Source organism: Megalops cyprinoides, chromosome 11 (assembly GCF_013368585.1).
Source record: "Megalops cyprinoides isolate fMegCyp1 chromosome 11, fMegCyp1.pri, whole genome shotgun sequence".
Lineage (NCBI taxonomy): Eukaryota > Metazoa > Chordata > Actinopteri > Elopiformes > Megalopidae > Megalops > Megalops cyprinoides.
In genome coordinates, this window is record NC_050593.1 from 8,867,123 (window position 1) to 9,011,301 (window position 144,179).

The 144,179-nt window shown below is 42.3% G+C and overlaps 2 protein-coding genes across 8 annotated transcripts in view; one reads left to right on the forward strand and one right to left on the reverse strand.

Annotated features, from left to right (window-relative positions):
• Positions 1 to 26,339: 26,339 nt before the first annotated feature.
• Positions 26,340 to 87,517, reverse strand: LOC118785338 (collagen alpha-3(VI) chain-like). Of its 7 annotated transcripts, XM_036539925.1 has the most exons (49): positions 87,325 to 87,517; positions 79,283 to 79,394; positions 74,650 to 75,246; positions 71,846 to 72,448; positions 70,930 to 71,550; positions 70,172 to 70,771; positions 59,287 to 59,886; positions 58,330 to 58,926; positions 57,409 to 58,005; positions 53,673 to 54,272; positions 52,384 to 52,989; positions 51,271 to 51,879; positions 50,425 to 51,027; positions 49,655 to 50,263; positions 48,834 to 49,168; positions 48,648 to 48,726; positions 48,265 to 48,410; positions 48,025 to 48,117; positions 47,848 to 47,901; positions 46,938 to 47,009; positions 46,790 to 46,816; positions 46,634 to 46,678; positions 46,412 to 46,465; positions 46,230 to 46,292; positions 45,750 to 45,815; positions 45,331 to 45,384; positions 44,870 to 44,905; positions 44,201 to 44,263; positions 43,708 to 43,770; positions 43,220 to 43,282; positions 41,497 to 41,559; positions 40,982 to 41,032; positions 40,645 to 40,680; positions 40,393 to 40,455; positions 39,950 to 40,012; positions 39,431 to 39,463; positions 39,302 to 39,338; positions 38,866 to 38,877; positions 37,763 to 38,256; positions 37,067 to 37,169; positions 35,890 to 36,594; positions 35,524 to 35,626; positions 35,351 to 35,409; positions 34,989 to 35,249; positions 34,701 to 34,781; positions 30,690 to 30,875; positions 30,470 to 30,529; positions 27,250 to 27,435; positions 26,340 to 26,849 (listed from the first exon to the last, which is right to left on the reverse strand). In XM_036539925.1, the coding sequence occupies exons 2-49, from the start codon at positions 79,365 to 79,367 to the stop codon at positions 26,809 to 26,811; spliced, it is 11,277 nt and encodes a 3,758-aa protein (XP_036395818.1). In that variant the 5' UTR covers positions 79,368 to 79,394; positions 87,325 to 87,517; the 3' UTR covers positions 26,340 to 26,808. The 7 variants fall into 7 exon arrangements, with proteins under 7 accessions (XP_036395818.1, XP_036395822.1, XP_036395821.1 ...); XM_036539929.1 differs by lacking the exon at positions 74,650 to 75,246; XM_036539928.1 differs by lacking the exon at positions 30,690 to 30,875.
• Positions 87,518 to 110,911: 23,394 nt separating this feature from the next.
• Positions 110,912 to 144,179, forward strand: part of LOC118785829 (melanophilin-like) — a 36,359-nt gene continuing 3,091 nt past the window's right edge. The window contains exons 1-14 of the mRNA XM_036540768.1: positions 110,912 to 111,036; positions 120,971 to 121,192; positions 123,320 to 123,432; positions 124,951 to 124,992; positions 125,972 to 126,033; positions 128,181 to 128,273; positions 130,368 to 130,470; positions 130,722 to 130,927; positions 135,398 to 135,481; positions 138,601 to 138,849; positions 141,610 to 141,768; positions 142,209 to 142,280; positions 142,658 to 142,706; positions 143,859 to 143,953. Of these exons, the coding sequence (XP_036396661.1) occupies positions 110,912 to 111,036; positions 120,971 to 121,192; positions 123,320 to 123,432; positions 124,951 to 124,992; positions 125,972 to 126,033; positions 128,181 to 128,273; positions 130,368 to 130,470; positions 130,722 to 130,927; positions 135,398 to 135,481; positions 138,601 to 138,849; positions 141,610 to 141,768; positions 142,209 to 142,280; positions 142,658 to 142,706; positions 143,859 to 143,953 (1,674 nt within the window). The remainder of the gene's footprint in view (positions 111,037 to 120,970; positions 121,193 to 123,319; positions 123,433 to 124,950; positions 124,993 to 125,971; positions 126,034 to 128,180; positions 128,274 to 130,367; positions 130,471 to 130,721; positions 130,928 to 135,397; positions 135,482 to 138,600; positions 138,850 to 141,609; positions 141,769 to 142,208; positions 142,281 to 142,657; positions 142,707 to 143,858; positions 143,954 to 144,179) is intronic.

The window sequence follows — 144,179 nt, forward strand, 5'->3', positions numbered from 1 at the left end:
TTCTGTTGAAGTGCTTTGTTATAATGTTTATAAACTATTCTATTGCCTAATGTACACATTCATAAAATTTGCATAACATACACCCAGATACTTCAGGATACATACCATATTTAAGGTAAGCATTCATAAATGTTCACATCAACAGCTTTAAGAGACAGTTCTATGTATTTTGCAGTGCATTGCTCTTGACAATCATAAATGTTCAAAACAATTTAACAACCAAGAGGCAGTGCTTGAGTATGCCAGTCAATGAAGCATAATGAAACACTATGTAGGCATTATGAAGGATTAACTACATCTCTATAGCTCTGCATTTATTAGCCTTTTGACATCATGACTGGTGAGTGAAATGACTTAGTATTGCTTGTCTTGATCCAGGATCAGTGAACATGCTTTTAAGTGGGACCTCAGCACCAGCAAGCTGACATTTTCCAGAATAAATCACCCTAATGGGACTTGCAGAGCATAAGGTGATGCTGTCATTTTAATTCAAATAACACTTGAATTGGCTTGCATCACATATCACAGGCAGAGTCCATCATATGATGATTCATTTTATGACGATCACACACACACACACACACACACACACACACACACACATACACACACACACACACACACACACACACACATATATATATATGTCACCATATATATATGTCACCACATGTATTGGTGGGTGGGGATAACTGTTTTTATTGACGTAGCTAAGCAACACTTAAATAAGGGGGCAGTGTGAATATTCTTTGGAAATTCTGAAGTATTTCAGTGAAAAACGGAGTAGTCATCTTAGTCAAAACACTGATCCTAATGCCAACCACAAATGACAAAGATCCCTTTCAAAAAGCGTTTGGAAGAAGTTGTCATCGGCACCAAGATTTGAATTTGTAAAATGTTATTTGTATAAAGATATGAGGCCGTGTTTGTCTTAAATAATTGAATTTATCAAGTTTGTGGTGAGTGAGGATCCAAGTATGAGGAGACAGACTCGCAGCAGTTCAAACAGAGGTGATGAAAACTGACTCCCTCCCCTCCTGCAGTCAAGAGCAGCTGTTGCATTAGGCAGATATCACCAACCCCATAAAATGAAATTATTTGACAACAACAAACAAATAAAACATTGCAATCATAATTCCAAAGGAATCGGGGTGAAGACCTCTTTAACTATAGTGTTTTTATTCGTAAAAGAGCCTACAAAAAATGTGCGGGTATTCATCATAACTCCTACGAGAACCTAGGAAGGAATGTTTACAGACACAGAAGTATCATGGGAAACGAGACAAAGATTTGGTTCGATAAGGCCAATGTAGCGATATTGCTCCGTTAAATAGGCTGTCAGGTTAACTGACGGTTATCAAGCCACCTAGCAGCAACCGCAGCTATCGGTCAGGAAGCAGTCTGCGAAAATGCAGCTCGGCGCTGTTGCCGACAGCTCAGAGGCTCTCCAAAGGGAAATGTACAATTTCAATGTTTTTTCTTTCTTCCCAGCGATACATAGCTGCGGTGTTGGATTAAAACACTGTGAGCCATGCCGACCCTGGTACACGTTCCCGCGGTGGTTAAGAGAATTGCCTCCGTGAATACAATCCGCGGTGCAGACAGCATCGGGGACGGGACCCATGCCAGGAGGCCCGCTTAAACGGAGGTGCCCCATTTGCGGCGCTTATCAACCGCTGTTCCAGCCTGACGGAGAGCTTTTGCACTCCGTGAGCGCATAAATCCTGCAACAGCATGGGTTAGCAGGGGCCCTTGACATAGAGCAGCAAAACAAGTAGAACAATGTTGTAACACATAACACAATGCGCTTTGAACACACCTCAAATGATTTATGAACAACAAGAGATGAATAAGTTGACTGCTGGGATTTAAGGCTGCTCCCCATGCCCCGTGTGGTAATTATGCTTTGAAGGGGCTTTCCTTTTTTCTGCTGCACCCACAGTAGGAAAATGTGTGGGCCAGATATATTAGAACCATAAATTTTACTGGTCTACTGTAATTATTATAATCATTATTTATTTATTTGGCAGGCACTATTAAATAAAGCTAGTGAAGTATTACGCACACGGGAAAAAAATCCCCAGGAGTGTATGCAGAATAGGTAGAGCTACAGTAAATTACTAAAACCATATCACTGCAGTAAAACCACTGTGTCTAACAATTACTCTTTACAGCACTGTACCTGTACTGTACATTGTGCTATACTGAATTGAACATAGCCTAAGAACGATCACATTAGAGCAATCATGGGAAGACTTTTCACAGGACTGACAGTAGACCTGATCCTCAGACTGAAACAAGCATATCAATGTAAATAGAGTATATAATGTAGAGTAACTGAAAAGTTTTCAGTATTAGAATTGTTTTCAAATGTTACCTCAATGCAATGGGCAGGCAGAATATACATGCATGTGTAGATATATTTGTCTATGTTTGTGCTTATGTGCTTATGATCATGTGTTATATACTACATGAAAGTATGAAGTGAAAAGGTTCTGCAGTCCATGCAAGCTTTTTTGATGTCAAAAAAAGTCTGAAAGCCTGAAAGTCCTCTGATTCTCCACCTGGACATCTTTCATGTTTTCATTCAAGTGCAATATACATCATTTAATTTGGATAATATTAATTGACCATCAAAAGCATATGTGCTAGTGCCCTTGCACGAACATTAATTTTACTTCAAGTCTTTTGACAGCACTAGAGCTTGAGGTTCTCAAAACATTGATGCATGACAAATAATTCCTAAAAAAGACACAATTTTGGACACAATGTGCAATTACTTTCCGTTACTTTCCAGAGTCTCTCCCTGAAAGCCAGGGGGACCTTGGACTAGCAGGCACGAGAGAATTCTAGCTCCTCCTCTTGAATGGCAGGATTTAGGTTTGTTTGACTCTGTGGTGCTAGGCTACTCTAAATGCTTCGGTTTGGGCACAGAATCTTTTTAGTTAATGTTGGTGCTGTTACAGGCCACAGTGGCACAGGGTAAATGGCGGACTTCATGAGTCACAGCAGAGAGGCCAAGCATAACACAGGCCCAGAAGCTGCCGGTATTAACTCCAGGGAGCTCAGGACTGACCTAATACTTGCATGTAGTTGTGGGGCCTCGGTAGGGAAAATAAAAGCTGGGCTGAAAGCTGTAGCTTTGCAGGAAATGAACAGCACTTTGCTGCTATTATTCTAACCTTTGTTAGCATTTTGATCTGAGTCGGCTTCCCCTGCAGATGCTTAACAGAATCCTTTCCTTCTCTGTTTGCATGTTGGACATGGAGGGTTGCATCAACACATAAGTGATGCAGTTGGAAAATTAGCCTTGTAGCATACTGTAGCAGAAAAAAAACCTAGGTAAGCAATTGACGTCCTTATATTTCCAATGTCCTTATTCCAGATTTAGACTTAGTGTAGTTTATTAGGGCTGTGACATACCACAAAGAGAGATGCATTCCTGTGGGGAAATTTACATAAAATTTAGCAGTTTATGGGAACATTGGAATTTTTTGGTTTACACCATTGAATGGATTAAATATCTTTATTCAGTGTATTGCACATGCACTGTTTAAAAAAACAGAAAATAAAAACAAAGAAGAAAACTCATAGTGTAGCTACATGCAAGTTTGAGTCTTTTTTGTCTAGCACACACATGCTCACAACTGCATAAGCCACAAGGCAGACTCTACACTGCTGATCTAAGATCGAAACCCCTCACTCCCTGCTGGTGGTCCCTGAGGTGTTCTCCCACAGAAAATAAACCCACACTGTAACTAATGATGAAACATGGAAAGGGAAACAACCTTCACAGGATTAATGACATAGCTTTTAAAATGAATTTGATTCATTTTCATTCACTTATGGACAGTCATGACAGTTTAGCTACCTGCACTGGACACTATTATGAAGACCAATGACAGTGTATATTTATCTAAGGAACAGAGGGGAAAAAAGATTGCTTTTAATCCAGGCTTCATGAATTAGGAATTAGATATTAAATGTTTAAAAGTCACAGCTGTTTTGTATTAGAATGAGTATAAGCTCCTGGGAGGAGGAAAACCACAGAGCACAGTCACACAGCTCCAAGACATATCAGTGCTTTGCAGGCTCAGACTTTCACCAAATAACCAGGCAAAAAGAAAAATCATGCTTCATACTCCCCTGGCTGCTTGGTCGCTGCTCACATTGTCTATGGCAGTGGAGCATAACGGTAGACGCCGGAACAGACAGGAGTGAGGTTAATTCGATTAAAAGCTTGTGCAGCTGATCTAATCATGTATGGCAATTGTCATTTACATGCCGGGATCTGTCTGAACCAATTGCTTTGGTTTAGACACTGAACAGCTGTAGCCACTCAAGTCAGTTCGCCAGCCTATTGAAATACTTGAGTGAATTTATTGCATCTGCAGCATAGCAAAGATGTGCCTTCTGAAGCATCACCATGTTAATCTAGTTGAATGGCATTTTTTCTTCATGGGGCTACCTGCGCACACTCTGGCTCTCACAGACATGATCTGTGACATTGTACACTTAGATGTCACTGCTTTTCTGTTTGCGGGATTGTTTCGCCATAGAATTTCATTTGTGGCCACATGTAATTAACTGTGCTTTTCATTCCTCAGAATCCTAGCGAACTGCAGTGAGATTCTCATTGCAAAGCCATCTATGCTATATCCAGTTTGATTGGCTGGTTGCCGTTGTTAGCAGCTGTGAACATGAGGGATTATGGATTCTTGACTGTGAAAGATTGCAGTTCATGTTCAGCCGTTTCTGTAGAAGCAGAACAGTTGTGATGCTGTGAGTGGCTGAAAAAAAGCCCAGATTAATAGAGAGAACATGTCAGAAAACCAGAACCCAACATAATTTCCAATACATATGCTCAAAAGACAGGTTAGGCGGGCTCAGCTACACTCCCTCCCCCCAGCCACAGAACCAATAGGAAGGGATCAGAACCTGGAACAGACAGAGGGGCAAGGAAAGTGAGTAGTAATAGCTAACCCCACTCACTCAAACTGCTGGTTAACGTTGACAGCTTGACACCAAAAAATGTTTTGGAGAACAAAAGGTAAAACAAAATGATAGCTCACTGGAATGTGCTACAGAGGAAGAGACAAGGAGTCTGAACTCCTTGCAGTTATAGAACCTTCACCAGTCACTTCAAAGTCCTTTGGATTGCTTTCTTTTTCAGGTTGCGGACATGATATTTGAAGAAATCTGAACATTTTATTTCTTCAACACATTTTCAAAAGAGTCATTCACACTTGATGGTAATAACTAGCTTCCTCTGTGTTTTACCAGGAGTAGAGTTTTCCACACAAGGGATATTTACCATTTACTCTAGACTACCGTGACCAATCCATTATCTTTATACAGACATTTAAATGCCAGCTTCAATGGTTCATTGGCTGCCATGCAGCTGCAGACTGTGAAGGCTGTTGCCTGATTATAAATATGGCCGTCTACGGGTGCTCTTGATGAATGGGCTGTACAATCTGCTCCATTACAGAGCTCCATATTGTTCTCATTGCAGAGTAGTGTCTCTATAACTGCTATTCTCGTTCCCATTCATTAAAACACAAGCACTGCGAATGCCTCTTGTGTGCTGTCTTTATTTCTATCATGGGCCTGTGAACACGTCTCGTTTTATGAAATCGCTATGGCGACGGCAGAGACATTGGTGGGTTGTTTTTGGAAAGCCGGCATCATTTCTGGTTTCGGTAACAGTTCTCCGTCCAGAGCAGCCCTCTGTGATCGTCCTGGAAGGTTGCAGGGGAAAAAATGACACCACTTTCTTAGTCACCCTCAAAGCAGTTACAAGAAAAAAATCAGAGGACATAATGTGTTGCCTGTTACTGTGTTTGTAATAATCTTTTTCACTTCAGCTCGCTGTGACTCATGGCCAAAGCTTCTCCATCCGGTGGTGAAGCGTCTGAATATAGCTTTTGCAGACTTGCACTGTTAGAGGGTTGAGCATGACCTTAGACCTTGGATAGATGCCGCCACAGCTGTCGTATCTCCCCCTCCAACGCCAAGGAGAAGAAAGGCACATGGTAAAACTTTGTGTTATGCTTCATCAAGACCTCACCCCCGCTGTCCTGATTAATCCTGGGACTAGTCATCTCACAGTCAGTGGTAGAGACAGGGGTAGCTGCCATTGGAGGGGGAGTGGGGGGGAGGGTCTCACTTATGTGTGGTGAATTCTGTGGCACAAAATGGCACACAAAATTAATGCATTTGCATTTGCATTGCAATTGTTTAGGGGATGTATGTAATTTAATGGCTTGTGTGTAATATTCAGAAAAGACTTGAATGTCTGTCATGCACGCTGGAGTATAATCAAGATCAGCACATGTTAATTGCCGTGTAAACAACATTGGAGGAGTCCCATTATATTTCTGTTTATTCTTATTGATTTGTGTAGCTGACATTCTTATCTGGAGCAACTACAAGACTATCAACACAGAATACAAATTGTCAGTTATATGGCGCTAACATATAACCGCACAGCAGTAATCACATTCATACAGTGCTGAGCAATGGATATATCTCACTGCCTTGGTGACAAGCTGCACTCAGAATACTAAGTCAGTGGGACCCAGAAGGCTTTTGCCAAATATTAATTCTCCGACAGAGTATTCTGCAGAAATGAAGCATTTTGATCCATGGCTGCTGCCGTGTCGTCTCTGGAAAACTCGCCAGAAGCTTTGTCTTTAAACAGGAGGCGTCAAACACCCTATATGGAGGTTTGGAGTAAATGTTGGTTTGCCTCCAGCTTCTGCTCTTAATTAATCCACCCAGCTGCTTACTCTATTTAATATATCTGAGGGAAGGATGGACTGCTTAAAGTCTTGTGACCTATCGTCAGATAACTTACTGTAGGGTATTTTGGGAAAAGCATAGGTGTAAAACTACACAGCTAATGAACTACATTACATTATGTCATTTAGCAGACACTCTTACCCAGAGCAACTTCCAAATAAATGCATCACTATGCTAAGCAGGAAGACTACTGCACACCCCTGATCAAACTTCTTTTTGCTCGCTTGCTTCATACTGATTAATTCATTGAAATGCTTTATTTTTCCAGCTTTGAAAAATACATTTAACTGCAGATTGTGAGGTTAAATAAACTAAAAGAAATAAAATGGAGGTGTGAGTGCCAGTGCAGTAGCTCGCTATTTTGCATCGTCAATAATTGTTTGTTGTGCTGCCAAATATGAAGGTGATGAGAAGAAACTCTTTCTGTTGGAGTGGGGTGGGGGGTGCTGTTGGGCCATTGACAGGATTCATACTCCTCCTCAGATCACCACATGTGCCTCCCTCTACAGTTCCAGCCCCAACAGGATGTCTGCATGTGCATGTCAAAACTCAACAAGACACATGTTTAATGTTTTATTGTCTTTGTTTGCCTCGAATGTAATCATACATCTGATCACCTGGACCTCCTCTACACCGCTGCTGGATCTTCTTTCTTATGCTGGATAGATCTGACATGGCTTTTGTTGTGTCTGATAGCATCTGCTGCAAAAGGAAATTCCTGCATGGCCAATTGTACTGAAGCAGTACAATGAAGCTGGGTTTGCCGTGTTGTCATTGTGGAGTTAATGAGACTAGTTACGTTAACATGCTAAGCTATATTAATTGAGTGAATCATTAGAAAGAAATGGAGAACAAAATCAGCTGGGTGAACTAGTGTGTGAGTAAACTGTGAATAGTAAACCCTGATGTATAAACTACAAAAGCAACAGCTGGAAAGCAAACAAAGCAGCATCTGAAGTGGAGAAAACAGCAAATCCCTGCGGGCGAAGGTCAGAGACCTACAACACATTTATTTTCACAAGAATTTTCTCCAGCTTTTTGGTCAATATTATTTTTTTATGAAAATGTAGCAATTTTTTCCACATTCATGAAGGCAGCCTAATCCCCTCCTAGTTTTAATGTGTTCATCCCAGTTATGCATGCGCAGGTGGAAAATGACACACGCGGCCAGTAATATCAACCCAAAAAACAGTTCTCATGCGCAATCATTCAGCAAATCTGGCCCCAAGCGTATTCGCGCTAGGGACAGGAATCTAAACTTCTCGAAGCTCAAGGAAAAGATACTGTGGCTTACAATAAGTACATATCTCTAGTGGTGCAGTGCACACATGCAGTTGTGCAGACTGCACAAATGCACAAATTCACACGTACATGAGTTCCTTCCAGTTCATTACTCATATTTTCTCTCACTGGCTTCCAGCTCACCAGGTGTGAGTAACATGTTGTTTTTTACAGTTTGTAATCACTTTAAACAAATTTTCCATTCAGAACTGCAGTACTTTACTGCCCCCCCCCCCCCCCCCCCCCCCCCCCCGCGAGGACCAGTCTGTTTCAGTGTTTGGAAGAAGATCTGAAACACCTGGCAGAGTTTACGACCCAGTTGAACTGATTTGCAGTAACGATGGCGAGCGAGTTAGCCCCCTCCCCACTGCCGTGTAGACAGTAGTAAACACTCCACAACACTTTCCCTGTGAAACTGTCTGTGTGCTTTAGTAGAATTTCATCAGTAAATTTTACATGTCAGTATAAAAGAAAGTGTGGGGCAGCCATGCTCTCCCCTACGCTTCTGGCTCTGGTGGATTTCACTGTGTCCTGGCACTGTCACCAATTGGATGAAGACTCAGGTCAGCTGGATTCCTGGTATAAACCAGCAGCAGCTTGGATGGTAATTCTGTCAGCATCTGATTTCCACCTGGAAATCTTCACCTTCTCTTCGATTAACCATTTAAATCTTATACCGAAGTACAACAAAATCCCAGCGGACCTGCGGCCCTACAGGAACGTGGCTTCCCCAGCCCTGCTTTAGACAACTGCCATAAGCATACACACACATAACTGCTCTAAGCCCTTTCATTTTTCATACAGGAAGTTTATGACAGCAGAATATATCTCCCACTGAAACACACTGTTTTGCAGCACAGTGGTTCAACTCATAAGCACTAATTTGGGCTTCACAACAGATTTTTGTCTCTGCAGAAAGCTCAACAGTAATCAAACAGTGGTGCTCGCATATAAATAACAAATGCCTAGAACCAGGTGGGCCATCTCAGGAAACTGGACAGAGATAACATCATAAGGGGTCTGTGAGTCAGACTCTTCTGGTTGATTTGTTTTTCCTCTGATAAGATGTTTTGCTGTTGATAATCTTTCACAGATTGGATACATCACCAGCATCTTTGTTCAATCCTCATCAGAAAATCAGATTGTTGTATTCTGCTCATACGGCCCTGCTATGATCAAATTAACTGATTCATGCTCATACAGCTCTGTTACAATCAAATCAACTGTTCCTGCAAGTTATTGAATGGATGATTCTCCAAATCATGAATTCTGCAAATTCGTGTGTCTGGCTCTGCTAGAATCAAATGAAATGTTTCATGCTTATATGGCTCTCCTGCTATCAAATGACTTCATTCATGCACATATGGCCCTCATATCATCCCCCAATCAGTTTTACAATCATTATTTTTTTACATTTCAATGTCGCATAAAGGAAACCATGCATTTTTAGTAAAAATGTATGGTTTCTTAAAGAAACCATACACTTTTAGTAAAAATGACATTTTAAAATAGAAGAGTATTTATAAACATAAGATGCAATAATGTACAGTAATCTTCTGTAAAATATACTTGATTTTAGAGTGCTCCAGTTCTGGCATGTGCCTCTTACTATAAGGCTAATGAAACCTAGATCTGAATCATCTTCTTGTCTCTTAGTCTATGGCATGGGTTACAAAGGTTATATGTTAACTTCTTATTTTGAGAGGCACATTGTTTTAAACTCTATTGCAAAATTAAAAAACATGAAATCATAACGGAAAAAGTTGCTGGGGCTAAACATTTTTTTCCATTTTTTACTGCTTATCAGTTCTGTTACGTGTGCCATCATGAGCAATAACATCAACAGCAATAACATGAGCACACCTTGTGCAATACCAACGTTGGTTTTGTGCAATACTAATTTTCGGAGGTGGCAGTGTAGCATAGTGATTAAGGACGTGTAACCAAAAAGGGGTTGCTGATTCTTAAGCAACCCCTTGCTTAGGCAAGGTACTTAACCCACAATTGCCTCAGTAAATATCCAGCTGTATAAATGGATAACATTGCTTAAAATAAAAACTGTAACCGATGTAAGTTGCTCTGGATAAGAGCTAAATGTCACTAATATAATTTAATGTAATTTGGCTCCTGCTTCCCAGTCTGCATGACCCCCATTCATCATTGCCATGGGTACACTGGTTGCTGGAGCCAACAACTGCCAAAAGCGCCATCCCTGCTTATTCTTGTTAAATCTGTGAGTGTTTCTAGCCATTTTGGCCCACTAATGTAGGATTATTTGATGCATTTTTCAAATGGCTACAGAGAAGTGTGCAGTGTGGCTGGTAAAGAATACATGAGACTGAATTAGATTTCTGAAGAAACCCATCTGATATATTATTCATGTATACACACACATGACTGGTTGAACAAAACATCAAAATATAGTTGCTTTGATCCTATGATATTACTGTATTCAGTTGAGGGAGAGAGATCACTTATGTCACATGAACATCACCATTTGTACACATCGTGTTACATAAAATGAATCATTTAAATTAACGGCAATGTAAACAGTGAGTGCAGTGTCTTTGACACAAGCAGAGCATCATGCTTTGTCCTGTCTGAACATTACCACAAAGTCTCCAGTTCATGAGGCTTGCTGAAACCAACCAGAGGAAACTGGATGAACTGTTTAATCTTAAACAGATTCTTTGATATAGTCAAGAACTGATCAGTGGTGACAGTGCAGAGCACTCAGGATGAACCCAAAAATTTCATAACTTACCCAAAAACGACAGTTTAAGCTTCCAATCAATAAACAATTGATGGTAAGTCTAACACAACAGTATGCTGTGTCATCTACAACTAGTACTGACAGAATCAAAAGTTGACTGACATAGTTCACAGACCTGTTTATGCTCAGTATAAGTATGTGTAGAACTAAGCATGAGGTTCAAGGTCATTTAGACTGATCACACTCTAAGCTAAAGCATAATGAGCTTTGATCGGCCCTATTCCAGCTTTCAGAGCATGGGTTAAAGCTGAAGTGATATCCCTGACACACTGACATTTATAATCCTGCATGTTTGCTTTGCATTCAGCTCTGTGGAATCCAGCAGGGCCTATGCTCCACATACGGTGCTCACAAAGACCATTTAACTCCATGTGTCACAGAACGATGGAAACCAGGGAATCTGAACTCCTCTCATAGCTTTTCATTTCTGGGAGGATACTGTGCACTTCAGATTAAAGACACGGTCACATGGAAGCTTGAAATCAGCAGTCTGAGGCAAAGAATAGAAGCATTATTATGATTAATTCTCATATAGTTTTTGAAGGACATGATTTATCTTTACTTTCAGGTTGCATTTGACTTTAGCATCCCCATCCTGCTCTTTTCATGCAAAGTAGAGGGACTGATGAAGTCTCTTCCCCTCCTCACAGCCCACCAGATCCACAAAGCATTCCCTGATGGTAGAAAACACGCACACAACAGTGGGGAAGAAAATAAAAGATGTCTAATTTGGAAGGTTCACAGCACCACATTCGGAGCTTCAAAGCCCGAACAAAGTGGGGCCTTGTCCGAGGGTTGGTGCCTTGAGAAAAACTGAGATGATGACTCAAATTTGCATGAGAGCAAGTGGCAGAAATTCCCTGGCTCAGAGCTGGCATCAATAATGCTGAAATAGAGAACTCCAGCAGATGCCTCCTAGTAGCCGCGGGAAACAGCTTTAAAAACCATGCCAATGTTCTTTTTGCACAGCCGGGCATTGTTATTGGTATCATGTATAAACGGCATCAGTTATCAGGCTTGACTGTAATTGGCTTCAGAGAGGATCTGCTGTATGTACGCTGTTATGAGACTCAAATGCTTGGTAAGTCTCATTATTTACTGAGAAACCCCATGTACATAATTTATCTTTACATTTTAGATGTTTTAGACATTATCTGTTCCTAGGTCTGGTTTTTTTTCAGTTGGAAACAGCTCAGCCAAAGACACGCAAAAAATATCACTGACTGCATGAATGCTGAATAGATTTCCCTTCTGTAAGACATAAATTTAATGTTAAAATGTTTAATGCTTTGCTACTATACCCTGGTGCACCTCAAAATGTCAGTTGTCCTACTTGACTAACACTCGACTGGATTAAGGGCTTGTGAGTTTTGAGGGGTAGATATCCAGATAATAATTAAAAGTAATTAGAAAGAAGTAACACACTCTCTTGTCTTTTTCAACCATCGCTGGCTGAAGCGTCGTGACCTCTGCGTGCTCAGGCTAAGTAGGCATAGTTTAGCAATACCATAATTAGTGACATGGAGCCAGTTCGGCAAGTAGTTGCTGAAGATGAAATTGCTTGGGCTTGACAGGAAAATTACACTGACCCAAGTCCCACTGCCAACCCACCACAGAAGAGTCATCAACCGCCCCATCTCATCACCGGCCATCAGCGTTTCCCGGCAATTTCTGGCCATCTAAAATGAAGAACTCCAAACCGAGTGCAGCTAGCTGCACTATATTTCATTCAGTTCATATGATGCTATGCGCTTTTGATCTAATCAAAAATATTGACATAACAGTCACAAGCCTTGAATGTTAGTGCAACTTTGGGCCATCATTTTCCAAGGCTGTTTATCCGGCAGTAGTTCAGTTATTAATAACAAACTTTGTTTATGCAGCGACTGGCTGTGACATTGATGGCATTTTAAGCATGTGTTAGAGAGACTGTTTATATTTCTGAGCCGAAATCAGACGTTCATGGTTTGAGTGAAATGGAGCTGAGTGATAATTTGTAGCATTTGTGATAAAAAGAGTGCATAACCTATGTCACCTATTGACAAGCCAGAAAAATGGCATTCTGCTTCTGTTAAAACGTTTTTAATTTAAACTTAGAATGGACTACCAAAGCCAGTTAGAGTCCTTACTTTCAGTGACCATACACTGGAAAAATTCTTTCATACAGTATGCACATCTATAGGTTTTACTTTCACTCTCTCCAGGGCTTTATGAAATTACAAAGACAACATATACATTTTGAATGATTGATTGGTTGGTTACTTGCTTAATCAGTGAAAGGATAAAGTGTGCATTACAAGCCATTATGCATATTACATAAACATATAAATGAGAGTCCTATCCACTAAACATGGTTTTGGGGAGCTACAACATCTGGGCTCAAATGCATAGATGATGAAACCAAGACCAACATAAAAATCTCTTCGGCAAATGTCTGTATCTGTGATCTCTGTATTACATGTCGTGTCTGTTCTATTAACAGAAATTGCAAAGGTAATTTAAAAATGAGATCGGACAGTGCAATCAAAACACACCAGTCAGGCTGCTGAGCTGTCCCACTGATGAATTTCCAGCCCTGTAATATTTTTCAGCCGAGAATGTGTTTTTAATTACTTTCCAACTTCAGGGAGTTCTAAAGAGCACCTTCTAGGAATGGAGTTTGAGGAAGAACACTGGGGCCCTTCGTGGTACACCTGTGGTACACCCATGAGGGCAGCTGTTCCCATCAAATCAGTCACTACCATTTACCACTGAGGAGATGGATGCCTTTGACCTGAGAAAGGCAGAGTTCAATTGGCTAAAAATGACAGATAACTAATTGGGATTTGGCCTGGTGTTCAGAGCTTCTGGTGCTTCTTACTTCTCAGTTCGTTGCCATACTTGGCAGCAGCTGTTAAATGATTGGTTCAGCAATGCTGGGTTGATGATTTCTGATAGTTAATTCACAGCCATAAGAACAATCTCAGAGTCAGGCTTTGGTTTCTTCTGTTAGTACTAAAGCCGGCCTGGTCTCACTCTTGAAAACCCAGAACAGAAGATTTGGACAGGTCTACCAAAGTCTCCAGACCAATCCAGCAAGAGAAAATGACATAATGGGATAGAAGGCAGCTGGAGGTGTCGGCTTGCAGTAAGATGGAGAGCAAGCAGAGGCAGGAGAGAACCCCAGGAGGAGCCAAACAGAAACACCAAGATGGAATCAAAGGCCACAATGTTCACAATGTCCAGAAATAGGAGCCGGTTCACTGACCCATGGATCATTCAAAATGGTTGAGCAGATAAGTAAGCAGTCAGTGCTCTGTAATGTTGAAGGCAATGCTAAGCAACAAGAAGCAGAAACAGATATTGGTGTTGAGTCCCATAGTAACAAAATGAGCCAGATATTGGCACTGAATCCCAGTGTAACACACTGAGGCAGATAAGGGCATTGAGTCCCAGTGTAACACACTGAGGCAGATAAGGGCATTGAGTCCCAGTGTAACACGCTGAGGCAGATAAGGGCGTCGAGTCTCATGGGTAACACACTGAGGCAGATAAGGGCGTCGAGTCTCATGGGTAACACATTGAGTGGCAGGCAGAGTAACTGGAAGAAAGATCAGGGAAACCATGACCTGGGGCATCGAGAGGTCTTTCAGATGTACTGAAGGAAACCTGTTCAATATGCTGTCAGTAATAAACAGTCTATGACTTTATAGGAATCCAGTCAAGCCGTGCTGTCACTGATGTCATATGTCATATATTTTTTCTGGTTTCAGTCAGGACTGCTTTTGGTACCTTTATTTGGAGTGAGACAAGGCTGTCTGACAGCATTGCAGCAGCTGAACCTCAATAAGACGCTGGGTCTGTTCTACATCGTCTTTAAGGGACAGGCCATGCGTGTATTTCTCAGCTGAAGAAGGACCACCTTTTGAATGTTTTTGATATTTGCTTCAAAAGACAAATTGGGATCAGATGATATATCCAGATTTGATAATTACATTCAGAGGAACAGAAAACCCATCTGTGTCAAGGACACATTCAGTGTTTTTTTTTAACCTAGTAGCTTAGCAACAGGAAGTTCTGCCTTACCTGAGCTTAGCAGCAGGAAACTGGACATCATCCAGGACCTAACCTAACATAGACACCTCATTCGTTCTGCGGAGTTTTCCATTGGTTAACTACCTTTAGTTAGGCATATAATAATAACTTGTTGTCAGTCACCTCAGTGAGTTCTGGTGTTGTGGTGGAATGTTCTTGTGTCAGAAAGGAGAGACTTAACCTGTGCCTTGTTTGAGGAAATATTACTATGTGCACAAATATGTTAGAAAGTGAAGACAACATTCCACAAGCTTAAAATAAACAGATTGTCTAAAGTCATCTCCACTAGGGGGAGCACAACCTGGCAGTCTGTTAAGGACAGACCCCATAGGATTATGGGACGGTTACTCCTCCGTTGTGGCAGTTCTCATGGACATGAGTCTGGCTGGAGGAGGGCTGCCCAGTCACACTGCCGTGGAATGTCTGGCTCATGGGAACACAGGAAGATAAATCTGGATACATTTTCCACTGTGACCGAGCCGGCAGATAAATTAACTATATTTACAATGGAGCTCTCCAATGTGAATTCCATTAAAGCTGCATTTTATGGCATCTGCGGAAAGCTGGAAAGCCTTCGGGATGAATCAGAGGCAGAGGTACATAAGCTCCATTTAGCTGCAGCAAAATCTGGAGCTTCTCTATCCCAGTACGTTCAACTGTGCTTCTAAAATCAGACTATTTTCATATCCTCGCCACAAATGCATGAATATTCCATCAGATGTAAATGTCTCAGAAAGCTGTTTATAGAAACAGTTCTTAACAACATCAACATCCTCTAAAATCTCCACTGATGTACTTTATAAGTAAATCATCTCTTTGTAATACAATGAGTCAGCCAGAGAGGAAATTAAACATGCGATCCACACCAATTGAAAATTAATGCTTCGTAGAGGGTTCAGTGACACGAGAGAACATTTATTGTTTTTTTTTTTTTACTTTTTTTTCCAGTGTTCTACAAAAAGGCCATGACAGCTAAACCAATGCTCCAAACACATCCTATCTGCAACAAAGGCACTTGGCACAGATTTGGACACAAGAATTAGCCATAGGGCCTTGGAGTGTGATCAAATGAATTTTCTCTGTAAAGTTGTGGATTTCCCATGAAGCATAACAAGCAGCAGGTGGCTGCCACGAGCTGATGTTTCTAGGAGCAAGGGTGACTGAGATATGAAAAGCCAAATTCAGCAAAATCAACTCTGCCAAACTAATCACACTGGCCTTACTTTAGATTTGTGAAGTTAAATATTTCCAACTCATTTCTTGAGTTCTCAGTTGGGATTGTCAGTGTGGAAATTACTCAACTGATTCTGCTCAGCTTGTGTCTTCAGCCATAAGTACCGTGTCATTCCAGCAGCCCAAGCCCACATTAAAAAAAGAGACCCAGTTGATCTGGCTGTGGTTGTCTTTACATTGTCAGTGCTCTCAAAGGGAGGCTTCGACTCCTCTGCTTTGAATTAGCTGGGATAAATATCATTAATCCGGCTGGGAATGGTAGCGAGGCTTCTCCTCCACAGTGCGGTTGGAATTAGACTCAGACGAATCCGCTGTAGTGTGTGAGATCCGCTCCGCCGACTGACATGTGAGAGTGAGATCACCCTGCAAAGAGTGTCCAAAATGGAGCAAAGGGCCCGCGGAGGCACAGTGAGCAGATCAGTGAACCACGCTCATTACGAGCTCTCTTTTCTTATGGCCCCCTCTCTTACCACAACCCCCGGCTCACCACCACGGACTGCCATCAGCAAACCACATCCACTTCTCCAGCTCCTTTGCTCTGTGTCCAGGAGAAAAAAGCTGCTGATTGGAGCCTAGGCTGAACTCTGGCCCTACACTGCTGCAGCATGGCGTGGCGGCTAAGAAGCAGAGCTTGGAGCCCAAAGGCAGCTGGTTCAGTTCCTAGGTGGGCCAACACTGTTGTATCCTTGGGCAAGGGACCTAACACAGACTGCCTCAGTAAATATCCAGCTGTGTAAATGGGTCACATGTTATAATTGTAACCTATGGAAGAGGTTCTGGATAAGAGTGTCTGCAAAGCAAACGTAATGTAATGCACACTGTATCCTGTGTCTCCCTCCCTTTGCTTCAGCTGTTAAAGACTAAGTACTGAGTTATGTGCGTTGGCTGTACCTCAGCTTTCACTCAAGTTTGCACCATTGTGTTTTACCAACAATAAAATTGCTTTGCTTATAAAATTTTATCTTGCTAGCCACTGATGTACTTTTTCAATCGTAATGGTTGAAGGGTTTTTGGACTTTTATTGTCCTCTCAAGAGCATATCATTGACATTATATCATATGATATGTTACTGTATTGTGTCTCATTAGGACCACTCTAATAGTTCCACAACTGGTTGACTTGTTTATGTGAAAGCAATCTGCAAAGCTCTTCATCACAATTCTTTTGTTGAGGGTGATGCACTAAATGAAACTGTAACTTGATTTGATTACTTCTTGCTGAAGGAAAATAAACAGGATCTTGTCTTTGAATTCGAAGCCACAGTCTGGCCTGGCCAGAAGTGGCCACATCTTGTCTGCTGGAGACAGGACAGACAAAATGTGTTTATTCTCTGGGGTCTATTATGTTTGTATTTGGATCATTTACCCTGAATGCTCCATAACATTAATAAATGCACTGAAGCAGAATGCCGCTACAGTCATGTGCTTCTGACTTTCTAATTTACTTGTTTTCCCCTGGGCATTATTTCAAATGAACTTGGCTATACAATCTCCTCCCAGAGAGCTTGACAGATTTTCCAAGGAGTATTATTACTGGCACATTATTATTACAAAAACTTGTGGAAAATGCCTGAAAGCCTATGCTCTCACACACAGGTTAATAATAAAATAATATGCCTCTAATTAATACATTTCTACAAAAACACACAGAGCAATATTTATATTTCAAAGCAGTGAACAAATCCTGTTATTTGAAATGTAATTACATGGAATGGGATTCTGCATGCACTGTATGTTCTACTAAACAGTGCCTCAAGTGTCCCACTTTACTGATGGCTTCTTGCAAGAATGTCTAAACACTGTTGACAGTGTAACATATAATATCATTCAAGAAAGCCCCAAACAACAAAAAGTATTTAGAAAACTAGAACCATAAAACATTATGTTTAAGTACTCTATCATCCATTCATAAACATGTAAGAACATGGTAAAACAACCAATACTTGTTTTACAGTTTTTGGTAAATATTTAGCATGTATGATATTTAGCATGCACACTTCTTGTAGATGAATGACACACCTTGAGTAATCAACCAGGCTGTTCTGATGGACTTTACAGTTACAGCTAACCATTTTTTCAATTCCTATTGCAAGTACCCATAATGGAATCAACAAATGTGCACTCTTAAAGTGTGGCGTGGCTGATGTTTCAACAAGCTGATGACAGATACTAAAAGACTAATTCGGTGCGTTAACCCTGAGAAACTGGTAACCACACAGTCTTGGTCTTTGATTTAGGAATATTGAAATATTTTCAAAGAAGACACTGTCAGTAAAACAGTAAATAATATTATATACCCCATGAAGCTAAAGTCACCATACATTTGAATACTTTCAATAACAAAATATAAATGACATAAGAAGACTGAGACATGTCTGTTCACTGCACACATTAAATGAACACATTATTATGTTGTCCTTCGGTTGTTTCCTCCCCATGCTCAAGCTTCACACTTTTTTGTTTCCAATAGTGCTTCAACACACAGTCTCTGGTGTAACTATCTTTCAAATGTTCTTCCTCCAAATACTGCAGACAAGACAAAGACCAACTTGAAAATCAAAAGATTTCTTTGAGGGACAATTCACTACACATAACTACATATGCAGTGTATGTAATAAAATGACCCAAAGAAGCACCCCTATTCCTAAAGGATTAATTGAAAATATAAAAACATAATTTCTCTCCTGGGAAGTGAAGGTTATAAAATTAATACACGAAAAAAAAACCCTGTAGATTTATGTATTTATTTATTTATTTTTACATTGGTGGAAGCGATTCACATTGTGGAAACCTATGTCGTAGAAATCAATGAAAAGGGCCTAGAGGGCTTCTAACTGATCACTGAACTGGGGGAAAAATAATTACTTGTTTTAAGAAAGGGCAGGCCACATGTATTTGCGATACAAAATTAATGACCAACAAGTCAAACATTTATCAGATTAAATTTGATTTTTTGAGTTATTTATTTGATTTTTCTTTGAGTGTTAAAACCCCCATGGGGTGCAGCTTTGGGCCCATCCTCTAGGATGCTCAGGGATTTGCCAGCATGCAGAAGGCATGGGGGAGGAATGACATGACCCATCTTCTGCAGAACATCCAGCAACACTTCCTCTCAGCTATAATAACACGCAAGATGGAGGAGAGATAACAGCAGAGGCATTGTTTCTTCTTGCTACATTTGGTGTGCTGCTGCAGTGCTCTCTTGGGCAGATCTATCGAATTGTTCTTCTTCACAGTACCATGCTCCCCAGCTCACACATTTTTCTCACTATATGGAACTACTTTTGCAATGAAAAACAGTAACAGTAAGAATTCAATTATTTCTTTGCGTAAACTCAGGCGATTTTTTTTTTCATGCCGACACAAAACAGCCCTTTGTTTGAATCTGTGTGTATTCTAGGGGGAAGGAGCTGGCACTGTCTATTAAACTGTCCAGATTATTAAGTTTACATTTATAAATGAATATGCTGGCTTCCAACATCAACACCAATTGAGTGTTTATACAAACCATGTACTGTATGTGTATCAATAAGCAACCTTTTGCCATGTTCTTTAAACATCCCCAAATCATGCCAATATGCACTGCATTCTATGTATTGTATATACAAATAAAAAGTTGTAAGTAATACAAGTCCAAAAATAGTTTTTAAACTTAACAGTACATTTTCATTACAGCTGGAATGACTTCATTTGAGGAGCTATAACAGAGATGGATTAAAGTAAAGAGGAATCACTCCTTGATGCAGCATTTCCCAACCTTGGGGTTGCGACCCCAGGTGGGGTTGCCTGAAACTGAAATGGGGTCGCCTGAAATATCATACAACTGATCCGTACAAATATATATATATATGCGACCCTCACGACGTCTGCAAGTGAACCTGACAAACATCCATCAAAAAGAATGTGAAAATATGATGAAGCCTTCCTGCAGTATGGATTTACCAGTGTAATGTAAAACAACAAGAAAAAGCCTAAATGCCTCCTACGTGGTAAACATACTATCCAGTGAGAGCATGAAACCAAACAAACTTAAAAGACATTTCGAGACAACACATAAAGAATATGTGGGCAAGCCAAAATCTTTCTTCGAAAGAAAATGTGTCGAGCTGAACAAGCAGCAAATCTAATCAAATCTGAAGAACAGGGCAATGATGGGTAACGCGTGAGCTTTGAAAGCATCGCTTGAAGTGAGCTATCTTGTTGCAAAGGCTATGAATCCACACACCATTGCAGAGACTTTGATATTGCCAGCTGCTGTTGAAATGGTAAAAACGATGTGTGGGAGGAAGGGGCTCAAAAACTGAAGACTATACCACTGTCTAACACAGTGAAAAGAAGGGTAGAGGCAATAGCTAACAACCAAGAAAGCACGCTAACAGAGCGACTTCGGAATTCCCCGGCCTATGCTCTTCAAATGTCAGCACAGAAGGAAAAAATGCCCATGCTTTGACATTTGTTCGCTACATGCAGGAAAATGCGATTCATGAGGATATTTTGTACTGTCTTCCGCTTCCTGAACTGCCAAAGCAATGTACGATGTCCTCCATAGCTACTTTCATGGGATAGAATGGTCAGATTCTGCATAGACGGGGCTCCATCTATGGTAGGACGGTGCGCAGGCCTGCGGACATTGATCATGGATATGGCCCCTTCTGTGGTATGGACTCATTGCTTGATTCCCCAAGAGCAACTGGCATGTATGGAACTTAGTGTGCCAGTCGCAGATGTATTGCAGCAGGTAGTCAGCATAGTGAACTATATCAAGCCACATCCACTACGCACACCTCTGTTTACGAAACTATGCAGCGATATAGGCTTCAAACACGTGAATTTGCTCTTTCATACAGAAGCAAAGTGGTTGTCTAGAGGCAGGGTGCTGGAGAGATTTTTCAAGCTGAGAAATGAACTGTTGGCATTTTCCATGGATGTGAAAAAAACTTTTTGTGTGACCAATAAAGAATGTGTCTCCTTACATATGTGACTGACATCTTTGGGAAACGTAATGATCTAAACATACGCATGCAGGGGAAAAACAAGAATATAATGCAGATGAGTGACCGCATTGATGGATTCAGAAGGAAACTCGCATTCTGGAGAGAAAGGCAAACTTCACCCCTTTCCCTCAGCTGTGCAACTTTCTGACAGACAACAGCATCAATGAGTGTCCCACACAGATGATGAGTGACCACCTGAAACACCTTGAGGAGCACTTCTTTCCAGACATGGATATGTTAAAGTTTGACCGGATGAGGGACCCATTCCACTGTGATGCAGGCTCTGTGAACCTGCCTGCTGCCGCCGCTGTTGAACAGCTGATCGAACTATCATGTGATAGAACACATCAGGGATGGCATTTGCGAGTGGCTGTGGAGGAATTCTGGTTTGGAGTAAGAGAGGAGTATCCAGAGATTGCACCGTGTGTGTTAAAAGTCTTGGTTCCTTTTGGAAGTGCATATTTGTGTGAGGCCGGATTAGTGCACTTGTGTGCATGAAGTCGAAGTACCGTTCCTGACTGGATGTGACTGCAGGGATGAGATGAGCTCTCTCTCCTACACTACCGAACTTTGACAGGCTGCAGCGCAATGTGCAGGCCCAACCGTCTCATTAACTAGGGTAAGATAAATAAATTATACATAATAATATACAAGATAATATTTCAAAGTAGTCCATACAAAACAAAACATGTCTATATTGTGAATGATTGGAGTCGCTAGAGTTTTGTGACATAAAAGTGGGGTCACCAGCCAAAAGGTTGGGAACCCCTGCCTTAATGACTGAGCCTAACCGAACCTGTTAAAGCAGTAACATTCAGGAACATGCTCATGCAAAGATTTTCTGTCGTCACAAGTCGCGGCTTATTAGCTGACAGTGGTCTGAAGGGTCCTCTTGCTGGTGAGCTGATGAGAGTGACTCTGTGTGTTTCTTGGCCCTTCCTTTGGCAGTGACAGGAACTCGTCCTTCCCGACTGAAATTCTTTCACCTCTTTTGTCTCGCCAGACTGCATTAAGAAATGCACGCATGTGGTCCTGATTAGCAGATGGGGTCGTGGGAGGTCATGTTGCTCCATGCTTTTTGGAAGAAATTGTGAAAATAAACTTTGTTATATATTTAACACAATAAACACCTGGCCTGCTCTGAAAAGTTCAAGTTCAAATGGGTGAACAGCAGAACAGGAGATGAGTAACAGTGAAGAAAATGGAGCCTGTGTACAGTACAAGCTGCATTCTGCTGTCATGAGGAAGACAGCCAAATAACCCTCTGTCTTGACGGCTAATCATACTCTCCCTCATCACTTTCATTCATTAATTTTCATTAATATTTAAAATCTATACATATCCAGCCCCAAGTAAATTGTTCACTATTTCTTCATCTTCCTTTGTTTCCTCCCCAGTTTTTGTGTCTGCCCAGGGCCTTGGTTCCTTTCTCAAACTAAGATTACTAATAATTGCACAATTCATGAATCCTCCAAATGTTTCCCAGAGCCTGGGTTGAAGGCTGGGGGCCTTCCCTTCCCTCTCAGGATTTGGTTTGCAGCCCTGAGCCACAGGCACATCATGCACAGGGCTTACTCATCTTTTCCATCCACTCGTCCCACTCTCATGAACTTGGTAAAATAGGACCCATTTCACATGGGTTTCCCCTCTTCCTCTGTCCCTCCATATATGGCCACTTCTCAGAAACTTGGTATTGATCTCTTCAAAGTGCAAAATTGACAGCATGCCTCTACTTTTTTTTCAGTGCAAATCCCTCCAGTGAGCTGATGCGAACAGGAGCAGGATGAAAGTCATATTCTTCCAGTGAGCCATCTGACTCCAGTGCAATAAAGCTAGCGACAGTGGGATCACGGGGGTGCTCTTCCAGTGAGTGTTCTGTCTCCAGTGCACTGAAGCTAATGGTAGCGGGACTGAGCTGGTGCTCTTCCAGTGAGAGGTTCTGTCTCCAATGTGGTGAAGCTAATGGGAGCAGGACTGAGATGATGCTTGTTCTTTCTCATTAGTAAGCATGACGCCTCCTGCTCTGGGCTGTTTGAAGAAACCAGCTGGCTTCAAAACAGGAGAAAGCTCATTTGCAATTGGCTTTGAAATGAAAGTTCAGGGCACAAAATACCCAGTAACAGTATGAAGGCACTGCCTGTCTCCTGGCTTGTGACAACTGTGTCTCAGTCCTGAGATGTCAGGATTATTAGGAGGAGGCTATGACATGTGGGTGCTGTTTATTTTAGCCGATCATGACAACATTTGCTGTGTGATGGTGGAATAGTAATTGCCTCATCTGTTCATGCAGAGGCTCCAGTAAAGAAAGTTGCAGTTGCAGTTGCAGTCTAACAGTATCCAAGTCAATTGGGCAGCATAAATGTTAAGTGTAGTAGGCATTTTGAGTAGCGTGAGGGAAAAAACTGATTTAAAAAAAAAAAAAAAACTAGACCTATTTGAGTTATTCAGTGCAATATAGAATGCACCATTTTTAGCAGGATTCAGGGCGATGATGTTGCCTTTCCCATAAAAAAAGTATCATCACCTCTCATCTGAAAAAGACTGCATTTGTGTCACAGTTTTCAGGCATACTAGACAGTAATCAACCAGTAAAGTAGTGACTATTGCAGTTACTAATGAATAGTTTGGTTTAATAGTCTGGGTCTTCCAGAAGACTACTATTTCAAAAATGTCTCAGAATGGCCCTCTTGTTTAAAGGCAGGAAGTCGATCTAAGGTGCAGCTACTGCAACTAGAAAGTACTAGAAAATACAACTGCATGCTCGTGTCCTGATATTACGATAGGACATTATTTCATTGCAAATAAGCAATGAAATCTCGGGTGATTCCCAAACTATGTGTCTACACTTTAATGCACAAATGACAGCACAATTTCATGACTAATAGTAATTCTGATGGTGTACAAGATTCTGGTTTAAACACAGCCATGAAGCCTCTATGACATATTTACCAGGTCTAATCAGGAAGCAATTTTCTGTAATTTTCTGATGAGTGCTTCCCAAAAGAAAAGGGGGGGGGGGGGTCATAGAAAGGTTGCAGCAAAGTGCAATGACACTGTTTACAGCATTGTGTATTTGGACTTGTTTCACACTGCCTTCCATGGAAATCGGTGTGTTTTAAGAAGTTTTAGGACTTAGGAATCACTCTTTTATTTTTCCCCAACTCCATCCAAATGTCTTATTTGTGATCTGGATGTGCTCTCACAATTATTTAACCTTTTGGTTCGAGTTTTTTTCCACCAAGTGGGCTGGGGGTGGGCGGTGTTTGGGGGTCGTCAAAAGGAGCTGGATAGAGAACATCTGGACCAGTGCGGCCTTGGCTTGTGTTTTACAGAGGCGATCTCTCACTCCTTCCCTCCATAAATCACCCCTGCGATCATCCTGCCCCTCTGGCAGCACACCATAAACTCAGGCCTTGTTAGAAACACATTTGTACTCGGGAGAAAATAAGTGCATTTTCCTGCAGAGGAGGAAAAAACTCTCAGCGCATCATGCCTCTGTTCCAGAGGTGAAGATAATCCCCACTTTATGTCTTCACACAGCCACCACAGAGAGCGTGGACTTGGGAGGATTGTTCTGACGTACTTATTGACTCCTTTCCAGTTCTCAAAGATTCAACTGAGATTCAACTATGCAACTGAGAGAGACGAAAAAAACCAAAAAGACGCAGCTCTCTGGGGACCCTTTGGTGAGATGGAAATAGAGTTAGGACCAAAGAGGAGGGCCGAGAGCTTTTGGATGGAGGAGAGCCGAATCCAGGGTGACATCTCCACTGGCTCTGTGAAAACACAGCTGCTCACATTATGAAAAATCCTGGAATCTGTTAACCAAATGGCTACTAACATCTTTCCTACTACTGCTACTTTAGTACTATTATCACCTCTCCTACCTCTACTGCTACATTATTACTAGTACTGGTACTTTAGTACTATGATCACCTGTGTTACTAGTAGTACTGCTATGTTTATACTAGGACTTCAAGTAAAGCTTCTTTTATTAGAACTACTACCATCACTATTGCTGAAACAACTACTACAACTACTGTTACTACCACTAATAATATTGATATTGGTGACAGTGGCAGTGTGGTTAAGGAGCAGGACTCATGACCAAAAAGTTGCTGGTTCAATTCCCCGCTGGAGCGCTGCTGTTGTACCCTTGGGCAAGGTACTTAACCCCAAATTGCCTCAGTAAATCCAGCTGTATAAATGGATAACGTGCCTTACATTGGAACTAATGTAAGTCGCTCTGGGTAAGAGTGTCTGCTAACTAATGTAGTGTAATGATAATGGCCTTATACATAGCCTGAACATCATGACTGCCTTAGTAATCCATGACAGTACCCCCTGTAGCCGTATGTCTTCCATTAATACAGAACTCACTGTAGCTTCCCCACTTACATTAATGACTGTGCTGTTTCTGTCATGTGTTTGCATGAGACTCTGTGTGAAATGCTCTTATGATCTCTCTCCCCTTCTTAGTCCAACCCCACTCCATCCACAAGCACACATCTCTTCAAATACTTTCTATATTTTCCTTTTCACACACACACACACACTTCTCTCTCTCTCTCTCTGTCCCTCTCTCTCTCTCTCTCTCTCTCTCCCTCTCTCTCTCGATTTGCCTCTGCCTCTCTGTCTGTAAGTGACACTTTCCAGGCAGGGAGAGCAAACCTACCTTAGAAGGCCTCGCTCTGGGGTGAGTTACACCATCATCCAAATCACATCTGATAGAACTCTTATCCTCTGTTCCCTCCAGTAAAATTATGTCTTTTTACACATTTTTGTAAAATTTGGAACACAAAGTCAAACGGATGCAATCTTCCCTTCCTGTAAATCTCTAAATCCAAACATAGGAAAGAGATCACTCCAAGTTTATTAGAAAGTCTAATTTTTTATTTCCCTCCCCCCAAAAAATCAAACACAAAATTAAACAAAAAATTAACAGTTTGACAAGTACATTCCATATTTAAGAACTGGAACATGTGTCTGAAGCAAGGGTTCCAGAAGTGCACTGACAACACATGATGTCTGTTTATTACTACTGAACAAAGTGATTCATCATATACACACTGTCATTTTGAGTTATGTAAACACAACCTTAGAATCTATAGCAATGTAAATCTTTAATGGTAAAAGTGAAATCCTAAAACTTAGCCAAGTGGCACATGAAGTGCTAAAAAAAACACTGAACAAAGTAACTGTCTGGAATGATTTTGTGTGCTGAGAATAAACAATGGATACTGTGTTTAGCATGGTAATGTCTGGAAAGTGTTTTATAAAAATTTCTCTGACCAACATATTCATAGAGGTTTTGTTTAAATTATAAAAGTGCACCTAATCAATGAGAATCTTTTGAGTTGTGTCAATGTTCCAGAACTTTTACAATACAATGGACAAGTTCAGCAACTCTATTGGCAGAACACATAGCACCAGTATGAAAATCATGCAGCAATTTGCTTTGATTCTTTTTCTCTTGCTTGGTTTCATGACAGAGAAGAAAAAATGACTACTTCCAGACTTTCTTTGGACCAGAATCCTTTGCAGGTCAGTGCAGCCATTGTTTCTCCGCTGTAGCTTCTTGTTGGTCATTTAGTTGATTTCTTCACAATCACCGCAGAGGTAAAAGTTGATTTTCTTCATCAATACTGTCCTACGTTCTCATTGCTGCTATGATTCCTTGTTTGACAGGTGCTGCAAATAAGACAAATGTTCAAGGTTTCAGAAATCCAAAGTTTCATTGCTTCACTTCCAAAAACGTTGTCTTATTTTTCATGCTGCCTTTGAACAGTAATTGTAAAGACGTTTGTAATGCAACAGGGCTTGTAAGAAACCACTTTCAAACCTAGGTTTTCATTAATGCTAGTCCATGCTTCATGCCATGTTTGTGTAAGAGACTGACTGCATGGTTAAGGCACATGGAGTGAATGAATTAACTGTGTAGATTTGTGCTGATCCATTTGAGAATAAGGCACATGAGCAACTTATAATGTAATGTATGTAATGTATTTTTTATAAAAACTAGCAAAGACAATGGCCCTCAGAGCTGGAGGGGTTTCGGGGTGGTTAAGCAAGGGTAACAGGGGTGGCTCACCTGCCTTCCCACAGGCCTTCTCACACTCCTCCTGGGTCTCGAAGCGGTTCTGGTTGCCCCCGCAGCCGCCATACCAGAAGCGAGTGCAGCTCTTGCTGGGGAAGTCGTAGTGCCACTTCAGAACGAACTTGGCACACGTGCCCTCCTCCTTGGGGAGCTGGCAGATGTCCACTGCTATGGGCGTAGCTGTGGACATTAACACACTGGTCACATGCTGGAAAATCCTGCTCCATAAACCTGCATTTCAGTGGTCTGATACACCGTGAGCTAGCTAGCACTATCTGGAAAAGATTGTGCGGGTATGGTTTGGCCTCATGCACTCTGCGCTGATATCTCATATGGTGTCTGAGTGGTTACTTGCCTGTCAGTCACACATCATGTCTTTGTGCGAAAAAAGGGAAAAGGGAGGGTACTGGGTGTTTTTTTTACAAATAAGTGGACTGTGGCTCTTTATACCACTCGTTACACCAGAGCGATCCTTCATACCACCGGTAAGCAATGTCCCATCACTGAACCATGCATATCTAATTCTTGATGTTGTTGGCCAAGCCAAACTAAGGAAGATCTTTTTCAGACTGAAATAAGTATCCCATAGTACATATGTGAGAGGCAGGCTAATGATGAGCAACATAATACATTCACTAGAATGCTGGCATTCTGACATGTAAGAAGGTGACCATCAGACCATACTGTAGAACAAAGTGTAGTCAAAGACCTTCCTTAATTCAAAACTGGGCTCTGATTGGTCATGTTATTACTCATTCTCATTTCCATAATACTCCTTACATTGGAGTAGTCACCACGTTATGGGATTAGAAGCACTAAACTAAACCACCCACAGAAAGGCAGTTTGAAAAGCTTAGATTATACTGCTAATGAAACCTTATCCTACATGTATAAGACATACTGCCATATTGATGTCTGTTCAGTGCCTGTCCTCTAAATCTGCTGGGTTCAAAGAGAAGGAAGAAGGAAGGGAAGTTCTCTGCAGAGAGCACTTGAGGTTAATTTACATATGCAGTGAAAATGTAAGTTCCATCTACTGTGTATCAAGATCAGGTTATACATAAACCACACTGCTGAAAAAAGATCAAGATCAAAGTGCCGATGTTATTTTTATAGCTTATTTGTAGAAAGTTCAAAAGAGCAAAAGAGAGAGAATGTGTGTGTGTGTTTTTAACAATCAAGGGGAATGTGTTAAGTCACATCACATCACATCTGGCTCCCAGCGATGACATCACCGAGCTCAGGTTAACATAAAAGACACATGCATCTGTGAAAAATTATCTGCGCTCTTTCAAAAAAGACATCACAGTGCATGATCTTTAACTGTGAGGAGTCTGTAGATCCAAAATAAAACTGACTAGCACAGGACCAAGAAGGGCATGCACTGGGACAAGCCATGGGCAGATGTTAATAGTTTCAAACACAGTATCTGTAATGTTAACCCCAAAAAGTATCTTTAAACAGTGTGTACAAGCAAACGTGCATGACAGACATACACTAAACACAACAGAGCATGAGCTGGAAATTTACATGAGTCACCTACAAGCAGAATTTTGGAACACTTTAATTTGTCATGTGCAAACCATTGACAGTATTAATTACTGAACTTTGTGACATTTTGATTTATAATGTTACTGTCTAAAAGAAACTAAGGCCATTAATTTAACCAAATTAAAATCATAATAATAATAATTTCAGCTGCTTTATTTTATGGTGGTTGTTCCTCATCAGCGCATGCTGGGATATATGCATATTTTGGAATCAAGCATGTTTCTGTTGGCAATGACCAGTCAATTGCATCCACCAAAACTCATGTTTCATTCGGAATGTTTGAGCTCACTGGAACACAATGGAAACTCTGTTACTTGTAACTCCATTCATTAGTTCTAACACTTCTCTATTGAGCTGCAGCACATTGCATTGAGACAGCAAACGCCTTTTTCATAATGAAATGGGCTTTTAACAGGCACATCCAATTCATCAACTCTTCATATGTGGCATCACCAAGTACCCACACTAAAGTCATTATGATTTCTCAGATGGCCGGGTTTGAAGTCAAATCTGGGTGCTGACAGCAACCACTATAGTGGACCAAATGGTATTTCTGAGCAGTGCACTCCCTGAGAGAGCTCAGAATAGGTCCGAGCTTTCCTGGCTGTTTGCTGTTACATTCTCGCCTTTTAATGAACTTCTTAGTTACAAGCTTCCCTGCTAAACAGAACCACCCTGTCCCAAACATTTACTCTGCCAGCTGTACCCTCAGATCTGTGGCCTCCTTGGGTGCACAGGCATCTCACAATCAGCTCATGGATGTGCATGCATGCTCATAACCCTCCACTAGGGGTCAGTGTCAGTTGAGCAAGCAAAGTTCACCTGATGCAGCAACAGCAGGTTTTCCTCAGTATGTCACACTTCACACTATATTACTCTCACAGCCCACAATCCCCTTCTTTCCTGACTCAAAGGACAGACCCAGCCTCCTTGCCAATCTTATTTGTTACAGACTTACTTTCCCAAAAGACTAAAGTAGCTTCAGTTACTGCAATGCTGTTCAATGCTAATAACAGCCTGCAATTACCAATCAGGCAATGTAAACTCTTAGCTGCCCCTGTTTGTTAAGACACAGATCCACTGACAGCACACACTGCTGCTGAATAATGTTTCACTCGTCGTTTTGCTCGGGTGCCTGCCAAAGTGCCATTGTACCAGCGAACAGGGCTTTTCTTTCATACATGTTTATGGTTTGGGGGGCATATATGGAAGACTGAAGTATATGCTCTGCCAGTTCCGTTAATGCACTCTGCCGATTATGGGGGATCTGAACATAAATGCCCCTTTGTTTACAGAAAGAATGGAAGAGAGTCAGAGAAAATGAGTTACGTAACTGTGACCAGCTACAGTGGAAAACTTTTTAGCCATGTTCCAAGATCATGGATCTGAGGAGAAGGTTACTCTTTAATTTAAATCTGGGATTGCCAGTGAAAAACCTCAGGTTGGGATGCTTGCTTATATTACTGACTGGGTAAGAGTTCCCAGTGTTGTAATAACCAACCATCAAAAACAATTAAGTCAAGCTGAAGAGACCGTATAATGCTATTAAGTTTCTGACACTGTTGACTTGTTAAGGTACACATAACAGAATGCCAGGATGCAAACTGGACTACATCACAAGCCAAAAATCAGGGCGCTAAGGTATGAGATTAGCACAACTCACCTGGTTCAGGTTGGCTTGCTGTTTGGTCCTGCTGCATGCTGTGCTGCTGTGGGACAGGGGCTGTGGGAGGAAAGTCTGCTGTTTAAAACTTGAGGGTCGATTTGTCACGTGTAAACGTATGAAAAATATCATGCACAACCTTCAATCAATTGATTTTACATTTTCAGTCATACCAGCTTGAAGCAAAGGTTTTTCTTGGAGGCCAAAGAGGAGTACTTACATGTTCTCAAGCAGCGGCGCATGCACTGGGCCTCAGTCTCGAATCTATTGGCATTCCCTCCACAACCACCATACCAGAACTGGCTACAGATCCCGTTCTTTTTGTCAAAGAACCACTTAGCCTTATATTCTTTGCATGGCATTCCGAAGTCAAAATCAAGTGTGCACGGGTCTGCATGTTCGTTAGCTAAAACATGCAAAAACAAGACTTGTTATGAGAGAAGAAAAAAAAACTAGCAACAATGCTAAAGTATAATAGATGGAAAGAACTGTATAACATAGTAAGCACCTGGTTTTATAGGTGATTGCCATGGGCTGCCCACGAGGGGTAGGATAATGAAAGGATTACTTCAAGGACTTAGTCTTCCATTCATTGTGCATGGCATTTTTAAGAACAGAAAGGGAAGGCAATGAATGGGGTTTGGACCTTTACACTCCTTCAAACTGAGTGCAGGGTTCAATAACCAAATCTGCAACCATGGAAATCACCAGCTTTGCATTTAAAACCAGGCCCGTCAATATTAGTACATTTTAGTAATTTGTGTTTGCAGCAACAATGTCCTGGCTGATCAATATCATGCCATAAAATCTCTTTATTTTTCTAAAAGGACTCTTTCACATTCATACAAGCATGCCTTCATAAACAATCATCATCAGAAAAATGCTGATATTGTTCATACATGTTGTAATGACATGTGTTAATACATGTCCTCCATCACACTCAGAGGGCAGAAAGAATGCAAAAGTGTCAGAGGCATTCTCTGTTCAGTCTATACAGTAAGGATGATGATAATGTTGATGATGATGATAGTGATAGTGATGATGATGATGGGTTGATTTTTTCATACACTAGCTGCACAAAGGCAATCAAATGCACATGCATACAGCGCACTGACTGGCCTTCACTGAGCAGAATTTAACAATCTGTCAGACTCATAAATGAATATAAGCAATTTATACACCATTTCCACACTGAATCTCAAAAGTCACCTCTGGTGTTCCTAACAGAAGCATAACCTTTGTGCAGAAGTGTCTTTACTAAATGGGGTGTCCTCTCTCTGTCATTGGTATGACAGGTGTTCTCAGTATCTCACTGGCTTGGGCAGAACTCAACAGAAGAATACTAAAGGAGAACATTCAGCTGTTTGCAGGCTACAGTGTGTAGTTGGAGGGTTAAGACTTGAGAGTCAGGTTGGGCGGGAAGTGTACAGACAGTGGAAATTCTCACAGAGTTGCCAAAGGCAAATCTGCCAGAGCACACCTGCATAAAAGATTTGCTGTAACTTGAAACCAAATACCAAATTTTCCTTTACTGGATTGGAAGCAAAGTCTTTGTATTTATAAGAAGCAGTGGAATTAAAGGTTAAAAACATATAACAAAATAACTTCAAATAATTGAGAAGTTATACTCAGTTTAAAGGTTGAATCCCGAGTGGAATACATTTGTCTTTGACTGACTTGACTCAAAGGGATTTTTTTCAATAAGACTAATATCACAATATCACTCCTGTATGGAAACATAACACTATAAAGAAATGTCCAATTGATTCAAAATTTTGTTGGATCAGAAAATAAGATCAACATTATTAGTAGTTATATTTTTTTAATATTGAGGCGTATATCCTTTAGAATAATGATTTTGTCAGTGTGCAGTGAATCTTAGTGTATGACATGAGGCTGCTTTAGGATGAAAGGAGAGCAAAACAGCTGATGGTGGTTGGAATTGTGTGGTCAAAGGCTTTCTTTCATGTGCTTTGTTTTTCCTATTGTCCTAACAGCCTGCATGCACACTGAATTAACATATGGCATTTGCAGACTCCTGATCTCACTTCCCAAATATCTGCCCTTAATACTTCAGTAATAAACAGAGAATGGCCTCTTTACAGGGGACGTGTGTTTCATAAATCTTCATCAGCGAGTATGTTTTTCTTTCTGGAAGGCTTTGGGAAAGGATCTCCATGGCCATATTGAGGGAGTTGCGACTGCTACTTTCAGAAATAGGCCCCTATTTTACAAGGCCCTACATGTCTCCGAACTGCAGGGTGCTCTTTTTCAGTATTAAACTGCTAAGCTAAGGTAATATATAAGTCAAAAATACTTGATAAAACAACATATTTTGTTTATATCCACCTGTTTGTCTATTTGCAATTGTAATCTTATTATGGTAACTGTTAAACTGGATGAGCTGAAAGGGGGTATAATTATGTGTCTGAAGGCAAATTTACCAGAGGGTGTACTGCACTGGAATGCTTAATGGTTGGGCAAGAGGGGTGTGTTATCAGTGACAGAATGCAGACCAGCTCCACTGAGTACAGACTAAAAAGAAATGGGTTCTTAAGAACAGCCACCTGCAACCCCACTCTGTTGCAAGACCAGCTGCTACACATCAACTTCAAGGCAATGTGTCTTAAGAATATTCTGGATGTTCCCTTCAGGATAGGTTATGCATTAGAATCAATACTACTAGTGATACAGCCAGGCTCATATCACCGGGTAGTATAGGTATTCCAAATAGGTTGTTACTCCTAATCTATTATTAACATTGTGACAATGTTCAGTATTATATAATGTATAAATACATTTGATAAACCTGCAATTACATGATTGTGTGCCCTTAATTTTGTTTATTATTTAATTGATTCACTGTTCATTATTTTCTAATGGAAGTTTACGTTGCTCTGTAAAATTTAGAGAAATGAAGCAGTCTTAATAAATTCCATATTAAGGAGAGTATAATATGTTCCCTGGGCCTATCTGAAGCGTATCGTTAATCCAAACTGCACCCTTGTGCAAATTATTGACTTATTATTTTTTATGACAATCTAACAGTAACAGACCCTAGTTTACATTTAAATTCTATTGGTTATCACCAAAAGGTATTTGTTTTCTTTTGAATAACATTTCAATTCAGAATTCAAGATTTGGATTGTGGGGAAGTTTCTTCAATATATGAAACCTTGCTTCCTACCACATGCCTGTTAACTGTGCAAATGTGACTACATGACTGTACGTCTGTACACCTACATACCTGTGAACTAGTTGACAACACGCTTGTACATTAGTAAATCTACACACCTATAAAATGTTTAAATGTGACAATATGCCTATGAGTCTGCTCAGTTACTAGCCTTTAAACTGTCTAAGTGTTAATTTCCCCACTTACATTTACATTTACATTTATTTATTTAGCAGACGCTTTTATCCAAAGCGACTTACAAAAGTGCATACAGCAAGTATAGCGACAGTACGGGGACAGGATGTGTACAGTTCCACAATGAGACAGTTCTCAGCTGAGAGCAGCGTCTGTTTGAGGACACAGTACTATTAGATTTGTACAATTACAGCCTATAGGGCAACTAATACGATACACTTAATATTAAAGCAGTCAGCCTCTAGGAGGAAATGGCCAACTGGTCATGGCACTGGGAAAACTGTACTAATAATCACAATTTCAAATAAATATCCGATGAAGCCATTAATGCTGAAGCTGGGAACTTCACTCTCTTGTGCAACTGAGCTGTTCTTTGAATTATTTTCATCAGTGTGATGCAGCTGTAAATGAGATTTTATTCCTTTCAGCACTTTGACTCAATGCGGGCTTTGTTTTCCTGCTCTCAGTGGATCAGTGGGGCGAGAGACCGCTCTAATAAGGGAAAATGGCAGCCAAATCTAAAATTTCCGTAAATGAAGCCATTTGTGTGGCAGCACCTGCCAGCCTAGACCCTGCTAAAACTATTAAAGATTGCTCCACAGAAATTAACGTGTGCCTCAGGCCAGCTCTCAGAGAGAGAAACTTAATTACGAGGGCAAATGAGCTGGATCAGCAGGAACTAACCGCGTGGCTAATCTAAAGCACTGCTCTGATGGTGGGATTAAGGTGTGCTGATGATTTAACACATGGGAATGTGTTAAGATGAGTTCCGGTTGTGTTCCTTAAGTGAAATGAGGACCAGCTGTGTCATTTTATCCAGCAGAGCACAGGGGGCGAACCTGACTCAGTCTTATTTCTCACCTAGCTCTGGTTTGTCCAGGGGAGCGGTGGACACGGCAGCTGTCACCACACCTGGGGCCGCTGTCTTGATTTCTGCTGCTTCTGTTGATCAAAGGAAAAGGTGTTACAAGGACTTATGTATGAAAAGACACTGTTACCATTGTCTTGTTTGCTCACTGTTCTTTCACTGCTCAAACTAATTCAAGAGCTGCAACCACTAAGCAGCTTTTACAGATTACTTTGCTTCAATCTCCAATCACAAGGAAACAGGAAGTGGTCATGCCCCTGTGTGCTACGAGGGAAACTCACTGGTGCTGACGATGCCCTTGTACGTGCCCATCATCTTGCCCTGCATGTAGGCGGTCACCACCACGTGGTATTTCTGCGCACTGTCCAGGCCCTCCAGGAGCATCTCTGTGCCCGTCACGTTCTTTCTCATCACCAGGGTGTGATCCCGCAGGCGGGTCACGATCACCTCGAAGTGGGCTGTGCCCTTGGTGTCCGGGCTCGACCACCGCAGGAGCAGACTGTTGGAGGTGACGTTTGCCACGTGCAGCTCTTCCTCTGGTTCTGCAAAAGACGACCCTCAAAATCAAAGGGATTCCCATGGGAACATGTGCAAACATAAGGGACTTCCAACGACAGCTGAATAGCATAAAGGTGCGCCTTACCACTGTGCTTTGGCTTTGCAGGATGGGCGGCCTGGTTCTCATGGTGCTTCTGATGCTTCCTGCAAGCAGAATGAGTTTAAGATACAAAAGTCTACTCACAAGGTTTCTGAGCTCACTGTTAATATGAGAAAGCTGTGGGGGTAGGTGACGCCTGCTTTCACTTGGACACTCACTCTTGCTTTTGGCCGTGTCTGAAGGGAAACTTCCACGGCTGATCACTCTGGAACCAGTGGCAGTTCTTGGAGACCTCTGGAGACATGTAGAAGGCGTTCTCCACTGTAAGGAGGCAAAGGCCAAAGGAACATGAAGACCAGAGACACACATAGAACAAATGAGTCATTCTGCGGACATTTTGTCACCCCTGCTTTAGCAATTCATCTAAGTTTTACTGTTGAGCAAACACCTACCCTTGAGTTATTGACCTATGGACTACTGTCAATCTGCTATCTGTCTGTATATCTGTGCATTCCAAAAGTATTAGGTGTTGAGGGCCCATTAGAGACAGGAGTGAGGATCAGTCCCACAGAGGCTGTACTCACTGCTGATGTATTTGGGGAGCAGGAGCCCGAATCGCTGGATGTACTGGTCGTAGAACTGCGCCGCCCCATCGATCCGCTTGAAGAAAACGTTGGCAGGCTCGCTGGCCATGCGGGCCAGGATGCGGGCGTCAGTGACCCCCACATGCTCACCCACGGCCAGGATGACCAGGAAGTAGCCCTTGCACTTGGCCTCGGTGGCGACCCGGACCAGCCTCTCTTCGTCCTGCTCCCAGACAGGACCGGTCACCATCAGCACAATCACCTTCAGGTTGCGCTGGTGCGGGGCCTTCTCGAACACATGCTCGATGGTGTACTCAATGGCATCGGCCAGTGCCAGGGAGCCCTCCAGCTGGGGCACCTTGTCCTGCAGGAAGTTTTTGAGGTCGCTCTTGGAACCGTGGTCAGTCAGGCTCACGTCCACCTGCACAGGGATGCCGCTGCCATTGTGCCGGAACTCGTACGGTGCATGCTGGACCACCGCCACACGGGCGTGGTGCACCGAGGTCTTGGGGTCGGCGGCGATCTCCATCTGGTCGACAATGTGAGAGATGTAGCGCTTCATCTCAGCGAAGACCGCGGGCCATGTGGATTGAGAGCTGTCCATCACGAAGGCCATGTCGATGTCCACATCAGTGGTGGGGGACCTCCTGTCCCTCGATGGTTGTGGGGGGACGAAATCACAGACCTGGTTGGGTGCACAGAAGTCTGAAAAGACAAAAAAAATCATAAAGCAAGTTATATAGCTTCATATACCAAATCATCCTGTATGTATTCTAAAGACAAAATGATCCTTTATAATGATCCTAACTATTGCAAATTCATATACCCAACATATTCAAAAAACAAAATAAATATTGAGATTAGGGTTAAGTAATAATTTTGTAACCTCCAAGTTTTACTAAATGCACAGGAACAATCATAGACTGACAGTTAGGACTGTCCCAACACAGGGTTTTGTAACTATAGTTGTCAAGCTTCATTATATATTGCCTCTTTAAAGTTGAAAAACCTTACACATGCAGGTTGTGGTTGTTAACACTACTTCCAGATTAGGGGTAGGGTCAGAGTCAGCCTGCAGTTCATTATAATACACAGACTCACATACAGTTCTCAAGAGATAAGATCTTAGCTGTAGCCCATGTGGCACAACTCAAACACAAAAAGGTATGGCCCTTACCCAGGCAGATGTGGCAGTTCATGACCTTCTCTATGACTGAGTTGTACTGAGCACTGCCAGGAGCAGGTAGCACTAAGACCTGAGCCAGAGCGGTGTTGTTGACCTGAGGCACAGAAAACATCACTGAGAAAACTGAGAGAGTCTGTGTGGAAATCAAGTCAGTGACTCATATTTGCTTTGCTGGAACAATTAGAGCTGGACTGCATAGTGGAGAGTGATATTAAAATATATAAATCAATAGATATGAATTTCCATACAATAAAAGCGAGAGGGTTGGAGTTGATGAGGGTGTGGGGTACTAATCTTTGGATTGCAGTCCAATGAAAGGATTACACCTAGCCAAGGGCTAAGGTTTTTGACATTTGGACAGGAAATAGGAATAAACAGCAGAGGGCGTGAAGAGGAGGTGGAGGAGGGATTCTGTGAAAAGCTGACATGAAAAGGAAGTGGTAAGTGTAACTTTTATTCTTGTGGATGGGACTGGTTTGCTAATGGCATAGGGCCTGTCTGACAGTTGTCCTCCTGAATCTTTGTTTGGAAATGTCTCACCTACATAAATTACTCTGCATAAGCAAACGTAATGTATATGTAATGTTTTTCAGCAGTAATGTATACGTAATGTATTTCAGGACTATTTAGACCATATGAACTCCTCCCCAAATGGGAATGAAATGGCACTCATGTGTTGCCCCCTACCTGCAGTGCCTGGGTGAGTGCGCGTTCCTGGCGGTTGGTGAGGAAGACGGAGGCGATGCCAGCGTCATAGAGGCGCAGCGCGGCAGCGCTGAAGGCAGGCGAGGGCTTGAAGGGCCCGTTGACAAAGAAGACGGCCACCTTGCGCACGAGGAAGCCGCTGCGCACGCGCTTGAAGGTGTTCTGCGCCAGGAAGTTCATGGCAGCCTCCAGGCTGCGCTCCTTGCCCGTCTGCCGCGCCTGCAGGCCCTCAATGCGCTCCAGCAGGGCCTTCTTCTTCAGCGCGTCAGCGAAGCGCACCTCAGTGGTCACCTCGTTATTGTACAGCGTGAGGGCCACCCGTGCCCCCCGCGGGCAGTTGCTCTCGGCGATGGTGATGTCGCCCACCAGCTTCCTCACTGTGTCCCTCATGTTGTTGAAGTTCGCACGCGACACGTCCGAAGAGGCGTCCAGGGCAAATGCCAGCTCAGTGGGGTAGAGAGGGCACTCCTGAGCTCCTGGAGGGGATGGAAACATGTAGCTCTGTTAGCTTATACTCTTAATTACAGCTATAACAGAGGCAATACATGCCATGTTACCAAAACAAAATGAAATGCCAACTTTCAACGTGCAACGATAATTTGTCTTTTTATACTGGGTTTTAGTTAACCATGTTGTTAAGGGGCTCAACATCAATGGTTGCCTGGGGCAACCAAATTACACAGATAAAGAGGTTTGGCAACCATTTAATGTTTCATTGTTGCCCATCTTGGCAACCAAAAAATACAGTAAAACTACATGTTACTCTTTAAATAGACCAGTGTTTCCCTGCCTTGCAATGGCTGCCGGCCTTTACAACATTATCTCGTACCATTGCAAATTCCCAGCAATAAAATATGATGTCCTCCTTCAAAACTTATTTTCATCTGAAAAAGTGTGGCATTACTAGAATAGTACTACTGCCAGTTAAGTCAGTGTGATTTGAGTGGTCCACATATCTCTCTCCAACTCTTGACTGGATAAAATGTTGGTAAAAGATAAGAAGGGTAAAATGGGTAAAATGTAAGTTGCTCTGATAATGGTGTGTATGAATCAAAAACAGGGCAACATCTGTCATATGAACTTACCATAGCAGCAAGCTAGAAGTAAAAAAAGAAGAAGAGTAAATATTTCAGAATATATTAACATTATATATAATAATAGAATATATTTTATTACAGTATGTCATTTTATAAGTAATTGATAACAGTATATAATTATATGCACTCTAACATATTATTTGTAAATTATGACTGAATTCTACTAATATTATATGAGATATTTTGCAAGGAAAAAAGCGTTTTTTAGGTCATCCACTGTTCTGATAAAATGTGACAATTCATCAAAAGCTACAGTATGTGAAAAAATACAGCTAGATTCTTTCAATATCTTGAATAACACAGTTCATATCATAGCCTGAGTGCAATACATGTACTGTGAAAAACTACATATTGCACAGTAGATACCAAATAATGAACACAATATCCTATTATGAAAAAAACATATCCCTTCATAAACACTCACGGCAGTTGTCTCGGATCTTCTTCACCAGGTCGCATTGCTGAAAAAAAGCACAAGGATACTTGATACTTTGTCTGAAACATGTAAAATACAATATATAAAATACAAAATAACAATAAAGAGATTCTATACCACCACTCCAGGGCCTCTTGGTCCTTTCAGGCCCTGTATAGACATCATAAACACTGTGTTAGAGGAGCACCCTGGAGAAACTGCACACTCACACTTACACACAATAGCACTCTGCAGAAACTACACACTCACACTTACACACAGGAGCACCCTGGAGAAACTACACACTACATTTACACAGTACAGCACCCTGGAAACTTCCCTGACTAAGAGACTAGGGCAGGGAAACTCAACGGGACTAGAAGCTGCCGAGAGCATCAGAAGGCTTGGAGCTTAAAACTCTTTGCCCAGATACTTGTGGTGGTGTCACAGTTGGATTTACCCAGGTGAATTGGTGCCAATAGATTAAGCCAGTGATTAAGAACACTTCAGTTCTTCTAAAAACATTTGTGGTCAGCATGCGTTTCTACGGACAGCATCTACTCTTTGAACTATAGATGATACTGTAAAGCAGCATTGTTTCCAATCAACCACACATACTCTCTTTAAAAAAGAAGACAGATGAAATGCAGTCCTTACATAAGGTCCAGGGTAGCCAACATCTCCTTTCTGACCAGGAGCACCAGCAGCCCCAGTAACACCCTGCAAGAAAATGTTCATAGCAAAACAGTTTGCCTTCCAGACTATGCTAACAGCCTAAATTTAAAAGCTAGACTGTTAGAACCAAATAACCAAGCAGGTGAGAGCCGCCTAGTACCCTCAAATTGGAAATAAGTAAGGTTACTTTTACAAATACCCATGAAGCAATGGGCCAGGCCTCAATCCCTGCAATACCTTTGGCCGTTTCACTCATGACTGCAGTATGCCAGACCATTTTAATCTTTTGGCATTATCTCTATGAGCAAATCTTGAGAAAAGACATTTCAAAAGAGGCTGTAATAAATAAAAAAATTTTTGGAGTGCCAACAGGGCTGTACAGAAGTAATCTTCACAGATGAGGACAGCCCAGCTCAGGAACTCACCCTCTGCCCACGGTTTCCTCTAGGACCTGGTCCACCCTTAGTCCCTGGATCACCTGCGGCACCCTGAGGGGAGAAAGCAGAGAGAGGCTCAGATGCCCTGCACATGGCGGAGCCAGACACAGGTGTGGAGAGAGCCATAGCTGGGAGCACTGCTCAAACGGCTGCCCTGAAAGTCTTTCGTACGTTTAAGGAGACAGCGTTCCTCAGTGCAGGCCAGCAATAATATCTCAGGCTAACACGGCGAAGCATTACCTTAGGTCCTGGGAAACCTGGGAATCCTTCATCACCCTGTGAATAAAACAGGTCCCAATTAACAGCAGGCCTCACTGACTTATCTTCATTCTCATTATGACATCATAGGTGAATGGACTTTGCAGAATGCTGTGGGAGACTTGACAACATTTACACTGCATTAGAGAGAATTTATCCCTTGTCCTGATAAATGTGTTCTGAGTGTACTAATTTGGATTGTGCTTGGTGATTATGTAACTATATCAGTGGCCTCTATGGCTCATGAGACATGCGAACTATGCTTATTAAATTCAGCAAACTGTATTGTTAATGAGAGGATGCCAGTGAAAAATTGTACTTTTCTTCCTTTGGGACCCGGGATTCCAAAGCCGTCCCTTCCATCTTCACCCTGAAACAGATGTAAGGTTTTGTAAGGTATACACCACTGGCTTGATGTACAGTTTGGAAAAGACTTGCCTGGACAGGATCCCAGATGAAATAGCATTTCTACAATTTAAATATTCTGCAGATGGTCTTTTTAGAAATCAATCCCGATTTTCTTTGAACTTGGCATGTGTGCTATGGTCAGATTACAAGCATATGCCTGAAACCCTGACTCTCTATAGAATACAGAGGGCCGCAAATTTGAGGTTAGCAACTTGGATCCAGTTCCCTTTACTAGAGCGATGCTCAGTACTATGCCTAATTTTCTGAACATGTTTCACTCTTTCTGTTTTATTTTAAAAAATGTAACAATACACATTTGGCTAAAATGAAATGAAATGAATGAAAAATAATAATGATAACCGATTAAGTGCAATCTCTTCAATATCTTGTAGAATTCTTTTTCTCCACACAAGCACGAATACTCACAGGTTCTCCACGGGGGCCCACGGGTCCAGCCACACCCTTTGGCCCAGGGTCTCCGGGCTCACCCTAAAGAGCACATGATCATGTATCACATTCTGCAATCAACCCCTCCAACCTCTGTGAAATTATGACATTGTATGAACATGGTTATGGTGTCATTATATGAAATACCTAAAAAACAAAACACTACATTTTCAGACTGCTCCTTGGCTCCTGTACCCAAGCATACATCACATTCTTTTATTTGCAGTTTTGTACATCTGTACATTTGAACTGGGATTGTCTGTGCATTCAGTCTGATCCTCCAGAACACTACTGTGCTGTTGTACTATGCTGAAATGGATTCTACCTCAATTTTGCCCCAAGCCATGAGGTGTAACCTGAGGTGGTCAATCATACCCTTTTAAACTGCAGAATCAGAAGTCACAGAAACTTTGAAAGTTTCACTTCAATTATGTGGTATATAGCATTCCAACTGAAGGGACATGTTTCTGTTTTCAGTTCATATTCACAATAATTGTACGTTTGGTGGAAATATTTGCCTATCATATGTGGCCATAGTGCAGCACACATTATCAGTGAGGTCTGTAATTATCGATGACAAGGAAATGTGAAATCAAATACTATCCATTATGCAAATGTTGTGACTGCAGACTAAATTGCACTAAATGCCTGACAAAGTGTCAGCTGCTCTGTGTCTTGGGAGTGTCATTCTGTCTTCCAGCCTACAGAACACATTGTTTTCCCCCTTCTATGAGAGGACCATGATGGGTGGAATTACCCTGTGCCAACTTGTATGCACCAATAAAAAGCCTGTGCTCCACATGCCAAAACATTTTAACAAATCAACTAACAACAACTTGACCCATTCTGGGGTTTATGAAGGTCCTAATTCAAGCCACTGCACTCTGGTTATTTTCAGCTCTTGACAACACATCAAGGATCAGATGACCACCCAACCTAACCTGCACCAGGATCAGCTGTTAAGTGCCGACATCTTTCCCAGCTTTTGACACTTGCAGCTCTGGCCACATGTAAACGTGCACAGATACAGCATAGAGCAGTGGTATAAAAAAAGATGCCCTTTAGTATGTACTGCTCAGCTTTCTTGTGTATTTGAGGCAGATAAAAATTATCCATTTGGAAAATGTTGTTAAATGCTATTGAAATCATAACTATTCAAGTCAATTCATGCTTGTGATGATCCACACCAAAAACTGTGGCTGTTTGATTTCTTCCTGCGTGCCATCTCTAATCTGCCTGTCAGATTTACAGATTTCCACTCACTGGCTTTTTATCTGAGAAGGACCTGAAAGACATTTGTTTCCAAGGATTCAAAGGAGCAAAGACAGCCCTTTGCCACAGAACTTCAGGTGAACACTAATTCTGTGTGCAGTGGTATTAGAGAGTGTGGATCAGGAATGAAGCAGTTCAGTGTTGCATGTGATGCATGGCTTATCTGTACCCTTTTCTAAACATGGCACCTTTCGGCTGCCTTTAAACAGCTCTTTTAAGACAGAAGCTGTTTTTTCATGTAAGCTTTGCAAACTGTGTCAAGCTGCCCAGCACTGTAGTGCTGTTTGTAGTGCTTTTTCAACCAGAAATTAAGGGTGAAGGTCAGCTAAGGCCAGCCAAAAAAGAGCTCCTCTACAGGATCCAGGGAAAGTAGCCCCAGTAGCTCTCTTCCCTGGTCTACAGACCTGTGTAATGAAACAGGGAACAGTACCTTACGGCCCACAGCGCCTCTTCTACCCTTATCTCCAGGGGGTCCTTGTTGTCCTCCGGGTCCCTGTTGTGAAAAAAGCAGCACCATCAGCACCATGAGTCTAGGGGCTCCTTTCTGGCACTCATCATTTTTTGGCAGCCATGCCTGCTACATAGTCATGCTACACAATCTGTAGAACAGACATTTATATCCTGTATGGTTCAGATTTATTTCCTTACCATGCACAACACATGCTTACTGTTATTCCGAAGGACTAAGGATTCCTTTTTTTTCCACTGTTTATTAATTCTGCACAGTTCAAAGACAAAGCTTTGACAACAACATACATAACATGAAAAAAATGAGAGGCCTCCAGCAGGCAGTCAGAGACACTTGTAGAATGTTGGGGCTCTTTCACAAAAAATGTGTTTCAACACCAAGAACTGCACAGGTGTGGACAGTATCATCACCATAACTTCACCCAAACAGTGAACATGTCGACATCTTACCCTGGGTCCAGGATTTCCATCTTCCCCTCTGATTCCTGGAGCTCCAATTGGTCCAGCAGGGCCCTGAAACACATTATATTAATTCACTATTCATTAACTGGAAAATTCTCATATCAAGAGTGACTCACTAAGCAAAGGTGCATAACACATTCATAGGTTGTGTCTACAAGGTTCTAGGTTCAAACTCCTGTTAGGAAATCCACTGTACCCTTTAGCATGATGCGTAAGATGATTTGCTAAATATCCAGCAATATAAATGGAGAGCAAAATGTCTTAGTTGCACTGCACAAGTTATTATTATTATCATTACATGAATGATACTAACGGAAACAAATGCAAAAATAAAGCTGTGACTGTCTTTCGACTGAGCACTGCCTTCATTTGCATTCAAACGTTTGGTGTCCATCTGACCTTAGCCCTCTGAATGCGGCACATGGCTTACAGTGGTATTAGTGTTTGACTCTGAGGTCTGACAGATCCCAGAGAGACCTACCCGAGACCCTCCTATGCCTGGCTCTCCCTCCACACCATCAGCTCCTGGCCTTCCAGGAGTTCCCTACAACACAGGCAAGAGACAGCGTGCTGATCGCTGGAATGCTTACTCGCACACACACTGAACAGCTGATGCAATGCTGAGTGAGCACTGCATGTGGGGAGGCAGTAAGGTGTAGAAGTGAAGAAATTTTGATTCGAACACAAAGGGTCAAGGAATGAGTCAGAGGAGGGGCACTGCTTCTTAAATTAAAATGTTCAGTGAATATCCAGCTGTATAAATGGATGACGTCAATGGATAAATGTGTGAGGTATGTAAGAAGGCCTGGTTAGGTGTCTGCTAAGGAAGTGAAGAAATCTATTGATCTTACCATTATGTAAAATACACCCTCCTTAACAGCAAACTAGGATGAGTATTTGTTCCAAAAACAGCTTGCAAACCAATTTGTAGTAGGTGTGTTTTCATATGGAGCAAACATATTCTAACCACATATTTTACACTTTATGCTATCAACAAATGTTTTCAGGAACATGAAATGCCAGTCGATGATGGATTGCGTTAGCATGAGAACCACTTCAATGTGTGGAGAGCGCCTGTGTGTGTTGCTGTTGTTTAGAATTTAGACACTTAAATTTGTGTCATCGTTCTCTCCTCGCAGCAGAAACTTACAGCTTGCCCAGGAGGTCCCCTCCTTCCATCAGCACCCTAATGCAAAGAAAACAGGAGAGAACGTCACATTCAAGGTCACGTCCAGGGCAACATGCACTTCAGCAAGAAGGGCTGACTTTGATGTGAAATTTTAAGTTGGTGCACAAATTCAAGTACAAATACAGATTAGGAAATGGTTATTTTTTCTTTTTCAAATTGACTAGCGTGTGACTGAACACACACTAGTAAAACAGTTAAGTCTATTAACCATTGCATGATCATAAAGATCATAAAGCATATAGTGATGAGGCAGGATATATACTTAGGAAAAGCAGTGACATTATCATAAGGAATAGCCAGCGCATTCAAATGGTGCTTTGAATTGTCCAACCAAATTCTTTGGGAATGAATCCAATGTGCTGCATCCTGTGTGTCTCTTCCTGTGACAGGCTGCAATGTTGTAAAGAGCAGAGAATGCTCACCCTCCTGCCCGGTTCGCCAGGGCTGCCCTTTACACCATCCACGCCTGGTTCTCCCTGAGAAACAGCAGAACAAATCATGACCATTTGTGCCAACTGCTATCATTTATAATGTGCCACAGTATCTTTGTCAAAGTTTTAAAAAGGCAGTTTAGAATTGCATACAGTCACATGGTCCTGTGACACATTAAACTCTCACGATCTCTCCCAAGATTGCCCTTGAGCATATCCTCTTCACACATTCAGAGCAAACAAATAAGACTCTGGTGCTACCCACTGCCTCAGTGGGCTTTGGCTTTGGGCCTATGTGCTGAAAGCATTTGTTGAAATTCTGATACTCAGATCTGAATGGATCACAATTATGAACAGTGACAGCTTGTTGATGACAGGTACTGGCAGATGAAATAGTTAAGGTACGTTACCACAGGCCCAACATCGCCTGGGTCTCCCTTTGGTCCTCTCTTTGTGTTATCATTCCCAGTGACACCCTAAAAAGCAAATCCATATACCTTTATAATGTGAAGCACTAACAACATTAAGTAACATGTAAGCACATGTTCCTCACAACAGTAATTGCACATAATTTATCAGTCATATAGACTGCTTAATATGAGGTTCTATGTTTATTTGTAATCAACGACATTAAAAATAATAAATAACAGTGGTATTATCAGGGATCAATCTTACATTTCAAAAGGCCATGTTAGCACTATTTTAGAGCATAATTTCAATGATCAATTTAACAATAATAAACCTGCATTAGGCAGGTTAGGTAATGGCATTTTAACAATGCAGTAGTACTGGGTTATGAACCCTTTAAGGTCGAATTGGAACATGAGGCATATGTTGACCAGCCTGGGCATATAGAACCACATGGTTTGAATAAATTGTACAGTACTCACTGGGTCTCCCCTTAAGCCGGGCTCTCCACGATCTCCAGCCTGGCCCTTAGCACCTTTAGGTCCCTGAACACACATAAGAACGACCATTCACATGAAGGTACACTCCATAATACCAAGTGTGAGTGTGTGTGTATGTGTGTGTGGGTGGGTTGGGGGTGGCTCGGTGGTCCATGTCAACTCACTCTTCTTCCTGGGTTCCCTCTATCCCCTGGAGGGCCAGCCACTCCACTTGTTCCCTTGGAGAGGGGGGACAATTAACCAATTACTAATAATCATGAAATGGAATCTGTAGTAGTAAAACATGATACAAACTGCATTAACAGTGACCATCACTCATGCCTCACGTATTCCTACCCTGACTGGCTACAAAGCCAGTGCATTGTCACAGTGACATGCTGTCATACCTCCTCTCCATTGATTCCATCCAGACCGATTTCTCCAGATTCACCCTGTGACAAAATTATGAAACCTTTAGAGAGGTGTCATGAAATGGACACTACCATGGTGACGGTGAAAATGAATACATGGAATTTACGGATTTGCACGCTGAGCGATTGTACCTTTTCTCCGGAGTATCCCCGGGAGCCCTGCGGGAGAAAGAAACCCAGCATTAGTGCTGCCTAAGTATAGAAGCACAGTATCACTGAGGACACAGTAATCCACAGAGCAGAGTGCTCCAGCCTTGGGCCTCCCTCCGAGGGAGCTCACCTTCACCCCCCTCTGTCCTGGACACCCTTGGAAGCCCTGTGTTCCATTCACACCTGGGGGACCCCTGTCACCCTGTCGATAAAGAGGAAAGGAAGGGGGTCACATCTCATGTCACTGCATGCACTTACAAAATGTCATCGTTCTATGAAAAACATTTGCATTTTTATGTGTTCATTCTGCAGATGCTCTTGGCCAGAATGACTTACAAAAAGTAAAAAAAGAATTCTGTTCTCACTAGCTTTAATAATAATTTTCTGTTGTTGAGCAAAAATACAACATTTTTGTTAAGGTTAAACAGAATGCAAAATACAGTGTGAACTCTGGGATAAAACCTATTATATTTTTACTATTACATAAACAAAACAGAAGCTAAGAATTCATCTAAAAAAATTAAATGTCTGTGGGGTGGATTGTGCATGATATGAAACAATAGTGATTAGTATGAATTAGAGCAGCTGAAGGTAGAAAAACAGCTGTAGAAAACTGAATGCTCCTGACAAACCTCACAGATTTACTTATGTAAACAGACCATGAAAGATAATGACTGTATATCATCTAAACAAGGGGGCAGCAAGCATAAGTTCTGAGGGATGTGTCCCTAAGTTATGACAAATACTAATTCAGACTGCACTGTTCTTCGATAGCTCACTCTGCTGCTAGCAGCCTGGAGAAGATATGCATTACATCTGACTCCATTAAGAGACAACAGAATTTAATTTAACTGCTAAAGTAAATGGAGAAGGGAACACTAAGACTACAACACTAAGTAAGGGGATGACAGAAGTATGCACTAGCTATTAAAGCACTGTGTAAGGGGCAGAAAGATGGTGTATGGACATCCTTTCACGTAACTTTATTAGATGCAAAGATAAAGTAAAGATAAACAGAACATTCATTCATGTGAACTTACAGGTCCTCCTTCATCTCCAGGATGTCCCCTGTAGCCTAGTCCTCCCGGTCCACCCTGGCAGGAAACAAAACCACATTTAGTCCTTCATGAACTACATGGCCTTTTGATTTACCAAAATTGTCTTACATCTGCAAAGACCAGTCTCTGACATTGTTAAAGAAAGAAAAATCTAATAACCTTAGGTCCTGGCAGGCCAACAGCTCCTCGATCGCCCCTCTGTCCGGTGCACTTGCAAGGCACAGAGCAGCACTCTCTCTCTGCTATGTTGTCCTAGTTATGAAAGAACGTAAAAGTCACAATGAGACATCAACCTCTGGGGAGGTTAACACACCTGTATGCAAGTTTTTGTGTGTGTGTGTGTGCGTCTGTGTGTGTGTGCGTGTGCGTGTGTGTGAAAGAGACAGTGAGACTGCTCACCAGCTCCTCCAGCAGCTCGTAGTCCAGGTCCAGCAGGTTGACACGCAGAGGTTTGGTATATCTGAAACCACGGCCAAACTCCAGGAGAACTGCATCTTCAAAGCGGGGTACTCTCTCCAGACCAACCAGGATGAAGCTGTTTACACCTGGTGGAATATTAACCAACCACTGGTTAAATGGGACAACATCCTCACCTAGGCAAGCACTTTCTTTTAATTTAAAATGTCACAAGTTTAATTTAGCTGTAAAAACTGAAGAAGTAGCTTCCTCTACTTCCTCTACCTAAAATATGGCATCCTGTTACCTACACACATATTTATTTGTGGAATGCTTGACAAGAAGTGACATCATCATGCAATGTAGTGACATCATACAGCTCTCACCTGACAGCCGAAGAGCCTCAATGCGCTGCTTCATCTGTGCAAACTGCCCATCTAGGCCATCAGTCAGATGAATCACGACCTAAAAAAAACCACACACAACCATTTTATTTCCATGGTTTTCAGTCAATTCCTCTTACATTTTTGATTTTTGAAGTTTTTTGAAAATTAACATGTTGGTGTATGTACCCTGACAATGTCTGTGGCTCTGTTGCGGAACAGAGAGGTGTAGGCATCAATGGTCTTGGCATTTAGGACATAGGGGCCGCGATTCTGAAGGGCTTTGAAGGCCTCAAAGAGCTGGGAATGGTTGTCAGTGAAGTCCAGTTGAACAGGCTCTGAGGCAGAGTCCATGGCCAGGATGGCAATCTGCACGGTAGGGGCCTGGCCGGAGGAGCAGCTGATGGATTGCATCTGTGTAATCCTCTGAAGAATGGCACCCATCTTGGATTCCAGGGCCCTCTGGGCACCAAAAATGTTCTGTGCAGAAACATCAAAGCCTACCACCACCTCCAGCTTGCAGGCTGTCGACAGGGAATGGAATGGAGATAATATGATAATATGATTCTACAAAAATATGAATCTAGTGTTATTATGTATTTTAGATATTACACACACTGCATATATTGTATTTATCTAGCATTATATCACATTTACATTGCCAGCTATGAAAATATTGTGATATGCATTACATGGAATATTAGAATCCCTTTCTCTTCCATCTATTGTTTTTAAGAATTAAGCTCTAAACAATGTGAATGAATATATTATAAATAAAATACTAAATAATATGTCTAACTAATAATGGTTATGTAGATCACCAGTGCAATTACTGAAAGAGCACATTTCATAATGAAACACTTTTCACAGATTCTACACAGATATAACACCTTCTAAAAGACAGTATTCGAATTTGAAAAGCCTAGCTTGGAACAGGTTAATTAATGCTTAATGCCAAACATTCATAGGCAATGGACAAATGAAAATCACACATATTTCTCATATCATACCTCTTGGGGGTTCTGATACTCCCGTGCAGAGTTTCACACCCTTCACCTCATCATCCAGTGTCTCCAAGATCTGCTCGTTGAGCTCAGAAAGTTCCTGGAAAGTGCTGGCTCTGGCCACCGTGGTCGGCTCACTCCCAAGGTTATTGATCTCATCCTCAATGTCGCCCACCCCAACAGCGTAGATCCGAACCCCTGTTGCTTTGAGCGCCAGCGCAGCTGACTTCCCATCGTCCTGAGACCTTCCGCCTGTGACGATCATCAGGATCTGGGGGATGCCCTCGTCCTTCCTGCTGCCTCTCTGCTTGATGAAGTGGTTCTCTTGGACGTGCTTTATTGCAGCGCCAGTGTTGATCCTCCTTCCTCCTTTGTACTCCGTCCTGCTGATGGCGCTGATGATGTCATCTTTGTTCTTGTACGTGTTGAGGTAGAACACATCTGTCACATCCGTGGTGTAGTGGGCCAGCCCAATCTGCAGGTTGTCCCTCTCAGTGAAAAAGAGGTCGATGAGGTTCAGGATGAACTCCATGACTTCCTTGAAATTCTCTCGGCCCAAGTTTATTGAGCCGTCCACTAAAAATACAATATCTGCAGCTTTAGCCTTTGGTAGACCTAAGGAAGAGAGAAAGGAAATTAGACAAGGAAACACATTTACACACTGATGTCCTAAGTTATGTATTCTGATGGCAAATGTGAGAGTTGTTTTCACAGTAATATCTCAATGACCTTTCGGTCTACGAACAACATCATTGCTTCACCATCATTTAACTTACTTGGATCATCTATTATGTCTGTCGGAGGCTCTTCCGGGATGGTGCCATTAAGTCTTGCAATGAACTGGTCCTGAATACTGGGCAATCCTGGGAAAGTGGGCACCTGTAGAACATCAGCAGAAGTGGTAGCGATCTGGTTCAGCTGCCTGGAGTCAGCGGCACCAGCACCGATCCCAATGCAGTTGACACGGGAGCCCTTGAGCAGTGGGCCGTAGACTGAGACGTCGCTTGGAGACCTTCCTCCTGTAAGAACGACGAGGTGCTGGGAGGCCTCGGCCACCCTGACCCCCGCTGAGGCTTTGAGCTCATTTCGAATAACATACTCTATCGCCTCAGCCAGGTCCGTAGACCTGCCCCCCATGAGGCGGAGCCTCTTCACTGCTGACAAAACTGCAGCCTTGTTGTTGTGGGAGTTGAGTGAGAACTCAGTCTTCTGTCTGTCACTGTACTGAACCACAGCCACACGGACCTGGTCAGGCTGAATATCCAGCTGCTGCAGCACCTTCAGTATGAAGTCCCGGATGTGGGCCATGCCATTGGCACCAACGTTGTCTGATCCATCAATTAGGAAGACAATGTCCTTTCTTCCAAGATTGGCACTTGCTAACATAAAGAACAAAAAGTGATGTTTAGACCAAAATCCAAAGCAGTAATGTTTATGAAGAAAGACACATATATATGGAGAGAGAGCAATAGAGCAAACTTTCATTTAAAATCTGTTTGTACCTTACCCTAAACACATCACACAAGTTGCTGACTAAACGTGGATTTTGCACCAGTTGTGAACATTTATGAATATTGTAGAAATGTGTGGGAACAGAGAGGGGTCATACAAAAATATCTTACCTCTATCCACTGATGGAACATAACTGCTAGAGATATCAGTTGTGGTCAAGGTGCTTACTGGTGCCACCAATTGCTGCTCAATGCTGGGGAGTTCTTGGAAATCCCTGATTGTGTAGGTGTACTCAGGTCTAAGAGTTATGAGCCTCAGTTCATCTGCGTTGGCATTCTTTGCGCCAATGGCTAAGGGAGCAATCAGGTTTGCCTTCAGCTGATTTGCAGGGCCAGTGACATCATCAGTCGATTTGCCGCCCGTGACCAGGACAAGGAATTGGGGTACTCCTTCTTCGATCCTGCTGCCTGCTGATCTCTGGTAGATGTTTTTGGCAACCCAGTCCAATGCGCGGCCTGTGTTCAGTCTATTTCCTCCTTTGTTCCTGATTCTCCTAACGGCACCTCGCACTTCGTCTTTGGAGGAATGCTCATTGAGGAGGAACTCCACCTTGGGATCGTCGCTGTACTGGACCACAGAGATCCTTACTCTGTCAAGGGCCACGTCCAGCCTGTCCACCACTCTGCTAATCATGTCCCGGATGCTAGGGAAGTCGCTACGCACAGCAGAGGATCCGTCAATCAAGAAGACGACATCCCTCTTGTCACCGCGTGGTGTCACTGCAGCACAAATAAACACAAAATGTTGTTTACATTGATTTTATTAGACAGTTTCAAATATGCAACAATATCGTTGGTAGAGGCGAACCTATGAGCTTACTCTTTCTGCGTGAACAGATTTGGTTAACCTCCATTTTTGCCATTGAGAACTATATTAGTGACAGCATCAATAAATCTTTTTAAAGATGTCCCTCAGAACAGAACTACAATAAGGTTAAAGAAACAGTAATATCAGTAAGGATAAAGATAAAAATATGTGAATGAGTGGAATGAATGGAGCTGGCCAAACCACAGCAGTATAAACTCAATAATAATACTATTAGGAACATTTTCACTTTTATGCAGCATTCCAAAAAAGGATTTGACTGACAGGACCATTGAGCTGTTGTGAGGCTGCTAGAAAATAATTGTTTGCTAATGCAGAATGTGACTGTTGTGGTTTATAATTTTTTTTTATCCCTACTATTCTCAGTGTGATCAGACCTCAAACACACATTTTCTCACCTGACACGGTGGGGAACACAGGGCTTATTTGGCCGATGTTTTCCAGTTCTGTCAGGGAGTTGATGAGCCTGTCCTGGACAGTGTATAGGCCAGGGAAAGAGTCGATTTTGTAAGAAAACCTTGGCACATAGGAAATCACTTGAAGCTCCTGGGCATCTACATCTCTTGTTCCGATACTGAAAGACACCACCCCTGATTGCTTTAAGGCTGTAGCTGGACCTCGAATGTCATCTGAAGATCTTCCGCCCGTGACCACAATCAAAAATTGTGGAACGCCATCTTGCCTTCTGCCACCACGTCCAGGAGCCAATATGTCCCGACTGACAAACTCTACTGCCCTTCCCAAATTACGCTGTCTCCCGCCTCTGTGCCTCAGCCCCTTTATGGCATTTAGAACGCCTTCCTTGGTTGTATGGGAATTCAGGTAGATTTCTGCGCTTGGAGTGTCACCGTACTGTACCACGCCAACCCGAATTATGTTTTCCCCGACATTGAGATTCTCCACGACCCTTCTGACAAATTCCTGGATGATTGGAAATTCCCTGCTTGTGCCATCAGAGCCATCCACCAGGAAGACGACATCCTTCTTGGGACCCTGGGGCTCAGCTGAAAGAGAGAAAGACGAGCGCTCTGTGTTACTGCACATCACCACATGACAGAAAAACCCTTGATCAGAAAACATTTAAGTATATATACTTCAAAATATACATGCTTTTATATATATATATATATATATATATATATATATATATATATATATATATATACATATGTATATAGAGAGAAAGAGAGAGAAAACACTGCAAATTCAAACAATTTTTTTACATGCGCAAAGGGGAGACATGTGACAGACAAACAATAGAATATGAAACAATATAGCTGGACCCACAAAGGTGATCTGTTTTTTAATCTTGATACGCTTGTTGACAAAGACTAAAGAATGGTTTCTTTTGGTGCAGAGAAGTAACTTGTATGTAAAATGTAACTGTATCAGTAAAGTTCAATACATTGGTTCAATACGTTGAACAAAAAATATGTTTAAATAACCCTGCAGTGCAGTGATCCATCCACATGGTATCAGTCACACAACTAGTATAGAATGTTGGTGGAAATGTGCGTTCATAGTGCAGAATGAAAGTTATACACATGCACATGTAAATTAAATCTTATGACTACACATTAAAAACAGCTCTGCAAAAACATCTGAGATAATTCAGGGTTATTTAAGGCTTTCCTCAAGATACACTAAATGTTTCAAGGCATGGTAAATTCACTCAACTCTCCCTTACCTTCTGGAACTAAGACTGTTGTGTTAGGAAATCTGGCAACTCTTGTAAGAGTTGAAAGGAGCTCCATCTGAATATATGGTAGGCTATGCATCTCGAGAACAGAGAATGTTTCATTTGGTGAAAAAGAAATGGCCTGCATCTCCCTGTCATCTGCATTTCGGACCCCAACGCTTATAGGGATCACACCAGAACGTTTCAGACTCAAGGCGGGCATTTCAACATTATCATAGGACCTTCCACCACTCAGCAGAATCAGTATTTGAGGGACACCTTCCTGTCGTCTACTTCCAGCGGACGGAGTAAAGACACTGTCCTTTACAAACTGGAGAGCTGCCCCAGTGTTGAGAGATCGCCCTCCTTTGGGTCTCAAGCCTTTTATGGTATCGGTGACATCTTCCTTTGTTGAGTAGGTGTTCAGATAGAAATTGGCCTCTGGATCTCTGCTGTACTGGACAACAGAAACTCTGTCTTTGTTCTCATCCACATCGAGTTTCTCCACTACTCTCTGAACAAAGTCTCGCATTGCTGGGAATTCATTTCTAACATCATCCGTTCCATCGATCAGGAAAACAACATCCTTTTTGACATCTTCAGGTTGAGCTAAAAAGGGAAACCAGACCTTGAAGTAAAAGCATTTCTTGAGGGTATTATAGGAGGGGGGGGGGGCAAAAAGACCACACACATATATATTCTACCTCAAATTTGTGTTTGGGACCATAATAAAAAAGATCTTAACTTAGCCATGAACGCTCCCAGAAGGTCAGGCAAACTGTATAAAAGATTATTACATCATAAAGACAGTATTTTAGACTCACAACTGAAACAAATCACTTGTCTCTTTAGACGAAACTAATGCCATTAGATGTATATTAGGTACAAGAACTGCACAAAAGGCTTCATTTAAAGGCAAAAAGAGGAGAAGTCTTCCACGTTTAAAGAAAAGAAATGTGGAAGGTTGCAATGAGATTTGTGCGTCATATGTTGTAAGTCATATACTTACCAGTGATACCTGTCAACACTGATCTTCTTAAAGTGGACAACACATCTATCAAGACATTTGGAAGCTCTCCAAAGTCAATGATGGAGAAAACATAATTAGAATTATATGAAATTGTTAGAAGCTCATTGGGGTCAGTGTTCCTAGTTCCAATCCCAAAGCACACAATCCCACGGCTCTTCAGGGATGTGGCTGGTAGCCTAACATTGTCACTGGATGTTCCACCAGTGAGAAGTATCAGAATCTGAGGAGCATTTGCATGATGTTGACTTCCAGAGGAACCAGTAAGAACGTTTCTATCAACAAACTGGAGAGCTGCACCAGTATTACGGGGTCTGCCTCCTCTGTGTCTAAGAGATCTTATTTTGTTAATGACACTGTCTTTTGTTGAATATGTATTTAAGTAAAAATGAGCCACTGGATCCCTACTGTACTGAACTACTGCTACTCTGTCTTTGTTTTCTGCCACTTTGAGGTTTTCCACCACTCTGCGAATGAAGTCTCGCATCGCAGGGAAGCCAGTCCGACTGCCGTCAGAACCATCCAGGAGAAACACGACGTCTCTTCGATCCACTCCAGACTCCACTAGAGAGAACATTACATAAATAGCTCTGAATTTCTCTGAAATCAACACCAGGTCTTCAAAGTTAAAAGAAGCAAAACATACTGATGCCTCATTGTAAAGGAAATGAATATCAAGAACTGGTTGAAAGAAGCAGGGGGCATGATGTCCAAAACACCATTCCGTAAAGACAGAATGGCAAGTGTCACAAAGAAATTGACACAGAAGCAAGATCACAAAAGAAAATTCAGAATTTTCCAAAAAACAGTCAATGATTAAATAAACGAGATGGATTTCGTGACGTATCAAAGGTGCAGAGTGAGAAAAAATAATATCAGCTTTACATGCAGCACTGGGCTGGAAATGTCAATATCACTCATTGTTCTCATTTTGGGGAACAATGATATAAACCTAGGAAAAATAACCAAGATTTCACAAAGAAATCTTGAGCATCAAGGAACAACTTAACAAAAAATTGAACATAATACAGTATCTTCTTACCCAAACCGTCTGACTGTCTCTCATTGGTTACTTGCGTCAATGACGAAAAGAGTGGTTGTTGTAGGTTTGAGAGATTAGAAAAATCATTAGAAGTAAATGCAAAAGTAGAATTGAAAGAAAGTCTTTGAAGTTCCTTGAGGTCAGTCCTTTTTGACCCAATAGCCAACACCACAACTCCTGATCTCTGAATAGTTTTTGCTGCAAAATCAATGTCATCGCTGGATCTTCCACCAATCAATATTATTAATATCTGTGGAACCCCTAGCAGCCTTCTGCTCCCAGAAGAAGCAGTAAAGAGGCTGTCCCTAACAAACTTGAGTGCTGCCCCAGAGTTGAGGTGAACTCCTCCTTTGTGCCTCAGTGATTTTATTGCCTTGAGAACATCAGCTTTTGTTGTGAAGGTATTGAGAAAAAAATGCACTATTGGATCATCACTGAACTGGACGACTGCAACCCGGTGTAAGTTGTCATCCAAACTGAGCTGCTCCACTACTCTTTGAACAAAGTTTTTGAGTGCTGGAAAATCACTTCTTGAGCCATCAGAACCATCAAGCAGAAATACAATGTCTCTTTTGGGTATTTGGATTCCCACTACAAAAAGTATTAGATTAAGTATTAAAAATGTAGTCAAGAAATGCTTTGATCATTTTTAACGTCATTTTCCAAAAACAGCAAGATACCATGTCTAAGTATGAATCTAAAACATGTAGGAACAGAGGTAATCCAACAGAATAAAATGCTGTATCCAAGTGTCATGAAAACACTTCTAGAGAATTTAAGACTTTTAACAAAAATATGTATTGCAGTGAGAGTAAAGAGCCCATAATTTGGCACCATTAGAAAGAGGAGATGACTGCAGATTCTAGGAGAACAACATCAAAAGAAAGATTCATTGTTCTCAATTTACAGAATAGCTCAAGGAAATGAAGCACAAGTGAGAAGAATGTCCATCAAGATTCATGACAAATCTTGGGAAGAAACTGCAATGGAAAATGAAACATTTAATTAAACTAATAAAATAAGACCATTTACATACTTCTTAAAATAAAATATAGACTCCATGACATGCTGAACAGAAGCCTTGAATTTAAAATAATATTTGGGGGGGGGGGGGGGGGGGGTAGTCATAAGTGGATGGTGAAAGATATAGCTTAGCGAAGGGAATATGGTGTCTTGTGTAGAAGATTCTTAATTTGGCATCTCAAGAAAGATGAGATACCTGAAGGCAAGAAAATCTTCAAGAGAAATAACGAAGAAAGCAGAAAGCATCATTGTTCTCCATTTGGAGAACAATTCAAGCAAGTAAAACAGAAATGGCAAGAACATCCATCAAGATTCAATACAAATCTTGAACAATATTTCAGTTTTGCAAGAAAAGTAAAACTAAAGCAGAACAAAGTAGCTATAACTGTGATTCTTGAAGTGAGTGAAGCAATTAATAACTGAACCATTGATATATGAATATATGTATGAAGACTACAGTTCATCTGAACAGTTTATTGTGTACTAGATCAAGAGATGATGATAATAAAATTAATAATATGAACTCAAATACATCAGATTTGAAAATGAGAATGGTGTCACGATCAACAATAAAAAGGAAAAAGATGTAAATTTATTTTAAAAGGTGACACTGCTCATTTGTTATGTGTAATAAATAATAATTTTGATCTTACCTATGACTGTTGGAGAGGGAGGAGCAGTCTCTATGAGTATAGTAGTAAGTGAGGAGAAAAACTGCTGTTGGATGTTTGGTAGATCAGAAAATGATGAAACAGTGAGAGCATAAGTGGGATCAGAAGACAATCTTTGAATTTCTCTACTGGAAGTCATTGTTCCAACTCCAAATATCAAGACTCCATGTTGTTTCAGAGCAGTTGCTGGGGTATCAACATTGTCATTGGACCATCCACCACTCAGCAGAATCAGCATCTGCGGAACACCTTCCAGTCGCCTGCTCCCAGAAGAAGCGGTAAAGACATTGTCTCTAACAAACTGGAGAGCTGCCCCAGTGTTGAGAGGTCTCCCTCCTTTGTGCCTCAGGCTTCTCAGGGTGTCAAGGACATCCTCCTTTGTCGAGTGTGTGTTCAGATAGAAATGAGCCTCTGGATCTCTACTGTACTGGACCAGAGCGACTCTGTCTTTGTTTTCCTCCACATTGAGTTTCTCCACTACTCTTTCAACAAAGTCTCGCATCGCTGGGAATCCATTCCTAGTGCCATCGGAACCATCCAGTAGGAAAACAACATCCCTTCTGGCGATGCCTCGGTCAACTATGGAATATTAAAATATCAAATTATTTACACTACCCCCAACAACGAGCGCTTGCTTTTCATACTAAAAGTGAAAAAATAGATTTCCTATGTAAATCCACATCTTTGACGGCTTGCTAAACAAAATGTTGCCTCGTTGAAACTGATTACATCTGTACCATAATGTTCTGTGGAAACAACATATCCCCCAGCCTACAAGACTTGAATCCCTCCTGCCTATTCTACACAACTGCGGCCTGTGCTGCATATCCATGCACCTTAACCTGGATAAAAGATACTGTCCATATACAGTCCATTCAATTGCTCAGATAATTTCTGTCTTACCTAGTGTCGTTGGTGTTGTTGGTGTAAGCTCTACAAGTGCAGTACTAAGAGAGGAGAAGAACTGTTGCTGGATGCTTGGGAGGTCAGTGAATTCAGATACAGACAGAGCATAGGTAGGATGTGATGTCATTCTCTGAACCTCTCTGCTGGAGTTTCTAGTTCCTACCCCAAAGATCAAGACTCCATGCTCTTTCAGAGCAGTTGCTGGGGTATCAACATTATCATAGGACCTTCCACCACTCAGCAGAATCAACATCTGAGGAACACCTTCCTGTCGTCTACTTCCGGCAGAAGGAGTAAAGACACTGTCCTTTACAAACTGGAGAGCTGCCCCAGTATTCAGAGGTCTTCCTCCCTTGTGTCTCAGGCTTCTTATGGTATCAATGACATCTCCCTTTGTTGAGTAGGTGTTCAGATAGAAATTAGCTTCTGCATCTCTGCTATACTGCACAACAGAAACTCTGTCCTTGTTCTCCTCCACATTGAGTTTCTCCACTACTCTCTGAACAAAGTCTCGCATTGCTGGGAATCCACTTCTAGTACCATCAGAGCCATCCAGCAGGAACACAACATCCTTTCTGGTTACACCATGATCAACTGAGAAAAACGGAGTTGAAGATATAGAAGAGATCAGGCACATGCATTGTTTCATTCCTTCAAATACACAGTGTGATCTCAAATGAAAACCTTCTTTTGATTGACTTCTATATTAGGACAGAAAGTTACAATCCGTCTTACTTGAACTGAGATATCCCTCATTACTGAACTACACTGACATACCGCAGTATTTTACATCATGCGTGCAAAATGCTTAACAGACAATGTTTTTCGCCAGACTCAAAACTTTTCATTCAAGTGAAACAAATTTGCGATTCCATAAGAACTAATTGCGAGAATTAAAAGTTAGTGTTGGTACTGGAAAAAAAAACAACAACATCAAAAAAACACCTGTCATACCCAAAACGGTCGGTGCCTCTGTAGTCATGCGAATGACTACCGTGTCCACAGAGGAAATAAGCTGCTGTTGGATGTTGGGAAGGTCAGTGAATTCAGATACTGAAAGAGCATAACTAGGCTCATGGGATATTCTCTGCATTTCTCTGCCATCAGAGCTCCTTGTCCCAATAGCAAAGATCAAAACTCCGAGCTCTTTCAGTGCAGCTGCTGGGGTATCAACATTGTCGTTTGACCTTCCACCACTCAGCAGAATCAACATCTGAGGAACACCTTCCTGTCGTCTACTTCCAGCGGACGGAGTAAAGACATTGTCCTTCACAAACTGGAGAGCTGCTCCAGTGTTGAGAGGTCGTCCTCCTTTGTGCCTCAGGCTTCTTATGGTATCAATGACATCTCCCTTTGTTGGGTAGGTGTTCAGATAGAAATTAGCCGCTGGATCTCTGCTATACTGCACAACAGAAACTCTGTCTTTGTTCTCATCCACATCGAGTTTCTCCACTACTCTCTGAACAAAGTCTCGCATTGCTGGGAATCCATTTCTAGTACCATCAGAGCCATCCAGCAGAAAAACAACATCTCTCCTGGGAACACCACGTTCAACTACAAAAAAGGAAGATTTAGGAGAGAGCAATTTTAAAAATCTTATACAACACAAAGGAAAATATTACTGGGCAAGATGCAGTTGTATCACTCAATCAAAACTCTCACAACTGGTCGTAAGACGTTCGTGTTGGAGTGACAGGGTGCAAAGGGATAATTACTTTGTATTATCAAATAATTTTAACATCTTTGGCTAAGGAAATTCAGGTCGACCCAAAGATTGTTAACCACACACGTAAATAAGACACATTTTTTGTTCTTTTTTTCTTGTCGTAATTTGTGGCTTTTCTAAATGTGCTTTAAATGTACGAATTGTTACATGAGGTCATTTGTTTTTGAAAATAAATGAATGGCTAGGAGGTTATATCTCAAAAGTTAAAACCACGAGATCATAATGACATAAAGTGCTGTCATAATCTTTGAATCGCATTTTAATTGGTGGAGTTTATGTTGGCTCTTACCAAAAACAGTCGGTGCTATTGGTGTGACCTCTACAAGTATTGTAGACATGGAAGTCACAAGCTGCTGTTGGATGTTAGGAAGGTCGGTGAATTCTGGCACAGACAGAGCGTAATTTGCATCGTGGGATATCCGCTGCAATTCTCGGCTGTCAGAGCTCCTTGTCCCTATTGTAAAGATCAAAACTCCAAGCTCTTTCAGTGCGGAAGCTGGTAAATCGACATTATCGAAGGACCTTCCACCACTCAGCAGAACCAGTATCTGTGGGACAGATTCCAGTCGTCTGCTCCCAGAAGGAGTTGTAAAGACATTTTCCCTAACAAATTTTAGAGCTGCCCCAGTGTTGAGGGGTCTTCCTCCTTTGTGTTTAATTCCTCTTATAGAATTCAGTACATCCTCCTTTCTAAAAAATGAGTTGAGGTAAAAATTAGCAACCGCTACATTACTGAACTGGATGACTGAAACTCTATCTCCATTTTTTTCCACATTGAGATTCTCAACAACTTTGTGGATAAAGTCACGCATTGCTGGAAATCCACTCCTGCTGTTATCAGACCCATCCAGTAGAAAAACAATATCCCGTTTACCAGCATCATGTTCAGCTGTAAAATATGTGAGACATTGATTTTTTAATGTCAGCTTCCTTCAATTTATGTCAAGGCATATTGTATAGAAAAAAAACAGATGTTTTGAATGAACACAGCTAGTCTTGGCCATTAAATAGGTTTTGTACTGCTGTATATTCAGTCTTCCCAAGGTATCAGCACTTTCTGCCAGGATTTCCATACATTCACTCAAGCTACTTATTTTTTAAAAAACTATCACATGTATTTATGTTATGTATTATTATTTTCCATAAAGCAATACAATTTACATTTGATAATTGACAGGACTCAATAATGATTTGTAAAATCATGTTGTCCATGGATATACGGATGTTCATGTAAACAGAGGCACATGACAGTGATATTTCTTACCTACAATTCTTGGTTCTTCCCATGTTGTCACTTGAGCTATTGTAGTCATTAGCTTTTGCTCAATGCTTGGTAAATTATGGAAATCAGGAACAGAGTGAGCATAGCTAGGTTGAAATGAAATTGCCTGCAGCTCAAAGGGATCTGTTGTTCTTGATCCAATAGCAAACGTCACAACTCCAAACCTCTTCAGAGCACTAGCTGGACCTCTAGGAGAATCCCGTGATCTGCCACCAGACAACAGTACTAAAACCTGACTGGCACCCTCAAGACGTCGGCTTCCAGCAGAGGGAGTAAAGATTCTGTCTTTTACAAACTGAAGTGCTGCTCCAACGTATTGTGGCCTTCCCCCTTTGGGCTTCAGGTTCCTGACTGCATTGAGCACACTCTCCCTGGTTGTATGAGTATTGAAGTAGAAATCAGCTACTGGGGTATTGCTGAACTGGACCACAGCAACCTTATCTTTCTTTTGATCAATGTCAAGTTTTTCCACTAGGCTAGTCACAAACTCTCGTATTGCTGTGAATCGACTGCTTGAATCATCCGATCCATCCAGAAGGAACACAATGTCCCTTTTCACACCTGGGGCTTGAACTAGGATAAATATGGAACAAAATTCAGTGAATGGCACTTACATGGAGAGCCTTGATAGAGAATGAAAAGATTCTGTCAAATTATTTGTGCAGATTGAAAATAAATACTGGAGAATAACACCACGTATCAGCTAAAGCAAAACAGTCTTTTACGCCAAGGTTCTGTTGCACTCACCTATTTCTGTTTTTGGTGCATGCATGTGAGAAGCAACTGTTAACAGCAATGGCTGTGTAAGAGAGGAGAGTTCGGAAAAGGTGGGGGCAGAAAATGCATAACTTGGGCTGTATGAAATTGTCTGCATCTCAGTCTCCTCTGCATTCTTAACAGCAATACCCAAAGACACAACTCCAGCTTCTTTCAAGCTGTCTGAGGGACCCCCAATGTCATCAGCTGATGTTCCAGCACTCAGTAAAATCAGTATTTGAGGAACACCCTCCATTCGTCTGCTTCCAGCAGAAGAAGTAAAGACATTGTCCCTAACAAACTGGAGAGCTGCTCCTGTGTTGCGAGGTCTTCCTCCTTTGTGCCTCAGAAGACTCCTGACTCCATTAATGAGATCACTCTTTGCCAAATGTGTATTTAGATAGAAATTAGCAGTGGGACCATCACTGTACTGCACAACTGCAACTCGAGCTTCGTTTTCCCCGATGTTAAGATTTTCCACTAAACTACCAACAAAGTCACGAATTGCTGGGAATCCATCCCTCGCTTCATCAGATCCATCGAGTAGAAACACAACATCCACCTTTCCAGAATCTGATTCAAAGACGAAGCCTACAACATTGTAAGTGCAGAAACAAACAAAACAGGAGAAAAAAGAAGCCAGATTTTACAACCTCCCTTCACAGTATGTAATCTTAACTGTTGGTCAAACATAAAGTAATCATTACCAAAGTCTCAAGAAAGGAGTCAATTCGGAAAATGAAATGCTATTACAAAATGTAAAGATAAAAAATTTCAAGGAAATTATATTATTCCAACAATCCAATTCTTACCTAAAACACTTGGAGATTCAGGTAGAATTTCCTGAGCACCACTCATGACAGATGTAATTTTTCCCTCGACACCCTCAAGGTTTTCAAAATTGGCAATGGAAAAAGCATGACTGGGTGTGAAAGATATAGTCTGCAATTCCAGGGTATCAGCATTCTTTGTTCCAATCCCAAAGGCTTTGATTTCACTCTTTTTCAGTGCTTGTGCAGGACCCCTGATGTCATCACTAGATCGTCCTCCACTGAGCACAAATAAAATCTGGGAAGCACCTTCCTGTTGCCTTCCCCCAGAAGAGGTGGTGAAGACATTGTCTATAACAAACTGGAGAGCTGCCCCAGTGTTGAGAGGTCTTCCTCCTTTGTGTCTCATGGACCTTATTGAATTGACCACATCACTTTTGGCCGAGTATGAATTCAGATAAAAATTGGCAGTAGCATCTCTGCTATACTGAACCAGGGCAACCTGATCTCCATTATCCTCCATGCTGAGGTTCTCCACTATTCTTTGAATGAAGCGACGGACTCCTTCAAAACCATTTTTTGTATCATCAGATCCATCAAGAAGAAATACAACATCCCTTTTTGCAGATTCTGTGATGAATTACAGGACACATTAAGAGAAGTGTCAGTGCAACCATTGCAGAAGTCACTGGGCAAAGTCAAAGTCAGATAAATGATACACTTTATATAAACCCCATGTGCTCATGTGATTTTCAATAAGACCCAAAATATTCAAAACAGATTTTTCATTTATTTTTAAAATAAATATTGTAAAACCAAAATCAAAAAATAAGAAACATAAATAAAGCTTAAAATAAAAATGTAACAGACTAAGAGCTCTTACCAAAACCTTTAGTAGTTATCTTTGGTTTGGCATAAGATGCCTCCTTAACCAAAGAAAGAAGCTCCTGTTGAACTGTAGGAAGGTCCTCAAAATCAGCAATGGACAGAGCATATTTGGGATCATGGGATATTGTTTGAACTTCAAGTGTGTCGGCATTTCCTGTGCCAATACTAAATGGGATGACTCCAATTTCCTTCAAAGCAGTTACTGGACCTCTAATGTCATCTCTAGACCTTCCACCACTCAGCAGAATCAGTATCTGCGGAACACCTTCCAGTCGCCTGCTCCCAGAAGAAGCGGTAAAGACATTGTCTCTAACAAACTGGAGAGCTGCCCCAGTGTTGAGAGGTCTCCCTCCTTTGTGCCTCAGGCTTCTCAGGGTGTCAAGGACATCCTCCTTTGTCGAGTGTGTGTTCAGAAAGAAGTTAGCTTGAGGAGTATCACTGTACTGGACCACAGAAACTCTGCCTTTTTTTTCCTCAACATCAAACTTCTCCACAATTCTTTGGACAAAATCACGAATTACTGGGAATCTGTTTCGTGAGTCATCCGAGCCATCAAGTAAAAACACAATGTCTCTTTTTCCATCATCTGTCGCAAGCATAAACATTTACACAAAATGTTAATGCATAAAAGTTTGCTATATGGTTATCATGTAATCATAATCATTGAAATCATGTGATGTTCAACACCTGAGTCCAGTTATTCAGGCAAGGGATGTCACGGTACACCAATATTACAACATTCCACAGTGAATCTGATTTTTAAAAACATTTTGCTGTGTTAATGGATTAACAACATTACTTAAGTAAACTTTTCACTGAAACCAAAATGGATGTCAGGGTTTTTTTTTTTTTTTTTAATAAAAGCAAAAATATTGAACAGGTTGTGTTTCAACTCAAGATCCTTGTAAGATAGTTACACTCCTCTTACAGGAATTTCCAAGTATCAATGGTGCACATATTATTCCGTGCATGTTTTAGTGTTCTTAGAAATATTAATCCATGCATAATTGCAATTCAATTCAAATCACTAATTTTAATAATACCACCTTAGTCAACTAACTAGAATCTGCAGTGTTTTTTCTTACTTACATGCAGTTCTGAGCTTGGCAGGCCTTGAGGCCTTGAGAGGTCTACAAGTGCTAGCTGTACATTATACTGTTACACAACCTGTTTTCTTCACAAAACAAACAGGTCCATAATAGCAAACAAAAAACATGTGTGAGTTTTGTATCATCATGCTGCTCAGGTTGCCTGATCTTTAAATTGTGTGGATGGTTCCTCTCATGTTCCACATCCCTCCGTGTGATTGATTCATCATTGCTGTAAAAGTCATCACTCAAAACCTCATACCGTGACATCCCCCCATGGGCTGCAACTGTATTAGTTAACTTTTATCTAATAGCAACATTTCTCCGTCAAAATGTAACAAAAATGAAGATGAATTTACATTTGTGAAACCATAGAAGCTAACAAAACATTATTGTGTATTTTAATAGTCACAATTAGGTTTTTGTTTGTAAATGCTTGTTTTCCTTACCTATCACGGACGGCGACTCTGTGGAGATAGGTTTTGCAACTGTCGTCATTGCTGAAAACACTTGCTGTTGAATGTTTGGGAGATCATAAAAATTGGAAATGGAAAAAGCAAAATGGGGCTCATATGCAATTGTTTGTAGCTCAAGTGTATCTGCATTCCTCACACCAACTACTAGTGGCATGACACTGAGGCCTTTTAAGTTTGAAGCAGCATTTCGAACATCATCACTCGACCTTCCACCACTCAGCAGAATCAACATCTGAGGAACACCCTCCAGTCGTCTACTTCCAGCAGAAGGAGTAAAGACATTGTCTCTAACAAACTGGAGAGCTGCTCCAGTGTTGAGAGGTCGTCCTCCTTTGTGCCTCAGGCTTCTTATGGTATCAATGACATCTCCTTTTGTTGAGTAGGTGTTCAGATAGAAATGAGCCTCTGGATCTCTGCTGTACTGGACAACAGAGACTCTGTCTTTGTTCTCCTCTAACACAACTTTTTCCACTATATTTTGAACAAAGTCTCGCATTGCTTCAAATCCACTCCGAGTTTCATCAGAACCATCCAATAAAAACACAATATCCCTCTGTGTCGTGTTGGTTTTTACTAGAAAGTATATCAGGATAGATTAGTAAGCATCTCCCACAGCAAATATTCAATTTTCACATTGTAATGACCTTTTACACCTCCATATAAGAAGGGGTTGGGGGGAGAACTCAAGCACTTTGGTCTCACATTTACCACCGTTTGTTAGCAAATATTCTGGATTAGAATACTCTGTATTCAAAGTAGTTTTTGGTATATGCCTTTTTCAAAATTTGAAGTGAGTGACTTTGAAGACCAAAATGCATGAGGCACTGCTTGATTTAATATAGAATGACTCACATACCTTCAAAACAGATCAATACACTTCATATAAAACAATTAAGAAAATAAGATGTACTGAATATTCAAGATTCCAAAGAAGCAATTCAAAGAGCCCTCAGTTGAAACAGTTCTTAGTTTAAAATGTGCAACTTCAGTTTTTGTTTTTTTTTAAATAAATGGTGCTCTTACCTACAACATTTGGTGGACGTGGTCTCGGCTGACGAGGCACGCTTTTTACAAATAATAGAAGCTGCTGATGGACATGCTGAAGGTCATCGAATCCAGGTACAGATACAGCATAGCTGGGGTTGTGTGAGATCATCTGAAGCTCAAGTATATCTGCATTCCTCGTCCCAATACTGAGAGGCACAACACCATCCTCTTTTAGAGCAGAAGCAGGAATGCCAACATCATCCTGGGACCTCCCACCGCTCAGCAGAACCAGTATCTGAGGAACACCTTCCTGTTGTCTACTTCCAGCAGAAGTAGTAAAGACATTGTCCTTCACAAACTGGAGAGCTGCTCCAGTATTCAGAGGTCGTCCTCCCTTGTGTTTCAGACCTCTTATGGTATCAATGACATCTCCCTTTGTTGAGTAGGTGTTCAGATAGAAATTAGCTTCTGCATCTGTGCTGTACTGAACCACAGAAACTCTGTCTTTGCTCTCTCCCACATTGAGTTTCTCCACTACTCTCTGAACAAAGTCTCGAATTGATGGGAATCCACTTCTAGTACCATCAGAACCATCCAGCAGAAACACAATGTCTCTCTGTGCTGCATCTAGTTCAACTAAGACACACAACGAACAACCTAATTAACAAATATTATTCAAATATCATAGAAGCAAGTGTAATTACTGTACAAACAAAAAATATCCAGAAAATGCAGGCTCAGCTCCTATGAAAATCAGAAATCCATGGAAATTAACATGCCTTATAGTACTATTACATTTCTTAAAATCTGTGACAAGTTCTGATGAAAAATGTATGTATTTCAAAACATGCAAGCGGAAAGTGAGCTATACAGTAACAGTTTGCAATTTTTCGATATAATCATAGTAAGTGAGAAAACAAGAGGAAATAATGAAAAATGGAAGATGTGGGCTATTTCAATGATCTGTTAATAATGCAGGCTACATCAGAAAGAGTTCTGTGGGAAAACACTTGTTATCTCAGGATTTATGAGAAATCATAATTTCAAGTTCTGAGGAAAATCTAAGAGGAAATGACATTGGAAATCTTGCTAATGTGGTGCAACTCCAAGGAGTAAGATGAGCAGAAAACAGCACTGTGAAAGGGGAAAGAGCGGCCATGAACAAGAGCCTTGAATTGTTTGAATTCAGAGCAGCCAGGCAATGATATGGTTATCATTGGCTCAAGAAAGAGCACAGGGCAAAAAGTAGTCTGGCGCTCACAAGTAAACGGTTTTCCGGACAATTTATCCGAAGGGCAACTTGTGAAGCTCTCACAGGGAGAGCAAGAAAGGCAGAGCCTCAGTTGTAAACAAAATGACAAACCTTCAGGTCTACATTCTGTTTACCTGATCAAGACTGTGGATATAGACAGGATATCCACTCAATAAAGCTGGTCTCTAGACCAAGCAGACAGTTTGAAAATAGTGAAACTGATCAATTGTTTTTTCTTTCAATGATAAAGCAGTTTCACAAGTATTCAAACCAACTGAGATCACTAGTTGATAAGAAAACGAGATTTCAGAGTGGGCTACGTTCTGCTGCTCACTGAGGGTTAAGCAATGTTTCTTTCTTACCAACGATAGTTGGAGGTTCAACTCCCATTTTGGATTTGACAAAGGAAAGGATTTCTGGTTGAATGGACAGGAGTTCACCAAAGACAGGCAGGTTAAACAGAAACCTGGAAGTATAGGCGATACTCTGTAGCTCGCTTTCCTCTGTGTTTTTCATCCCGATGGCAAAGGACAGCACCCCGAGTCTTTTCAGATCGGCGGCGGGACCTACGACATCGTCACTGGATCTTCCGCCCGTCAAAACAAACAAAATCTGTGGAACACCTTCCAGTTGTCTGCTCCCAGAAGTAGCAGTAAAGACATTGTCTCTAACAAACTGGAGAGCTGCCCCAGTGTTGCGGGGTTTCCCTCCTTTGTGTCTCAGGCTTCGGACTGCATACACCACATCCTTCTTGGTTTTGTGAGTCTTTAGATGAAAGTAAGCTGAAGCGTCATCGCTGTACTGGATGACGGCTACTCGAACATTGTCCCCGTCAATGTCAAGGTCTTCAGCCATTCTTCGAATGAATTCTCGGATCGCAGGCAATCCATTTCTGGAGTCATCGGAACCATCAAGAAGAAACACAACGTCCCTTTTGATGCCTCCTGTGTCAACTAAGATTCATGAAAGACAGGAATGGGACATAAGGATGGAGCATCGATCATTGATCATTAATTAGGGTATTCATCACTCAAGCATTCTAAACCTGTAAAACATTCCATAATGTAAACAGGATATCCAAAATTGAATTTGCCCTGACAATGCCCATGTACGTATCTTTACCATTCCAAATAATTTATCTATTTTGTGGGATTCTAATGATTATTTGTGCTTTAACTATTATTAAAGACTTGAAGAAATCCTTTTCTACGACCATATGTTAAACAACAACCATCAGGGAAAACAAAAGAGCTCCTTTACTCCACATTCATGAAACATTTGAAAACATTTTCATTCCTCTAACAACATAAGGAAAAAGGTTAAAAGATGAAATTATGCTTGAAAGCAGGTATTACAGCTGTATGCAGAATAGAAGTAAATGAAATTTTCAGGATCCCATCTTTTCAAAGGAAAAGACACATTTTTGAAGGCTGCTCACCCAGACATGCTGGAGGTGAGCCAGAAAAGACTGGTCTTGGACCAGAACAAAGAAAAAACAGCCTATAAGAAAAGCACAGGCATGGATTCCCAAAGATGGAACTCCCATGGCCAAAGAGTATCTAGCATGTAAAAAAGAGAAAAAGGGCATATGTTCCTACATTGTGCATAACTAAACAGAAAACATACATTTGGAAATATTCCTCCTTATGAATATATGTATCCAGAATGTCAATGTAAATGTAAACATCATGTGAGTGCAGGGCAAACTACAGGTAAGCAATCTGGGTTTACTACAAGCTCCTGAAATGAAATCCACAGAGCAAAGCATTTTTTCATTTCGACATTATTCCCCAGATTGACCATGCAATGTATTTTCTTTGTACCTAATATTTGAAACCCACGCCGCAATTCTTACCTACTGCCTCTGGAATTCCTGGGGTGACACTTTCATCTGTACCTTTAGTAAAGCTCTTAATAGTGGCAACAATCGGTTGCTGAATTGAGGGCAGCTCAGAAAAAGCAGAAATCTGGTAGGTAAATCTGGGTTTGAAAGAAATCAATTCCAGCTCACGGCGATCAGCGCTGCCCACTCCAATGGAGAATGGCACAACTTCAAGATCTTTAAGCGCTAATGCTGGGCCCTTAATGTCATCTCTAGATTTCCCACTAGTCACAAAGATTAGTATCTGAGGAACACCCTCCAGTCGTCTGCTCCCTGAAGAAGCAGTGAAAATGTTGTGCCTAAGGAACTGGAGAGCCACCCCAGTGTTGAGAGGTCTCCCTCCTTTGTGCCTCAAGCTTTCTATGGCATTAGTAACATCATCCTTTGTTGAGTATGTGTTCAGATAGAAATTAGCAACTGGATCTCTGCTGTATTGAACCACAGAGACTCTGTCTTTGTTCTCTCCCACATTGAGTTTCTCCACTACTCTCTGAACAAAGTCTCGCATTGCTGGGAATCCATTCCTAGTGCCATCAGAGCCATCCAGCAGAAACACAATGTCTTTTTTTACATCTTCTGCATGAACTGAGGCATGATAAATAGAGGACATTCAGAGAAAAGACAGCAGTTTGTCAACCCAGCGGTAACATCATTGCAAAGCACACATGTATAAAACACATGTATAAAACAACCCATCGTATGATACAGCATTTAAAATGAAATTAAGCTTACCTTGCTCCAGAATGGCCTGCAGGCTCTCTTTGGGAAGACTGACGTAACTCCCCAGTCTCTGTTGAACAGTGTTCAGCTGGCTGAATTCCCTCACGTTGAAGGCGAAGGAGGGATTGTGGGAGATGGCTTCAATTTGACTGCGGTCTGCATTCTTCACCCCGACACCGAAGGGCACAACTCCACCTGTCTTCAGGGCGCCGGCGGGCTCCCTCACGCTGTCCCTTGACCTGCCTCCGGTCAGAACAATCAGGAACTGTGGTACATTTTGAGATGCTCTGCTGCCGCGGTCTGCAGAGAAGACCGTTTCTTTCATGAATGTCAGGGCCTCCCCCGTGTTCAAACTCCGGCCACCCGCGAGCATCATGCCATTGATGGCTGCAGTCACCTCCTCTTTGGTTTTGTAAGTGTTCAGGTAGAAGTTGGGTGAAGGGCTCTCACTGTGCTGGACCACGGCAACTCGCACTTTGCTGATTCCAACATCCAAAGGTTCGATCACTTTTAGTATGAAATCCCGGATGTAGGGAAAATCACCTCCAACAGCGTCAGAACCATCGACCAAAAATGCAACGTCCCTCTCGGCACCAGTGATTGGCGGTTCCACTGCAAAGGAAATCAAACACTTACCCTTAAACCCTCTTCAGGCCAAATGACAATCATCAGCATAACACTAAATCAATTTCACTGGCAAGACAGATAATTAATAACCATTTCTAACAACAACAACCCAAATGAATAAAAAAACAATGTGGAGAGCTCACCATCAACAGGAGCTGTGTCTGTATCACCAACCACCGTGACTAACGGTGACATAATCTGTCCAACGACATTTGACAGGCCATTGAAGTTGGTCTCGTAATAAGCCAGGTCGGGAACAAAGGCGACGGTTCTCAAGAAGTTTACATCTGCCTGGTTTACACCAACTGCAAAGGTCAGAACTCCTGACAGTGCAAGTCTGTCGGCGACCCGTTTGACCTCCTGTCCATCCTGAGGCTGCCCTCCCGTGATGAGCACAAGCACTTGCTGGACTCCTTGATGCTTCCTGGACCCAGCTGAAGGTTCAAACTGAGTGGTTCTAGCATACTCTAGTGCCGCCCCTGTGTTCAGAGTGGTTCCCCCCATCGGGCTGAGTCGGGCCACGGCCTCCAGAACATCCTGCTTGTTGGAGTATGAGTTCAGGTAGAACTCTGGACGGGAGTCCCTCGCAAACTGCATCAGGCCAATCTGCACCCTCTCCTGGCTCACATCCAGCTGGTTCACCACAGCGGAGATAAAGTCACGCACATACGGGAAACCGGCATCACCCACGTAGCTTGATCCATCCACCAGGAAGACAATGTCTCGGATGATGCGCTGGGTCTGCACAGTGGTCTCAATAATGACTAGAAAAATAAAATTACAAAGGACATAATGCTGCTGCAAGAATCATTCTCAGGTACTGGTCCCTCAGTGGAACTATTCTCAGTGGTAAACTATTCACTTTACGTATTTCATGTATGTATTGGAAATATACTTTTTCAGTGTGAATTTTACATTTTTACATTTCATCATAATAACAGATACACTCAGCTGTATGTTATTTATTCATATTCATATCCATTTGACAGTGGCTATAAATCCCACTGATCTACACTGTGGCTGAGTAAAATTACAGTGGGGTTATAAGTGCTTTATTACCTGGGTCTGTTGGTGCCTCAGTCACAATGACACCAGTCAGTGTTGAGAGAGGAGAGACAATCAACTTCGGATTGCGGAGCAGAATGCGGAAATCCTTGAGGATGAAGACCAAGGTATCAGCGAAGGCAATTTGCTTCAGCTCCGCCTCGTCAGCGTTTTTGGAGCCTGCGGCCATCGTCAAGACGCCCATTCGCTGGAGCTCCTCGGCCGGCTTGGCCACGCTGTCACCGGACTTCTTGGCTGAGAAGAGCAACAGAAGCTGGGGCACCCCCTGGCTGATCCGACTTCCTTTGTCAGCCCTCAGCATCTGGGTCCTGACGAAGTCCAGGGCAGCCCCGATGTTTGTCACCTGCGTGCCGCCCCTGATGCGCATTTTGCCTACCGCTGCACTGAGGGCCTCCTTCGTGCTGTGAGTGTTCAGATCCATTTCCAGCTTAGCGTTGTTGGTGAACTGGGCCACACCCACCTGCACCTCATTGGGTCCGATGGGCATGGACTCGACAAACCTTTTGATAAATTCACGTATGCCGACGAAGAGGGTGTTGCCCATATTCTGACTCCCATCTATGAGGAAAATTATGTCCCTCCTCCCAACGGCCAAGGCTGGAAAAGAGAACGTAAACAACGCAAACAATTTGAATGAAACACTGTTTTTGTTAAAGCATGGTAAATGGAACAGTAAACAGATTTGTGGCCCACTCCCCATCAGTTTAGAAATGTGTGTGTTTTTTAACCAATGACAATCTGGAGGCCAAAGTGTGTGAAGCAAAACATTTTTGCTTTAAAATAAATTTACTGGTCCAGCAAAAAATTAACCTTGTCAAACAAACATTTAAATACTTGAAGCTTTCTCCAAGATCAGGCTTTTGTTGAGGCTGGAATGGCATTTCAGAGGCTCAGGCAGCAAAATGAAGGAGGCCACACTGCTCAAAGTATTTTGTACAAGAAGCAAAGAGGAGTAACCTTTATATTTACATTGTTTAATTTCTGCAAAGAGACAGTCTATAAGGGAATGCTCTGCATTCCATATGTTCTATTGTTACTGGGTGTCTTTCAATTAGTCTCTCAATTACATCTTCACAGCAAATGCTGTTTGGGGCATGAATTATACATTTTCATAGCTGGCACAACACCTATGTCATTAACTTGACATGAGAATTTTGTCTGCCCCTCCTTGCATTTATCTGTCTCTGGGATCACCAAAACTAATCATTTGTACTTTGTTTGCTGTACCTCCACACCCCCAGGAAGCAAGGCATGTTCAGTCCTTCACACCACACTCACTGATGACACTAATCACTTTTTGACCCTATAAGCCAGACAGCACACTAAAGAGAAGCTAGTGCAGACTTAGTTTTCACTGATGACATCCTAGTAATTTATAGGTGCCTGAGACGGTAAGATGCTGATACATCTGCAACCTGAGAAACCCTGGCTGATATAAGATCATCCATCCCCAAAGGGATATAGCCATTCACGTCTTCAGCATCTTAATCACTTCCTCTCTCACAGCCTGTTTTCTGTAATCTCTAAGCACAGCTTGCTTGATTTCATCACACCTAAATTTGTTTTGGTGCTTACCAAGAGATGTTGCATCTTTCTATCAATGTATTTTAAAATTGTGTTTCTATTTCTATTTCTGTGGCTAATGTTGTCTGCACAGGCCTGTTATGATTCAATATCTTGCTATCTAGCTATTTTGCCTTACAATGTTGTTTTGTTGCCTATTCAGCATATGAATAGCATCCTGGTATCCTATTTACAAATACTTTATATTCAGACATACTTCCTAAAATCTGTAACAAATAATTCCTTCAGTCAGATGTTGATTAAGAGTGGGAGAACTGAACTCTCTGTCTAATGATACTATAAATAAGACCACATAGCTACTTTTTTAAACATTAATGGTCCTCAACAGCTAGTTACTTTCTGTTCAGTTACATCTACCCACTTGCATGGGTGTTTGGGCCACTGATTAAATTTCAGTAAAACAGCTTCTTGTAAATGTGAGGGTCACTCCTCTTTGTATTCTGCACACTGTAGATGAACAAAATTAGAAAATTTTAGTAGTTCCATGACTGCATGGAATTATCTCACACTTTAGACCAACTCTGCACCTATAAAACGGTCCTTTAACAGGGACCGTTAACCACATTAACCATGACAAAAAAATCTGTGTGAGTGAATCCATGTATAGCACTCTGCTTTCTTCAGATGGAAAAACAGCCCCTTCATTTCACACCATGTAAACATTTTCCAGAACTAAACAAGGTGTATGTAATTCCAGTATATATAGGTGTAAACTGGACTCAATGATTCAACAACTTAAAATATACTGAAGCACTTGAAGTTTAAGCATTTTATCAGATAAAAATTTCAAGCTTGCATGTCACAGAAATGACTCGCTGTATTCACACAGCAACTTCACAATCTGGAGCATAGTTTCAGAAAAGTACATGTTAGGACTAAATATACTGTATGAAGTATGTATGCAGGATATTTACTAAAACCACCAAGCAACTACAAATGTAACGCTAACAAATGAAGGGCTTACTTGGTTGACACTCTAGTAAACTTCAAGAGAGGACTATGCTATTCCATTTCTTCTGTTTTTCAGTCACAGACTTCTTACCTGAGGTCAGTTGCTATTTCACTGAAGCACAGAATTTGCTTGGAACCCAGTCATGCATCAGTCACTCACCTTGACCGTCCACCTCAAACACAAGTCTAGCATTTCTTACGCTCATGGGCGCTCAAGGCTTTCTGCACTGGCTTGTGTGGCCGCTGGCTTAAGAGTTACATACCTTCAGTCATTTCGGTCTGCAAGACAATGGTGCGTTGGGCCACGCCGTTAATGTAAGGCAGCAGTTGATCCCCCAGTCTGGCAGCAGCACCAATATCGGGTGCGGACAACACAAAGCTCCTGTCCGTGGCAATACCCTCCAGCTCTGCAGCGCTGGCACTGCCGGCCGCGACGACAAACGTAAAGACACTCGCTTGCTTTAAGGTTCTGTCGCCCGCACTGACATCGTCGCTGGATGGCCCAGCGCTGATTACCACTAGGGCTTGCGGAACCCCTTCCTCTGCTCTGCCACCCGCTTCTGGGCCCAGGAGGCTCTCCGCCACCTCCTCGAGGGCCGCCCCCAAGTTGGCCTCATCTCCGCCCGGGAAGCTAAGGCCCTTGATGGCGTCCAGAACGGCCGCTTTGTTGTCATAACTATTTAGATAGAACTGAATATCGGGGTCCGCGCTATACAGAACGACAGCCACGCGGATGCCGTCCCTTCTCACATCAAGCCTCTCAACCACGCTGAGCGCCAATTCGCGCACACGCGGGAAGTTGGCGTCTCCAACGTTCTCTGATCCGTCAATTAAGAATACAAGGTCAGCCGACTCTTGTGCTTTGAGGGGGAGAAAGAGAGAGAGGGAGAGAAAAAAACAGAGCACAAAAAGCGACATGTGAAAAAAGTGTTAAAACAGGGAGACAACATGCAGCCATCTGAGCTCATGTTTCTGTCATGTCCACCAAGAAACACAGTCCATTTGTAAAACAATACAGAAGCACACCACTCTGCATGGAAACTGAATTAAGGTGTGGAAGACCCTGTTTGTGAGATTCTGAGAGACATGCATAGTGTCACTATTATAGCAGCTATTTTCTCATGTGTATAATTCCTATATGCTATATGATTGCCGTTTCTTATTTGACTGATAATAAATGGAAGCATGTATTTGATGAACAAACTAAATGTTTGTTGTGATCTGTCTATTGGAATTAAAATGTGCTTGTGTGCAGTTGTTTATGATGCAGTATACTCTAAATGTACATAAATGAAGCAGGTAAACCAATCTGGTAATTTGTCTGGTAATATAGCATCATTCTTGACCATTAACCTTCCAACCTTAGGAATTCAGCCACTCATGCAGATTCCTGTTACAGAACCCAGTGATCACGTGACCAGTTATGACTCTGCAGCCCATCCTTGTCGCTGTAGAATCTGTCTGCTCATGCAGAATAAGCTGCTACGATATTACACTGCAGTGTAATGCAGTGTACCTGACTCAGCTACAGCAAAGACAAGGTTAAAGCAGCTTGTCCTTGCTCAGCACTGGCTGGAAAACTCAGCTGTTAATGACATTCAGCTTACTTCACTCTTGAGATGTGTGCTGTAAGACTACACTGTCGAGCCTATTACATGCTTCTCTGAAAGTCAGCACTTGTCTGTGGAATTGAGGAATCCAGCATAACTGGTTAAAGATATTCTGACCACATCTACCTCTGCAACGTGCCAAGGATGGGTCCTGCAGTTCATCACCGTTTTAAACAGTAGACTTTTGTGCACAATTTTTTGTACAGATACAAAGAAAGCTGGTGGTATTCACACACAGGACAACATCACGTTCAGACACAGAAGCAGCAGGTGGGAGGTTAGATATCGTTAATGGCTTTTCACATCACGTGGGGGGTCCTGGGCTGCTTGTTTTGATCCTTAATTGTGCTCTCCTGTTTTGTCATCCATTGCTTTGAGAGTTTTCTGAGCAATGGGAAACACTTCTCCATGATTGCCCTGCCTAGATTTTCATGTTTATTAAAAATTCTTTGGAGGATAGGGTGGAACTCTTCAGGCAGATATCTTAATATTTACTGCTGAAGACCCAGAGGAGGGGTGGGTATATCAACATGTATTTACAGAGCAGATAAACAGATTAATGGATGGATGAGAGATGCTACAGAGAGATGCATGAATATGCATTAAACTGCTAGGAAGGTGGTGAGAAAATGGCTGAGATTTCCACAAGGAAGTATTTTTGCCTTTGTATATACAAGTGTAATGTAAGTGTGTATATTACACACTTTTGTCTGGCTCAGATTTTTTTCAAGCTAATGTGTTGTGTCATGATACATCCTGGAGTTTCAGAATACCCTGCCCGAATTGCCATGTTCCTCCATTGGGGGTCTTGTTTCCTGTTCTGATGAAAGCAAACTTGAAAGAGAAGAGCACCGCCCACTGGCGATGCTGTCCACTGCAACACAGGGATGAATCGGATGTACTCTGTGAGGGATTAGGGTCTCAATGAATAACATGCAGACAAATGGGTGATCTGAAGTATTACAGGGGCACGAGAAGCTAAGAAAGAACGCAATGAACATGTGATGTTAATAGTGCAGCTGGATGGAGGGTTATGGCTCGTTATGTGAAATGTCCTGGATGTTAATATACTCCGACACAGACTGAGTTGCTGCTTCTCGGGGGCTCGTCACATTAGTAGGGTAGCGCCACAGCGGAGGCCCGAGCCCCGTTACCTGTCACGTCTTGTACCGCCTCGATGGTGTCGGCCGCCGCAGGGGACACTGCAGCGGCGCACAGATTGACCACTAAGTCCTGGACTATGCTCCGCAGGGCGGGAAAGCTGTCTACGTTGTACATGTGCGTGTCCAGGGGCGCGCTAGCGATCTCCCTGAGCTCCCAGTCCACCGCGTCCTGCACCCCCACCGAAAACACGTCCACCCCAGCCAGTTTGAGGACAGAGGAGGGCGGGGCCACGTCGTCCTGGGAGCGTCCGTCTGTCAGGACCACCACCATCTGTGGGACCCCCTCCGCAGCCCGGCTGCCAGACGCCGCGGTCATGTGGTTCCTAATCAGGTACTCCAGGCCCAGCCCGGTTCTGGTGCCTCCCCCCCGATACGCCATGCTCTCGACGTGCGCCAGCAGCAGGTCCCGCTCAGCTGGGTACGTGTTTAACCGGAACTCCGTTTTGGGGGAGCCGCTGTACTGCACCAGGGCGAAACGGAAGCCCTCGCTCCACTCGCCCAGAGCTTTTACCACACTGTACACAAACTGTCTGACGTACTGAAAATTCTCTTCTCCAATGCTCCATGACGTGTCCACTAGAAAGTATATATCTGCAGCCAGCGCTGGTCTGCCATCTTTAAAAGAGAAAACGGTTTGAGGACTTTGTCCTGGGCAGCTCGCAGGCAAGTCCAGTAGCATTAAATTCAGAGAGGGTGCCAAGATTGGGACGACATGGCTTTTAAAAGGCAGCTGGGGCCATTTAGGGGTCATCGTGAGAAAGCCAAACCCAAGGAGCAGGCTGGACAGGATGTGCCAAAGTTTAATCAATCTGCTTTTGTGGGACTGTTTACTTGGCATGTGCTTTAACTAAACACTCTCTTTTGGGCTCATTTACAAATATTTCTTTTTTTCTTTTCAGAAAAATAAAAATATGTTTTTTGTCCTGCTCATTATTTATTAAAAAACACCCTTATTATTTATCCGTCCTTATCTGTACCACTCAGCAGATCAGTAAGGTGGGTTGCTGGGAGTTAAACATTCCCTGAAACAGATACTGAATTACCTTCAGAAACTTTAAACTTTCAATTTTTTAGTAAATTACAGTATTACTGTATTAGCCATGAGGCACTATCTCTGTAAATTATGATTTTGCTTGTTTATCTACATATACACTTGGATGAAAAATCACTACTGCTAAGTGACCATCCATTGTCTTTAATGACGGCAAGAATGTGGTGCAACATTCTGAAAAGCAGCGCTTGCCGAAAAGCACTGTTACAACACAGGTCAAGTAACAGTGTTGTAGTGGCAATTCCCCTACTTTTTTGGCTTGGTCAACTCTTATGGCCAAATTAAAATGTTAGGACAGTCCTATATGACTGTACTACATGACACAGGTCTCTCGCCATTTGAAAGCCATGTCAACCCTGTAAGAGAGGCATCTCCTTATTTATGCCATAGGTCATGGAGCCTCCCTCGCTCTACTGGACTTGCAGTTTGATGCTGCACTGTTATACCTAAGTGACCCTGCTGCTACACCTTGAAACACTTCATCACAGATTCTCCCTGACTGTTAAATCTGAGCAATGTATTTTTGGTAACCGCACTGCCTCAGGCATTTCTTTCTCAGCATGTGGTGTTTAAAGCAAATATATCGTTCTTCTGTTGGCATTCGCTGCAATAACTTGTTATGTTTTTCCCAGCAACAAAAACAATATGATCAAAAAACAAGAAACAATCTGTGAGCTCCACCTAACAACAACCACCCAGCAGAATATCAAGGCCCTGGAAATCAAAGGAACCTTTTCAGTGTGTTAATTTGATGTCTTTTTCTGCATGGAATTTTTTCAATTCCAGCTTAGACTGTGATGCAGTCAGTTCCTACTTTGCTTAATTTAGGAGGGACCTCTGCCATATCTTTCCATCTAAAGGAATGCTGGTGGCCCTCTCAGAGTCCTCTCTGCTGCTCTTGCTGCATGGTTGTTCTTGTTCGGCCACAGAGGGTACGGAGGTTTGCCGAATGTCTGAGGGACTCTTCCTGCCCTGTGAAACCCAATGATCACACAAGACAGGGCAGGGCAGGACTCAGAGGAACCTGCCCCACCCCGCTTCTGTCAGAAAACCTGCCGTGGAGCCAACTTACCTTCCTGAGCGTCAATGTTGGGGAGTACGCCTGAGAGCACCACGCCCAAGAGGGCGCACAGCGACAAGTACCGATGTTTCCGCATCCTCGATCAAAGCACCGGACAGAAGACCTGCCAACAAAGGGGACACACACAAAACCATTTAGACCTGGTCTGGCATGTTTACGAACCTGCTGGTTAGGTCTGCTTTGTGAGGCATTAATGAAATAATCACAAACTGCTCAGCGAATCCACAGATCTGCAGTGGACAGGTCTGATGTCACACTAGCCCATGAAGAAACTCTCCACCAAGATAAAGCTGAGGAATCGACAAGTGCAGTGGGCTAGTGTTTTCACTGTTTGTTTTTTTTTTGGAATTTTTGCAGGAATGACACAGGACATACAGAACAGAAGTACAGAATTCTCCTGCCTCCTTTATTCTGACAACTCCTCCAGCACCATTTTTGTGGAATAGAAAATGAATATTTCTTGGAGAAGATTACATACATTACCAACCACGGTCATAAGACATAAAACAAATAATAAATAAACAAGCAGTTAATGACTGTGTTACAGCTCTGATTATAATTACAGCTTTCACATATCCAGATATATAATGTGTGTGTGTGTGTGTGTGTCTGTGTGTGTGTGCGTTTATATTTGTACATATACACACATGTTCTCCCCATATGCATTTGGGTTTCCTTTCGGTACTCCAGTATCCTCCCAGTCCAAAGACAGGCTATGTTGGTTAACGGGAATTTCTGATGGATCCCCCATGTATGCGTATGTGGGTGTATTTGCTCTGTGTACTGGCATCCTGCCCATTCTGTGGTCCTGCTCTGCTCCCTGCACCTGCCAGGTCTGCTCTGGCTCACTACCACCCTCTAGAGGAGAATGCATGCACCGTCACTGAATGGGCTTGTGTGTACTTACATTCCAACACTCCAGGGTGTGAGATCAAACCACCAAGAGTTTAGGATGCTGTGACAACCATCCACCCATGAAGAGAGAATAAAACATATTCATCACTCACACCAGTTTAACCGATTTAACTCCTTTTATTTCATTTCTTTTGCATTTTTTCATTCTCTCCTTCCCGCATTCATAACATTGTGCCAGAGTAGCCAGTGAGAAAACGGCATGTTTACAGTTATATTTATCCCCAGCATGCTAGAAAAACCAAACCACTCTGGCCGCGTCTGCAGAAACATGTGATCCGCTGCCACCACAAAACGTCAATGAGGACGTGCCAAGGCCGAGGCGGCCGGCTCTCGCTGGACTCGCCGTGCATATCTCCCCTCGCCACATCAAAACCCGGCACTTGCCAGCAAACATCTCACGCTCTGCATTCGCAAACAACATCTGCGCTCTTGCTCACTAACTCTGTGGCAATTCCTCTGTTGTCTTTATTTTATTTTTGTGCTGATGTTCTGCTCTGATAAGTGAGCAAGGCTGCCGGGTGGCAAAAGCCGGGAATTGTGGGTTTGTTTTCTGTGGATCTGCTGGGTCGATGATGGCATAATGCAAACCACTTGTGAAAACAGCAGCTGCTCATGGGTAACGGTTTACCTTTGGCAGGGCCTGCATTTTCCATCTCCTAACGGCCATGTTCTTAATGGGGCTCTGCACTGGAAAGTCTTCTCCAGTTGGGGGATTACATGGGGAGAGTTTCTATGTGGTCAGCTTTTCCTGTGGTGTTCCAAGCTTGTTACATGTACATGGAGTGGGTGTCGATCCACGTGAAACTCCTCGCGAGATGACTAATCATCTACGGCATATAATGGGATATTGTGCTGGGACCTAGTCAAGGTTATACTGGTTGGATGTGGTGTCCATTCAGAGGTAAAGGTCTAGTCACACTGAGAATTGCAAAGATAATTGCAAAGATAAAATTACAAAAATTTCACAAGTTCAAATGAGCGGAGCTGGTTACACTTCCACCATAACAATGAACCCGACTTGTAAAGAGAACAATCGTCATTCATCAGAGCTATGTATTAGCACTGATGTATGATAACATCAGTGCTGTTTTCAAAAGGAAAGATAAAAACTGGACAACTTGAACTGAGTGTTGAGCAAAAATGAAATATTATCAGGTGTTAATGCTAACAAAAAACAGACTGTAACAGATCAGTCATTGTTGTGGCTTCCAGTTATTTTTATTGTCAGAATGACTGGGCTTTCAGGTTCTCCTTTAAAAATAACATGTGCTCTTGAGAAAACACGTGTTTGTGTTCAGGAGGAAAGGGACCAAATGGATCACCTCAAACCCTGTGACAAAATGAGCAGAGACAATTCATCGTAGCATGTCAAGGAAGTGAGGCTTTCCTGTCTAAAAACTGGAAGTCCCTGATCCAGGGATCACTGTGGTGACAAAGACTGGGAGTCACTGAGTCAGGGATCACTGTGGTGACAAAGACTGGGAGACACTGAGTCTGGGATCACCAAGACTACCGTTACCCACTCTTCAAAGTTCTGTCACATGGCCTCTCTGCTTCCACTCACAGGATAACACCCCCCAACCCCCAACAAAATCATTTTAGTTTTAAAAGAAAATGGTTTGACCACAACATATTGGTTGGATGGAGGAATTTACACGGCCCCTGTGTGTTTCATGCAGATGTCTGCAAGGCTGTTGACCTGACTGAGTTTCACACACTACATCACAGCCAATAAAGCTGTGCTGGAATTGTTCAGGAATGCACATCAGGACATAAACAGCCCCTAGAAGAACAGTACTCCTCTCCACAGCACAAGAGCTCTCCCGGTAAACACATTCATGGCCAAGAGGAAAATGGGATAACAGATAAGCCAAGGAAACATCACAAACACAAGACAGGTACAAAAAACAAATAAAGAAATAAATCCTATGACACAATACACACTTATTATAACCAAAAAGAGTATGGTATGGAAAAAGCACTTGGGACTGTATCATTAATGAGAAGAATCTATTTTAATATTAATATTAATCTGTCATTTTTACCTTGAATGAGCACAAGGACATCTGTGGCATGAGCTAGTTCGCATATACAAAAACTAAGCTCAGATACTTCACTTCAAGGGCAGAACAGCGCAGAGCTGTCGAGGTGCCTTTCAGAACCATATTTTAGCTGGCACAAGGGCTGATGTTGAATTGGGTAATCATATTTATGAAAAATAACAAGGCACATCAGCTCTCAAGGCTTACACTGTTCTTGACTGGGAAAATATCCACATAAAACTCATGAAAAAACTCATGAACTCATGAATGAAATAAACATACTTTTATGCATAAACCATGTATTAAAATATATAGCTATATACAGTACTTCACTGTTACTTGCAAATTATCCATGTTACACCATATACCTTATTATGACCTTGTAATATCTGCATTTTAGATATAATGAAATATTATAGTGGTATAATCAGAATGCAAGACATATTTAACATTGGTATTTCTTTAAATATTCTGTAATCTAAACTGCATTTTAGAAACTAATAATTTCTAATAATTATGTTAAGCAATTTTCTGACCATATATTAATAGCCATGAGCCTTTATCATAAAAAAATTACATTACAAAATTAATTTTAAAATTTTCCCTTCCACAAAGTGTAGGTGAAGAACAAAACACCTGTTTTACTATGATTTATCACTTGACTAATTATTACAAAAATAAATAACCATAATTGCTTATAAAATGTTCCTCACTCATTCAGTCTCTTGCCATGTCACTTAAAGTAATCCTTAACATACACAGAAGGACTGTGAACACATCAGGTAGAGGGAAGTAGTATAACAGTATGCCTGCGATCTGAGGAGCACATTGGTGTAGCCTACCAGGACTTTGCTGTGGTGCCCTCTGCTGGCAAAGTAATATATCACTTCTTGGATGGATGCTTTTTTCTTTTTTCTTTTCTTTTCCTTTTTTTTAACTTTGTTGCTTTAGGTTATGTGCTAAACTGTTTAAGCCAAGAAATGGTTTACTCTTTTCTAAGACAGTGAACATTTAATCATAAAAAGGAGCATCTCCCTTTTGAAGTCTCAAACTGGCCTAAAATATGGAGGGACGGTTTTAATATGTTCTAATGTACACAGTAACTTGCACAACTGCAATGGCCTGATTAATATGAGTAATTAATGCACTCAAAATTTCCACCATGGACTGCTGCCCTCTGTGGGGGAGTTTGAGAAACCTTAGTTTTCCAAACCCAAACAGTACAAATGAAAGAAACCTAGTAGGTATCCACACCCAGCCATCCTGGGGATTTCCAGCTGGCAAAGATGGCCCTCTCCTCTGACTCAGGGTGGTATTTCCCTCCTCTCTGAAAACAGGACTCCCTTTGTAATCCACAGTTAACAGTAACCACTCAGCTTACCTACAGAGCTGTCATATTTACATGGACAGCATACAATTCAGAGGAGTGATCTTAGGCTGCACAGTAAAATCACCTATTGGAATTCCTTGTGGCACTAAGTTTCCTGAGCATAATTAAACCCTCAAAAGGCAGGGAATGGAAGAGGAAGAAATGACTTGCTGTCTGCATCAGACCAAATGCTGCACATTTACACCGTTGCACTCTCCCTTGGACAGTGCAAAATCAGCGTTCACTCCTATGAGCAATACTTCACAGTTATCCTATCTCCCACTTCAGGAAACCTGGGCCCTATACTACTTCGTGTTTTTACATTGGTGTGAATACCTACTCTTTTTATTGTACAGAACAGAATAGCATGCTATCTTACGTTGACCACAAAACCTGAGGACTAACGAGAAAAGCTTCTGATATTTCAGAGCCAGAAAGGGATAAGCCATCTGAATGCTCCATTTGTGTCCTCAAAAAGCAGTACCAAAAGGTTTGCTTGCTGAAATACAAATTTAAGATCTTAGCCAGCTCACAAAGACACTACCCATACAACCCATAGCTCTCATTAAGATTAATAAGAGTTGCCGTAAGAGAAGATTCAAGCCTTTTTTTCCCCACACAGATGGAATTCTGAGATCATGAAATCTGATTGTCAGGCATCTTCAATACCCAATAATTACACTGACAAAATATATGTACTGACATTTGATTGCACAGCCATTACTACAGTGCTGAATTGAACTGTATATTGCTCTTTATACTGAAGTTTGCAACCATAGTAATAATAATGACATTGTTTTACCCTAGAAGTGGCTGCATTAATAACATTTGTACATAAACCTGCGTTCATTGGCACTGGTTTACAAACACTACATAAGCCAAAGTAATGTCTGGGACATAAAAGACACTGCAAAAATAATATGTCAGGCTTTCACACTGCAGACAACAGTATATGTTAGCACTAGAGGAAAATATGAAATATAATCCTGGCATACAGAATTATGCACAATAATAGGCTATCATCCCTTTTTCAGAGGACAGCCACCATAGCATAATAATCTCTCTTTTACATTTTTACATTCAAAACGTTGACTTTTTTGTGCTTTCCATCATTCCATCAAGCAATTCTAAGAACTGCGTGGAAATGACTCTCATAATAGAATAATGCAGGAACCCCAAAAATGGATCTTGGTGAAACTGGTCAGCGCTGAAGTTAGACAGCTGCCTAATTGCTGGACGTGAAATGGTTTTCTACCTGTCACTCCAGTTTATGAAATCCCAGCATGCAGTGGACTAGTGAGGCCACAGCTGGTTTATCTTAGAGACATCTGCATTGTCCAGAAACCTTTGCACCTTTCCAAGAGGCTCAATAAAGCCTCCTCCCACCACCTCACACCACATAGGCATCTCCATCACGACTAACCAACACTGTCATGAGTTAAATTTATTTGAGTGGGTCCAGTACAAATCAATTATTTCCTTGGCACACAGCATTATGATGGCATGGTTTGCAATAATTTGGTCAATATTAAATGAAGCAACGCAAACTATGTCCCAGGCTCAAGCACGCAACAGTCAATGGCCACAACATACAACCATCTGGTTACTCAGTTCCTGAGTTTCAGTTCTAAAAGGTCAGAGTGGTTATTTTCTATTGAAAACTTTACAGTAGGTCCTAGGTGTCCATACAGTGCATGATGTGTAAATCCGTTCATCCTCTGTGTGTAAGCCCTCCAAGTCTCCCTGTTCTACAGTGTGTAAATTGCCCCATACTCAGGGGGAACCCAGGGGGGGTCCCTGCTGCTGATGCCCCCTGCACTTTCAGGCATTATCACCAATCACACAATCTGGCACAGGTAGTACAGTGGCCCTTGGTTCAGAATGCCCCCTCCTCATCTGTAAAACACGCCACACTAAGTCCACACGTATACTCTGTGTGAGTGTTTTTTGCAGGGCTGATACCTCACAGCCATACACACCCCCCAACCCCCACACCCCCCCCTGCAGGGGTGCTCTGATTTCATGGTACAACATGTGCGCCACAGATGAAAGGGGAATGCAGTAAAGAAGAGGAATAGGCTTAGCTTGAGCTGGCCCAGGCAGCTGGACTGTGTTAGTCTGTCTGACATTCTACAGATGTGTGTCCTGCTGCTTGAAGCCCCCCCCACCCCCAGCCCAAAACTGCCCAGCTACAGATAAGATGCAGCATCCAACAATGGAAAAAACCATGCAAAAGCAGAGGATATCTATATCCTCAGTTACTGCAAAAGGCATTGCTCTGCAGATGTACAGTAGTAGAGCATAGTAGAGATCGAGTAAACCGTAGTAGAAAACCGTAAAGTACCCCCAAAAGCAACCAGTTGGTGTACTGTAGATCGTATGTCATCTCCCAGCTGCAGTTCTGGACACTCTGTGAAAAGGCATGACCTATTCTACATGTTAGTGATGCTTCACATCTCTAACAACAAATCACTCAAGGTCATTTTAAGCAGATTCCATCTGTCAGAGGTGCAGCATTGAGGGGGAAACAGAGTTATGAACACCAAAAGAATATCTCGATCAATTGAACATTCTTTGGAGAATAGCTATACTTTGTCCTTCACTAGGGTTTTCAGGTTTTCAAAATTATTAAGTTGTGCAGAAGTTTATAGCCAAAATCCTGTTTTGAAATCTGGTTGTCATCTATGTTATCATGAGTAAACAGTGTATATCATTTGTAGAAAAAGAGTGGATATTTTGTGGACCCATCCACAAAGCAGAGCTAGGACGATATCTCTGATTGCTCTTGTCTTACGAAAGAATTCCACAACCCCCGCTTGAATAACCTCAAACCTCACTGAAAGATTCGGGGTTGAAATTGGGCGAGTCTACAGCAGTGTCCTTACGTGCTTCTGAAACACACTCAAAGCCAGACACTCCCCTGCTTCTTGTTCCGTTTGTCTTAAAAAGGGGAAAAAGGTTTGCCTCGCGCTTTCTGGCGCCCCTCTCTGATTCCGGAGGGTGCGGTTTTACACTAACACTTAGCTGAGAAAGAGCAGATGCTGCAGAGGCATGGAGCACTGAACCTGTGCTGGGCTCTCCACCCGCAAATCTGCTCCACTCAGAGATCTAGCATGACTCTGAAAGTAAGTCTGAAAAGTACTATATTGGTTCAGGCAGCTCTTAGCTCACTAAGCAGGCATGAGCAATGTGCACGATCAGTTGTTAAAATGCACATGTCATACCAGCCAAAGGGGCTAAAGACCCTCCACATCTCTTCAGCCCGTGCACCAGCACCCCTGCAAAGCCTCACTTTACATGTGCAAGAGCAATGTATCTGCATTTTACCCCCACCTCTCTTATCTCTCAGTCCCACACATGAAGACAGACACGCCATAAAAATCGGCAAAGATATTTTTAAGCATAAACATGAAAATGTTTGTTAGGGAAAACATACAGAAATGGTATAAGGAATTATGTACGCATGTGAGAATATAGTTTTGTGTAAATACATCAATAAAACTTATCCCATGAGGAGACCTGAATTTTTAGAAAAATCAGGGGCCACCTATACAATTCCGCACACTCACACTCCTACAGATCAGCCAGTGCCATTATACTGTTCAACATGAACATACTGTTCATCTGGAAAAACAGTCTTTTCCCTACTGGAATCAAAGGTGCAAAAGTGTTTTGCCGTCCCTTGTCAAAGGGAAGAACCCACTTACCCTGAGATAAACTGCTGTATTCCACAATTTAAAAAATTGCAAAGTGACAACGACTTTTCCCTTGGGTCATTCTCCTCCAGGAGTCCCTCTCTGTGGTGTCACAGCTTCCCGGGGGAAAACTGCTAGGGAGAGATGGGGGGCGACGGAGCCGATCTGAACGCACACACTCTGAGACTAAGACACGAGACCTTCCCGCTAGCTCACTGAAGGAGCTGTGGCTCAAACTTTGGGTCGAGACGGGACAAACTCACAGAATCCTGGAACTGTGCCATCTTTCCTCCTCCGCCCACTTCTGAAAAAAAAGAAAAGAAAAGAAACCTAAATGAGATCCAGACGCACAGCCCTGTTTGGTCTGGATCTGGATGCAGAGGGTGATGTCAGAAACTGGAATGGGACCTTTTCCCTCCCCTCACAGCAAACGCTGTGTGCGTGTGTGTGTGGTGTGTGTGTGTGTGTGTGTGAGCATTATTAGGCCATCAGTAGAGGTGGATATTTGATTATGTTTCACTATAATTTCCACCATTCATTACAGGCTATCACTGAGTTACCATTTTTGCATTATTAGGCAATTTGTAGGGGCCAATCTTTTTTTTCACTGTAATTTCCACTGTACATGAAAGGCTATCACTGAGTTATCTTTTTTTAATACTTTAAACATTCAGCATGCACACACAAATGAAGGCACTATGGAAAGTGGAAAAATCCCCATGTTTGGCCAGATAACTGACAACAATGCTTGGCATATCTCGTTATAACCACAGCAATCACGTGTGCTTTATGAATATTATGACTCATTAAAGTTGCTAATAAAGGGTTACACACTGCAACTCTAAACCCACAATAAAACCACTAAAAGGTCCTGCAGTTTACACAGTGCAAGTTGTCTATGGAATTGTTTGCACTGTTTCTAAAACGTTTATATGTTTACTAAATGTGTAAAGAAAGCAATATGAGGCGCTGTTGTCCTAAAGTCTTGGACAAATAATTAGATTGGGTTAAAAGCTGGCATGTTCCGCTATTTTGTATTGCAGTCGCATGAATGCCTTTGATGCAAACTTCATGTCAAAACATCCCATTCCCCATTAAACAATGAGATGGTCTGATTTAATTGTTTACTCAACAAGCAAATAAATAAAAATCAGCTTGGCTCCAGGTTCGGAAGAGCTGAGAAATGGCTATCCCCACATTGCTATTCCACTGCTTGGCAGCGAGGGGGCAGTGGGTTCAGGCTGCTGCTAATATGTCCTACAACAGTGAAAGTTTTGGTGTGCCCCTGCATATTTGTGACATCATTTTCTACTTGTGATCCATTCACACTTCACCCGCCACGATGGCCACCGCCACTCTGAGCCTGGAAACCGCATGGGGCAGCTAACATGAGTGGCGGTATGTGAATGCTGTGGACATTAAAGCCAAAAGGCTGCCTACGGTTTGCACTGAGCCGCCCATCATTCCCGGCGATGGCCTCACAAACCAACGCCGGCCCGGCGCAGCGATTCCCAGGGCGCGTCGTAAAGGGTCTCCACTGCCTTGGGGCCGTTATTATTGGGCTACATGCTGGGCCTGCCAGTGTGCCCCCTGCTGTTGGTATGCATTTCAAAAACTTCCCATATATCCAGGCCCCCCACAACAAACCCAGTCAATCCCACTGTGGCGATTTGAGAAAGCCGCGGGCCATCTCAGTGTACAGCCACAGGCTCCGGTTGCCTTGGCAACGGTGCAGAAGCAGCTCCTTGGCCACCCACTTGATTGGTGGAATATTACACACGCTTGCAGGTCCAGAGATGGGCGGACAACAGCAGTGAAAATGCTACTGCTAAACAAGAACCATTGGGATGGCATGTGGCATTTAGCTGGTTGAGTGTATGCCTCTGTGATTTATTTCTCTCAAGAGAAATGTGTCTTCTCCAGATGACTATGGTTTGGCCTCAGTTGTGTGTCTTTTCACTTGATTTCTAACAAGACCATAACTGTGTGAAAACTGTGCAATAACACTCATATATCACCATGGTTTGGTATGATTTTGGGGGGGGGGTTGCACAATCAGCAGCTTTTCACCACTGTCCACTCTCTCTCTTTCTCTCTCTCTCTCTCACCCTGTTCCTTCTAGCTCACTGTTGAAGTGAAGTGTTGAAGTGGTCTAGCTGGTAGTACAGCCACTCTGCATTGCTGGCAAGATGAGTTTGGCCAGTTTGAAGGCTCACTGGAACACATCACACTTTAATTTTTGTGAAGTCCTCCTTTAGAGGTGTGCCATTCCCTTTGGGGATTTGAGTGTTTCCCCAATGCTGAGGTGACAGCCTCCCTCCTGAAAGCAGAAAATAGTTTTTACTCCACTCGGCCACAGAAGCCTTCCTGATCTCCTGTCCAAGGACATTCTACAGCTGATGCCTGGAGAAAGCAAAGGCGAAGGCAAACTGGTAAAGAATGAAGGCTCCTCCATCTCTTGTTCCAAAAGCAAACACATCACTATAGAATCAGGCCCCCAGTCTCGAGTCCTAAAGGCAAACAGTCCACTAAAAATCACATATCTGTCACAATGTCCTTCTGTTGCTCCATCTGAGCAACAAACTTATAGCCTTTGAGTTCCAAGCTCGGGTCATCAATCACTACGCCATCTGCTGCCACTGATTATAAATGACTAATGTGTGTGCCACTGTTCTTTACTGCACACACCTTTTAAAATACAACACTCCCTTTCACTTTTTAATAGTATGTGCCTAACTGTAAGCACTCATTTGCTTTCCTTATCCAGAAGCAGCAATGTCCACTTTTATACTTGTCCTGATTCAAACCTGCTAAAATTAATGTTGCAGTAAGTTAAACAGTCCACAAAACCATAAAAAACAGCTAAAACAAAACCATACATTTAGGAGTGTACGACCTTTGCATGTAATAGCAAATGTTCTCAGAAAGCATCAAGGTGAACTTGCTATCAGACTTTCACATCGATGATCTCATCTCGGTCTACTGTATGATTTGATCTGTATGGATTTAAGCTTTCTGAGGTTTTCTACAAACATTGACTTCTCCTTAGACTACAGGTGTTATGAATGACGAGGTTTCAGTTTCAGCCGAGTGATCACAAGCTGGTAGGATGCAGGTCACAGAAACTTTCAGCAGTTTTTGTATATTATGAAATATTCAAAGTCTTCCAACATTCTCACGAATGTCATTAGTAAATGAGTGAGGTAATAACAGACTAAAAGTTAGTTTGAGGCACTTTAGATTTGATTGGGCCTGGGGTGACCATCCGTCCTCTTTTTCCCAGACATGTCCTCTTTTTGGGACGCATTTTTAGGTCCCAAGAAGAGGACATGTCCGGGAAAAAGAGGACAGAAAATATACAAAAACTGCTGAAAGTTTCTGTGACCTGCATCCTACCAGCTTGTGATCACTCGGCTGAAACCTGAAACCTCGTCATTCATAGTACAGTCAAATAGAGTGACCATATGTCCTCTTTTTCCCAGACATGTCCTCTTTTTGGGACGCATTTTTAGGTCCCAAGAAGAGGACATGTCCGGGAAAAAGAGGACATATGGTCACTCTATTTGACTGTACTATCTATTAACAAACCTTGATAGCTACAACGCTTTTTCTTATATATACACTGCAAATCTGAGCGGATCTTGCTATGTTAAAATCATCTGTGAATTTAGTTGTGTTGTATCATTAGTTACAATACGATATAGTAATGTTAAGGTATAACTTTAGCAACGGGCAAGGACAATATGGCGTACATGATTCTTACCATATGTAAGTTAGTTACAATATAAAAACAGCAATAACTGTTACATAAATTATCCGACCACGATAATTTTGATGTAATACAAATTTTAAAGTCATAACGGTTCTGGCAAATTAAGTGACAAGAGGTGAAACAAGCTAGCAGAGCCGGCGCTATGGGGGTGCTTAGCGGTGCATTGCACTGCCAAACGGACCTCAGTGCACCCCCAGTTGTCTTCATATATCCTGATGTCTACATTGTATTTATTACGTTGTTTAAGATATGACATTTTGTGCCCCCTTGGCTTACAAATGCACCCTCTGTATTTTCTCTGGGCGCCGAGCCTGACCGCTAGCCTGTGTCAGCTGCAAACCAGTTGTCTAGCTCGCCAATGCTAAGACACTTGCTAAAAAGACTGGACCATTTTGGTTGGGGTTTATGTTTGGATATCAGCTGGACAGCTAACTATCAAATTTACGAATTCTGGCAAACCTGAATAGCCTACCATATACTAATATTATTCTAGAGGGATTAGCGAGCTAGGCTAGCTGTAGCTAGTTTTCAGGGCTGATAGAGTAGTCTACATTTTAGGCCGGCGGATTCTTCCTCTGCGGTAAATTAAAATTACTTGCAGGCTACATTAGATTTTACCATTGACTAATATTTAAATATTGCTAATATTCAATATGCATACTTAATATTAATATTTACTAACATATAAATCTCAAGTCATTCTCATAGCTATCAATACAAGGATAAGTCTTGACCATTTGGGGGGAAAAAAAACAACCAACTTCGCTGTGACGTTAATTCGCCAGTTTGCAGCTCATGCTAGATGTCAGCCTTTCCCGCCATCACACAGGCGTTCATTTGTGACAGCGCACTGTAGTGTGTTTAAGAAATAGGACTGCGATATCATTTGGCTAAATTAAAATATCATTTCTGTAAGTAGACAGAATTTGTTGTTATAATTTCATAGTAAGGTATTAACCGAAAGTGGCTCCTTTAAGTAGGATACTTACTTCGTAGCAGCCCTCGTTGAAGTACTTCAGCAATCTCAATTTAAAAATCAAAAAGTTTAAAGTCTTTCAAGGACCTAACTAAACCATGTTTCAGTGTTATTTAGTAACTGCACTAAAACTCGAATAATCCTATCACGGAATTATTCCAGGGGTGTTATTTGGAAAACGCATTACCCACGTGGAAATTGTGAGGAGGAACGAAGTTTTACACTTGCCGATTGAAGCCAGAGAATTTAGTCATTCTTAGAGTTCTGTTTAAAAAAAAAAACAGTGATGTTTATTTGCTCATATTACAGTAGTGCATGTGTCTTACAAAGAAAACATTCTGAAAACATTACCAAACATTTCACTCCTTTTTTAGGCCAGGAAAGTAAAACTGTTAGTTCCACCATGACCAAACTCCTTTAAACTTCAGGGGGGTCTGGGTGGAGGAGTTCTGTTTTTTTAGCTCTGTGTTTAATATGCAATGAATCATGGGACTAACCATATTGTGTCCAAGTAATAGCAACCACTCTTGGGAAATATCACTCACTTAATATTTTTCTTCTTAGTGTGCAAAGGCTGGGTCTCCCAAGAGTTAAGTATGTGTAACGCAACCTTTAAAATAGGTTGAAACTGATCACTTTTGCCCATCTCTCTTCTTTCAGAGGTCATGATGGTCATAATGGAGAGGAAATGATGTAGATTGGTGTTTGGTGTTTCTATATAAAACAATACCTTACATCTATTACATCTTTCTGTCTTTTGACAGTGGTATAGAGACTATGTCTTGCCAGTTTAAAAATAAGTCTTTTTGTTTGAAGTGCATATCACTCTGAATTGAGTGTCTGCAAATTCAGTGCATGTAGTATTATTTAATTGCTTAGCAGCTGATCTTATCCTAAGAAATTATATTGTTCACTTTTTTCTTTTCTTATCTCCCATGAATACAGCTGAATAATTATTGAAGTAACTGTACTTTGTTCAAAAGTACAACTGCAAGGCCCCAAAAGGCCTTTGGGTCACATGCTGAGCCCCACAAAGGCACAATGCATTTGGTGTGATGTTTGTGCAACATGATGTAGAAGGGAGTACTGTGTCATATTATGGACTGGAACACTTATGCCATCTTGCTGTTGTTTTAAGTTTTCTCACAGCTGGGCCAATCAACCACATTTCATTACAGAAAGAATGACTGTTTTTGATCTTGTGTTGAAATGTTCCCGAATTTATGTTCTTGCAAGGTTTGCTTGATTCACGGAATTTCCTGATCCCTGCTTTCTGGTGACCGTATGATCCCATTAAAGAAGACAAACATACAGAGCTGATGAAAAAAGGCCACACTTGCATGTTTTTCTCCAGCAGGGACACATCAGTGGTGACAGAGAGAATTCGGAGGTCAAAGGTTAAGTATGTTTTTTTGCAGGTCAAGTTCAAAGGGTAATCCCCTCACCAGCTCTGGAGAACACTGTGTAGCATCCCGAAGGGGCTGGAGAGCAGGCCCCGTTAACCTGGCCACGCCCTGCTGTGGGACTCTCGGGAGACCCCCAAAGTCAACTCCTTCTGGACGTGTTGCTTGAAATGTTAGAATTCCATGCTCTGCAAAGCAATAAATCCAGGCCAGCATTCAAAACAAGTTCTAACTCTTTCAGCGTTTGGTTTAGTGAATCATGGGCCATGGTGACCAGTGGCCGAATCCTGAACTGTTATCAATAGCCTTCTCCCTTTGTTAAATTGGTTAAGTAAATCAAAGCAATCCACAATTGTGACATATTTTCCATTTTGTTTAAAATGTTTTAAAATGAGTAAATAATATGCACATGAAAGGCATGAGTAAGACCACTGTAAATTACAGCCTGTTACCATGGCAACATCTTGCACTCGGGTCAGCTTTGATTTTACATTTACATTTACATTTATTTATTTAGCAGACGCTTTTATCCAAAGCGACTTACAAAAGTGCATACAGTAGGTACAGCGACAGTACGGGGACAGGATGTGTACAGTTCCACAATGAGACAGTTCTCAGCTGAGAGCAAGGTCTGTTTGAGGACGCAGTACTATCAGATTTTTACAATTACAGCCTAAAGGGCAACTAGTACGATATACTTTCGAACGGCAAACTTCAACAACTTCAAAACGGCACAATGAGCGTCAGGGTTAAGGCGGCAACAAGAGACAAAATTTAAAAGCACAATTTAAAAAGCACAGCAATTTTTGAAAAGCACAGCAATTTACAGCACTGATGGGCGGGGGGGGGGGGGGGGGCAGCAATTGTGTGCTGGGTCAGTCCAGGTAGAGTCTGAAGAGGTGCGTCTTCAGGCCCCGTCTGAAGGACTGGGGTGAAGGAGCTGTCCGTAGCGAGACCGGGAGTTCGTTCCACCACTGGGGAGCGATGTAGGCGAAACGCCGATGTCTGGCAGAACGAGCACCTCCTGCCTTGACCATGCAGGGAGCAAGGCGTCCAGTTGCTGCTGAGCGTAGGGGTCGGGCTGGTGTGTAGGGCTGGATGAGTTCTTGGAGGTAGGCAGGGGCTGTCCTGTTGACTGCAGAGAAGGCGAGGGTCAGGGTCTTGAATCTGATCCTGGCAGCAACAGGAAGCCAGTGGAGGGATTTCAGCAGGGGAGTAACATGGGAGAATTTGGGGAGGTTGAAGATCAGTCGGGCAGCTGCATTCTGGATGAGCTGGAGAGGGTGGGTGGTGCATGCTGGGAGGCCTGCAAGGAGAGCGTTGCAGTAGTCCAGTCGAGGGAGAACTGTGGCCTGGATAAGGAGCTGCGTCGCGTATGTGGTTAGGAACGGGCGAATCCTCCTGATGTTGTGGAGGAGGAATCGGCAGGTCCGTGACGTGCGAGCAATGTACTCCTTGAAGTCCAGGTTACTGTCGAGGGTGATGCCCAAGCTCTTTGCTGTCCGAGAGGATGGTATTGTGGTGCCATCGAAGGTGATGGAAAGGTCATGCAGGGGGGAAGGGCCGGCTGGGATGAAGAGGAGGTCCGTTTTACTGAGGTTCAGCTTCAGGTGGTGGGATGTCATCCATTTGGAGATGTGGAGATTTTAGCTACTAAAGTTAGATTTTTGTTGGATGAGAGGACAGTCTTCAAATTGTCTTGGGCTAATTTAAAATTTACACATACTCAAATCTACCATACCAAAACGTGCCTTCAATTGCTGTATATAACCACAGAAACTGCACATCATCCATACTTGTTCTGTGGTGTCTATTGTATTTGCCCTCCCCCCTCTCTAAAACTTTCAATTCACTATGCTTATATCTGCCATTAGGTGTACTCTAATGAAACTACCTACACTTAAAGAACATGGAAAATGGCAATATACAGAATCACACTTGTAGCCTTTAGATCTTAGGTTTGTATTAGGTTTATATCAAATGTTTGTATTTAAAAAAGGGTTGAGTTAGTCAGAAAATATTTTAAAAATTATTTAGTTCAGTGTTCTCCAACTGTTATGCCTAAGCCTGCCATACCATACTGAAACCTTCTACTGCTTTATGGCAGAAGCTAAGAAAGCCTGGGTTTGGATAGGACACTTTACGGGACTGCCTTTTATGTTTGACATGGTCTTACAGGGTAACCAATGCCCCAGTGCATGATGGAGTGATGTGTTAAAGTGAGGCCCTGATTCTCTGCCATTATAAATCACATGGGCCTTACCACTAAGAATAATGGTTTCCCAGCCAGGATCTTTTAATTTGGCCATGCAGTTATTCCCCAAATTAACTAAATATTTCCACCAAGTCATTGCACAAGAGAACGGGTTCTCATCCTGCCTGGTAAATTAAAGGATAAATAAATGAATGAAGTAGCTCTCAAGATTAACATCTCCCAATTTGGCAACAAAGCCTTACATTTAAAGAACAAAACCTTACATTTTTGGAATAAAGCCCTACATTTCAGGAACAAAATCTCAAATTTTAGGAACAAAATACCACAAACCTGATGATGAGGTGAATGCACATTATGTCAGAAAGATTCTCCTCAGTCCAAAAATGCATTTAAGAAAATGTAGACCTATATCATCAATATGTGCAATTACTTTCACTTATAACGCAATGACAGTATGTTTACAACCAAAACAAAAGATAATTAAACAGAGTGGAATGGAACTGTTACTTATTCTGAAGTGATCAATCTAACACACTTACATTCTAATACATAATTACAAGTAATGAGGCAATCGGGGAAGAGAAGGAGGCAGTATGGTGTCATGGTTCAGGAGGTAGCGTTGCAAAGCGGAGGTTGCAGGTTTCTTTTTTGGCTGCAGAAATGCTGGAGGAAGAGTAGTTACACTTGAATTGCTTCATCTAGTGGTAAGTTCTGTAACTCGCCCGAGATCAAGGCATCTGCAGAGCAAATAAATTTTAATGTAGAAGAATGTGCACATGAACTGTGATAATTTATGGTGGATTAATGGGTTCCACTTTCTGATTGTGTGCTTGTTTGAATAACACAGAGCGGGATCACATGGCAGAAGGTGAGCACTGACCCGGTCAGAGTGACCGGGATAGATGGGGAGTGCGAGAGCAATCCCCACGAGTCCATCGGTCAGCGAGGAGGACCCGGTCATATGGCGAGGGAGAGCTCGCACAGACATGCAGAGAAGTGACACATAGTACTTTCTTTTGAAATTACGACCGCACATATTACACTACATTAGCCTAGCTGTCGGTGAGGTTGTCGGTGGTAAGGATGCCGTTGAATTCATCTGGTCGTTAATCAAAGCCGAAAGTCATGTTACACTTCTCAGGTTCCATGGATTAGACCACATGCTACTACGACACGGTGAACACAAGAGAACAGAGTTGGTTAGCACCATATGGGGCAACTAAATATGAAACAGCACACATATTGTGTACATCACATCCAGAGGGCTTCTGATTTGTATTCGCTTACCTATTTGCTTACCCAATTTGTTTGGAAGCAGGATTAGTTGCCACGCAGGCATACAGAAACGATGAGCAACCGTTCATTTCCTGGAACTTAAAAGATAAATCTATATTCTGAAGATATGCCTGGTTCAACCTTGGAACATCTGGGCATATCAACCAGGTTTGAATTAAGGTTATGAGCAGTGGGATATACTTCTTTCTGTGTCTTTCCCTCCGTAAATCAGAAGCTTATATTTTCATTTGTTTGTCCACCTATTTGCCAAGAAGCGCTTATCCTGTAATCACCTTACTCTTTGACGGTTGGAGGGAAGCTGAAAAGGGTTCAGAATGGGTGGACGTTGAGAATCCACCAAGAGAAAGCTGTCTCTCTCCTGCAGCCGAAACCCCCTGAGATATCCCCCTAACCCACCACCCCACAACCACTGTCCAAAATGAAACTCACCAGACAACTGTAAAGGAAGGGATGGAACATTTCTCAGTCCTTTTGGAATCCTTTTTAGTCCAAATGAAAAAAAAATCTTTTTTCAGACCCACTTGAGGGAAAAGCACATCTTGTTAAAATCAGTGTAGCTTTCATTTAGTTATGAAGAAGTGAACGAAACTGCAATATACTGTAGACTACTTCTGACGAGATCTTGAAGAGATGAGAAGAATGATGAAGAAACGCAGCCACGTGCAGAATAATTTTGAAAACATTTCCTCTGGATGTATTTCAGTATGTTCCAATTCTAATGAAAATTAAACAGAATAGTCACCTAATGGCCCCCCACCCCTTGAACATTAGCCAGTTCAGACAAGACAAATACATGCTGCGGCATTTTATTGCAGTTCATTTTGATTTTAAATAATTAATGAAAAAATGGGCTCATGGGGATGGATATGTGAAGGAGTTATGAATCTCCATTAAGAAAGTTATTCGGGCCCAGTGATTCTGCTTCTTTGATTTCACATGCATGATCACATGCAGCAACCAGCTTGGACAATGTCAAGTGGGAGTTTTCAGAAAATTAGGATCTTAAACAACTGAGCAGGAACATTGTTTCTCAGAGCTCCAGCAGATGTGAAGGACGTTTATGTTCTTCATCAGTCAACAACTGCAAATCACTGCATTTTCCACCCAGCAGAGTCAGCTTGTAGATTCCACACAGGCTTTGTTGTGTTTTTCATACAGAATACAGCCCTTCAAGTGTGCTTGTGTAAGGCTTGTGGCTGCTTTGTACCAGTCTTTTTATGGGGAGATTCATAATGCTATTGTCTTACATTTACTTTTAACAAAATGTAAGCCTTTCTGCAAACAGTGTCTGCTAAGTTAATTAGTCATTAAAATGGTTTCTTCCGCTGCAGCATCTGGAATAGTTGGTGTGGAGCAGAAAGCCAGGTCCCACATGTGCTCTGCTCTCAGCCCAGTGTGGGCTGATGGGAAATGCAGACAAAGTAAAAACTTTAATCAGCAGGGACTAGTGTCAGAATGGCCAACGCAGCTGCTGGGATCGCCAGCGAAGTGAGTTCATCCGCTTGTCTCCGAGTGGGTTCCCTCCCTGCTGCAGCAGAGAATTGAGGACAGTCCGGCTGGTGTGGGTCTGTTGTCCCGGAAACACAGGTGGGAGTGTGGCACCGCAGTGGCAAAGGCTGTCTGGAGAAAATTTCAAGTTTGCCATGCAAAAAAGGAACCACATCCAAGCAGCGAGCAAACCGCTTGGGAAGTCTTTCAACAGGCCAATGTTAGCTCCCTGAGCATGGTGTTTTCAGCACGGAGGGGGGGGTTTGGGTTTGCTTGTGTCGTGTTTATTCATTTCCATGGAGGGATAATGAAAAACAATGCACACAGAGACACGATGCGAAAACTGCAGGATCATCAGACGCCACTTTTATAGCATGTGCGTAGGCTTATAATCGCTCAGGGCTGCGAGGCAGTAAGTGGGGCAGTTGTGATGTAGTGGTTAGAGCACTGGAGGGTCATGGGTACTTAACCTTAGCCGCTTCTGTAGAAAAATCCAGCTGTGGCAAAGGTTTACAGTGGTCTATGTACAAGATGGCAAATCAGCAGATTTATACCAATAAACATTTATGATGTTGCATGGTTTGTTTTAGACTGTTTTTCCTGTTTTGGCTTTGGTACCTGATTTGTTTCACTGTTTTCCCACTCTATTATTCTTTCATAAGGGTTATATCATTTGTTTTAATATATTTATTTTCTCTTCTATCACTTCTGTTTACTACAAAGCATTCTATCACAGTCCTATTGCAGTGAGTAGTGAGCAAAATAAAAATGGATACATCTGATAATACATAGTCTGTAACATTAAAGCTGTATACTGTCATGTTTTTCACATCTGTTGCATGTTAATGTGCTTTACTGTGGAGCATAGCTTAGTGGCCTCTCCTCGGCTTCGAACACAGCATCAAAGCTCTGAGGAAGCTGATCCCCGACAGAACCAGGGCAAACACATATCCCCACGGCAATGCAAGGGAGACCATCGGGGCCTAGAGTAGCCAGTGAAGTTGACCGTCGTGCGAACACGTTCCCTCAATGTTAAACCTGTGGCAGAGCAATAAAAAAATGCTATGGCAGTTTGTCCTTGGAAGCAAGGTACCAGGGCAGCGGGGCAGAAATGGCTCTGTCCACGTCACTATGCACCTCGTCCCCCATCTGGAGGGCCCGCTGTCTTTTCCACAATATCAATGTTTAATCCCTTTAAGAATGATGGGAATCAGAGGAAATGGATTCATCGTGCGCTGGATCACAGCTGCAGGCTCCATATGTGCACCATATTTCCATTTTATTCCATCCTTTCTTTTCTTTTCTTTTTTCATTCGGAGGGCTAGCGGGGGACATCTGGTTCCTGTTTGGCCTTTGTGTTGTAAATTCTCGTTTCTTTTAGTGGACCTGGAGGGCAAAAGGTTGCGATTAAAAACAGCAAAGGTCAGCCTCACCTATGGTAACCTTTATCGCAGGATCTCTTGTTGTGCACTTATGAATGACTTGGAGTTTGACTGCTTCAGAAATTCGATTAATGTAATTGCACACAGAGGTTGGAAACATCTCATAGTCGATATTCTTTTTACTACTGCCAAATATATGACCTTGGATTTCATGTGGGTTTTGGTGATTCACGGCTAAATATAGTGTGTAAATCATTAACAGTGCTTGAGGATGGAACATTTGGTTTTCTTTTCTCCCTCTTCTTTTGACTGTTGTTAATTACTGGACTCCATAGTTATTCATGTTCCTGAAAGATAAGTACTGATACAGTGTTCATCCTACAGAAATGAGGAATAAGTCAAATGACAGACTGGATGGAATCTGTATAGATTGTAATTAAACAAGGGGTATATTACAGAGAAGTAAAGAGTCTTTGTACATTGCATGATCTTTCATCATAAGTCCATTAAACAGTGCCTGGTTTGATTAGGATGAAAGAGCTGAAATGTTGACCAGTAATTTAAATTTAAGAATTCTCTGATTTCAGCTGAAATGATAACATGCCCTGCATGTATATTGGAAATGAAAGACTGTTGTGTAGCGAGTCTATTGAGTGTACGTCAGCATGGTGCATATGCTCCAGCAGCAGGCAGATGGTGATAAACAGTGAAGGGGCTGATCTGATGTTTGGAGAATCACTTGTGTTTGAAGTGAAGAGCAGCAACACTGGATTGTATTAAGAGGAGAGGAACACATCAGCCTCTCAGGGAGAAAGCAGCATATCAGCAGAACTGGACTCTGAAGCTGAGTACAGATGCAGTCTGAAGCTGAGCAGAGCAGAGCTGCACAGTGAATTGGACTGCCAGCCCACTGCCTAATAAGTGAGAACCCCACCAAGGAAAACACCATGATCTGTTCTAGAATGATTTCTTTCCCTGAAGTGGACCAAATTACAGATGTCCCTGCTCACTGACAAAGCCAAGTAAAATAATGAAATGTCAGTGAGAGTCCCAGCATGTCAGCACTGTGGTTTTCAGTTTAAGATTGACAGCCGTGGATTGTAGTTGTTAATCTGATACCAGCTTCAAGGCTTTGAGCCAGGCAATTTTATCATCTCCATCACACGGTGAGCAGCAAGGCATCTTTCATGCTCACATTAGAAGCCTGTCTGGATACAGACAGCATCTCTTTTCCTCTGAAAAGCAAGTTGGTGTTCACACATGAATTGTACAACTCAAAGGGAATGGCGATTTTTCTCATGTCTTTGAATTCTGTGGCAGGTGTGAAGTTCAGACCACTCTTCCCCTTCTTGTCTAATCAGGAGTAAGAACACTGTGACCCTAAGTATGAAAGGCACTGTTAGTATCCATTGCAGCAGAACTCTCTGCTAATTCAAATTCCATGTAATGTTATGGAATATGGAATCCATGTAAGATGTTTTGTATACATTATCATAGATTATTGTACAATATGTCTTTTCTGTTTATGTACAGCTTGGTTAGAGGTAGGGAGCTTGTTAATAGATGTGTTCCTGATAAATACCATACAAGAGATACCAGCCACATGTGCACGTGTCAGGCATCATACCAACAGAATTCAAATTAAATAGTGATTGTGTTTGTATGCATGAACAACATGGGGTACGAATTCACAACTTGGTAATGCATTCATTGTGTTCCATTTTTTATGTAAACAAACCTCTAGAAGAGGAAGACACAACAGGCAGAGGACAAGCAGTAGTTCTGTTTCAAGAAAAAGTGTAGTCTGGTAATTGCACTATCCCATAGGTAACTGAGAAAAGAGTGCATACCCCAAATTTACTGGGAGTTCATCCAGGCAAAGTGCCATTTTTCAACCCGCTCTTTATGAAATAAATTCAAAATGTGTCCTCCAGGCTAAGTTTATTAAAACCACTCCAACGGGAAGAACGTCGCCGTGGCCAAACGCATAAAGAACAATTTTTTCCACATCCAGTTGGATTTGGAAGGAGGACGTGGAATAATGCTCCACCGAGCTTTCTGTACCACACCGAACACAGAGCTCTGTTTCATTTCCCTGGAGCACCCGTGAGAGCCGCCACTCTCTGTGCATGATGGTCACCGCAACGCTGTGACACCTCGGGCACTGGTGCGGGCGGCAGTGCCCTACAAAGAACAGTGGCCGCTGGCAACTTTATCGGTTAAACCGTCAGAATCGGATAATCGGTTGTGGAGTGAGCAAACTGCCACAACCTTGAGGCTTCCCCGCCATAAACGCCAGGGCCCATGGCTCTTTTTCACAATGCCATGTGTATCACATCTCCCAGTCTGAGGGCCAGACCTGACCACATCACCGCTTTCAGCAAGCGGCCTGCTGACTCATCAATCTGCCTGAAGTACTGAACAATGCAAGCCTTTGAGAACTGAACGGGTGTCTTTAACCGACTGCTGTTACTCATTAATGTTGAGCTCAGAAACCATGGCAACTCAACAATAATATTGTAACGCTCACTTCTGACTAAAAATACACCAGCACTGGAAGCTATGGACTGTACCAGAAGCATGTGGATTCATGAGTAATTCTCCCCTCACTGGAGTTGGGGAAAACCATGTAACATCAATAATCTCAGGCCGGTAATGAATGTTGAAGGTGCAGCGCTTGGAAAGAGGCTCTTTTCTGAGTAAAGGAGGATTCTTTAGGGCCGCTCTTCGGCCTGGCTCCAGGAGGGGCCAGAGTTACATAAGATGATAGGAATGGTGAATGTTTCAGCATGGCTGTAAAAAAAAAAAAACCTAGCTGAAGAATGGTGAGAGTGGACTTAGCTCCATCCCAAGGCACATCACATCAAACAGCGGGAGGGCCTTTTGGGCTCCCCGTCAGACAGCAGCATGTTTATATCTGACTGTAACGTTTAACTGTATTGCCTTTTAAGATGACTGAAAAGAAGCTGCCTTGAGTTCAACATCGGCCAGGCGGGCCCATATAGTGGAGGGAGAACAATATAAATGCCATATGGAGCATGGTTACAAGAAGAAACAGTGAAACACTCTCGCAGGCTCCATGGCTGGAAATGTGCACACATCTTGCACATACTCATGCACACACATACACATATACATTCTTCCAAACACACACACTCTTACTCTTACTCTCACTCACACGCACACACACAGACACACACACACACACACACACACACACACTCGCATCTTCTAAAATAGACATTACAAGAGAAATTAGCCTGTCCATGCAGCCTATGTACAACGCACTGGATATGTATCTTTAACAATGTGCCAGCATTTTGTTGTATTTCTTCTCCAACAAAGAACAAACACAGATAAATGAGTGCATGTGGTACACCAAATGCTTCTTCTGCTGAGGTCTTTCTTTTCATTATATGTTCAAACATGTCCACTCTATATGGCTTAAAGCAAGCAAACACCTCTCTTCCTGTATACAGTTAATAGTGTGATCCTTCTATTGGGGCGTGTGCCACTATTTTTACCAGGGATCTTACCATAGATCCCTGCAGAGGAATGCACCGGGTGCCTCCTGTTATGTCTAAACGTGATAGGCATCAGCCACTGTTTCCTTTCTGCTAAGTGGTGAACAAGCCTTCTTCCTGTGGTGTAATTACTGCCCGATAGAAGCAGCATTAATTCAGCACGCCCTTCTCTTTCTGATGATGTATGGGGACATCTGGAACAGGCTCAGCCGGGAGCAGCGAATCAGAAGCTACTGAGCTACCCTTTCTGCAGTTTGGAGAGGAGCGCTGCTGGTTGGGACAAACCAAGCTCTCATTCCACACCCTCACAGCATAAGATAAAGAGCTGTCACTGCCAAAGCAGTTTCAAATACAATAACCCACCCAAGTGAAGGCAGGATGCTTCCAATTCGCCAGGAGGATCTGTGAACAATGCTTGATTATTTAGTTCAATGCAGCTTAAATACTTTTAATCCTTTGACTTGTTTTGCTGATGGCTCTGAGCTCATGTACTTTAGTGCTACTGTATGGTGGCTCCTTCACAGGACGATGAGTTCTTCTCTTATGCTTCCAGTTAAAGCCATTATTAAGGACTCACGTTGTTGTTCTTGGCAATGTGGGAGAATGCGATTGGTATGCCTGCTTCCTGGGGGACATGCTCAGTCGAAAGCCATGGGTCATTTCTTCCCTCAAACATTAGTTCTGAGATCAGAACACGTAAGATGGAATAAATGAACCGCAAAAGGGCTCTCTCACTTGCAGACAAATACACATGCAAACACATCTCTCTTTGGGCACACACAGACACACACACATACGAAGGCATAAGCACACACACACAAAATACAATGCCTGGGTGCAAATATACGTCATAAAAAATAATACTACAAAATAATAATGTGTCCCCGTGTATGTATTTAAAGTGTGGCAAGGCAAAGCTAAACTGCACAGCACCATAGGTTGATGCTGGTCCTCCAGATATAAATCCTGTAGACTTCTATTATTGTGAATAGGACCCATTCCTAATATAATTAACATAGCTGCTATTACCTAATATGTGAAAACACTAATGTGCCTTCTGAAAGCAAATCTGTCACACCACTGGTTGCAGAGCCAGTATTTAAATGCCAGTGTAGCCATTTGACCAGCAGGGGGAGATCTGATCTAGGAGCACAAAATTAATTACTCAAGGAAATGGTATCAATGTTGGAGTATTGCCAATTAAAGAATGGTCTGCTCTGTTAAGATTTCTGTCACTTTTTTAATGAAGGGATATTGATTATTTATTTGATTGATTCAGTCACTGATAAAAAACAAACACATAATTAAATAAATATATACATAAAAAATGCTCACATACCTCTGGATTATCAAGGTCACTAGAGCCAAAGTGGACATCTTTTGCAGTACCTGCTGGAAAACTCCAGAAATTTCTGATATCGACTGAACTTTCATGAATTGGATATGCAAGAAACGCAATACAGTTTCACCACAAGGGTGAAGAATGTAGCTATCATGTTGCTGTATGACAATGTTTATATAACAAGACAAATTAAAAAGTTATTGTTAGTATTTTTACTCAATTTATACATCCATCTTTGACCTAGCTTTGTACAGCTGGCACCCTCCCCAACTCCCTGTTAATACAGAGTGATGCAAAGAGGCCAATCAAATTAAGGGCAACACACAGCTGCCCAGCTGTGATTGGCCAGCCCCACAAAAGAAAATGAACAAAATTCTGGAACATGCTCCTCTTGCGGTCATGAAAGTGCACCTCTCAGTCAGTACAGTGACACTGCCAGTTACACAACCGCCCCGCTGCGGCTAAATTTGCCAGTTAAGGTTGGTAAACTAGAACTGTGGGGCTGATTATTCAGTCTGAGAATCAGCTGACTCCATCTCAAACAGGCCATGGCTTCAGGGATAGAGGGCCATTCTTTGCAAGAGAAGGTTTCCAGCAACCTCTTTCAAGGTTTCAGAATGATCCCCACTTGAAGGAAGAATTCAACTATTTTGATTAACCTGAAAACAAAAATCAGAAGAGAGAAGCCCTCGTATTCGTAGCAGGTGTACATTCAAATCTCAGAGGGATCTTACACTGCCAAACAGGCTGAGTGACAGAACAAATCAGTCAGATTAGCCCAAAAGCATGCCAGCAGCATATGACTGTTCTGAGAAAAAAACAAGAGCTTAGAGAGCAGCAGGACTCATCACAAGTAAAACTCTAAACTTGCATCTTATTCTCTCAATACATAAATGTAGCAGATGGCTTAAATCCAACAATCAAACATGAACGTAAGCATTATAGAGTTAAGGAAAAAAGCATCCTAAGACCTGTGTCTGTGGTTGTGTCACTGTAGAGTGGGAGTAGCTGGGCACTGTAGCTGGGAGTAATGAGGCACAACTCAGCAGTTAGTGTCGGGGCAGACAGCACTGTATTCTCCATACACTACTATTCTCCTAAACTGGCTGCCTTTAAAGGCTAGGCATAGGCATAGGCATGGGTAGGCATACCCTGATGTGTATTGAGTGCATTATGGGAGATAGTATGCATTATTTGATTGGATTTGCATTGAAAATACATTTAACCCATGGATTATACTTTTTAATTGACCCTGATTAAATTGGTTTAAAGAAAAACAAAATCATGGCACCATAGGAAAACAACCTCCCCCACCAAAAACTAGTTCAGCAGTTGATCAATTCCAGGTCTTCATTGTAGTTTCTTTGTGTTTTTTTGTTTCTTTGTGTTTGTACACGTATTGAGCATGACTCCTTGAAGGATGCAACCTGAGCGTTGGCCGGAGAACCAAGAGAACACGGCCCTAGTTGAGAGACCAGAGCATTGGCTCATGGGAAAATGCATGCTGCTACGATGTTTCCACCCACACCTCAGCCCAGAAGGCCAGTGTCTCCCTGCATCCCTTCGCGGAAACTCTGCGCTTTCCGGGGAAAGGAATGAATGGGGTTTCTCAGCTCTGAAAAAGTGACCACAGGGAAACGCCTGTGAGAAAACAAGCTGTTCAGTCTTTGAAGGGTTCAAAGCAGGTTTGTGTTGTCCTTCATTAGATCAGCCTGCTGTCTGATCCGTGATTCAGAGCTGTGGCAGGGAAGGTGGTGATGGGGTGTGGAGCGTCCCTGTGATGTATACAAGTGGAACAAGACTCACTTCTGTTTCCAGAAATGACAGAAGGAAAAAGTGAGGGGATAGTACACAATATAGAATATTTTAATGTAGAAGTTTTTATGTGCCACTGAAAACAGTATCAATGACTTTTTATGACATCTTAGTCCAAGACTTCAAGCCAGGTTAAAAATGGTTTCTTTCTACTTTGCAATCATTGTGAATGTTCATTGGAAGCATGATGAACTCTTATTCAATAAAATGCCTTATCACAGTATATTCATTTTAGTATATGCTTATTTACCAGTGCACACGTTTATAAATCACTTACAATAGGAGGCTGATGGTCTAGAAAGTTTTCTTTCTTCAAACCATTAGTGTCTTGGTCAATAAGAGAGAAAAAAAACTATGATTTAAACAATTGTTGAATGACAATGCATCGCCTGCCTCAACCTCATACACCAGGCATGGTTGCATAAGGTCACACAGGCTATAAGATACCTAGCATTACAGGAAGTCAGATTTACTCTACAAGGCCTGGCTATATGCACTGTTGCTTTCAATATTTTAGAGGTACTGTTCCATTAGCTTATTCAAGTGAGGTCTTCATTGTGCCGTGAATAAAATGTGAATGAGGCTCCATACAGGCTGCCCAGTAAGGAAGACTATTACGATGCACGCTGACAAAATCCACATCACCTCAGAGCATCTCTGTGCTAGCCTTGCCTGTTCACTAATAAATTGACCTGTGTATTCAAATTAAAATATTCAAACATTTAATTTATTGGTATTCTGTGTGATGATGAGGCACCCATTCTATATTTCTGTGTTAGCATATTATACCTGCAATATTCCACATGCAATAGATATTCCTGGCTTATCACTGTTTTCCATCAGAAGCAGGGCAGCTCTGCGAACTTCTGATCTGGCAGTCACTATATTCAAATGAATAGCTTTAGTTTTGATTTTCCACAATTGTCAGCCATTCGAACTGTTATTTTCATAACAGCTGACCTTCTAAGAAAGGGCAGAGAGGCGGAGATGGGCCGTTCTTTTTTCCTTTTTTTCTCCCTAGTTAACACTGAGCATGTGATTAACATACCGGTACTTTAGACCGCACAGTTGTGCTGTCAAAACTCTCAGGGGATTAGAACCACAAGCAACGAAGTTTACAGCGCAGGTGAAGGTAAATCTAACGTTCTAATTACATTCGCAGACGGCTGATTTCTTAAACGACTGTACAATGTATTTCCTCCTCTGAATCCATTGTTTTGTGTTGTGGGTAGCTTTGAGAGTATTTGTACAGCGCGTTACAACGAGAGGAGACAAACAGATGGTAATACGCGAATAGATCACTACTTTACAGTTGTGCCTGTATTCCCTATTGCATCAAAAGTGAGCACGAATACAAGTTGTAGTAACAGCAGAGGGTGTACACATATATATCATTCAAACCCAAGACTAGAGCGCTGCATAAGTATTGGGCTTGTTCATATTTGTCATGATATCCATTTACTGTAATTTGTTTAAAGTATGCTTCTTAATCACTGTGATAGCCAACTCAATCACACGTTGATTTAAGATGTGTGATACTTTATATATTTGTACTTTATGACATACGACCAGTGTTTGGTGTGTGAAGCAGTGCTTGTTTTTGATGGGTGTTGTTGTACATGTATTAAAAAATAAAAGCATTGTTTATGTTTGGTAATGTAATTGGTCTTGTAGGACATATCGAACATATACATTTATATTTATATTACAGAATATAAAACATTTCCTCTGCGAATATAGCAAGCAAATAAAGTGTGACTCTTGAGAGTTCGTAGAAGGCGTGAAATCATGAAATTATGCGGCTGTTTGTACTTTTTTTCTTATTTTTCCTTACAGCAATCGAGTCAGTCAGTGGAATAAAGGTCGACATTTATTTTTAATATAGTTATGGGTGGTTAAAGGTTTTAGGCTCTTGGGAATGTGAGACATTGTAAGCACAGACTTTTAAACTTGTCAGAGAAATATGGCCTAATCAAATAATCCACGCCCAATATGCACACATTCACACCCCATGCTTGTTCACGGGCATCCGCGCTGGGCAGGCACTGATCCACTCGTGTTTATGTTGGATAGATACGTGTAACAAATCATGTGTCCACTATGAATCTACCTAATCTATCCTAATATAATCCTAATGTATTGTATGTAATGTGTCCCACTATGTATCCAAATGACCTGACGATTGGATCTGCACCAGCTTTGAACTGACGCTCCAGAACAGTCACTAGGGTGAATAATATGTAGTTTAATTGTTTTTGCGGAAATGACTGCAGTACTAGTCTGAAATAAAATTCTTCTTCGTCTTCTTCTTCTTCTTATTATTATTATTGCAAAATCTGACATTGATGTGGCTGCAATGTTAGCTTGATTTTTGTGGGGTCCAAAATCCTGTGGATAATTGTTGTCTCAGTTTTGTCCACCAGGAGAGATAGAAATCAAATTAAATTAGATTATTCCACAACGTCATTTTATTGAATATTACTATTACATCTTAACAAGCAAGCCATCATCTGACAGTCATGATAGCGTTCCTCTTTCCACAATTCCATGACGTTCAAGGCATTGAGCCGCAGTTATGAATACATCCTTTCTAAAGCAAGAGAATACTGGGTGAGAATGCCTCTGAAATTTCACTCAATAGTCTCTCCTTGCATGCACCTTGCAGGCAAGTAAAGACAGATCCTCTGTCTTGGCTACGTATCTTTAGCTCCGATCCAAGTCTAATATTGAGATGGATGCTGAAGAGGTCCCAAAGCACCTCTGACACTAAATTGTCAGACGCTAAATTCGGGAGTGCCTTTGATCACATCGTGCTCTTGATCCATGCGAGCTGATTAATTCACAGGAGCCTGTCCTATGCCAGGGCGATACTGAAACTCCATCTAGGTAATCACTGTTCATATGAGTTGCCCATACACCACAGTGTTTACATTTTGAATCAAAATTTGAATTTCTCCATGCCTTACAGAATAGAGAGGTCACTCTCTAAGTATTAGTCTGAACCATGGACTGATTTTGCAAGATAACTACATTATAGACAACATTTCTTCAAAGTGTAGCACTCATAATTTCATAAATGATCTACCATGAACAGCAATGCCCCCAAACCTTTCTAAGAACTATGGGGGTGAATAAATGAAAGATCACTCCAGGGCTGACCTGCTGCTGTCAAACAGAGTTAATTTGTCTCATTTTGAGGTGGCCAAGGTCCACATGGTGTTTGTTTGAAGTCAAGGTTTACAGTTAATGATTTTAGCATGTGCTAAGTTGTCTTGTGGGTGTTTTATGGTCAGAACTGTCTCATCTGAACTGTTTAATCGTGGTGCACATGTTTACCGTTTCGCAGAGGACTTCTTTAGAAACCAGTTCTCCACACTGCTCCAGGGAGCCCATTCATTGATGATGAAGACAGATCGGGAAAAGCTGACAAGCCTCAGGCCATAGCCATCTATGAGTTTATAATCCCCACACCAGGGAAGACATGCAATAAACTGGATTTACATTAAGTATGAAAACATGAGCTTATGTTCAACTGCTCATGGGTCCTGTACTATTGTACAAATGTTGGATATCCCCAATGGTTTCCATGAATTTGTAAACTGCTCCTTATATTATTTTAATGTGCACTCAAAAGAAAGCTGTATGTTTCTGTATGTTGTGGGGACAGAGAAATCTTTCCATTCTCAGTTTCTTCTTGCCCTGATTTATTAATATATGAATATCACATTTCTCACCGAGTACATTAAGAGCAAATGGTTTCTTTGATGCCTTCAGACTCCATACAGTGAACCAGTATTGCTACAATGTCGAATGTGAGCTCTCAATACATGTTCTTTGAATGTTTTTACAGGGATGTTACTATTATGTAAGAGTACAGTTGAAACAGACATCACTCCTCTCTCCTGCTGTACCCAGCATGCACAGCTCGGTCAACTCTAGAGAGATAGGTGGCAATATGCATTCCTAGGCCCGAATGAGTTTTGAGTCCTGTGGAGCTTGTTGTAAATGCAATTTCAGACTAGCTTGCTTTGTTGCTTAATAAGAAGGGCTGAGGGCTTTTCAGTGTGTTCCTACAATAATGAAGATGAGAGACTACACTTTTCTAAAATTACTATTGAACCATATTTAAACATCAGATTTTTGAACAACTTCAACCTGATCATCAGCCTGAACAAGCTGTATATCCTACTGGTATTAGTCATTGTACTACATCCCTTTTAGGTATATGTTAATGTGTGAATAGTTAAGATGGCATGTCGGTATTCATTTCATATATTTTGCTCCCAGTACTAAAGGGTCTGGTGGGACCAGGATTTTGACCCTTGTCTTTTTTTGTCGCTCTGCAGCAGCCGTAGTTGTAGTACGCTACTGTCCCATGACAGTGTGATGGCTGCCAACATCATCGGGAAGAAGCTGGACCTCACGAGGCTGACAGACGAGGAGGCCAAGCATGTGTGGGAAGTCATCCTGAGGGACTTTGACTTGAGAAAGAAGGAGGAGGAGAGGCTAGGGTGAGTCACTTCTCCTAATCAGACATCAGAACTTTAAACTGCCACCCTGACCCCAACATCGCTTCCCACAGGTTTTGCTTATATTGCAAACAGTGATTAGCTGGCTGGCGTGTACGTTAACCAAACTAATAAAAGACAGTGTATTTGTGCAGACACAAAATATTTAGAAGATGACCCATTTTAGAAAGTACTTCCTCACTTCAGCTCAATTTTCAAAATGGCTGCACTATTGCTGCAATAAGAATAATCTTTGAAAATGTGACACATGTATGCATAAAACATAGCAGTCCTGGAAAGCATGCATCTGATGTTAGCGGGAGCCCTGCAGAGTTGGACATCCTTACCTGCTTCATTGCTGTCACTGTGGCATTTTCTTATGTTTGCCTAGACTTGGCCAGGGGGCTGGTGAGGTATTTAAAAAAATCCTCATCACCGGTAGAGGTCTCATTAACCAGGGAGGTAGTCAACTTTGCCTAAGTTACAGGAGACTCTTCACATTACTCTTTTATTGCAAGTTTGCAATGGAGTGAAACAGTTACTGCATACTTTCCCCCCATTGTAACTTTTCATTTTGATGGAGAGGGCAGTTTCCTGGGGTTGTGCTTCGCATGCCACTAAGTTTCTTATGCCGTAAGATTTAAAGTGCTGTTAATTTAAAAATAACAAAAAGGATGATAAATGGAAAGTCTAGTCAATTCATCATATATCTCTTTCTCCTTTTAATCAATGGGATTTTGACCTCTTGTGAATGAGACAAGCATTACTCATGGCAAATATAATTTTGGGCACAACCAAGTGGCCATAACAGAGACCGTAGTGTCACTGATTACCTCACTCAAGTCACTCACTCAGTACTTGAACAGTAATGACAGTATTTTAGTTTTACCAATATATGAGAAAACAAGCTCAGTAAGGGATCCCCTGACACACGTTTTAAAATGTACTATTTTCATCTGGCAGCAACCCCAAACCTTAGCCTGTTATTACATGAATATAGAATAATGTACATATTAATCCCTTGCTTACTGTTTTATAACTTAAATACATAATTTAACCCATTGTTACTGCATTATAAGTTGTGCTGTGTTATGCTTAAAATGTGTGTTTTGCAATTCCCTTTTGTGAATACACCTTTAGCATTGGGACTGTACAGTATGTGCAAGTTTTCCCATGGGCAGGAAACTCTAGAATGTGTCCCCTGGCCATGGCACCCATCCCCTGTATTAATCACTTGTTTATTACACTACCATTTTGTGTTTTGTGCTTAAAATGCACTGTTTGTTATAAGGAAGAAAAGCACCATTATGCCTAAACTGTGAGCATCAGTGCAGAACAGTATTGGTGAGTCTCCCCATTGGCAGGAATTTGTAGAATGTGTGTGCCTGTCCTTCTTAGGAAGGCACATGATGGAAGGCCTTATTGGCCTTTAGCAATGGGAAGCCGACCACAGGATCACTATGGCAGGGTTCATAACTGCCTGTGTGTGTGTGTGTGTGTATGTGTGTGTGTGTGTGTGTGTGTGTGTGTGTGTGTGTGTGAGTGTGTGCATCTGCGTGTGCATGTGTGTGTGTGTATTCATGCCTGTGTGTGCACACGCACGTGTAAGTATGGGTTGTGCACATGTGAATGTGTGTGCATGTGCATGCATGCGTGTGCATATAAGTATTTGTGGGTATGTGGGCATACATGCGTGTGTGTGTGTGTGTGTGTGCGTGTGTGTGTGGCTATTCATGTATGTATGTGTACGAGCGTATGTGGGTGCGTGCATGTGTGTGCACATGCGTGCACTTGTGTGCGAGAGTTTTGTATGTGTGTATATGGGTGAGCTTGCATTTCTTTTGTGTGTGCGTATGGGTGTGCGTTTGTGTATGCATTTCTGTGTATGGGTGTGTGTATGTACATACGCAGATGTGTGTGTGCTTGTATGTAGACTAAATAAAACAGGAATGCATGAATAGTAATTCACAGCAGACCTAGAGAAAACAGCGGTGCATTTCAGCAGTGCAATATTTCCCCAATGAGTGAAGAGGGACACTTTCCATTGACAATATCCAGAAGTTATCCTTTTCTGACACTTCAGGTACCACCAGGGAGCAGTAAAATGGAGCCAGGTTTCTGCCTATTCTTTTGTACAGAGTGCTGAGCGAGATGGAGCAGGAGAAGGGAGGTGCTGTGTGCTTTAGATAACATGGTTTACTTTGTCCTCTGCAGGAACCTGTGGTTGTGGCTCTGAGCTAATGACTAAAACATCTGGATTAAAAATTCACATTGTTTCCAAGAAGTAAAGCAGAAACCACTTTCACGCAATAGTCCAATGAACAGCAGAATATGGTCTTCTCAGTAGCGTAAATGAACTCAATGGAGTATCTGTGTGTGTGACTGAGGCTGATATTCAGTGGTGTATATCAACGTGAAGGTGCAGTGGAAATGATTCCTTACCCTCCGCATTCCTTTGCTGTTACGCTTCGTCTGAGACATGAGCAGCAGGACTGCGGTTTAAAGCCGGGGTGGAGCGGATCCAAACTCCGGGACACGTTCGTCAACTGTAAAAGATTTTGGACCAGGGAACATCAGCAATAAGCAAACTGAGGAGCTTTGGAGGAGCTCTGTAACGCATCCGGGCCCAGTGGTGCTGGACGCACCCACGGGTGCACAGAGAGCGCTCAAGCTCTCACGGTTTGGTGGATTTTAAAAAAAATTATCTCGAGGGGGGATTGCTCTTCTTTTTTGTCCCACGTAAAGAGTCATTTATTTCACGCTTAGACTGAGAACAAGTTGCTTTTTTCCCTTTCAGTTGCGGGCCTGGCCTTCATGTGTGTGTTTTTTACAAAGTGTGAAGTCTCTTTAAAGCCATTGCATAACATGCATTACCCTCTGGCTTGTATTAGGCCCATTATGACTGAGAGCGATTGGGATCATATGTAGAAAACTATGAATCCGTGGCCCTTTGATCTGCGCTCATTATGGATTTTTCCATGGTGCGCTCACAGACATTTAGTCATTTTGCTGTTGTGTTATTGATCAAGAAAACTTTACTGCGCTTCGCTAGAAAAGCCACAGAGATTCGTATTGCAAAACAACCAAAAAACACCATATATATATATATATATATATATATATATAAATATAAAATCCTGCTGCCTTGTGACCATATGCATCAGGTTCTCAGAATGTACTGTAGTTTTATCTTGTTCTCAGAAAAAAAGCCTGGAAACCAAAATAAGAATATACATATGTCACTTGAATATGCATATAACACATGACAGCACCCTGGTTTCACCCTCAGGTAGCATGTGTAGTGTACTCTGGGCCATCCGCGCATCACGCCACGTGTGATTGTGTGTGTGTTTGGGGATGGAATGGAAGTGTGAAAGCCTCCCATTGTGAGCCAGGACGGTCATGGCTCAGTCACAAGGCTGCTTTCAACCCGGCTTCTCTTCTTGGGAAAACAAGATGCCACAGGAAGCATCTCCAGCAAGCACAACAAGATCTTTGTCTTGCCCCTCCTGACTCTCACCGGAGAACGGTGCATGTTTATTTGCCAAAATCAACTTGACATGGCTGTTCCTTCCCGCATGTGCTCCGGACATGTCTGGTTGGATGCTTATCGAACTAACCCTGATTTTTTTCCTCAATGTCCCTCCAAAAGATCAAATGAGATCTTGTAACCGTGGGATTTGGGGGACGGTAAAATCAGTGTGCCAGGCCTATCCATCATGGGGCAGTGTAGACTAAAGGAGACAGTTCATGCATGTTCATCTTTAGGTGGGAGTGTGTTTTGTTGTTTCTGCAACCAGTCCAGATGAAATCTCAATAATCTGTTCTGTCCCCAAGGCTGAATTCTTTCTTTACTTATTTATTTCTTTGGCAGCTTTCAAAAAAAAAAGTGGCAGCATAAATAAGTGAAATTAAAGTGGTGTCGATTGTTGCACAGTAACAAAGATCAGCATAGCCATTGCACTGAAATTAAGCAGTGTCAGGGCTATAAAGTGGTAACAGGATTTTCTTAGTTTTTCCACAAGTTAGTTAACTTGTGGAAAAAAATGAAAATGGACACAAATAATTTCAATCCCACTCTGTTCCTTGAATCTTTTCATAGATTAAGCAAGGTCAAGGAGCATCCCCTTTCAGCAGAAACTCAACCCTTGAACCTGCCCAGGGCTGAATATTTGATGTCTGAACTGAATCTACACAGTACTGTACCATTTAGTGAAGGAGTGAGCACAGCTGGCCAAAATACAGGTCAAAGTTCGGGGCTGCTGCGTCTTAGTTTGAGTTTCCCATCTTTTTTGGTCTCATTTTACACGTGCAGTTTCTCATGTCTGCATGTGGCAGGAGGTATTTGTTTAATGGTGAGGTGGCACAAGGTAACTTCCTACTCTGGAACATGTCTGTCACAAGCCCATATGAGACATTCAGTCCCTCCTACTCTGGGATAGTGTGAAAACACATTGCTTTGGTAGGAAAGGCTGCTCTTTGTTGTTTGTTTGTCTGTATTAGGCTTTCAAGCCAGAACAGCTGGAAGCCTATTCTTTGGCCTGTTTTTTTAATTTGACTGGGAAACACTGTTTTGCTTTTGATGTTAGGCTTTCAAGCCAAAATGTATGTTCCCTGGCCACTCCCAGCCTTACCCAACATGCTAAAAGTTGTTGTCTCAAACGTTGTCATATGATGCTCATGGTGCTCTTGACCATAAATCAGAATATCCAGCCACTTAGCTTGGAAGCCTGGTGATTGCCTGCAACCTCTTGTTTTATTTTCTTCCTTTTTCCCCTCCTCCTGCCTTCAATTTGTGACTTGATTGCCAGATTTTTCTCAAATTGGGCACATTTATTGGTCATAGTCTGTAAATGTGTGTTAAATGTGGTCCAAGGCCAAGCCAAATATGGCCACCAAATGCATTTTTAGCTGAATAACTTCTCACATATTCACATTTATCAGACACTGCACATGTGTGCAAACTGTCATGGCTATTTTATGTCTTACATTTTTTGGCAGTGGAGCTGACCTAGCTTGTCAATTTAGGTAAAGTTTCCAGCTGAATTTAAGAGCTGAAGGCTGGTCAAAAATTAATTAAGTCCATGATTAGACTTTCTACTTTCTACTTTTATTTTGCATTTACCTCCTTTTTTCATCATTACGGCTTTTTGCATTTTTCACAGTATTGAGTGTTCTTGCATATGCTGGAGGAAAGAGAAAGAAAACCTTAAGAAATCCGTCAAAAAGCATGTTGAACATTAATACATCCATTAATGCTTCTGAAGTTTAAGCATTTTGTTTGTTTTTGCTACGCAGCTTTTGTAGTTAAATTGTCAAATCAGAGAAGTAACAAGTTAATTTTGTGTAAAAGATAAGATGGAAAAAATACCCTTCACTTTTCTTTAATGCAAATTAAAAGCAGTCTACTGATGTTAAATTCTGCCTGGCCAGAGATGTATCAGATGACTCCAGAGTTGGATGAGCTGAAGGCAGCAGCTAATGCTCAGGGGTTTGCTCTGTGCTACAGGCTACTATGTGGTTTCTGGAAGAGATAATTTCATGGTTTTAGCTCTCTTGGACTGTGGTCACATTTCCATTAAAATCCATTGCAGGAAAAATTCTCCCTTGAGGGGCATCCAGTATGTGTCCATGTATGGGAGATGCTCACCAACTGGTCTCTCATAGCATTCTCAGCACAAGCATACTCCAGGCTCAGAAAAAAACTGCTGGAAGGGACTGCCTACAAAGTGCTGAGAGAGATTTTGCCCTTCATTTTGAGAGATATCATCAGAGAGATTGTACAAACTACAAATTAAGCCAGATGTGCTCAGGCATTGCACCTGCATGGGGAGGGGAAAACTCTCGGAAGAATGATTCAAATATCAAGAGATATGTATCCAGTTTATTCCATGATTTTGATTTTGAACGCTTCAAGGCACAGCTGTCTTTTGTGCTTTTGATTTGCATTGTGATTTATTTCTCGGTTTAGGAGCAGAGCATTTACTGCACTGTTTAAAGAAAGTGTTTTGAATCCCTAAAATGGATGTCAGCTTAGCTGTCATCACCCTTGATCTGAAATTCTAACATTAAAAGTAAATGATGAAATACTAACGTTAAAAGCAGTTTTGAACATAATCATTGTCTTCAAATACGGCTGGGTTTGCGAAACAGCGATGAAGCATTACTGTTTCAGAAATGGCAAATAAACATCAGAATCTTGCTGGGTCATGCCTCATATTTGCAGAATGCTTTTGAAATTATGCTATTTCCCAGCAAATGTTGCTTATTTGGGTGATGTTCTTCTGTAGGGATAGTGTGTAGGACATTTAGGGACATCAACTCATTCTGAGTGATTTTCCAGATATTGTTCCCAAATGTAAAGTAAACATGAAATTACATTTACACGCTCATCAAGCTTACTTCAAATAGGGGTATGGCTGCCAAATTCTGTTAACACTGTGACATAGAATTTTATCACACCCTCAACATGGACAAATACTGATTCATATCACAGCCAGGCTTAATACCATGTATTTAACCCAGAATGAGATCACTTCTGCCCAAGTCTCTGTTAGATATAAACTTCATAATTGATTTTTTTTTTTTTAATCTGAAGGTATGATCCACTGTTCCTAACACCAGTGTAATAGATACATTAAATGACATATGGGTGGCCCCAATGGACACATGTGCAGTGTCTTTTCTCAGGGATTAATGTAAGCACAGGAAATCTGCCATAAAGCATTTGAGTGAGGTTAAAAGGGAAAGAGAGGGGCAGCCACCCCCCTGTACCGGATATTTTCACTATTCAAATGAGGCAGGGACAGGATATAACCCGCTTCAGGATCTCACTGTCTTAAGAAAATAGACTTTTAGATATTGCTTTCTTTGCATCCCTATTCCAATATTCTTCCATTTTATTACTGTGTATCCCAGAGGTTTTAATGGCAGGGGGCGCGTGTTGCGAAATTGAATTATGCAACCCATTGTTCTTGCTGTAGATTCAGCAAAAAGTGAATTGGAAAAATATGATGCAGGTTGGCCCAGACCCAGTGATGGATCCAGTCACAGATGCTGGCCGGACCCCGCCTCGTCCCAGTACCCCTTCACTAAAGTGGGCTTCCTCCAAGTTGCATCTAAACTCAGCCTCTCCTCAGCGGTGATTTGTTTAGCAAATGTCTGCATGGATTTTAATCGGTTCCACTGCCAGGCAAATCTCGTGTCTGAATTGTCTACGTTGTGTAATGTGTCGTGTTTCTAAAAGCAGATTTATTGACAGCATAAATGTTGAATCAGGCAGTCACAGAGCTGTTTCGATGATCCTGAAGCCTCACTATTTGCCAAGATGAAGAGTTTTCTCTTTTCCTGTTAAGGAGGAGGGAGTGTATGCGCAGAGTAGCCATGCGGTAGAGTGTGGCAAGCTCTCGGCATGGTGCCGGTGGTGAGGCAGAGTGCTGATGCGTATAGGGTTTCGCCCCTTGTCTGGGATCCCTCTCAAAGCTTCACCATTCAGGACTTACTGTCAAAAACATGCAGCCCTGTGGTTTCATGGAAAGTCAACACTTTGGTGGATTAATGCATGCTCTTGGGAAATTGCCTGGTTCCAACGGAACAAACATGTACTTTATAACCAGGTTGTCTTTAATTCGCTGACGTCACAATGATCCTTTGATTTATTGCGCAATGATTTGTGATGTAGGCTTTTTGAAGGCCTACTTCCGACCGGGGTGAAAAACATCATGCAGCCTGCTCTAATTCCTTCTTGTCTGGGTGCATGGCCTGTTGCCCTCACATTGAAAAAGAGTCTCAGAGTCTATTTTTTCCTTTTTTATATAAGCTTTCTTACATTGTTTTCTTGAAGTCTCTTTCAACATCTTCGCAAAAAAAGACAAAAAAGCATGAAAACATTTGTCAGTTCTAGTCCTCTTTAACTCACCAGACATAGAAGGATATCTCACCAGCACTGTTGCTTTACCCTAAACAAACTTCACACTGCTCCTCATGTGTTGAACAAAAAATAAAATCTCTGCAAGGCTAGTATTATCCTCTTACACAGTAAACTGGGAAGAACTAGAGAAATACTGTCCAGCTACCCCCCCCCCCCCCAAAGAAAAAACTACTTTAAATAACTTTCATAACTTCCAAAACTCAGTCTGGTTAATTATTTAATCCTAATGTGGCCCCCCAGCACCCTTAGTCACACACAGCCTCCTGGTCCTGCTGCCTAGGTCTTTCCATGCCCGGGGGTTTGGATTTCCTCCGAGAGCGCAGTTGTTGACTGGGTTTCTCTCCAGTGGGAACATTGACGATTTGGCAGGAGTTGGGCCTGGACGCTTGCAAGTGATTATAAGCTGCAGAAACCATAATCGTTCACTGAAGATTAACCCGCTGGTTTCCCCCATGCTCCCATTTCCCAGAGAGCTCCAGGTTACAGAGATTAAGGCTTCTCTCCAGTGAGAGCTTTAAATCCTCCTGGATTGCACTGACTTGATAACCACGCTCCTGCGTTTGTTTTGCTTGAATGGGAGGGAGTTGTGACGTGGAAAAAATAATTCAAACAGAAGCTCTCTCAACTTTGCTGCAGATCTGTCTTTAACCTGTTAGGTAATGAAAGCATTAACAATGTCATCATTATCACATAGACACGGAGTTCTCATTTAGCCTTGTGGCTAAAATATCTGTCCATGTTTTAGCCACAAGAAATAAGCTGTACCTCTGCATTATACACCTAAGGTGTGAGAGAACAACGTTAAACAAATAGGCTAATGCTGGGAATGCAGGGGCTGATTTGAGCCTTTTTTCCTCAAGGCCCATTGAACAAAAAAATCTCACCAACAAGTGGCTGAGCTGTTAAAAGAAAGCTGCTTATTAGATTAGGGAGTTGCTCCATTGTTCTGCGAGCTGGGGTTTCGTCTCCTCACTCACCCAGACATAACAGCCAGTTTGAGTTGGGCATCAGTAACAGAGGTGTAATAAAAAACATGGTAGTTCAATAGTGCTGCTGTTTTCACACCATTCTTTTTGTATTGTAATTATTTTTATGAGGACAAATATTTGTTTGGTCAAATATTCCACCATGTGATCACTAATAGGTTACCGAGAAAATGAAAGTCTATTAAACAATGAAGACAAATTCTGAGTTTTATTCTCTCTCATCAATAGTCAGTCTTTACATAGAGGTAAAGTTAAATACAGTGTAATTGATCTAAATTTACAGTCCTACCTGCAATCTCAGTTCTGTTGTTCAAGGCATGAAACATTACATCCCTTGACACATCTGTAATATCACCCATAAGGCATCATACCCTATCCACAGCCCTTCCCTTAACTCAGAGTAAAAGGTTATCATTATCCCAGTGTTAGTCATTACAGCTGTAAACTGGCATTATTGGAATGTCATTAATCTATATTCACAAGTATGGCAGATTGCTATAAGTGTGTAGTATGCAAGCAACATTTAAATGTTCCATTGTCAATAGCACCACATATGAAATTTTACCATCCCAGCCTTGTTTACCAATAAGGATCTTTTTATGTTGCCCTTTATATACCCACTAAGATGTGGTTTTTCCAGTTCAGTGTGCACACTGCCATTCCTCTGGTCTCATTCTTCATCCTGTGCCTGCCACAGGACAGGAGAGCAGATTCACACATGCGTCCCTCTGTCTGTTAGCCTCACCAGCTGCTTGTTCCATCCAGGTGAGGCTGCACTTGGGGGTCAGGCAATACTCAGCAGCAGTGTTTTAGGGTTAGGGTTAGGGTTAGGGCTAAGGCTAGGGTAAGAATTATGGAAAGGGCTAGGGTTAGGTCTGGGGTCAGGGTTAGGGTTAGGGTTAGGGTTACAGTTGTTTGTTCCATCCAGGTGAGGCCATGTTCAGGGGTCAGGCGATACTCAGTAGCGTTTTAGGCGCGGTGCTCTCCCTGCCTCACTACCCTTCCTTTTCTGCCCCCACAGGGAGCTCAAGACCAAAATTGAGAAGGAGGGCACCAAGCGGGAGCTGCTGGGCTCACAGTCCAGCCTGACCGAGTCCCACTGCATCCGCTGCCTGCAGCCCTTCAAGTTCCTGCTGAACAGCAAGCGCCAGTGCCTGGACTGCCAGCTGTACACCTGTAAGGCCTGCAGCCGCTACAACAAGAAGGAGCGCGGCTGGGTGTGCGACCCCTGCCGCATGTCCCGGTGAGTCTGCTGCGCCCCCTCCTAATGCTGCACCCGGGCTGACAGCTGGACCGCTTAAATCTACCTTTTTTCAAATAGTACTAGCCATGATGCAAAATACTGTCATGCCGAATTTCACAAAATCAGAATATGACTAAATGTTTCATGGCTCTGAGGACATACCACAAAATGGTGTTGCCACATGATTAAAACACTATTGCATATACTTTTTTTTTTAATATCATTGGATTTTTTTACTTGCTTTACTGCTTCTGTCCGTTACTCCTTAGCAGTGCTATAACATAAAGGACTTTTTAAAAAGTCCTCTTGGTATGTTTGTGTTACAGTCAGTACAGTATTCACCGATTTACACAGGTAAATGGAATATTTTTGTTTTAATATCATTGCTCATTAACAAACAAAAATATTGTAAATGATAAATTCCACATCACTAACAGCTAAATTATGTTACTGAAGCTCAAATTGTTTAACGAGGTACTTCTTGTAATATACCCATTCCTGAATCATGCTGTGTAAAATTAATACAACTTTTTAGCTAGTTCATTCACTGGCTTCCTAAAGAATCCAGCAGCACATTTTATATAATGTTAGGAACATTACTGTAATGACAGTATTGCCACACGTTAATTACTCTCATTGGCGGTTTCATGTAATCAATAAACTTGATAATTTCAGCCTCTATTCTTACTTTCTGTGACTAACTAGCTAACCTTAAGCACAGCAAATTAAGGATCCATAATTGATAATGGATCTGGGATAATTCGTGGATCATTTCATGACAATCTGGGACCATGAACTCCATTTTGAGACACATAGATTGAATGAATCATCTCATGCGTACATAATACTGTAGCAGTGTCATAGCTCTGCCTCATACAGTCGTCAGTAGTTACATGCTATGGTATTGGTTATTGCTGTTCTTTTGTTTACATGTGTTCTGTTTTGTATGTGTGCTGTTGTCCCTGTGGTCTTGCTGCATGGACTCCTGTACCTTGTGTTCTAAATCACTTATGAAAAAGTGCCTTAGCCAACTTTGCAGCCCCAAGTGTCATCCATTTAGAGTAGAAACCAGCATGAGTAGAACCAGGGAAACCTAGGTAACCTAACAGAACAGAGAGGGCTCTCCTCCATGAAAAAGGGGTTGGGTTTATTGTTAGAGCAATTAACCTATTGTTACAGCTCAAAACAGAAGCTGTCCAAAATTTGTTTGAAATGCTGTTGTTTGAGAGGCTTCATCCTGAATTAACAGCAGTCACCCTGACCATTGACATCTAATTCAGGTCAGTGTTTAGTTAAAGATTTGATGAAATTGGGTTATTTCACATTAGAACTAAAACCATCACACAGTGGAATGCCAGAACAGGAGGTAAGAAACACTGGACCACAAGAAAACCATTTAATTGTGACCATCCAGGACCAAGGTTTAGATTATACCATAGGCGCTCTATTGTGGTCACACAGGCAGTGTTTGGTACAGAATACCTAAGTATATGAATCAGCACATGGCTGACGAAAGGTGCTGCAATCCTCCAATACCTGAATGAGCTGCTCATGAGCAGATGATGAATGAACAAGGCTTTTATTCAGCACTGAATGAATGTCATACCGTAGTTATTGCATCTGTCTGGAACATCAGCAAGATACAGTGTCTCTCAGTGTGCGGTCACACTGTTGTAATTGTTACTTGTACCTTGTCACATACAGTGAAAAAACATTCACTTACAGGCAATGGACCCTTTCTGTGAGCATATGTGTTCATGTGTGTAGACACAAAAAGAAGCTAAACATGGGTCTCTGCTAATTAATTATTACTGAAGGTTGAAAGGAATATTCAGGAGGAATATGTTTAGACAATAACTAAGCAATTAACAAACCCACCCCATCCTCAAGTATAAAAACCCACTCACCACTTCCTTTTCATATCAGCTGTATACAGCATCCCTCCTCCACCCCACATCCTTCTTATTGTCTTCCTCTGTATGATGTCGAAACGCAGGGGTCAACTCCAAGCCAAGTATCCCTATTTCCTCATCAACAGCAGTGCTTCATATTGTTCTTATTTCTGAATCATACCGACTTTATAATTATAATTATTATTAATAGCGTGTGTCCTCTATGTTTTGGCAGGGTGCTGAAAATCGGAACCTTGGAATGGTACCACCAGAATGTGCGTGCTCGCTTCAAGCGTTTCGGCAGTGCTAAGGTCATGCGGTCGCTCCAGAAACGCCTGAACGGGGAGCGCGGCTCCCAGCCGGATCTAAGAGGTGGGTGCCATGGACGCGCAGCATCCCGTCTCCAAGGAGACACAACAATACTAAACAGGTCATTCAGGGCCAAGTTTCCGGGTTCGTCCCGCCATGCCTAAAAGTGAGATCCTGTGGATTCACTGTCTATTTTTCTCCTCCACACATCAGGTTTATTATTTAATAAAAGATTTGAGCCCCATGGGTAATAGTGAGTAATACAGATAGCAATGGATATAATACATTATTATATCTATCATATTTAATGTATACAGCTATTTTTATCACATCCATCAATACATGAGTTAGGCCCACATTGAGGCACCTCACACAGGCTCCCCAGCTCCCTTGGATTCTCGTTTAAATCTGATGCCATGATTCCTGTGGGCCGTCTGTCAGTGACTGTCTAAGGTTTCGAATCCGTGTGCAGTGAGTGCTACCGTATCGCTGCCAAACAGACAGAGGGAGTTTGTCTTTTCCCTCTGAGTTTGGGGAAGAGGGGGAGTGTCAGCCCTTGTGGTCTCCTGCGGTTCAGCCTGCTTGGAACCTGTGTCTGACATTAGATGTGTGCGCTGGATCATTAGATGTGAACGCTGTAAAGTCAGCCGTTAGCCGCGCGTGGGGGGGGGACTGGCACGCACAGTGCGCGGGCGTTCCTTGCAGGCCGGACGCCCTGCGCTGGCCGAACGGCAGACTCTCGTGATCTCTCAGTCACATGCCTCGCTGAGCGCCTGGACTCGGCCGACTCTGGCCTGCATGGCTTCTGCTGGGCTCCTCTGACTGCAAACAGAGGGTGGAAGAGAAATGCATTTTACAGTCAAATTAGAAACACAGCGACAAAGAAAGATTGGTAGAAAGAGAGGGAGAGAAGCAGAGGGACAGAGACAGGGAGAGGGAGAGGGAGAGAGGGGGCAGAGAGAGGGGCAGAGACAAAGAGAGGGAGAGAGGGAAACAGCAAGTGGGAGTGAGAGATAGAGGGAGACAGAGAGAGAAAGAAAGAGAGAGACAAGGACAGAGACAAAGAGAGGGAGTGAGAGAAAGAGGGAGCCAGAGAGCGAGGGACAGAGAGAGTTTCTGTGTGCTGGCAATGAAAATGAGCCACAAAGCCCATACTATAGTCTTGTCAGAGCTTTTGGACCGTGTGGGTCACAGAAGGACAGGCCAGCAGGATTATGTAAAGTGGAAAAGTGGTTGTTTAATCCCTGTCTTTCTCCTATCTTTTCAAATGATCTGTCTTGTTTCTCCCGAGGGCAATATTAAATTATTATTTTACATTTACTTTGCAGACACTCACATCCAGAGTGACTTGCATAGCTTACAGTTTATACATGTTACCCATTTATACAGCTGGATATGAGGAAATTGGGGTTCAGGAACTGATTGGAGTGATAGGAGGTGTCTCTTGTTAGGAAAGACAATCCCAGGGAGCAGTTCCCTGATGACGTTGGTGTGATTCGGCCATTCGTGCAGACAGTGGGGAAGTGACCCCCCCCCTTTTTTTCTTCACTGTCCCAGGCCCCCGTGATGATGATACCCACAGCATGCCTGATGTCCGCAGTGAGTAAAGAGCATGGGGAGGGGGGTATGCGTACCACATGCTTGCGTCTGCATTCATGGGGGCAAATATTCTCTGGAAGCAATTCTGCACCCTGTACTTTGCTTGTTGATTTTGTTTGGAGCAAGTCTTAGGCATAATTATGTTTTTGTGTGCAAAGAATGTAGAGCTGGTCTGAGAGAGATGAAGGATTTCTTCAAAAATGCAGTTTTTGCTGCTTGGATCACTTTGGATTAATGCAAGGTCCAGATCACAGCACAGACTGCTAGTGGAGATCACAGCACAGACTGCCAGTGGAGATCACAGCACAGACTGATAGTGGAGATCACAGCACAGACTGATAGTGGAGATCACAGCACAGACTGCCAGTGGACATGGCAGCACATCGGTGTATGTGTGTGTATGGCCACATATGTGTGTGTGTGTGTATGTGTGTCTGTATATATATATGTGTTTGCACGTATGTGTGTGCACATATGTGTGTGTGTGTGTGTGTGTGTGTGTGTGTGTTTGTGTGCGGTTTGGAAGAGCAGTGTATCTCGTCCTTGTGCATATAGTCCATATTTCCTTCATACCGCAGTACTAATCATAAATTAATGCTGATTTACAGTGAGTAAGTAAATGCATGACAGAAGTGAGGCTTCAGGAGTCAATTTGAGCAGAACACAGTGTTATGGACTGAAAGCTGCCACTAAATCAACAGGACAAACCTGGGAGGAACGCGGCCTGTCCTTGCAGGCAAAGTGTCTGATTGGCCCTCGTTTGAACGTGGCCTCAGGAACACTTTTCCTCATGGGCCAAAGGGCTGATCATGGCCACATTACTCAACCGACTACATGTGAGGCGTCCAAAAATAATATGAAAAAGAGGCAACCAGGCAGTGATGGTGCTCAAAAACAAAAACAGCACTGTTTTCAGCAAAGGGGTTATGCGGAGGCTACACAAATCCACTTTTAATACCTGCCTCCTTTTCTTCCTCAGGTGTTTTTGACGGCCACGATGAGGACCAGATTGATCCGTCTGATGGGCAGAGATACAGGCTGGTAAAAGCCCTCCTTTTCACCAAGTCCCTTTCAGAGAAAAGCCTCGGCCCTATTGCCTCCCCATTGTCTTTGGCCGTGCGCTGAAAAGGCTGTGTGAATATAAGATGTTTCTATTCAGCCCAGGACCTTCATGGCTTCCATTAACCATGCCTGATCAGAAAAAAACACAGCCACCTGCACTCTGATGGTGCGGGGTGGAGGCTGATGGTTTTCATCTGGGCTATCTATTGCTCTGTTGTAGGCGCGACACCATTAGAACAGTCAGCTTGATTAAAACATACGCTTCTCCGCACATGCAAACATGCTTAAAATTCGGCTCCTTTTCAGCATTTGTGCTGTATATTCCCCCATGCACTGAAGGTATGGAATTAATCAAGTGATTATGTGTCCCGTGTCACGCCTGTGTCGTTACAATAGAGCATAGATTGAATAGGAATGACGGCTCAGGCAGAGGTACCTTCAACTCCTCAAGCAGCCAATGTGAACCTCAAACAGCACTGATCAATGATTTTATTAAAGTCCCACAAATTGCTTGCTGGAAACCATAAACAGCCAGTAACAGTTGTGTTCACCACACAAGATGCTTGCTCTCACATTACCCTCAATTTGGCTTTTACCTAGGATAGACAAGCAAGAGGGAAAAAAAGTTAAAATTGAGATTGTGATTAAATGTTGGAAGGCCTTGGGCAGTTGAACGCACCTGCTGCGAACTCAGACTGAGATCCCTGACTGTAACCTGACTGACAAGCAAGGAAGAATCGCAGCCAATCAGCATGAGACTAACACCTCAGATCGAAACGTTTCAGCAACATTCCTGCCGTGCAAAGTGTCGCTTTCCGACTGCAACAGTGGTGACCTGTGTGGGAAATGTGAAGGATGTGTGTGTGCTGGGTAACCACAGCGCTGGCTCACACCACAACTCTATTAGGGCTGTTAGGGTTTGGCGTACCATCTTGAAGAAATCACTGCATTAGCAAAAAGAAAACAAGCACCTTCAAAAGGCTTATTGGTACATGGAGCAGATACGGGTTTCGGTACAGTACCAAGAGAAGGAAAGCACATGCAAGCAAGGCAGATCAATGATATAGAACATGATAGAAAATTTGAGGGTGGGTGATTTAAACAGATGTATCTTATTTCTTGTTTACTGGTACAGTCATCCCAAATGAAATTAGCTGAGAGCAGGATGCAGGGATTTAAAACACTTTAACTGCTACTTGCAATATGCACTGAGCTTATTGTATGGTCAAAAACTCACTTTCACCTGTGACAGAAAGTATGCAACATGGGATCACAGCGATTGGTTTTTCTTGCCTAAGAATGTGCCCCCTGGTGGTTGTTTTTATATTGCTCTGGGAAGGTCACATTGTGTCTCACAGGTGTCCAAGCTCAGCAGCTGCAGCCTCATATTCTGGCATGACTTGCCTCTGGGACACTCTGTACTCTCATGCAGCTTCTCTCAGGGAGCACTTAATGACTGGTGTGTTCGAGCAGAGCCTTTGCGGGCCTTGAACTCCTCTGATCTGGGGCATTACACAACCCTGACCCTGTGCGAGGAGCATCCTGCTCTGTGGGTGTGATTGATCCTCTTTCTGAATGGCTGAAACCTGATCCTCAAGAGCCCCGCCCAGTTTCAGGCATTAGGAGCAGGATAAAAACATCTCTGCAAAAATACAGGACGTTTTCAAGCACTCCTTTCTGTATGATTTAGATACTTTTGTGTATATAGACATACAGAGAGATCTATAGATATCTTCATCTATCTATCTACTGTTATATCTTTATCTATCTATCTGTATATATATATATATATATATATATATATATATATATAATATATATATATATATATATATAGCTATATCTATCTATATAGATAGATTGATGGATAGATAGATAGATATAGAAATATATAACATACATTCTGAGAGAGTATATACAAAAGTATTGAAATTATGCACGTATGTAGATGTATAGCTCCTTTGGGACTGTAGATTCAGTGTACAGGGCACTTTGATCCCTATTGTGGCTCTTGGGTGTCAGTGTTTCAGGGCCCTGGGCTGTGAGCCACAGTTTACAGCCAGGGCCAGGGGCGGATGATCTGGTTCAGTCCTTGGTGATCATGTGTCTGTCTCAATACCTTCAAGATGCGAAAGACCAAACGTCTGCTTTCGGTTCACCCCCTTGATTTCGATCTGGACAATGAGTACTCCACTCATTCCCGCCGCCAGTCCTTCCAGGTACCCGTCGGGCGTGGCTCTTCCCTATACCCCCCCAACTCCCCACCCAACTGCACACACACAGAGGCACCAGTGAGAGTCTGCCTAGCTCATTTAAATTATGCAGGGACAGTGTATGCCTACAGCTTCTCCTAGTCTTACCCTACATAACGTTCCTCTTGAGTATAACAGATTGGTTCATCAAATTGTAAAATAAGTTTTTTGCTGGCTGGCTGAGTACTGGGGCCTTTGCCCTTGGCTCGCAGTACATTGCATTACATTACCGTAATGTAGCAGATGCTCTTATTCCGGAGCGACTTACATCAGTTACAGTTTTTTCACAATGTTATCTATTTATATAGCTGGATATTTACTGAGGCAATTGTGGGTTAAGTACCTTGCCCAAGGATACAGCAGCAGTGCCCCAGCAGGGAATTGAACTGGCAACCTTTCAGTTACAAGTCCTGCTCCTTATCACTATGCTACACTGCCGCAGTAGGATGTTTCTGCTCTCAGGTAAAGGTGCTCAGGGGACCAGGTGCGTGTTAAACACATTTTTATATCGAGTGGTTTTGTCTTTTGTCTGTAACTCCATGTGCTGCTGCCTTCTTGGCCAGGTTTCCTTTGGAAAAGAGGATTTACCTGGTTAAATAGATCATAAAAAAACACCTGAAGAACAAGAAGCATGGGAGCCCAGGTGTGAACACAGAATGGAAAGGCTCAGAAAATCGTCTTGGGATTCATTTAATTCCCAACCAGGTGCTGATGAAGGAGGTGTCCATCACAGGCTCCCTGAGCGAGCTTACACAATGATCTGACAAACTCTCACTGATGCCTCTATTTTCCCAAACGTAAAGAGGTGGCCAAACCTGATAACATCAGCCACCCTACACAAATTGTTTAACAGAAGCCTAGAATATATTTTACTATCAATTTATATAAAGGTTGATTGCAAACCATTCTGAGCCCCACCTTTAAAAAGGCTACAGGTCCTGAAATCTCTTCCAGTGTCCCAGGAAACCCTCCTTTTCTTACATTTTGGCTGTGTTCCTGAAGGTTGTTGGTCTTCGTTAAGCCTGAGCCGTGTCTTTGCCCTTGTGCTTCCGTGTCATTTTGACTTCTGCCATCCTCTCTGAGAGCACTGGCCCTGCTGTGACTACAGTCCTCACTGAGCGCCAGACAGAGTCACACTCCACCTGGGCCCCAGCGTATTAGCGGCCACTTAAACGGCAGAGGAAGCCAGAAGCATTCCCATGGCACACTGGTTCCAAAAGCAGGGAAGGGCTGCCATTACAGGTGTTAATGTAGCGAGGGATGTCTTTTGTAGTACTGCTGAAGATGCTGTCAGGTTTGGACCCCATGACACCACCTAATGCACACGTGTCTCTGTCTCTTAGCACCTTATGTGTGTCTTCTTATTACCCTACCCACTCCCAGTGCTGTCCTCCACATTACCCTCTGCAATACAACACTGATCCCTACTCCTATCCTTTGGTAATAAGGTTTCATGAATACACACGTACATATACACATATGTACTTGAATATAGGCTGTATATTCATGAATGAGAAACTCTGCTTATGTAGAGTTTCATGCCCTTTCTGTCAGAGGAACAGAGTCACTGTAGCAATAGTAGTAGGGACACGCTTAGCATAGTGCATAGATGGCCAAGTGAGAGCATGTCAGGTGAAGGTAAATTGTGACACCAACACGCCCCCCCCCAATGTGATCTGCATGTCTCAGTCTGCATCCCCAGCAGCCCTCAGAATGCCTGTCTGTAGAGCTCGTAAGTCAGGAACTGAGCTTTGATAGAGCAGATGTTAGCAGTAGTAGATAGTCTGTTGTTTCTGACTCTTTGAGCTGCTGTAGGACCCAGTGTAGTGCATACTGTGAGTTCACACTGTCATCACCTCAGTGCTTCAGGCTGCATGGAGCACATGACTGTAAGTGCTTGTATGTGTGTGCGTGCCGTGACATGGCCATGGTGCATTGTGGGAAGTCGGCATGGTACATGGTGGATTGCTGTGGTATCCGCAGCGCTCTGGGAGTCTGGAGGGCGTGACACGGCGCGAGTCGATGATCGCGGAGGCCGACATGGCCTCAGTGTTCCAGCAGATCCTGGAGGAACAGGCGGGGCAGGGGAGAGACCCTGAGTTCAACACCGAGGTGCACCTGCGAATTCACCGCCGCAAGAGCCTGGACAAGTCCATACGCTCCGGTGAGGGACAGACACGCAGACACATCATTACACACACACACACACACACACACATACATCATCACACATACACAGACACACACACACATTATTGCCACACACAAACACATCACACACACATCATCACCCACAGTCACAGACCCACATATGCACTCACAGACATCCTCACCTCACACACACACATTCACACAAGCACATTATGACAGACACTTTATCACACAAACACACACTCGTCCTCTTCCTCCCCACAGACGAAGGGCAGTACAACGATTACAGAATGATGCGCGCGCGTTCCCTGTCCAAGATCGCTGCCCCCAACGGCCCCCAGCGCCACCACTACCAGGACATGGACACTTCAGAGGAGGAGGAGGGCCAGCGCTACCCGCTGTACCAGCTGCCCCCCCGCCGCCGCAGCCGGGCGTCCTCCCAGGAGAATGTCCATCAGGCCCCGCCCCAGGTGAGCAGCCCCGCCCCTGACCCCTCCCCCACCACTGCCCCTGCTCCTGTCAGTAGCCCCGCCCATGGCAGCCTCATCCATCAGACGTGGGCTGTTTCACAGGTGGATATACACAGACTGTCCCTCCCTGCTGGGAGGAGTCTCATTTGTCCTTAACTCCCTCAACCAGCCTTGTTCAGAGTGAAGCTGTGGCTTTGGTGCTGCTCTTGACTTATATTTGACTCCAGTAACATGGGCAGTCCTGGCAGAGTTCATTTCATTTAGCTGGTGCAGGTCAGTAGAGTAAGTCAAGCAAATATGCCTCACTTGGCAAACAAAGCATTAACAGTTAGGTGTTTCATTGTGAAAACAGGCTGTAGACTGTGTACATCCCATCCAACGTCCTCAAAATGTCCTGCTCTTTAACAGGCAATTTTAACAGATATTTTACAGGAAATAAAGAAAGGACAATGTTCATACACCTATTTCTGTAAAATTAAATTAATACAGTAAATAAATATATAAACAAAACTAAAATATGACATATTTTGTGACATACATGAAATGTTAAAATTATATATATGGAGTGCTGTCAATCAAACCCCCAGTGAGCTCACAGGCAAATGGAAGCAGCACTGGAATTATGTTTGCATCTACATCTCAGCTGTCATTAGCTGATTTGCTAAGACAAGGGAAGTTATCAATGTGTGTAAGAGGGACATGGTAACACTCCCAGTCAACTTGTTGGTCATGTTGCATCTCAGTTTACATTATGAAAGATAAATAAACAGGAAAATAAATAACAAATGCTTTTGTTTGTGAATGAATCCATGTACATTCAATTGAGTATGTCACTATTGTATTGATTTGTTCATTCCTTTATTATGCATATTGGAGTCAGACCATTCATAAGTGTAGGCTCCAGGTGTCGCTGTGCGCAAGCCTGGTAAATCTGCTCCCACTCTTTGAGAAGGTAAAAGCTACATTGTCCTAATTATAGTTTCCTCTGCAAATGTTTTCTAAGGAGTAGTATGATTTTCGAGGACCCACTTCACAGCAGCGAGCTCTCAGGAGCAAATATCTTGAAGTGCCGCGCCTAAGAGATGAGCACTGAATAACCAGCATGCAGCACAAAAGTGCGGTGACTCATGAACCTCAGACTCACACGCCTCTCATCAGGAGAAGCGCGATCACGCAGGCACATCCTGCAGGCTCGTGTACGAATCAGGCACATTTACGCTCAGGGCACTGATTGCATACCACGCTCCACGCTGGACATCTCGCTTTTTCTCTAGAAACATATTTAATTTCACATTTTAAACCATTTATTCAGCGCTTTTATAGCTGCTTATGGTTACCTGGGTAACACTCTCTGATGTGTGGCTGTAGTTTAATGGTTAGTTTAGATTAATACTAGACTGCTTTGTTGGCCCTGCTTTCCGTTGGCCCGGTCCCTGTTAAATTCGCGGTTTTCTAAATTTTTAACTGTGCTACTGGGTTAGTCAGATAAATAGCTGCATAATGTGATATCCTGGCTTGGACAACTGGTCAAATTTAAATCGAAAATTTAAGATGTTTGTAGATGCTTTATTTTGGATGCACTAGCATTTTTAGCTCTTAGTCCTGTAAAATAGTGGGGAATGTATTACACACATATAATATATACTAATGACTTTAAATATGAGGGTCTATGTCACTTCTGGTTTTCATTCAATTACTTTTCAATATAACTAAGTATGTATTAGGTGCCTGTTGTTAGCTAATATCTAATACTTGAAGAAGGTGCTGTCTTGGTTGGTGGCAAGGGTACCTATCTCCGTTTTTCAGACAAATTAGCTGGCTAGTTTTTAATATGCACTGTATGCATCCATATGAGATAAAAACGGTATTTCTATTTGTTTGAAGAGGATATGAGAATGGTTGCAAATATAATATTGTTTCAGTATTTATGATATACTCATGATACAGCAGGTATTGTACTCCATGTGGCTTTATTGACTTTCACTGAGAAACCATGAGTGAGGGAAGTGAGAAAACTACTGTGGACTCAAGGGAGGAACCGATTCCGAAAAAGGGTTTGGATTTAAGCGATCTGACATAAGCCACAGCCACAAGCAGGCATAGTAGCATGGCTTTCCCTTCGTACTTCATTTTCAAAAACATAAAATCAACTCCAATAAAAAAACACAAAACATCATCCAAACATTTGAATTTTTTTGCCATATTGTCCACCCCTAATTTACAGTAGTTTTACGATGCCTATGCATGATGTATATATTTACAGTATACATAGTATATATGTAGGGTCATGGATCAAAGAAAAGCCCTGCTTGATAAATGAGGCTTTTTCACAGTCACTTTAGCTTCCTGACAGTAGAAGAAGCATGGTGAAATGGGCTGACCGCTCCATGGACTGCAGCTCCGCTCTGGACTCCCCCATCTCCATGAGCTGTGAAGCAAGGCCTCATGGGATATGGATGTTAACCGGAGTAGAGGCAGCTGTTCGGCTCATCACCACGAGTGTGGTGGCTGCTTTTGTCCAGCTTTCTCACTGGAGCTGAGCTGAATGGCCACAGAGCACACTGTCTGTGTGTCCTCCTGTCTGTCTGCCCAGGAGGTGCCAAAGGACCACAGTGTGTCCCTCTGTCCACTCCTCTGCCTGGTACTTCTTTTGGTGACCTTGTGGCTTTTTTGACCTTGTAGTCTACACTTCCTCAATGTTAGTGAGCATTTTAGTGAGCAAGTTTTTCACATCTGCAAAGCAGTAAGAAAGGAGCTTAACATGAGCATTGAAACAAAGATAAGGTCATGCTCTGATATTTTTGACTGAGCTTTGGTTTTCCAGGTTCTTCATCAGGAATGAACTTGAAATTATTTGCAGGAGTTCTTCACTTTTTCTGTATCTGTTCACTGTTGACAGGATATCAACTGATACTTTGAAAGGAAAGGATGAGAATAAGACATTTGATTAATAACCACAAACAAGGGCAGCTTTGGAAAGCTTATATTTCTATGTTCAAATTTGGTTTATTAATATCTGGTTTAAAATGTAAATATATGTTGTATTGATTGAAGTCAAAGGACGCAGCATTTAACACAGCTACAATAGCTGCTACTGACCCAACACCTACAGTTTGCACATGCAGTAATCCAATGCATGTCTGGTGGAATGTACTCATCCTTTATACACATCCAAATGGGAGAGTCAGCATTTTGGGTTCAAAATAGTTTAGACTCTGCCGTAGGTTGCTCTGTTCATCAATGTTGGCTCCTTAAGTTTAGGATTAGTACTGCAATATGTATTAAATGCATGAATGAGGAAATGCTCCATATACATCAAAGGGTTTCTGATGATGGCAAGCTCGGCAGAAACAGACATGCTGTGGTCCGGGTTTTTGGCGCTATTATATTGAAATGAGTATAACTTTCATGGATGGAAGGGAAGACGAAACTGTGAATATGACGCCATTGTGAGCCAGTAACTGTCACCCTATAGACTGAGTGACTGCGCTCCACAGCTTCCTCTGGTGCTCTTATTTCAATCTGCACGTCACTCAACATGATCTGGCGGGGATGACATCACAAGAGGCCCTTTGTGTCCTTCTTGGGCAATCTTGGGGCTTATTGATTGATGATGGTGTCTGGGTATCTATCTACCTATCTATCAATCTATCAATCTATCTATCTATGTATCTATCTAGCTTTCTCTCTCTCTCTCTCTCTCTCTCAAACTCTGATTCAAACTCCTTTATTGGCAGTATATACATTCTGTTAATATTGATTGAATTAATGTATAATGGTGTTTGAATCTTTTCCTCTTCCTCTCTCACTTTCTCTCATGGTTTCTGTAAAACACAGGTGAAAAATCACTTAAGGTTCACCGGTTCCCTGTGCTCTCTCCAGTGCTGGGACATAATGGCTTCTGCCTGGAAAGGCCATCGTGTGACAGGAAGTTGTCCAGGATGTGCTAGCGTTTTTAAGTGAAGTGTAAAGGAGACACAAGTTAAACAATAACTGTACTGGACAGGAGTGGCTCCCCAGAGCTTAACAGCACCAACACCTGTTCAAATATCTGCCATTTCAATTTCAGCCCGCAGTGTCATCTAAATGCTACTGTATATACCTGCATGTAAGGTATATATACAGTATATACTCTATATATGCTGACAATAAATAGTGAAATTGTACTATTGTAGCAAATAAATGTAAAGGATGTTTGAACTCCACAGCCCAGAGTCTCTGTAAGTGACATTATAGCGGTTTTTAAAGTGTGGTTTATGGTTCCATGTTGAAATTTCCCCAGGGGGAAGGAGGATATGGGGTATTATCTTACAGTAAATCATGTAAGAAACGATCCTGAAAAGAAAAACATCTGTCACACATGGTCCTCTCGGGTGGATCTTCATTTCCCTCCTGGTTGTGGTCCTCACTCTTCCTCTCTCTCGTTCCTTCCCTTCCTCTCTCCCTCCATCCCTGTGGGACGCGCTTTAGATCACTGAGCTCAACAAGCGCATGTCCGCCATCGAAAGTCTGCTCAACCGCCTGGAACAGAAAATGACCACTCCGCCCGAGCAGGTAACGGCAAGCCCGCTTCAGAACAGCGACTGACTGCAGGGTCACAGGTCATCTTAAGGGCTTGGTTCACAATGCCAGAACACTTCACACTAAATACACAACTACTTATCAATCAAGTTCTTAGTACTTAGTACATAGTAACTACACTTCAAATTTAAGGGTGTGAAATTGTTTAATTCAGAAGCTGTTGCTTAACAGATGCACTGCTGGGATACTCAGATTTGTTGTCTTGACTCTACCTCAGGTTTTCACAGTGACAATTTGCATTTACAAGTGCTGTAACTTCCTAACCAAAGCTGTATCCTAACAACCAAAACGAAAATCTTATTGCCTGTTAACTGTCTTCTGAAATGTCTTCTGAAATACTATTTAGTCCTACTTAATGACGAAATAGTAAAACATTTAATAACCATTTTCCAACAGCATAAACTGGCCCTTAAAGTGATCACTGAAAATGGACAGCTACCCTTTATAGTATTTCTTTTTAGTATTTCTTTATAGTAGATTGAATACAATATATTTATTTAAAAAAAAAACTTTGTACCACTAGCAGGAATGCACTGGTGGGTTACATGTAAACACATGTAAACTTGTAATTTGTATGTTATAGCTTTCACTGAATTAGTACTACATGATAACTGTGCATTAGTTTGCCCAGGGAGACTCATACGGGTATCTGTATATCTGTGACCACCCTTAGCCTGCTCAGACTCACATGACTGCATTACTCAGCCGCTTATTCTATCTAAAGGTTCTTACACAGTGGCAATATGCCATTTTTGGGCAAGTGTAAATTGCCTGTCTGAATTTGCTCTCCTTGTGTGTTATCCCAGTTGGGTTTCTGAATGGGTTGCTGGTATATTTAGGTCCTCCTCCCAGCACACCTTATTCAGGCCAGTGGTCCAGGCTTTGTGACATGATGGGTCCAAAATTGGACATGTTGAACTGTGATAAACTTGTTGCGTTACTTAACACACAGTGATCATAGTTCATTTATGTTCATGTTAATTTGGCATTGCCATTTTTTGTTGAATTTCCTGTTTTGTACAGAGATGAGGACAAATGGCTTTAATGGAAAGAGTATTTATAGGGTGGTGGTTCACTGACACGTGATAGTGTATCTATGTATGACGCACAGACTAAAAGCCCCCCGAAAAAGTAAGCAAAAGTGATGAAGCAGCGAGTGTTCCAGGCGGAAGCTCTCACGCTCTCCAGGGGATGCAGGGGCTGATTGTCCCATGGGGCCCTTGAGCAGACACCCCGCTCTGGAGCATTACAGCAGAACATCAGCAGAGCTTTCTGTTGTTGGGGGAGGGGAGGGGGCGCTCATCTCCATCCGATGGTGATACGTCACCCGGCTCTTTCTCTGCATCCCCACAGCGACACTTCAGAGACCAGGTGTCCAAACAATCAGAGTCAGAGGGGGCCCCTGATAACCCAAGGGGGGCTATGTAGTGCTTGCAGACACAGGCCTCTGTGGTGGATTGCAAATTATAAATTCATTCAATTCAATCAGTGGAGTAATTCGCCGAATCACACACCAGGACAGTCTCCATCCCCCCTCATCCGTCTGCCCCCTCGAAAGAGTACTTTTTTACATTCACTTTCTGTAATGAAAGTGCATTTGTAATTATCTCCTGTGATTGCAAAGCATGAAAACATGGATTTCCATATGATTGCCTTATACATAGATTAATAATGCCATTGATTAATACACTTAAACTCACATGCTCACAATTCATTTTCCAGGAAATGTTGGCAGCACTTTAGCTGATATATTCATTACAATGGGCACTAATAATTAAATCGGAAAAAAATCATTTAAAAATATTTACAGCATTTTATAGGAGTCATTCGTTCATCAGCCTTCAGTTCATTAGCTTTTAATGAATTGTTGACTTTCCCCTTTGATTAGTTGGCTCACAATTATTTACAACAAACAAAAGGTCTTTTCAGTGATGCAGATGCTGTAGTGTTGGGTCTGATCCTACACTCTCATGTATGAATGAGTCTAAACGGCAGAAATGAGCCCTAAACCTGAAGTAATGTTTTCAGCCTATTACCCATGTCTTGTAACAGGGAGATGGCAAAAAGAAGACATTTTCTTAGCTCAGAATAAAAATAAATCCTTAAGAGATTTGAAATGGCCCCCACCAAACCATTCATTGAAAGGAACCTGGCCTCTACTGCTTGGCACAGGAAGAACATTTTATTCCTCTTAAACTAATCTTGGGAGCAATGTTACAGTTCTGTATCAAAGATTGTTGGCAATACATTTTGCTTTACCCTTTTCTATCAGTTCAATCCCTGCCTTTTAAACAAACATTTGACTGCCAGATTCTGAAGACAGATTTCATTTGATTCACTCAAGTTTTTGTCAAAGAAGAAAATCAGACATTTCCTCTGATTTAGCAACATTTTACCACATCAGAGAGCACAATGAACTGGTCATATCTCTGTAATTCCATTTTGTATGTCTGCTCTAGAATAAACACTTTTCATGTCATGCACAATAAGCAAGTCAGTACATAGATGAGTCTTATTTTTATCTGAAATCATGTATGGAATTCCAAACACCACCAGTGTTTTACTGAATATTTAAATAATATTTATGTTATTCCCCAGATTAAAGTAAGGATTCAGGGATTATTCGGGATTATTAGTTAAATAACTTTGTTACATATTTAAAACATTGATGTATGTGAGATTCATAAGAAAAACTATACAGCAACACGGACGTTCTCCCTGTGCTGTTGTTCTGCTGAGTAGCCTGCTCTGTCATAGTGAGCCATTGAGATAGATGTTACAGGCAGGTGGGTAAATTTGAAAATGCTCTGCCTGTCAACCGATTTCTAGGTGTTTACCTCACATGAAACCGATTCACATTTTAATTTTGAATATCCCAACACAGTGGTACACTTCCTTTTAATGAATTGCACATGTGATTATGTTAAGCTCCATTGTTAAATATGTTTCAGATGGGTAATTCTTTTCAAAGTCAATGGATGCTAATTTTCCAAATCCAGACAAAGTATGCTAATAGCCATGTCTTTTAGAGAGCCCTGGCCTGGACCTCCATTAACTGTACTGACCCTGGCTGACCGTGTTGCTCCCCGCAGCCTGTCCTTTCTGAGGCGGAGATCGAGGAGAAGAAGCTGCGGAGGAAGCTGGATGAGTTGACCGGAAACATTAGTGATAAGGGCCTGTCCTCAGAGGAGGATGAGGTGAAGAAGCCCCCGACTCCCAGAGAGCCCCAGGGAAGAGGCGGGGGGCGGGGCCAGAGCACCCCCATGAGCTCATCACTCCATGCAATGACTCTAAGCTCCTCCAGCGATGAACTCCCCACTGCCAGCCCTGCCAGCCGCAAGGTGAGGGACTACCTCCCCAGAACTGACACACACACACACACACACACACACACACACACACACACACACCAGCTCCTGAGCACGATCCACTTTGTGCCTCTGTTCTGTATCTTTAAACAGGAATTTACTCGAGCCTTCATTGTTTTGCAATATTTTCCTGGAATTCATTTAATGATATTGAATCAGGTTAAGCACTCTGCAAATGCACTAACTCATTTCATATATTTATGAGACTCAAGGTGAACGTAAAACAACAAATGAACAGTGATATTTTGGAGTATTTGGAGTTCTGTAGTACTCAGTCTCACTGAAGCATAAATGTGCTTGTTTTTTGCTTTTCACCTTTGTAAATCTGGTCCTAACCTTTGTAAGGCTAACCATGGCTTCACTGGGTAAAAGCCATATTTGTAAAAGGATGTAAGTGTAGTTTCCTTTTAACCTTAACTTCACAGAGTCAGCACTGGATGCCAGCACAGGCCTTTTTTGTAGGGTTGAGGGTCCAAATGGCTGGATATGGTTAAGAGGCACCTTGGAGCACAACTTTATTACATTATTACAGTTAATTGTTTCTGAATATTTTCTTGTGTCATTTTTGATTTGATAGTCTTTAGTGCCCTTTTCAAATTGCTTTTCCGCCATGCAAGCAAGTTGCAATATTGGAGAGATTCCAAAACAAAGAAAGGAGGCAATAATGAAAAAAGCACAGAGGGATAGTAATGATCAGGATATATTAAATCCGAGAAATAAAAAACTGGTAGAAGAGAGAAGTAAGGCACTTGAGCATCAGATAGTACACAGCCCTCCCCTATAATCAGAGAATCCTACTCATCCAGGTGGTCCATGGGTTTGCTATTTGTGTAAACATAGCCTTTCAAAATGCTTGAGGTTTGATGAAAATCTGTATAGTGTTCATTCATTTTTGGAGAATAATTGAATTCAGTTGGACATGGCTCCTTCAGATCACCAAGTATTACAGTAGAAGGGTGAAGCTGTGGCTGGTGAGGGAACCAGCGCTTATTAAATAGAATGAAAGGACTGAAAGGACCAGAGTTAATGTACAGATACTTCCAGCAAAATCGGCAAAGGGCAGATTATTAAATTAAAGACCCCACATATTTAACATTTACGTGTTAGCCAAGAATTTATATATGAATTTATACTGGAAGGCTCTTGTAGTTGGATCTGTTATGATATTATTGGTAAGCTTTCAAATGTGATGCCATGGGATTGGATGATTTCAGCCCTTCCTGTGGTTTGTGTATGATTGCAGGCAAACTTTTATACCAAATGCACAATTTGCATGCTTATAGTTATTAATGTTTCCTCTCTTTAGCCAGTCTAAATTGTTGGCACGACGGCTAGGGACTAGTTTCTTTGTGTTATGTGTGTCTCGGTAAGCCATGCAAACAGCTGCTCTGTCGTGTCCAACTTGCCGGGGGAGTGTGATGAGTGTGTGTTTGTTCAGCGGGAGACTAAGTTTGGAGGCTCTGCCTCACGTTCATGAGTAAAACATGACATCCTCCGCGGTACAGGGCGAACGGACAGGAAACAGCGTGAGGAGCAACTAGCGGAGCTTGTCTAAAGACTGACTCACTCTGCGGCCAACTTTTGAGTGAGGAGCTCTGTGACTGCGATGGCGGAGTGGCTCTCATTCATGCCTTTCCTAAAAGCTCGCTTAATGAGGCCCTCTTCAGCTCCACAGAAGTAGTCGCGTCGCAAATGAGCTGTCTTCTTAGCCAGGAACAGGAGATCAAAGGGCAGACGTTGTCCTAATGGATTTATTTTCTTACCCAAGAGCCTCGGCGTTAAGTGCAGCTGTGCGGCTTTTCGACTCTGCTCAGTTTTCTAAAGGAGAAAGGAGCTTGGATATAGCAAGCAAAGTGGAAATATGGCTACTCACCACGGAACAAACACCACACAGTATTGTGATTTAGTGCTTTTTTGTTGCAATGTGTCATGAATGATGTTTGTATATTAAAAACATGCATGGTAATCAGACTTTTACGTCAACATGGTGACAACAACAGCTAATACAAATAAGTTAATATTCGACACATTTATAGTTGAAGTTTTTCTAGCTGCTAGCTAGTTTGTACACTTTGCAAACTTTTCAAAAAAGTATGAATGTAATATAAGATGTACACATTGTATAATGAGTAATAACAAGTTACTGCATTTGGTCGCCCAGTGTGCCTGGTGTTTCTTATTGGTCCTGCTTGGTGTGATGCGTACTGTGTGCTAAGAGGTTCCTGACCGCCAGCCTCAGGCCTGCGGTGCATAACCTCCGTGCGACGCCACAGAAGAAGCTCTGAGACCTGTAACCCCTGATCAGCAACTCCCATCTCTGAAAGGCCTCTGAAGAGTCATGAACGTGCCAGAGCAGGTCTCTGTAGAAAATGAAGAGGCATGCCAGCCAGTCTGAAGTATTCCAGTCAGGTCTGCAAAAGGTGCAGGAAGAGAGGCTGAATTCAAGTCTGGGTGATCTGATGTTCAATTCTAGCCAAGCTGGTGGAAGTGTGGCTTAGGGGCTGTGGAACTGGACTCTTATCCAGCTGCTTATAGGTTCAAATCCCAGGTGGGACACTACCTGTATAGTTCTGTGTAAGATGTTTATTATAAACTGCTTCAGATAACATGCTTCTGTGTAAGTCTTTGAGATGTAAGGTCTGTGCCCCACCCACATAAGGGCACAGAGGAGATCAGTCTGTAACGCGTGTCATCTTTTGGAGCCAGTATGTGATGAGCTTTACTCTGCTGCAGGTCTACCCGACAGCAAGTAAGCCCTTCCACCTGGACAAGAAGCCCAAGGTGCTGGGGGACGCCAAGAGTCGCTACAGCAACACCACTGACTCCGAGCTGTCAGAGCTGGAGGACAAGGTGGCGATGGCGGCCGCAAAGGTCCAGAACACGGAGAGCGAGGTAAGTGAACAGGACCTTAGCAAAGCGCCCCAGAGCTCATACTCAAAGTGAGGTCAAGCTCACTTTATCCTGGTCAGGCATTTTTAATGAAATTTCCTCAGTACCAACTTTCCTAATGACAGTTTGAATGGGGAATGGGTTGGAACAGAGAGCAGTGTACACATCAGCCCTGCAGGATTTAAGAAAATGGAAGACTCAGCAAGGGGAAATTTTAGGGCAAAATCAAAATCTAAGCGGGTGAGTTTGCTGAAGGTTCTCAGTGACTCCACCCAGTAACCAGTGACTCACGCCGGTGGTCAGAGACTCAGCCTAATGGTCAGTGATTCAACCTGGTGGTAAGTGACTCAGCCTGGTGGTCAATGACTCGCCCTGGTTCTCAGTGACTCAGACCTGCTATTGAAACCCCCTCCTGTTCTGTTCTGTTCTGTTCGCCCCTGCAGGTGTCAGACATAGAGAACAGGATCGCGGCTCTGAGCGCTGCTGGCATGGCTGTGGAGAAGACCAAGAGGAGAGTGAGTGCTGTCTTTACCTTTTACCATGTGATCTGAACCCTGGGCCAACGTCCTGCTTTCCTTTAGCCTTTTAATGTCAGAGTCGAATTATAAATCCATATAAGGATGATGTCACTTTTCACTTGGCAAGCACCTTAAATGGCTTGCCGAGTGAAACACACACACACACACACACACACACACAGTTATTCCAGGCTTCATTAACACCCTCTCCACAGGTGGGCACTGCAGTGTCTGTGATATGTTGAAGTTGTTCTTGTAGCGGTGCAGAGGAGGATGGGCATATGATATATGATCCTGTGTATGGGACACACGCAGGGTGGGAGAATGCGTGTCAGAACCCCTTCCCTCACCCCCCTGTCTGTCTCCTCCTTTAGGGCTCCAGCGCACACCAAAGAAGAAAGGCATCCCAGGACTATCCCATGAGTAAGAGTCCCACTCGCGCACCTACATGTCCCCAGTGCAGCTTCATCACATGCTAAGAGGTGGTCAGCCGGACTCAGGCCACAGGGGAGTAACAAGGTCGATCTGTTGTGATGCGTCCATACCAAAGCAGTGATATGGCTGCATCCATGTTACATATGAGAATCAATCCATACCATTGATTTTTTATAAATGTTCTTATTTTTATTCATGTTGATACAGCAGTCTGGATGAAACTGGAGTGCTTGTGACAGTCTGAGTTATCCTTGAACACTGAGTGTTACTTCAATGTGATACAATGTACTAATGCTTACATTGCTAACCCTTAACTGTACATCTCTTTAAAAACATTTAACAACAACAACAACAATAATAATAACAATAATAATAATAATAATAACTAAATTTGAAGGTTATTTTGAATCATAATATATCAAAATGTATCAAATCAAAATGCATCGTATCAGAGTGAAGTCTGATTCTGATTTATTGTATTGTTCCCTAGGTTCCTTAGGCCCATATTGTATATTATTGTTGTTAAGCCAGAGGTTTACACCATTAGTAGGGCATAAATACTGGAATTAATGAGTGCGGATCAACTGAATGTTCCCTTGGAGGTGTGCTGCGAGACCTCTTAAATTGTGCACTGCCATGCCCCATTCACAGTTCCATGGGTGTGAGTCATTCCACTCCTGCAGGAATATAGATGTGTTCTCCCTGGGATCCTGGCCTCTGCTCATATGGAGACATACAAGGATACCTCCCGTCAGAGGCAACAGACGCTGATGTTGTATGCAGCGTATCTCTATGTACATCAGGATTGAGACATTAATGCAGTGCAAGCTTAGGTCTCAGACCCAAATCTCTCCCTTAGTTTTGGCAAAAAGGCAAAATAATACAACAAAAAATATTGCCACATAGTGAATAACAGAAGAACAGTTCAAGGGAGACAGACTTCAAGTAAATATAGACAGCAACACTGAAGAAAAGCCATAAAAACACAGATGGTGTTGGGAGAACAGAGGCATAAGATATGTTTGTTCTGAACAGGAGTGCACATGGTTATCCCCACATAAAACACACACAAAAGCTCCCCAGACAGAATGATAACATGAGGAACCTCAGGTCAAAGTGTGTGAAATGCTCTCTCCCCAGGCCAGGCCGATCTGTTTGTGCGAAACTCCCTCTACCGAGGGTCTCTGACCCAGAGGAACCCGGTGGTCAAACCCACGTGCAAACCATCCTACGCGGTATGGCCTCTGACATCACGGGGCCGGTCTGTGCTCCAGTTGGCTGGGTGGCATCCGTTTCCATGGTGATGGCTGGTGGAGGGTCTCTGTCCTGTATCGGCAAGGATACAGTCGTCTGCTTTGCGGGCGTCTTCTCTGTCCTCACGGGTCCAGCTCTTTCCCTCTGATCTCCCGTTTCACATCGACAAAAGTTCCCGTTTGCCTTTGTGACCCTGCGACTCAGCTG

What these genes read in the sequence shown, in the direction of transcription:
- LOC118785338 (XM_036539925.1), bottom strand. Translation starts at nt 79,367, where the DNA reads ATGCGGAAACATCGGTACTTGTCGCTGTGCGCCCTCTTGGGCGTGGTG. An exon ending in GCAGGCCATTCTGGAGCAAG is followed by an intron (nt 59,887 to 70,171) that starts GTAAGCTTAATT and finishes CCTTTTTTGTAG; the next exon opens with TTGAACGTGGTGTTCCCAGG. An exon ending in AGACATAATAGATGATCCAA is followed by an intron (nt 50,264 to 50,424) that starts GTAAGTTAAATG and finishes TCTCTTCCTTAG; the next exon opens with GTCTACCAAAGGCTAAAGCT.